At 35.9% G+C, this 136,906-nt stretch overlaps 10 protein-coding genes and 1 long non-coding RNA gene across 15 annotated transcripts; 5 read left to right on the plus strand and 6 right to left on the minus strand.

Moving 5' to 3' along the window:
• Positions 1–1,842: 1,842 nt before the first annotated feature.
• On the minus strand, positions 1,843–4,891 carry LOC130710802 (transcription factor GTE7-like). 2 transcript variants are annotated; one of them, XM_057560166.1, is made up of 4 exons: positions 3,312–4,891; positions 2,929–3,199; positions 2,667–2,835; positions 1,843–2,576 (listed from the first exon to the last, which is right to left on the minus strand). In XM_057560166.1, exons 1-3 carry the CDS (start codon positions 4,662–4,664, stop codon positions 2,777–2,779), a joined length of 1,683 nt encoding a protein of 560 aa, XP_057416149.1. In that variant the 5' UTR covers positions 4,665–4,891; the 3' UTR covers positions 1,843–2,576; positions 2,667–2,776. The 2 variants fall into 2 exon arrangements, with proteins under 2 accessions (XP_057416149.1, XP_057416151.1); XM_057560168.1 differs by having other exon boundaries at positions 3,411–4,885.
• A 12,466-nt stretch (positions 4,892–17,357) lies between these two features.
• On the minus strand, positions 17,358–18,843 carry LOC130713580 (uncharacterized). The gene has a single exon (XM_057563353.1). It carries the CDS (start codon positions 18,788–18,790, stop codon positions 17,420–17,422), a length of 1,371 nt encoding a protein of 456 aa, XP_057419336.1. The 5' UTR covers positions 18,791–18,843; the 3' UTR covers positions 17,358–17,419.
• A 3,360-nt stretch (positions 18,844–22,203) lies between these two features.
• Positions 22,204–27,643, minus strand: LOC130715060 (phosphoglycerate mutase-like protein 1). The gene is made up of 9 exons (XM_057565057.1): positions 27,412–27,643; positions 27,123–27,230; positions 26,969–27,048; positions 25,335–25,497; positions 24,206–24,280; positions 23,983–24,071; positions 22,965–23,081; positions 22,502–22,546; positions 22,204–22,417 (listed from the first exon to the last, which is right to left on the minus strand). The coding sequence occupies exons 1-9, from the start codon at positions 27,475–27,477 to the stop codon at positions 22,318–22,320; spliced, it is 843 nt and encodes a 280-aa protein (XP_057421040.1). The 5' UTR covers positions 27,478–27,643; the 3' UTR covers positions 22,204–22,317.
• Positions 27,644–29,858: 2,215 nt separating this feature from the next.
• LOC130714773 (protein trichome birefringence-like 12) lies at positions 29,859–33,854 on the plus strand. Its single transcript, XM_057564719.1, has 4 exons — positions 29,859–30,475; positions 32,224–32,361; positions 32,632–32,881; positions 33,191–33,854. Exons 1-4 carry the CDS (start codon positions 29,874–29,876, stop codon positions 33,482–33,484), a joined length of 1,284 nt encoding a protein of 427 aa, XP_057420702.1. The 5' UTR covers positions 29,859–29,873; the 3' UTR covers positions 33,485–33,854.
• A 2,563-nt stretch (positions 33,855–36,417) lies between these two features.
• LOC130715608 (glutamyl-tRNA reductase 2-like) lies at positions 36,418–38,919 on the minus strand. The gene is made up of 3 exons (XM_057565725.1): positions 38,616–38,919; positions 38,289–38,530; positions 36,418–37,836 (listed from the first exon to the last, which is right to left on the minus strand). The coding sequence occupies exons 1-3, from the start codon at positions 38,851–38,853 to the stop codon at positions 36,709–36,711; spliced, it is 1,608 nt and encodes a 535-aa protein (XP_057421708.1). The 5' UTR covers positions 38,854–38,919; the 3' UTR covers positions 36,418–36,708.
• A 12,707-nt stretch (positions 38,920–51,626) lies between these two features.
• On the plus strand, positions 51,627–54,128 carry LOC130714774 (peptide methionine sulfoxide reductase B5-like). Its single transcript, XM_057564720.1, has 3 exons — positions 51,627–51,971; positions 53,395–53,551; positions 53,674–54,128. Exons 1-3 carry the CDS (start codon positions 51,661–51,663, stop codon positions 53,824–53,826), a joined length of 621 nt encoding a protein of 206 aa, XP_057420703.1. The 5' UTR covers positions 51,627–51,660; the 3' UTR covers positions 53,827–54,128.
• A 2,631-nt stretch (positions 54,129–56,759) lies between these two features.
• LOC130710805 (K(+) efflux antiporter 3, chloroplastic) lies at positions 56,760–81,888 on the plus strand. 3 transcript variants are annotated; one of them, XM_057560172.1, is made up of 20 exons: positions 56,760–56,912; positions 56,994–57,099; positions 57,569–57,937; positions 58,807–58,908; positions 66,451–66,531; positions 66,773–66,874; positions 67,562–67,639; positions 73,750–73,812; positions 74,032–74,088; positions 76,822–76,935; positions 77,039–77,140; positions 77,259–77,393; positions 77,899–78,080; positions 78,523–78,658; positions 79,006–79,083; positions 79,163–79,264; positions 79,736–79,897; positions 80,362–80,451; positions 80,550–80,711; positions 81,379–81,888. In XM_057560172.1, exons 2-20 carry the CDS (start codon positions 57,064–57,066, stop codon positions 81,637–81,639), a joined length of 2,412 nt encoding a protein of 803 aa, XP_057416155.1. In that variant the 5' UTR covers positions 56,760–56,912; positions 56,994–57,063; the 3' UTR covers positions 81,640–81,888. The 3 variants fall into 3 exon arrangements, with proteins under 3 accessions (XP_057416155.1, XP_057416156.1, XP_057416154.1); XM_057560173.1 differs by lacking the exon at positions 66,451–66,531; XM_057560171.1 differs by lacking the exons at positions 56,760–56,912; positions 56,994–57,099; positions 66,451–66,531; ... (13 more) ...; positions 80,550–80,711; positions 81,379–81,888 and adding an exon at positions 59,538–65,872 and having other exon boundaries at positions 57,901–57,937.
• A 4,652-nt stretch (positions 81,889–86,540) lies between these two features.
• Positions 86,541–93,446, plus strand: LOC130714926 (probable sphingolipid transporter spinster homolog 2). Its single transcript, XM_057564907.1, has 16 exons — positions 86,541–87,011; positions 87,334–87,465; positions 88,219–88,320; positions 89,016–89,120; positions 89,241–89,316; positions 89,617–89,691; positions 90,101–90,203; positions 90,281–90,343; positions 90,789–90,870; positions 91,017–91,096; positions 91,259–91,335; positions 91,523–91,636; positions 91,788–91,907; positions 92,492–92,620; positions 92,874–92,952; positions 93,115–93,446. Exons 1-16 carry the CDS (start codon positions 86,887–86,889, stop codon positions 93,243–93,245), a joined length of 1,593 nt encoding a protein of 530 aa, XP_057420890.1. The 5' UTR covers positions 86,541–86,886; the 3' UTR covers positions 93,246–93,446.
• Positions 93,447–98,368: 4,922 nt separating this feature from the next.
• Positions 98,369–107,578, plus strand: LOC130711302 (probable protein S-acyltransferase 23). Of its 2 annotated transcripts, none has more exons than XM_057560857.1 (13): positions 98,369–98,901; positions 99,203–99,385; positions 100,111–100,223; positions 100,611–100,690; positions 101,896–102,059; positions 102,761–102,899; positions 103,017–103,116; positions 104,157–104,214; positions 104,955–105,032; positions 105,164–105,262; positions 105,518–105,596; positions 105,696–105,844; positions 107,184–107,578. In XM_057560857.1, exons 1-13 carry the CDS (start codon positions 98,668–98,670, stop codon positions 107,370–107,372), a joined length of 1,665 nt encoding a protein of 554 aa, XP_057416840.1. In that variant the 5' UTR covers positions 98,369–98,667; the 3' UTR covers positions 107,373–107,578. The 2 variants fall into 2 exon arrangements, with proteins under 2 accessions (XP_057416840.1, XP_057416841.1); XM_057560858.1 differs by having other exon boundaries at positions 98,370–98,901; positions 99,203–99,343.
• Positions 107,579–117,571: 9,993 nt separating this feature from the next.
• Positions 117,572–121,218, minus strand: LOC130714517 (L-galactose dehydrogenase). Its single transcript, XM_057564415.1, has 5 exons — positions 121,003–121,218; positions 120,686–120,914; positions 120,159–120,458; positions 119,698–119,826; positions 117,572–117,884 (listed from the first exon to the last, which is right to left on the minus strand). The coding sequence occupies exons 1-5, from the start codon at positions 121,161–121,163 to the stop codon at positions 117,753–117,755; spliced, it is 951 nt and encodes a 316-aa protein (XP_057420398.1). The 5' UTR covers positions 121,164–121,218; the 3' UTR covers positions 117,572–117,752.
• Positions 121,219–126,520: 5,302 nt separating this feature from the next.
• LOC130714042 (uncharacterized) lies at positions 126,521–128,423 on the minus strand. The gene is made up of 4 exons (XR_009011110.1): positions 127,803–128,423; positions 127,557–127,673; positions 127,262–127,306; positions 126,521–127,177 (listed from the first exon to the last, which is right to left on the minus strand). It is a non-coding gene; the product is annotated as an uncharacterized LOC130714042 (long non-coding RNA).
• Positions 128,424–136,906: the final 8,483 nt, after the last annotated feature.

Genomic DNA, 136,906 nt, shown 5'->3' on the forward strand with positions numbered 1-136,906 from the left:
ATATAAAGGTCATGAAAGGATTAGAAATATAATTTTTTTTAAAGAAGAAATGTGATTAAAAGAGTATTACCGTTAGTGTAAAGTTTGTTTACAAAAACATTCAATCGAATTCCGTAAAATCAGAAAATATATTTTTATTTTAATTAAAATAAAAAATAAATGTAACAGATTCTCCTATATGTCATACTGTGATTGGTTGTGAGTGTAAAACTACTTTATACTCACTATGCATATCCAAGGGGTGTCTTTACCTAAAAATGTTTTTCAATTTAAAATTCATAATAAAGGAATTATAATATAATTTCATTAATTTTTTCAAAAATTTTAAATAATTTTAAGAGTAAATATATATAAATTTAAAATAACTTGATAGTAAATATAAGACGTGGAAGATTCTAAACATTAATGGTATGTCCCCAAATGATAGTTCAAGTGGTAAGAGTTGGGGACATATTGGTTGCGATGGAAGGTCCAGAGATCGATTCCTGAAGGGTGCAATTTATCTTTCCGATGTACAAAATAAACCATTAATGATATAACCATATGTAACTTGACTGATATAGGTTGCTTCCCTGTTGAGTATGTTCCTCACCCCCGTGAGCTACCCAGGAAAGTAAACACCATGGTTGTTGGGGTGTATTTGACTTGCCCTCTGATTCAGTTTCAAGTAAGGGTGTTTTGGGTTCCTCGGATAATCAGTTGGTGTTGTTTGACTCGCAAAGGCCCAAGAGTCCGCCTGGCGTTATGACGAGGGCGAGATCGACTTTGGCCATGGGGAAACGTCTAGGGATGTGTTATGATTGCTCTGATGAAGTTTCTCTTCAAGGCACAACAAATAACATCAAATCTCTCGAGCTTAGATGATGTAGAGTGGCTGGTCTCTCTTGGGTTAATTGTAGGTCTTTTGTTCATAGGGGTTTCTTTGGTTGTTTTGGTGCCTTTGCTGGGATATTTTGGGTTTTCATTCATAGGGATTGCTCTTAGTTTTTTCATGATTAGCTTTTAGCTGTACTAATCATCTTCTCCCCTTTGCTCTTTTATGAGCTTTGTTATCATTCCTTTTAGATATATATAATTATATTGCTTTTACTTTCGAAAAAAAACTTGACTGATATAAAAACATTAAAAAAATACACGATAATTAATATTTGAGATTTGATTATCTTTAGGAAAAATACACTTCGATATATCTTTAGTCATTTTATAATGTTAAAGTGAAAATTTCTTTAAATTAACAATACTTTATATATTTTTGAATTTTTTTATATTAAATTTCAATAATTCCTTAACGTTAATTATGTGATTTTATTTCATAACTAACTTTTAAATTTTTGTGAAAAAATTTCCCGTGCATGGCACGGGTCAGTATACTAGTACAAAATAAAGAGAAAGTGTATGATCGTATCAATTGGAGCTACTTATGGGATACTCTTTTGGATATTGTTTTTCCCCTTCTCCCTATGAAGGGAGGTGGTGGTAAGGGTGTCCGAGAAAGTGAAATGTATGTAAGGATGGAAGATTGGATAAGAATGATAAATTGTCGCGTAAGACGTCATGTGGCTTGTTCAAATTACACTTAACAAGTCAAATCAGCAATTTCTTTAACATTGGGGGAGGTAGAGACTAATTTGATTGACTTTCATTCCTCCATGAACGAACGTGTGAGTGCCTGAACTTTCACGGATTAATTTGTCTATTTACATCAGAATTGCAATTTCACACTTTTCCGAGAATACTTTTCCAATATCCCCTATGATTTTGCCTAGGCGTTAACAAACCCATAAACCAGCAATTTGGTCTATAAATAAATTCAAGTAACAAATGAATATTGAGATAAAAAGGTCACAAAGAGATAGTATAATTTACCAAAAAATCATTTATACAATTCAAATGAAATGAACATCATTTTCTAATTATACTAAGCCAATGGGGACTGGGGAGTGAGGTTATTTAACAGCCCCACTCCCGCAAAGGGCACTCTTCATTGTACTCTCTACCTTGAAGGCTTCAGCTTCATCTCTTCCTATACTGATAAAATTGTTATTCAAAATCATGAGAATTTCCGGGCTCTTAGCTGAATGTGTCTTTTCAAGCACAATTATTACACAAAACACAGTTTGATTTCCAGACGATACTACTCCCTTTTTCCTTTCACTTTACTTGGTTGATGACGGTGAAGTGCCTCCATGATAGATACAAAATGGAAAAAGTAGCCTCCATCTCATAAACAATCCCATCAAGTTTACTTGCTGATCCACAAAATTGCCTTCTCACGAAGGATGATTTATCTACTATGTACAAGTTAGAAACGTAAGAAAGCACTAACTAGTTCTACTGATTCTCTATCCCTCTACCCTCCCTCTCTCTGACGCATCTATCAGACTAGCATGTCACAGCATTCCGACATAGAAATTTTGTCCATTATCTTCCAAACCCTTCTTGCTTACGGAATCACTTTTACAGGCAAGTGACGATTCAAAGTTCAAACCCCTGGGAACAAGTGCTCATAGTAGTGACATCACGCAACTAGCCACTACTTCCACTCAGAAACAACCCACCAACAATGTCCACAACCCCTGTAACACAAAATCAAACACAATCATAAATTTGGCCTAATTACACTGAAAATGCGATAGCAGCAACCAGAATCAATTGAATTGACATACTTAGCTCACGCAGTCAAAGCATAATCACAACGAAGCAAACGTTTCTTCATCCGCTATCCAGCACTGGTCTTCTTGTTGACCACTAGCTCCAAAAGCCCTGCCCTGCACTGCTACAAATTCCCATTCTCCGCTTCAGAATCACTCCCTGATGAGCTACCAGAGTCCGAATCTGTGACAATATACAAAATTAGATTCCTGTAGTGCATAGTTGATAGTTGATAGTTGATAGTTTCAACCACAATGCAGGGCAAAGGTTTCATACCACTTGATGATGAGGAATCACTGCCAGAACTGCCAGAGCTACTAGAACTACTCGCATGGCCTCCGGCGACATCTTTATCTTTCTCAATCTCCACAGGTGGGAAGTTGTTCATTGGCATCTCATCCCCAATGTCAACATCTTCATTGTTCATTGGCATCTCGTCTCCAATGTCAACATCTTCATCCCCAGCTGCTTCTATCTTCTTTTGCTTCTTCCCTTCAATTGGTGGTTCAGCTGCATCATCATCAACATTCTCCCTAGCTGGTGATTCCTGTAAACACAAACAAAAACATTAGCATGTTGCAATGACCTTGTTCTCCATGCTGCGTGGGAAAGCAAACCCATTCAACAGAAGAAAAAGGACAAGCAAGGCTTTATTTTACCCCATTGCCATTGTTTGGTGCCACATTATTATCATTGTCAATGTCATTGTCATTATTATTATTGACCATTAGTAGTTCCTGCCGCTTAATCTTGCTCACCATCTTTCTCCAATTGGTCACAAAACGATCAAGCTCCCAAAGGGTCTCTGTATCAACAGCTTCAATATCAAGCTCGATTTCATCCCCATCCTGCTTCAAATTCCCATTTCTCCTCCTTATGATCTGCACTACCTGCTCCAATTTCTCGGATGGCAAACTCTGCAACATCATTCCCAACCTTTGCTTTTCCTCCATGTTCATTTCCCTCTTGTTAGGGTCCCTCGCCTTCGGTTTCGGATGCTTCGAAGCGGGCCTCATCCTCGTAGGCTGCGGCAAAGGTTGCATTGGCGATGATGAGCGCACAGGCGACTGCAGCAATGGAGGGTTTGAGGTCCTTTCAGGGACAGGTAATGGCTCTGGCGATTTCGCAGACGGAGGAAGAGGGGTTGGGTTTTCCTTCTTCTTGATGACCCTCTCTGGCTCAACATGGTTCCAAGAGCTAGCCTGTAATTCCTCATCGAAAACAGGCTCTTCGAATTTCTCATGCAACGGCCTATACAGCTCCTCAAACCTCACCAGAAGCTGCTCTGCAATGGCGTAAACATCGTGACCCTTAGGGTTGTAGGCCAATGCATTGTTGAAAGTCAACCGCACATCGGACGCAAAATCTGACGGTGTAGCATACACATTCTTGGCCAGATTCGATTTCACAGTACCCAGATCCATGGGTTTCTTCACTATATCATAGTAATCATGAAGCCCCAAACTCACAACATCAACAGGAACGTTGAAGATCCACCCGAATTTATGCTTCATCAGCTTCTGCAGAACCTGGCCACAACCCTTCATCATGTTCCCAACCTCCGACTGCGACCGCTTCAAATCCTTCGCCGGAAACGGCCGCTTGGTGCCGGCAACCTTCTTGCTCACGGGCTTCTTGTGGTTGTGGTTCATCGGCCGGGGCTGAAACTCGACGGCCTCGAATCGGAGCTTGACCTGGCGAACGATTTCGAGCTCCGATTGAAGACGCGCCTTGAGCTCGCTGAGCTCCTTCTTGCTGTACGAGGCGATGTTGAAGGTGGCGTAGTTGGAATAGCCGTTGGAGACGGCATCGTTTGATCGGCGATTGATGGAGGAAGCGTCATCGGAAGGTGATTGAGTCCTCTTGTTGTTGAGAAATTTAGGGTTAGGGTTAGGGTTAGGGTTTGAATTAGGGTAGGGTGTTTTCGCCATGAATCCTGTTGCTGTTGCACCGCCTCTGTGCTGCTGCGGCCAGTTCGGTTCGTTACGGTTGGCTAAGACCGCCGACGCCATGTGAGCGCCAAATCACGGCGGGACTCCGACGAACCTCTGGCGCGAAATCACCAATGCGGGTCGCACAGAACATAAGATGTGAGAACACACAGTTTGACGCGCCGATGGAGATTCTCACGCGCCGCCGGAGGAGGAGCGGCGATTCTGGATCTAGAGAGAGAAACGGCGATTTAGAGAGAGAAAAAGAGCGTGTAGGGTTTGGAGGTTTCGGTTACCCTAATCTGAGCGAGGAACAAGAGAGTGCGTGAGCCTCTTCTTAAAGGCGATGAGATCTGCCCGAGGGTGTTACGGCCAGTTTTGTCTGCCGTTGATTTGTTCTTGGTTGTTCATCTAACGGGCTAAAACGGTTCTTGTGGTTGCCCGAGAAATTGACCGTGTGATCTGGCACGGACGGTTGAGATTGTGAATTTGTTCCACGTGCGTGATTTTCTGCCGTTGATGGAGAGGTGATGACGCTGGAAGGTCAAGCCTTCGTCGTTCATCTATTATAGTAGTGTACTAATAATCCAACGGGTCTGATTCCTCTATTTTAAAATTTGTGATTATTTTCTTCGACTTTTAATTTATACATAAGATTTCATTTATTTACTTAAATGAAGATAGAAAATTATAAATGAATACAAAAACCAGATTTACAAGAATGGGCTATGATTTTGAGCTCGTTGATTTCTGTTTATTTATAAATACAAATACAATAAATGAATATCTCAAAGTAGTAAGAATTAGCGGACATATGGGTTAGGGGGATGGTCCACGAATTCTTTCCTGGATGGTGCAATTTATTTTTCCCATGTACTAAAAAAATAAATGCAATAAATGTTTTGCCAATATGCAGAAGCTAAGAAGAGAACCCTCGACCTTTCCAAATCTTTGAAGTAGAGAGAAGATTTGCTATCTAGTTGCAGCAAGAAATAAAGTCCAAGGAAGTCCACACTTCTCGCTTTGAGATGGAAATCGGAGAGATTCGCTCCCTTTTGTAGACTTAATTGGAAAAATCTAATCATTCAAAAATAAGCTTGGGGTCATGAGCAATCAAGTTCGCACCCTTGACCAGGTTTTAAATTTTGGGTTAATCACAGTTGTCATTGTAAATGCTATGTATAATACTTTGTAATTTGAAATAGGTGTTGGACGTGTAAATTACTGAACACTCTATAACGATCAAGTTTACTGTTACGACAACGATTAACGATCAAGTCTACTGTTACGACAACGACTTCAAGGAGTTGTAATAAACAAATTAGACTCCATCTTTTAATGTCAAATGCAATTTCTATTACATTGTTATTCTTTCTTGCAATTAATCATTTTGTTCTCAATTATTCTTGTTTGAATCAATATTCTACAGAGTATTAAACCTTCAACTTGTCACTAGACAATTTATTTTGTTCTTGGATTTTGCGTTTGATCAATTCTCGACTCATTTTGCATTGCTTAAATTTGATTTGAACGCTAGAAGACAAAATGTCTCGACCAGGCCAATAGAATCTCAGCTAGTCCAAATGTCTCACATTTAAGTGAGCATCGTACACACAAACTAGATAACTTAGTTCAAGAACATCTCGTCCTAGCTAAGGTCGATAAGTCGGACAACAAGCCATATAAGTAATCAAGGCCGCTCAAAGGTAACCTTTGCTATCGGAAGACCTTATACAAGGCTTTCTAGAGACCCGTAGAGACAACAGTGATAGATTTTAAGCCTATAAATACATGTGTACTCATTCATTTACAGAACACTTTGCTCATTGTGCAATACTTTGAGTTCTTCATAGGCTCTGAGATTCTCCTTCTGCACACTCTCTGATTTGAGCGTCAGAGTGTCTTGTATCTGTACACCCTTGTTTTGTCAACACAGTTCCTCGCATTAGCTGAGTAAACACTAATCACACACCACCATTGGATTCAAGGAGAACCGAGTGATCTCATGTTCGGAAGAAGAGAAAACATCCTTAGAATTACTTTGATTTAATTTGAACAACAAAAGACAAAATCGAATGTTTTGAAGTCTTAGAAACACATAATTTTATTACTTATAAACTACTAAGTTTAATTGCCCAAAATGACCTTTATCTAAGTTCCTTTATTGACTTTTTAGATGCATTTGTTTATTTTACACGTAAACACTTTGTTAATCACAAAAATCTTAGTTTTAAATTTGTTATTATCTGTATAACATTACATTTGTTATCCTAAGCAATTACTTATTGGACAATGATGAGAAATGGCATGAATAAGGAGAGCATGGAAAAAAATTTCTATAAATTAAACAGATTGTGAGAACCTTTATCAACTCAGATGTCTCATTCCTCATTGAAATTTTCTTCCCATGTGGTGTTATACATCTAAACCAGAAAACAAAACAAATCCAAAAGAAAAGCTAGCTTTCACTACATCAATCTACAGGCATATATAGTCTTGAAATTGGCACCATTAATTCAATCTTTCTTTCAGCACTATTCTATTGTTTGCAAAATTTGTTCAATACCTTGGAGCTCATCCTTCTACTTCTATGGCTTAGAAATTAGAATACGAAACTATTAAATTTCTGGATAATTCAACATAATGATGTGAGGCTATCCCAAATTTAACTCAAACGTCTTAGGTAAAAGTTTTAAGTTCAACCCATGTTCACAAATTTTCATTTAGCTTAACATAGATAACAAGGATCATGCTAATTATACTAAATTAAATGACAACCCGACCCGAAATACTGTTGGGATTCTTTGAACACCTACGATTTGTGGTGTTATAAAATAAAAAAGGAAAAAACACATTTTTGGTAGTGTAGGAAAATCAACTAAACCACTAAAAATGTTTTTTACATAACTCTATGATTTGTGACACTTCAAAATCACTACAAACTCAAATGTTAATCTCGTCAAAGTCTAAATCACAAAACTTTTTTGACTTACATTATTTTGCAATAGAAGATAGAATAATGCACCATAAATCACTAGCTACAAAGTGTCATCATAGCTACACATATATATTAACAATAATGTTTTTTTAAGCATAAAAAGTCTGAGAACACTATTTTTATTTTAAGAGAAAAGAAAAGGGAGGCAAACCCAATAAAAAAAGAGGGACACAAAATCTTTAAAAAGTAAAAAACACAAAAGCCCACAATAAAAAACCAAGATTCACAAGACGAAACAAAAAGCCCTACAAAAGCAGCATAAAAAGAAGCTTCAAAAAGCTAGATATCAAACACCCATATCAAAACCACTATGACGCCAAGATAAGAACATTTCCTTAAATTATTTCTTCAACCTACGGATTGTTCACACTTATAATACCTTTACCCCATGATAGATATAGAAAAAGAAGAAAGAAATGATAGATGATGTGATAAGAAAAGAAGATAGTGATAACTTAAACGATTTTTCACTGATTCATTTAGAGGGGTAATTTAGGGAGAAAAAATGTCATGTGCAACTAATGTGACAAACTCTATAAAAATTTAATAGAAATCTTAACAGAAGGTTAATTTGACAGATTTAAAAAAGTTTCGGGGTTATAAATACATATTTTAAAATGTAAGGGTTTAAGTCCCACGTAAGCTAAACTTTAGAGTAGTAATTTGTGTTTTCCCTAATCCATTTTATATTTTATTGTATGAGTCACGCATAAAAATATATTTAACCCTCAACTTTTTTAGGTCAACACTCTTTGGTGTTAGGGGGGGGGGCAATTTTGGTCAACCTGTTAATAAACTTTGATTTTTGTCAAGACTTGATAATTTAGGTGTCACCTAATATGCACCACTTTTTAGTGGTGCAACCTTGCACCACTATACCAATTGTCCATTTTACCCCTGTTAAAAAAATTATTTTATAAAAAGAAAAAAATATTGGTATTACCGGGTGAATTTTGATGGGATTAATTTTTTGAACAGGGGTAAAATGGACAATTAACTTAATGGTGCAAAGTTACACCACTAAAAAGTGGTGCATATTAGGTGGAACCATAAATTGGTGTCACTGAACTACGAGAATGAATAAGAAACAAATGTTTCCCAGAGCTAAGCCCAAATTGTTATTGAGCCTCTTTTAATGTCCGGTTTCACCTTTGACCAAAAACACTGTGCTGTTTCGTCTATAATCTGAATTGAGGCCCATCAAAAACTGCTTTAAAACTCTTTTATATTTTTGTTCATTAATTGTGTTGGCCTAGTTTTGTGGCTTTCAATTGCATCTTCTGATATGAAAAGAAAGCTTGACACCGCAAAAAGAATTCTTGAGATCATATCATGTACCACCTCCGTTTCTTATTAACTGTCCACTTTGGAGAAATAAATTTGTTCTTATATATCTATCTACATAGGGTTTCAAGAGAGCAATAATTGATGTTTTTCCAAGAAATGTCCTTACAGAAACAATAAATGAAGAAAGATAAAATACATTCTAAAAGGTGAAATAGTAAAACAAATACTCTAATATTTTTATGAAAATCAACACAATTAATTGCTTTTCTTAATTTGTGTGAACATTCTCTTCCTGGACAGATATATAGGAACGGAGGGAGTAGTTCATCCTGTACTAGGTGAATAATTGACGACCACTGTTGAAGATGGTTTTTGCTTATTTATAAGAGATATTTTCTATTATTTTGGGTAAGTTATATTTTTTTATGGTGGACCATTGCGCAAGTAGCTCTAATAGCACTTGTTGGGTAATTTGATAGTTTTGGGTGCTTTGTTTTCATGGCATTGACACTTTAACAAAACTGCACATGAAGTTAATGGCAATCAAAACGGTTTAAGCTTGCTTTATGAATTAAAGCTAAAGGTCTTTCAACACTTTATGGAGTCCGTGATTTGTTTTATATCTGATAAAGTTATGTGCATTTGCGTTGCATCAGTCATATGTTGTTAATTTTGAATGATGTGGTATGGACCACCTTGATCCGAACATCAAACTATAGATTTCCTGTTACTATGTGTTGTTGCTTTTCTTAGAAGCTAGTCTTGTCTCATTTCATTTGTTTCAATTTTCAAACCATAAAGAACACATGCAGGACAACTAGAATGTAAATATTTTTGTAGAAAGATCAGAAAAATTAACAGGGTTTTACCATCAGTAGGCCACAATGCTCAACCTTTAGGGTCGGTCCCGACATTTTGGAAGCCCTGGGTGAATAATAAAAATGGACCCCTAAATTTTTTTTGGAGAAAGTTTAATGGAACACTACGCCAAAAAAGGCATTTTACAGCGGTTAAATATGACCTTTTACAGCGGTTCGGACCTACTGCAGAGCTCGCCGCTGTAAAAGACTATACAGCGGTCCAAACCGCTGTAAAAGATAGATTATTTACAAAGGTTCTTTAAGGACAACCACTGTAAAACAAATTCGAATTTTTTTTGGACGCCCTGGGCTGTGGGCCAGCTTGCACAGGCCCAAGACCGGCCCTGTCAACCTTTTTCTACCATTTCAAACTTCACTATTTCAGCATTCCTTATATAGTCAGATGACCAACTTTGATCGGTTTAAAGATAAACAATTTTCAAAAATTTAATCATTGATAGTTAGAATTTTCAAAATATGAAGGTAACCATACTGTTGTGTCCTTCGTGCACTGTTTTCATCATCAACAACAAAAAATACCTTACCTCATTAAGTGATGTCGATTGTATTGATCACATTATGTCATTGAGCTCGATCAAAACCTAAATTAGAAGAGTTTTCATGAACTATTTTCATCGTGCCAAATTGCCCAATTACTTGTGTGCTTGCTTATTAATGGGAAAAAATCAGCACTGAATTACACCTCTAGGAGTGTAACACAACCTACTCTTTTTTTTGTTTGAATAAAAAAAGCTAACTACCTACCATTTTTTAACCTCTTCAACCTATATATTATTACTTTTGATCGTCAATGATTAGATTATAGCCCAAAACGGCACCAACTTATTACTTAAGGTTAATTTGTATCACCTTATTGATGATTGGACCGAAAGGGTCTAGGTATCTAAATATCTTCATCTAACTCCATTTAGAGAATTTATATATACTCACGGAGCGTGATGAATAGATTTTGTAATAATACAAATCAAACCAATTATGATTGCACTAGTGTGGGGGTTGCAAAGGTAATAGAAAAATCACACTTGGTGGAGGTGGTGGTTGTGCATGCAACTAGCAATTGAAAAGGGGTTAATTGTTGATAAAGATTCTCTCAGGTGAAAATTGAGTCAGTTAAATGTACACATAAATAAATATATACAATCTTACACAAGCACTTTTTAACCTCCTATAATAGTGAAGGTGAATTTTGATGTCTCCTCTCATACTTCTTAAATTGGTGGGTACGGTTTAGTGTTGGCTTCAGCAACCTACCACCCCGTTGAGGCTCTTTCCCCTATGGTGGCAGAGGTGTTGGCTTCTGGGTGGTCTCTTTCTCTCGCTGGTGACCTTGACTTACATTCTTGCTGTTTTGAAACGGATTGTTTGGCGCTTTTTGAGGCTTGGAAACGACTGTCTAGGGGTCGTTCGTACTTTGACTCTATTATTAGTGATTTTTCGTTTGCTAGCTTTTGGTTTTGATTGTCGTACTTTTGTCAACAACACCTAACCACACTCCTTATTTGTTCCTACAACGGTTAGTTCCTAGGCTACGACTAGTCTATCTCTTCGGCTATCAAAGTAGTCGCTATGATTTTTAGGTACAAATAGAAACTCGAAATGGCTAACCGAAAAGACACCCACTCCCAAATTTGAAAACCACGAAGAAATTAAACCTAGATCAATCCATCTGCGGCCACAAAAATCTCCAACTCTTGCCTCTTCTTCGAGCCCGTCAACCTAGATCAAACCCTCAAAACCCTAACCTTCTTGGATCAAAGAGATCCTTCTCATTCGGAAATCCTAGCACTATGGCAAGGTCACAACCAGATCAATTACGGGACCGGTTACGAGACAAATTTTGCATTGCTTGTTTGTCCTTTGCATTCAAGTCAAAGTTTTCAGTTAGTACTGAAGAAGGGGGGTGGTAGATCGGGCTCAAATTGCAAAGGACCAACACATGCATCAATTTCCCCCTCATCCTTCCTTTCTATCTGCCCGCTCTCCTTTCACTTTCTCTTCTCCACCTCTATATTGTCCCTACAGATCTGGAGGAGCAAGTGGACGGGTGGTGATCGGTGGGGCAAGGAGGAGAAGATTTGGTGGTGGTGGTGGCGGAGGGCATGGAGGTTGAGGGGAAGGATTTGGTGAAGAAGAAGAATGGTTGCAATTGTATAATTATAAAAAAAAGGACCTAAGTGAATAACTAGAAGTATATCTTAGGGTCATTCTCGCACATAACATAATATAGGGCCAAAAGTAAAAAAGAATATTAATCAAGAAATTTAAAAATAAAAGGGAAATCTCCAATAGGGGTCAAAAAGCACTTATGCAAGATTGCACATTTTTGCTTGTGCATAGGAAAATTCGTGAAAATTCTTCCATGTTCTATACGTTTTGAAATTATGTATTTGTTTCTCTCTTCATATATACACATTATGAGTCTAATTCCTCCAAAGTGATGACTGCACTAACCATTGAGCATGAGAGACTACTAAATACATTAATTATTACATGAACAGATGAACTTATATGAATTAGCTAGTGGTCCCTCTGGTACCTTGTATTTATAAAGAGTGGAAATATCGATTAGCCGCGCCGAACTGCTTCCTTCCTTCGTACATGTGGAAGCCATAAAATTCACATATTACCCCTTGGCTCTTGCCTGTAAGAATTAAAAAAATTACTATATCTAAGAAGAAAACATGATACATGTTATTATCAAAAAAAAAAAGCATGATACATGTCACACTATATTAATTTATTAAATTAAAAGTTAACTAACCTTCAAATTAGTATATATATATATATTTAAATAAAAAAATACTTCATCCAAAATGTAAAGATTCCTTCAACCACCAAGAGTAGGTTTGAAGTTCAAATCATGTGAGAATATATAGAGTAAAATAAAAATAGACACTAAGGAAACTTTGTCCTCTCTTTAACGGGTCCCCTTAATTTAATTGATTCTAATGAGTTTGAAGTTAAATGTAATTAATATTAACAGGAGTATGAAGCCAAAATGGAACTTCAAGGAAATTAAGGATGGATGAAATTTTCACTACTACTTACATTGCAATATTGCATACCTCTGTTGTTGTAGCAAAATGAAATCCATGATGATTTTGTACATCTCCACACTCGTCAGAAGAATGGTGGGATCCAAAATTATCTTATTTGGCCCCATAATAACATGCATGCACTCAAGGTTTTGAAGGTGTGATTGCTACGATTTTGTTCTCTTGTGTGCCTTTTTGATGCCCTCACTCATGTGTTCAATAGAAGGATAAGGACGTTGAAATTTACAAAAGTCTTATTCTTATGGATTTACATTTGCAAAAGTTTTTGGTTTATACCCAAAATAGACTTATACCTAAATAGAAATAGAAATAGAAAAGAGAAAATAAAAGAGAAAATAGGCGACGTGATAAAAAATAAGAGAGAAATAGAAAGAAAGAAAAATGAAATAAAAGAGAGTAAAATGTGAATGAATCAAAACTTTGGTGCCGACTATGGTGCATTAGTAAATAGGTGTTGTAAGTGTGCACGAAATTCTTTTAACCGTCAAATTTAATATTATATTATATTGGCCGGTTGAAATTGATTATTGTTATTTGGTAATATGATAATATATATTACAACCTTATTTGTTATCTGATCCCTATTGTATCTCACATATCTCACTGATTGCACCGCTTAGGATGGTTTGTTGTGTCCCACAATGTGTCTGAATATTTAGCACCATCGTGTCCCACCCCTCACACACACTCCCTTGTTGAGCTCCCCATTCTCCGGTACAACCACAAAAACCAATTTAAGTACAAGTGAGTCGACTCTGCGTCGTTGGGCCTGTACAGGGGCTCAATGCTCGTATGACGCCAAAGAGAGGTTTGTAACATTGTTTAGACTTGGTGAGTTGCTCCTCGGAAGCATGGATCTCTGAGAGTCGCACTAAGAGGACTTTTGCGGCAGTGAGATTGCTTCTTTCCCACCGCCGTCCCACTTCTCAGTCTCTTCCCCTCACCTCCTCTATCGACCTCACATTTTCCCCTCAACCCCTCACGCTTTCAATCCCTCACTCCCCATCTCTCTGTTATCGCCCTCACTTCCCTCCCTCAGTACCCCGAAGCGACTCTCGCCACCACCACCATTCACGGTCATCATCATCGCATCAAAGCCGTGGAGGAGTTTGATTAGGTATAATTTTTTTCTATCATTGAGTACCATTAAAGGTTTTGACTTTGATTGTGTAGTTTGACTTTGTGATCACTATTATTTCCATATCCAAGAATCAAGCTGCATGATCGAATTCAAAATCTTCAATAATGATGCATGGTATGATGACACAACTGAAAAGCAAACAAGAGTTGGAAAATCATTTATCTAAATAAATTTGATGTGGCTATAATGAAAAGAAAGAAAATAGATCCCATCTTACTGAATTTAGAGAATACATTGATATGCATGGAATGAATAATACTATGTTCTTGGTGTATCAAGATTTCATATGTGTAATGAATGCCTTCGTGTTCAATTAAAGAGACGAAACTTAATGGTTAGCTCTCAGTATACAAATTAGCATAATTTGTTTAAGATTGATATGATGTTTTATGGCATTTCCTCTAGTACAAGCAAAAAAATTATGGGTCAAATACATGAGTGACATGTACCAATAGGAAAATTACACCTGGATTATTTAATAATAATATGATGGACTTCTTTAAACTCTAAATCAACCCTATAGATTTATTGTAATTATAAACTAACCCCAGAACCTTCTGTTTTTCGAATTCAATCCTTCTGGTAATGTGTCCCCTTCACTTGCACGCCTCTTCCACTCTCTTCTCCTCCCAGCACCTCCCTTCGAACTCCGGCCACCAACCAACCTCCGGACGTTTTCATCTCCGTCCAACCACCGCGGCGGCGGAGGGTTAGAATGTTACAAAAAATTGCAGAAACACCAGATCTAAGAAGCCACTCAGGCCTCAACATCGCCACTGCCACCGCGGCGGTGGAATCCGACCCAGATAAAACGGGTTGTAGGAGAGATTCAGCATTTTCAAGGTGGTTAAGATCCGAGTGAAGGAGGAATGGTACCTTTTGGAAGGTTTGAGAGTAAGGACAGGACCTCGATGCTCTGGAACGTTTGGTTGATGGAGGTGAGGTTAGGGAGGCGGCAGAGGATCGACGCAGTGAATGGGCCAGCGATGTTGGTGTCGGAGAGGTCGAGCGCTGTGACGGAGTCACATTTGACGCCGTACCAGTTGTTGTTGCAAGGGGTGGTGTCTCATTAATTCTTCCATGCCAGAAATTTCAGAAATCTCCTTCAAGGTTGACATGGCAAATCTCCCTCTCTGTGTGAAAAAGGGATTAAAGTATTGTACGGTGATGAAGAGGTGGTTTGGCTGGAATTTGATTCTTAGTATTGGTTATGGGTGGTTTGGGGATTACTGTTGATGATGGATTGGGGGTGGATGGGTCTGGGAATTGGGAATCACTGTGTTTTACATACATAATTATTAAAAAGGGTGAGGACATATTTAGTAAGCTAAAATTTAGGTGGGGTGATAACGTAAATAGTGTAAAAAAATCTAGTCATCACTTGTTATATTACATGCTCATGTATTACTGGTACACCTCACTCTTGTAGCCTACACTCATATGAATTTATGGGTATCCAAGCATGCACCATGTTTTATTATGATGAGCGCATTATGTCTTGATTAGCTTGAGGCTACGTAGATTATCTTTATTTTGTTGGTAGCTAATATAAATTTGTTGATGACTTGCATCATTCGCTAAGAGTTTAGGATCTCTAAAATGGAGGTCTTGTGCGGACCAAACAATACTTCTAATTTGAAGATAATAAGCATAATATCTCCAAGTTGGGGTACTGTTTCAGTTTGACCCGACCTATAGCAACTAATTTAGGAGCCTGAAAACTGTGAGTAAATAGTGTAACTCATCATCAATTTTGCAATGACGACTAATGTTAACGTCGGTTTGGCTGATGCAAAGTTTTCAATTTTCTACATTTGACGCTATTTAGAGTCAACCGAAGTCCCATGTGAGTTGCTCGGTTTAGAGTTAACTATATTGACGTTAGGGGGTCGTCTTCCCCATGTTATTTGTTAGCATCAGACCATTTTACATGAGCTCCAACGCCGACGTTAAATCAACGTTAGTGTGAGCTTTTGCCTTTTTTTTTTTTGAAATGAGCTTTTGCCTACTTAACCAATGCTGATAAACGATTTTCTTTTCTCAGTGTTATTTGATATATTTTCAATTTTTTACTTTGGATTTTGAAGTCACAAGTCATTTAAAATGATGTCATTAAAGTAGTTTTTTCAAAAGGGTTCCTACCAGTGGCGGAGCCACGTTGAGACAGGGGAGGGCTGCAGCCCCCCCCAAAGTCATGTTTTACTTGTTATATATATATATATAGGACGATGCATGTCTTATCAGATGATATTTGTTGTTCCGGTGGTTGGTAACTGTGCTTTGTGACTATCAGGTAGTGTCTTCAAATCCTCCTCATGTCATTTTTTGCTTACTTTCATTTTAACAAATTTATTTTTTCTGCTATTATGTAAATTCACTTATTAATTGTAACAAAAAAAAATTCACTTATTAATACTTAATAAATTTTATACAATTAATTAGTTCAAGATTAAAATATTTCTTGGTGGTTCAAAACTCTCTTATAAGGTTTTTTTTTTAATAATACATCCATTTTGCCAAATTCATATGTTTTTTCAAGAGAAACATTTGTAAAAAATGAACTAGCAAATTTCCAACATCATTAATATAATATATTTATGTTTCATATTTTATTAAATAAACTGTGGTTATTAGGGATGGCAATGGGTCTTGGACCTATTGGGTACCCGCTTAAATTACTCATAATGGGTAAGGTAAAAACCCGCAAGATGGGTATGAGGTTGAGTATGAGTAATTACTCGCAAAACTTAATGGATACGGGTGCGGGTATGGGTACTATAGTACCCAACCCGCCCTATTGCATACAGTTTATTAATTATTTTTATTATATGTATACACACTTGAAAGTATATATATCAACAAACTTAGTTAAAGTTTCAAAATTTCTAACTTACTCTAACAAAAAAAAAATTCTAATTTACTCTTTTAAAAATGAATGATTCTACTTATTAAATACTTGAATAGTCTTTTGTATTTTTAATTTATGCTCTTTATTTTATAATAGTAGTTATATTATTTTATGTTAGAGAATGGAAATGGCATTTTCATTAACTAAATTGCGGGTAATGGGTATGGGTACGGGCATATAGGTACCCAGATGGTACGGAGACGAGTATTCAAATTGCTACTCACGTGGGTATAGGGACGAGTACAGGTATATTTTGAAAACGCGGGTACAGGAACGGGTACTATAGTACCCTACCCAAACCCTACCCATTGCCATTCCTAGTGGTTATTCAAGTTAAAGTATAATAATCAGTTTGAAAAATAACCACAAGAAATTATTCATCAGCATATACAATGAACTAGGAAGTCTAAGCAACAGCTTGATATTTTATTTTATTTTTGACGTTAACAGCATTATATTTATAGCAATAAAATTATTAGCTAATAATATTCGTATTATATATATATTAAAAAAGCAAACCATATTTTATTTCAAAATTAACATATAATAATAATCACAACAATAATCACACAGATCCTTGGGAAACCTTGTTTACCACTTTACCATCCTGCCCCAACGAAACCTGTCTCACGTCAGCATTCACCACTCCTTGATACGGTGGCGCGTGTACAACCCCACCCTGCGCAGTATAGTAAACCTGTCTCCCACTTGCACTATCATACGCCACTTGCGCGTACGCACCACCACCGACATTATCCGACACCCCAGTTGGCCTAACCACGCCATACCCCTCCGCATAGCCCGACGGCTTAACCTGCTGCGCCGGTGCCAAGCTCGCCGGACCCGCAGACGAGAACCCCACATTCTGCGGCGGCATGCCGCCATACACCGGCTGTTCCCGGTAGCCATCAGAAGCCATTCTCTGCACCGCGTAGTACCCTTGCGTCGTCGGAGGACGCATCACCGGCGCGTGATAGAACGTTCCCGGCGCCTGCGTCTGAATCAGGTAAACCGGCTGGTCTCCTCCTCCGGCAGCCGTCTGGAAAGCCTCTCCGGGAAACTGCTTCTCCGGCCAGTAACCACCAGGATTTTGCAAGTTCGCCGGCGGGATTTTCTCCGGCATCTTCTGCGAGTAATACTCCCCTGCGCCTCCGCCGCCGGAGGAAGCCACGGCCGCGGCAGCATAACCTCCGGCGTACCCATCTTCACTTCTCCTCCGATAATCACTCTCCCCAACCTGCAACCGCTGAAACTGCCTCTGAATCTCGATGGGGTTGACATTATCCGACCCGATAACCCGATCAGAAACGGGTACACGGGGCTGGTACTCTGGATTCAGCGCGACGGGGTCCGGCACGGGATCGTGGAACTTGACGGCGGCGAAGGAGGGAGGCTGAGGCGGAGGAACGACGCCCTTCTCGAGGCCAAAGAGGAAGTCAACGTTGGGTTGTGGCTTAAGCGGGTCGGGTTGTTGAGATAGAGGACCCGGATTCGGTGCAGAGAAGAGGAAGAGCCTCATCCTGACGGGTTTCGAAGCAGGCCGATAGAGGCGATCGTACTCATGCATCAAGTGCTCGAGGTCGTCGTCGTTGGTGACGGAGATGAGGGCGTCGAGATCCTCGCCGGGGAGCTGGTACTTGAAGGTGAGCTCTTGCGGTGCAGCGTCGCAGAGGGCGGCGAGCTTGGAGAGGAACGTTGGGAACTTGGTGTTCCGGTCGACGGCGAGGATCTTGGTGTCGCCGCCGACGTAGGAGAGCTGGTTGTCGTGGGTGCGTGGCTGGATCTTCCCGCCGTAGCTGCAGAGGAACTTGGCTTTGTAGTTGTGTGGACTCTGCTGGTCCTCCCATGGCGTCGGATTCTCGAAGTCGATCTCCCTCGACCGCGGCGACGAGTCGCCGGAATCTGGGTACGATGCTGGGTATTGATAGTTCTCCATTTAAGACAGTATGTCCCTCTTTCAACGCAAAGAGAGAGTGAAAGAGAGGAATAATGGAGGGAGGAGTGAGTGTTTTATAGTCTTTTTTTTCTGAAATTTTTCCTAAGATTAAGACTTAATATTATATAATTTTGAACTAAGTGGGGGTGACGAACTTGTTTGCACTTTGTTTCTTAAGATTGGTTGAAGGTTCGAGTTACAACTCTTGTCAATGAAAAAAATTTGTTGGTCAGCTCATATCGTCTACTGTGCTTATCAAGTTGGGGTGACAAGCTAGTTCACACTTTGTTCCTTAAGGTTGGTTGACGGTTCGAGTTACAACTCTTATCAATGAAAAAAACTTGTTGGTCAGCGCATATCGTCTACCGTGTTGACTATGGGACTAGAAATGAGTCTCTGAGCTACCAACAGGAAGATATATACCTTTAATTAATAAATATAAAATTTTGGATATTTAGTTGGGAGTTGAGGTTTGGTGGGTAGCCATGGTAGGGGTTGAGTGATGAGGGTGTGTGGAGTTTTGGATGCTACTTTGTGGTTGTTTTGGACACGTTGGTGGGAATAGTAATGGAAGGCGGTGGTGAGAATAGCATTGTCTCCGGGAATAGCTGGACTTTTTGTTGATAGGAGGGACCCTCATGGCATTGATTATTGAGAGTGAGAGTTTGTGAGAGAAGAGATAAGAGAGTGATCGATTGTGTTTGTTGACCCTCATCAACTCTGCAATTGTTAACTGTAGGGCACCCTCTTTTTTTTTTCTCTCTCTCTCTCTTTCAGGCTTGCAAGCAAGAGGTTAGCAACTTGCATGGATAGAGATCACATGAAATATGAGTTCATTAAGTGGAAAGCAATATCATGTTCAATGTATTGCCTTATTTTTAGAAAGGGAACTACTATCAAAGCTATTATTGATGCAATTATGCAGAAACCTCTGAACAAAACATAATTTTCATGTTAATATATTTCATTGCACTACGTTTATAAATGTTATTCATACTCTATTTCTATCTCTAGCCAATGTGAGACTTCTAACACACTCACCCACATCCAGAATTGAATAAGCTGGAATGTTGAATCAACAACAACCGGTGATCCAAATATGAGAGGTATCCACAACAAACAATAAATGGATAAGATAGACTCTGATATCATATTAGAATGAAAAATGTCTAACTTAACCTAAAAGTTAGCTCAAGAGTTAAGGTTTGCACTACCCTTATAAAAGTTATACTCTATTTCTCTCCAATATGAGACTTCTAACAAGAATTAGGGAAAAAAATTCATATAGAGATTTGATGCTAGATAAGTAATAAAATTGAGATGTATAAAACGGGATGTGATTCAAAATGATGAATGAGATAAAAAAAATAGTGAAAATTAGATGAAAGATAGAGTAAAGTGTAGGGATGGCAATGGGTAGGATCGGGCACGGGTTTTACAATTACCAAACTCAAATCCAAATCTCAGAACCCAAACTCAAACCCAAACGCAAGCTCTTATGGGCGATAAAATGAAATCCATGTCCAAATCCATTGGATTTCGGATTTACCCGAAACCCAAACTCAAACTCATTCCTTACGTGAAATAGCAACCCGATCCAGAACCTACTTTCATCCTCATCCATCACCAAAGTGAGACAACAATAATTTAGAGTTTACTTTCTCAAACATACAAAAGTACAATTAATCATCAAACACTAAGAACAAAGTTTATAAATACATACATGTATGAGAATTTTTTTGTAATTTTATGTTTCGGGTATCTTTGGGTTCGGGTTTGGGCGGGTATGAACATGGATTTAACTAATACCAAACCCAAACTCATAAACTGCTATAGGAACGGGCAAAACCCAAACTCAAACTCAAATCCAGTCAACTCGGTTTTTGTCCGTCAAATCGGATCGGGTTCGGGCGGGTACCCATGGGTTTGGGCAAAATTGCCATCCCTAGTAAAGTGTGAGTTGCTGAAAAGATCACTTCTCCCTCCCCTCCTTAAGTGATAGCTCAAGTGGTAATGGTAAGAGCTGTGAGACATTAAGTTGGGGTGAGAAGGTCTAGGGATCCATCCCTAACGAATGCAATTTATCATGTAAAAAAGAATGTCACCCTTCTATATTTATATTTTGTGATAAAATTGCAATAGGATAAGGAAAGTGCTCGTCAGAGTCGAAGTCGTTAGAGGTTCTCAAAATGCAATTGAGTTACATGTGAACTAATACTGACATGACTTGCTTGCATACATAGGACGCGAATAATTAATTTTGGGAAATAATTATCCAAAATTCTTAATACAAAATTTATTTAAAATTTGATACAAGTGGATGAAGTAAAGTAGAAAACTGATTGAAATTAATATTTATAAATTTTAATATATTAATAAATAAAATAACTACAAAACAATAGGTAAATTTGAATGATATCCAAACTGTGTCCCCGCATTCAAACTCCACGCGTAACATGCATATCTGCCGAAATTGACATGCTACCAGTACCACCAATACTAATTTCTTAAATCGATTACACATCAACAATTGACCATATATTCAGCTAAAGCCAGTGTCCTTGTGCAAATGAAAGCGAAAATACGAATTTTAGCATGTGTTATTACTCCTATTAGCTGAAATCATCAATAAGCATTGGCCATTTTAGTATTTTACCGATGTACCAATACTCCATTGAGTTTAATAGATGTTAGTCTAATAGTAAGCAAACTAAATTCTCCTGCTAAGAATGATAGAGCACAAGTTTAAATCCTGGAAAACACACTTGTTAGGACTTGAGAGGCATATGCAATTATTTCCAGAGCAGGTGGTGACATCCGTCAAACACAAAAAAAGAAAAACAACTCTTTTGAAATTTGTGAGAAGATTATGACCAAGGATGACACGCACAAAAAAGTTTTTTTTTTCAATTTAAACAAAAAAGTGACTATATTTATGACCAAGAAAAAATATAAGTGGCAGCGACGTGCCAAAAAAAAACTTGGTTAAACAATGTGTTTGTGACACGAGCGAAGCAACGGATCTGAATTCCCTATAGTCAGATGTCCTTGCATTCGCTGCAGTCAGGGCAACGGATCTGAATTCCCTATAGTCAGATGTCCTTGCATTCGCTGCAGTCAGGGGTTCTCTGTTAATTCGATCAAATTCAATGGCTCATATTTAAAGGTAGAGCATTAGTTTAAAAAGTGATTTGTTCGGTTAAGATCGGACTGTCTGCATTTGTGATTGTAGTGCAGTCAATAGTAGGGAATCCAAATCCGTGAAGCAACATATATCCTTAACGAACTTTTCCATAACCAAAGAAAGTTGTGTGGCTTTATTACCACACTAGGAGCACCTAAACAAAAAAAATTCTGCAGACCAATTGTTAGGTTTTAACTTTCAAGATAGAATCAGCAGAATTTGTAAAATCTGAAACAATCATGTGAAGATTTTATACGAGTCAGATATTGGAATAGCAATGATATGTCCAGTAATTCAATGTTTGAATGGTACTAAACACATACAAGTAGAAAAACCAAACCCCCTATTTCTCAGCGTTCTCATCCGCAACTTCGCTAGGGAGGTCCGGTCCTGAAGGTATCTTGCCTGGATAGTTAGTGGTTGATGTTTCCGACCCGATCATACTGGAGAAGGAACAAGAGTTAAACAAATCCCTGTAAAAACTAAACAAAGAAGTTCATATGTATAGGTTGTATTTGCAAACTCACCCCCTATCCACAATGACCATGGAGCGAAGCTCACAATTGGCGAAGCTGCAAGGAGAAGTGAAAATGTGAAATGAGCCAATCATTTGCTTCAATATTAAAGAAAAAAATTGGCGAATAGCTTCCTCATAGTATCAGCTAGATTTGTCATGATGTTTAAGAGTTGCAGGAACTTGATCCCAAGTTACAGAATCTAAAGCATCACATGAAACCTGGTACTGCTACATAAGAGCAATACATGCTTCACATAACAAGTGCAAAATATGGCACTCGCCTTCGACATATCTAAGACTAATAACAAAGCTAGTAACATCTTTTTTCATAAATGCAGACATCAGGAATAAATTGTAAAATGCATTTCAAGAAAGAAACAGCAAGACATTTACCCAAAAAAATTGTGTATATTCAACTAAACTCAAAGCAAATCATAAATAACTAGGTCAGGCATGGGGTATTGTGCACTTACTGCTTGGATATTTCTTTCTTCATCAAGGGGCAATCATTTGTAATAGCATTTAGAGTATGAGACAAGAATCCACTGTGTGTCACAATAGCTATCTCCTTCTCTTTTCGTGTCCATAACCTGTGATGAAGTTAACAGTAAAAAGGGGGCATCAGATTGGAATTATATAACATTTAGCAGAAAATGAAAGTGGATACTTATTTTCTCTGTAACGAGGATTATACAAATCTTCAACCACAGATAATAACTGGATATCTGGACTAATACCAATGTATCAGTTCTAATAATTGTAATAGAGCCATAAAACAAGTAGATTAGGGTTAGGGGTGAGAATTTACCTACCCTTTGCAAGCTCTTCTTTATCCGTATCTATGCTCAATGCAGGAAGTTAGCTACTCTATCTAGTCCTAAGTCATTTAGAAGTTTTTCTTGTCCCTTTATATAAGTCACTTTAGAAAATTGTGAAACATTAAATAACTTTTTCTATATTTACCCATTAATAAATTGTGTTTAATTAATCAACACTTTCCAAAAAATATCCACTTTTTAATTAGTGTCGGCTATACCAATATTTACTGTAGTATGTTACTATGTTGAAGTCATTCTTGTTCAAAATAAATCAATGGGAATTGAAAGAAATAATTAAGGTGGAGTTTGAAGCTGATGAGATATAGAAAAAGATGACTAAGGTAGACATGGAAATTAACAAATTGAATAAATTTTACATAAGGGTAATTATTGAAAGTTTAGATAACTTTCTTATAATATTGAGACATTAACTATAACCAAATTTCTGAATTTGTGTGAATTAGTCAAAAGTCACTTATAAATACCACAAGAGAAGCAGTAAAGAATCAAAACATAAGTTCATATTGCAAAGAGCCGCATATAGCAAACCTATTGCCTCAAACTTACATAATACATTGAAGTTCCACTTTAATGTGTTTCCCACAGATAGTATTACCGAGGTAACAATTCATAAAAGAACACCATTAGAGGCTTCTGATGGTAACAAACATACCAGTTCATGAACTTCTGTCCCCTAGCTGCAAGTTCTTCCTTTGTCTCTCTAACATCAGCCTCCCACCAAACATCTTCATCACTCTCTATCTGAAATGAAAACTTGAAGAAACTAATACAAACCCAAAGAAAACCAATTAAATTTTGGCTAACCTTTGTCCAGCTTAAGAAAAGAATCAGCTATCTTCTATAAAAGCATAAAGCAAAAGCATTAAGGCACTTGCCAGTGAAAAATCAACAGCAGGAAAAAGAAACTGGTACTCGCTAACGCTTCTTCTTCTGTCACAGGGATGAACTCCCTACATGAGGAAAAAGATGGGGAAATTTTTAAGGTCCATATTCCATATGTCTGTTAATATCAAGCTTAAGAAATAAAAAAATGTGCAAATAAAACTGCCTTTGCTCATAAAAGATAAACTTCTGATTTGTAAATGACTAAGCAGCAAATGCATGAATTGACAGCAATTTTTTTTTTGTTGCTTTTATTACTAACTTTTACCCATCCAAAATTTAAATTTAGTTTGTGATTTTCTTAATCAGCGTTTTTAGGCCGCAAGCATTCAGTCAGCTGTAAAGATTGTAAGATGTTGCTCAATAACTGCTATTCACACCATCATACAGTTCCTTATGATTTAATTACTTAATTATTTATGTTTACATATTCCTTTGAAATATACTCTCCCATATCCATAGGTTTAGCAATGATGCCATTAATTTCAAGGTTTCCATGAAAAATGCATCTAAACTATTACATTGTTTATTTAACATCAAACAATAAGATGAACATCACATACAGTTTCTTGTTTAATTATAAGATGCATTGCCATATAATATACCTTGAAGGTATATCCTACACACACTCAGTCACACACCCAAAACACCCTTGAGGTTCTTGTCTGTATTTGTTCGTTGTCTCTGAAGTCCAACCTACTATGGCAACAGCTGGGCCATTTTACACAGTAACTAATATCATAACCTAATTAACTTTGCAAACCCAAGTGTAAGTCAAATTTAAGTGAGAATACAAAAAATAAAGAAAGGGAGAATTGGGAAGGAATGTAACTAGTCATCCTGACAAGTAGATCTACATTTATACAAACTGTTCTTGCTCCCTCCTGTATTCCCAACAAAAAAAACTCGTTATCTATTAATTTTTAAATAAAAACTCTGACCCCCCCCCCCAAATTAATGATGCGTTTGCAGCCATTATTTTGATGGTTGAAAAAATTGTATGACTGCAAACAACTGATATGCTGCGATAGTGATTGAACTCAGAACATATAGGCATAGCAGCATGATGTACACTATCTCTTGGAACCAGTGAAAAGATGTTCAGAATGTAAAGCTGCGTACCAAATGTTCACGACAAAGTTCAACAGCAACAATTGGTGGGCAATTTAGACTTGAAATTGCACCGCGACTGCTATTTCCTGCATTTGCCACCATAAGAGGGAGTACATCCATCTTGCCGGTATAGCCCTCACCACCAAATACCCCAACAGCTGTTTGTAGCGTCCTACAGAAGTTGTACCATATAAATTAAAGGCTGCTGTCTATTGCCTCAAAACAGTTAAAAAAAATTAATTTTCCCAAGTATCTTAAGTACCTCTAGGATCCCATATTAATTCATGAGTGAAAAAAAAAACAAAAGAGTTAGTATACAAATTGGTCCCTGTAAGTGGCAGTCTATGTTGGTTTGATCTCTAAATGTGCATATCTTCACAAATTAATCTCCAAAAGTGACAACTCAACAACAAGAGAATTACTTTGTCAACTGGTGTTAGTGAGAGACAAAATGAAAAAGCTAGGATAAGAGAAATTAAGTATACACATAACACATCTAACATTATTTCCCAACTTAGTTTCTAACATGAAATACTCAAACACAATCGTCACTTTGGATAAAGAGACTTGAGAAATTACACAAATCAGAGATGTTCATTGGGACAGAACGGGTGGGAACGCTTCAGTCTTTCCCATTGTACAAGTAATGATACTTAAAGATTCCAAGTAAGCAATCTAGTTGTGATGTAATATTACACGTGTGTTTCCAGTTTCCACATCAGTGTTTCCATTATGTCTCACTACCACTAAATGACTTGTTATAAAGTTGTCACTTTCAGGAACCAATTTGTATAAACATGCACTTTAATGGACCAAAATAACACAAGTTTCCATTTTTTGGGACCAAATTGTATATTAACTAAACACTATATGATAATACACTGGAAATACATTCATACCAAATCTAGCTTAGGTAAAGTCACAAGCTTATTTACTAAGCTCCATTATGTTTCTATGATCTTTTAATCTGTCCCAAAAGATATATTGCATTATTAAATATGTCAAGATCTGTGGATGCATCCACCAAGCCGGTTGATCATCCATTTCAATTCCCAGCTAACTTTCACAGTACATACAAAAAAATCAACTTTCCAGAACAATTGGGTTTTCCAACCAATGCAGCCTTGTAAGGCCAGAAATACACTGCGGGAATATAATCATCAGAGCAAGCAGACTTTTATTAATTAAGCAACATGTGAAGATAAGTGATTGAGTTAGTATAAATGTTTCTGCTGCTGCTAGTGTGTTTCTCATACTGTTATTGTAATTAGCCTAGTTAATTGACAACTCAAGAGTTTATTATAGTTAGATTGTTAGAATATAATAGCTGAATGATAACTGCTATCTAACTATCATAAACTTAATTAAGATTAACTTACTAGAGTTCTAACTATCTAACTATGGTAACAGACAAGCTGTCAATTAACTAGGATAATTGCAACAGCAATAGCAGAAACACATTAAGCAAAAACACTTATGCTAACTCAATCACTTAATTACTTCACACAAAACTAATCCAAGTAACATTAATATACAACCAAAGTAAAAGAAAAACTAAACACATGTACTACTTTTCATGGGTTATATTAATCCAAAAACAAAAGGGCATTTGAGAGATTAAAGGCAGTGTTGTTGATAGATACCTCAATAAAGGAGATGCAATAACAAGATCAATCTTGTTTATAAGGCCAGAAGCACGAACATGGTCTCGCAAATTGTCAACCTGATAGTAAGAGACCAATGAAACAATCAACGATGTATTTGATTGAAGGTTGTGTGAAGAGTGAAAGTGTTTACCTGTTGCCATCCCAATGGAGTGAGATGAGCATCGAAGTATTGAGGATTCAAGTAGGCTTTGTAGTTCTTATCTCCCTCCACATTGTGGATCCCCTGCGCGTGCCTCACCTGAACCGAATATTAGAATTAGGGAGACCTAACTCAACTCGAAAGCTAGCCTAAGAGTTACCATTTATAAGCACTTGATTGGTCAAGTCTCTAGCCAATGTGGGACTCTAACACGCAACACACGGAGTGAAATGAAACTGAAATGTTTGATGAAATGATGAATGTGTTGAGTATTACCAACCAGGTGAATGGTTTTGCAGCGATGCAACGGGAACAAACAGGGAACTGCAGCAGCGCCGGAATCCATAGTCAGTCAACACAACACAGATCGAGAGAGAGAGAGGAAGAAGGAACAGGAGTGGTTGTGGTGAAGGCGCTGTATTGTAGTATAATCTTGTTCGTTCGCTCCTTCCTTCCTTTTAACTAGGAGCAGCGATTGGGAATCAGCGAGAACCAGTACCGTCTTGTCAACTTGTTGCTTGGATTTATTGATATTTTGCATCAACTTCACTTTACATAATTATAATTATAATTATTAATTACATTATCTATCTATATCTATGCATTTGCATTTCCTACCCGACAATATTATTTGGGATTCCAGATATTTTTATTTAAAAAAATATAATGCCCTTTCAAAAAAAGATTATTATCTATAGATAATATTAATATTACAGTTAAATATGTTTTTATCTCTGAATGAAAATGAAAGATAGGGGTTGAAGAGGATTTAGATCCTCCAAAAAAACTTGACAGCTTTTAGCTCATATCATTAATGAAATATGTGAAGTTAGTCTCTCATATTCATTATGTGACAGTTTATATGCGTTGTGTCATTAAAAACCGTAAAAAAATGAGTTAATGATGGTTTAAAGTTTAAACTATCATAAAATATACCACAGGTACTAACTTCACATATTTTATTAGTATTGGGACTTAAAACTATAAGAAATTTTTTGGAGAATGAAATCTAATTCACCCGTATTTTAGATGAATAAAACTATTTAACCCTTAATATTAATACATAGCTTCAATTTACTAACTTGCTGCAAACCCAAGGGTAAAATGGTCATGAATGGTCAGTAGACCTAATGGATAATTTTATAATTTAAACATTATTGTAAATTGTCATCCTAATGTTCTTGTTGAGGAACTTTTGCACTCTAACGTAGGTGATGTGCAAGAAATTCGCTCGTATCCATTTAGTGAAGTAATTGACTTCTACAATGATGAAGCACATTCGATTTGACCGAGTAATGATTCATTCACATTTCTCTTTCTCTTCTTTCTCATTTTCACTTCTTCCTATCTATATTTGCAATGAGAGCATTTCCTAGATGACCTTCGATTATTTCCTAACATTTCTTTTACTCGCCAATAAAGAAAGCAAGTCAGCTCGGCGTTTTGTTTCAAATGTATGAATTCATCTTAAGCAAAGCAAACTAATCGACTAAAGCTCAAACTAGTTCCAAGTTTTGTAAAAGTTGAGGCTCTTTAGTTTGGTAAGACCATCTCCAATGGTTTCAACATTCAACACCCTCAACACTCCACTTTTTTCTCTTCCCAACACTCCACATCACCTTCTCTTTCCAGTTCAACACTTCATTCAACTTTTACCCACTCCAATGGTTTTTCATTCAACACCCTACCCCCTACCCCACCACTTTTTTTATTTCATATTTTGATTTAATTTTATATTTTTCTTTTTATGATTTCATAAAATTAAAATTTTTGATAAAAATTAAATTAAATAAACTATTATCGATTTAATTTAATTTAATGTTTTTTTTTGTTTTTTTAAATTAAATTAAATTAACGTAATATTTTTTTAACGTAAATTAAATTAAAACACTTAACAATTTAATATTTTTTTAAAAAAATATACACAATAATTTATTTTATTTTATTAACTTCAAATGGAAGAAAAGAAACTAAGCACACAATAATATATTTTATTTCAAAGCAAAGGGGATAATAGAAAGATAATAAGATGAATAAGATGATGGAAAACTTGGTTTTTTTCTTTCGGTGTCCAATTCAAACGAACAAAGTCTCTATTTATAGAGAAAAAAAATCATGAATTTTGGTAAAAAAGTATATTTTTAAAATTTTTTTAAATGAAATAATTGAGTTGGAAAGATTAGGATAAACGAAAATCGCCCGGACCAATCAAACGGAGCCATGTGTTGATCTGCAACCCCTCTCTCTTCACTGGGTCCCACACGCAGGTTTTAACTATGTTTAATTTTTTCAACTCATCTCTCCCCCTTTCAACTTTCTAACACTTCATTTAAACACCATTACACACCCCTTTCAACATTAAACACCCTCAATTCAACACCATTACAGATGGTCTAACCACTATTGTTACTTCCATAAGTAATACTTCCATAAGTAACAGACGTCTTCACTAGTTTAATGACCGGTCCGGTTTTTAAAATATTGAAATGATTACATTTGTCAAGGAGAGCTGGATTTGCCATCCCTACCATTAGATTTCACACCCCCCATTTTCGGATTTTTAAGTTCCGAATTATTTCAGAATTATAAATTCCGAAATTAATTCGTGATTTGTAGTGCAAAATACATGTAACACCCAACTTTTGAGTGAAAAAATGCTTCGGAAACCTTATTTCTGAAATATTTCGGAAACTAAGTTTCCGTAAGTGGGGTGACATTTTTAATGAGTAAGTGCTAAATCTAATGATCTTTGTCAAGCCTTCTCAATGTGGAGGTTTTGGCTCAGGCAATGAACTCAATTCCAGCATTAGAATGTCGCCAAAGCTACCCTCACATCTCATCCCTTCCCTCATCTTCCTAACACTCGTATCCCTCTACTTCCTCTCTTCACTCCTCTCTCTTCACACACCTTCATCTTCATATTCATCTTCTTCATCTTCAACCTCAATCTCCAAATGCAACCTCTACAGAGGCAACTGGGTCTTCGATCCCGATCGCACCCCACTCTACGACGACACCTGCCCCTTCCATCGAAACGCATGGAACTGCATCAGAAACCAGCGTCAAAATCTGAGCTTCATCAACTCCTGGAAATGGGTACCTCGGGGCTGCGATTTGCCCCGGATCGACCCGTTTCGGTTTCTGGGTTTGATGAGGAATAAGAATGTTGGGTTCGTTGGGGATTCGCTCAATGAGAATTTCTTGGCTTCGTTTCTCTGCATTCTAAGGGTTGCTGATAAGGGTGCACGGAAATGGAAAAAGAAGGGTGCTTGGAGAGGTGCCTATTTTCCCAAGTTCAATGTCACTGTTGGTTATCATCGTGCTGTTTTGCTCTCCAAATACCAGTAAGCATAAGATTCTTATTAAACAAAGTCTATTTGATTCAGAATTCTGCATCTAGTTATGGAACTCATTGCCAAATAGTCTCTAATTGTCTAGTCTAGTGTGTATTTCACATGAAGGCTTAGGTTCCTTGGGATTTGTCTAGGTATTGAACTTATGGTAGAAGATTGATAGTAACCGACCGGTGCCATGACGTGTTGTTGGCACTCATTGTTGAGGGGTTCCACATTGACTAAAGATAAGGCTAATATAATCCTTATAAAGGGTAGAGCAATCGTCACCCACTTTTGGGTAGAATTAGACCTAGCTCAAATTTTTAAGATCTAATGGTTGAGTTTGATAGGTGGTTGTTTAAGGAGGTTTAAGTTTCGAATTTGTTCATGGACTATGATAGTTGTGTTTTGAACTTTAAATTTGAGGGCTAATGATGCTATCTTAGCAAAGTGAAAATAGAGAGGAGCAATTTGTTCAATATTATTACTCAACTGAATGATACAACTACAGGGTGAGGTAACTTATATATATAAATGAAAGTTGCTCTGCAAACTGCAAAGTACATATGCACAGTTTTGTCAAATAGCGGTTATAGTGGCTCTATAGCGTAGCACTCTGAGGGATCACAGTTATTCCGCTATTGTCCGCTATTTTTTTCTATGAAGACTTGAAATAGCGGATTTTTGGCTTTCCGCTACTTTCGGCGATCCGCTATTTTCCGCGACCCGCTATTAACAACACTGCATACGCATGATCTTATCTAACTAATTGTAAGTTGTAACTAACAGTAGCTAGAGCTAACAGACTGTCACTCAGATCTCTAACAGCCAACTAACTTGTTACCACTAATAATGCTCTAGCTGGCAGAATTTGTTGATTACGATTTGTTCTTGTTGGGTTGCTAATTGCTATAATTTGTCCTGCTGTCAGTTCAGTTGCTAATAGCATAATTCCAATGTATAGTTATCTTCCATATACTGACTGCAGGGTGCAGTCTATTTTATAATTCAGAAACATAATTAGACATGCTTATGAAGATATACAAATACAACATAAAACCAGAAATATAAAGACTGTAACTGCACAGTACATATCAGAAAATCTAAAAAAATACAATTTATTCGCCTGTTTAATTAAGGTGCATAACATGCCTGTTACATCTTCTGCATTGCATTAAGAAATTCACTTTTCCCTGCATCATATTAGTCCCAATTTCCTTATCCACCAAAGAAAGCAATTATACTACAGTAAATACATGCATCTGAAGGAAGATACAGTGCTGCTTGCTCCTCACATTTCCTGTGTAGGATTTTAACAACATATTATATTGTTATATTATATAGTTCGCTTTGGTAAATATGTTTATGGATTTTGGATGGCCTCTTTTTCTGGTTTCAATATCACTACTGTGTTCAATTTTAACAGGGTGGGGGAGAGGACTTTTGAATTAACTAGTATCGATTTTATTGGACTCCTCCAGTGAATAATTGTCATAATTTGACTTCATTAATAATGGGATAAAAAAATGGCAATCCAAAAAGTCATGATCTCTATTTTCTTCTGTCATTCGAGCATGCTCTCTAGACTTTCATCTTTCAATTTCCACTTTATTCCTCAAGAGGTTTTAATTTTTATAATTTTCATCTACTGACTCTACGTCAACTCTTGTTAAGTGTCTCCTATTTTCTAAGTGCTTGTTAATTTGATGTAATTCTTGAAATGGCAATCTTATGTGCTCATTACTGATTAAACAAAGGTGGCAGCCAAAAAAATCTGAAGCTGGGGTGGAAGATCCATCAGAAGGTATTTATCGAGTTGATGTTGATGTTCCTGCTGATGACTGGGCTAAAATTGCTGGCTTCTATGATGTCCTGGTGTTTAATACTGGTCACTGGTACTTCTCTCTAACTTTTCTTGAATTTTGAATTATAAAGAGTTTTGGCTGCCTTCATGCTCTATTAAAGAGTTGTTGAATGAATTAAATAGGTAATAATAGGGAAAACTTTAAAAAGAATAGGACATTACTTGTAATGCAATACATGTTTTGATGAAACTGATTACTTTTGGGTTCCCCCTCTTATTTTTATCATCCATTCCAACTCTTGTTTTTATCTTCCTTTCCAATGATTGAATATATAGATTTACTCAACTTTTTCTTTAACAGGTGGAATTATGACAAGTTCCCGAAAGAGAAACCTCTTATCTTCTATAAAGGAGGACAACCAATATTCCCTCGGCTTGGGATGTCGGATGGACTTAAAGTTGTAATTAGTAACACAATCGCATACATACAAAAAGAATTTCCTGGAAACACGCTTAAGTTCTGGCGTTTACAATCCCCAAGGCACTTTTATGGTGGAGACTGGAATCAAAACGGTAGCTGCTTATTCAACAAGCTGCTTGAGGAGAATGAGGTGTGTGTTCTGAAACTTGCCTTGATTTTATTAGGTTTTCCCCCAGCTAATCATTTTCCTGGTTCTCCAGATTCATTATACTGTGAAATTCCAATACTACAAGATATATTTTCTCAAATTTCATTGCCATGTACCAGAAGAATATCTCACATAAACATCCAACTCTAGATCGCATTTGATAAAAGTTTCTTTTTTTGTTTTAAATGACTTGAATGCTGCACGTTTTTGAATGGCTTGTTCACTGTTGTTCTCTGCCCTGTTTGTTTTCAAGCATTGGCATTAAATAATGTGGTTCTAATACCTGGACAGCTTGACTTATGGTTTGAACCTGGGAACAACGGAGTTAACAAGGAAGCAAGGCAGATGAATTTTGTGATTGAAGAGGCATTACGAGGCACCGATATCCAATTGCTCGACGTAACTCATTTAAGTGAATTTCGAGCCGATGCTCATCCGGCGATATGGTTAGGAAGGAAGGATGCAGTTGCGATTTGGGGTCAGGATTGCATGCACTGGTGTTTGCCTGGTGTCCCTGACACATGGGTAGATATATTGTCACAACTGATACATGATCATCGTTTTGGAAGAAATGGTGGGATATAGAAACTGGAGAAGCTAACAAATTCTATCTTACACACCATACACTGAAATTTTCCACTGGAGATGCTGATGGTGCCAAGTTCTGAGGACCAAGATATGAGTTTTTTGTGCATAAAATGTTGAACAAAAGCTTTGGCTCCCATGATCTTTGATGAAAGAAGCGATTAACTTGGTCGAGCATAAGCTGTATTGAAATCAGCTCCTTTATACAGTTTATCATAGGAACCTTGTAAAGAACTAGCATTGAATTCTTTCTGTCAGATTATTAGTCATATTGGGAAATCATTTATTCAAAATGGTGATATATAGGAATTGCATCACATTTGGCTAATAAGCTGATGGGGTGCAATTTAAAACACAGCGAGTGCATCAACCCTTTAATTAGTCAACTGTTAGCATTCTTGGATTAGTTTTTTATTTTCTTATAATCAAATTTGACACACAAAAGTTATTCACAGATGATTCTTTGTAATAAGTCATAGCAAACCATACTTGATTTAGCCAGTGATAGAATGAGAAAATTAAGGACCACTTAAGTGTGTTTTAGAGGATTGCAAGTCATGCATTATAAAATGTTCAAGTCATGCTTTACAAAACTTTTTAATGTAAGAATATATTATAAAGTATTTATATACTAAACATAATTAATTTTACTCTCTCCATTTAAAAATGGTTGTTACTTAAAGTTATTCACGTAGTATAATAACTCATTAATTATTAAAGAAAATGATAGTTATTGGTTAAGTAATTGATGCGAATTGTAATATGAGAAAATAGTGTGTGTGAGAAAATGAGAATAAATCACGATTGTTAGATCTAATCATGAATGATTTGGATTAAATCAAATTAATGGTCATGTGATCATTTAAAAAAGTCATGTGATTTTTTAAAAAAGTCACATGACTTCATGTTTTAATCTAGATCATTCATGATTAGATCTAACGGTCGTGATTTATTTTCATGTTCTCATATAAAAACACATTTCTCATAAGATATATCGAACTCAAAATTATATAAAATCCTATTTAATTCCATAAAGAATCAGAATTTCAAAATTATTTTATTTTCCATCGAACTCAAGATTTTCTTTAAATTGATTTTCCAAATATTTTTAATTTTGAAACGTTAATGTTATGAACACCAAATCTTCTTCAGATTTAAATCAAACCCTATATATTGAGTTTTAGAGAGATTAGAAAGTATAGATTTTATTTTGAGTGAGTTGAGATTGTCTTTGTCAAAATGATCTTAAAATTCATCTAAAATCTTACTCTATTTTGTAGATTTTACTAGTGCATCTGGTTATTATGCGTTACACGTATGGTATTTTTGTTTTTTTTAATATGATTAACATAATTTACGGACATATTTGTTTTTTGAAATTACTTTTATAGTCAAAGTAAAATCTATTTGTTGATCCGGAATATAAGAGTGCTTTTATAAGTTGTTTATTTTATTTTTTGAGTTTTGATTAATTTTTAGGGTATTGGTTTAACTATTTCTTTGGGAAGTGTGGGTGGGTGTATTGGGGTCATGGGTGGTTGAAAGTGAAACCATGTGTTGTAACAATTGTACATATTGTTTATTTTTTAGTTGTCGGTTTTGACAACGGCCATAATTTTTCTTAGGATTAGAAGTTTTTCACGTTATATTCTTCTGTTGTTGATTGCGGTCCTACTTATTTTATTTCTTCAGTTATGTTCATAATATTCCAAGTGGAAAATAAGAAATCATTCATCTCTAGCTATTAATTGAACCATCCAAAAACTTCACCTTACTCTTCAAAATCTTAACCATGAATCGTGAATCGTCAACTACACTCCTATTCAAGCTCATCGTTAGTATGTGTCTATGGGAAATCAATGTCTATTCCCCTTTTTCTGTAATGTTAAAAAAAATGAAAAGAATTAGTCTCCAAAGGGCCTCAATTCAGTATTGTAGTGTACAAGAAGAGGTGAGGGTTGAAGCCGCCATAGGAATCGGATAAAATGAGGACCATTTCAAGGAGTGTTTACTTCTGAACCCGTTCCATCTTGGCCCTGATATTTTCTTCTATCAAGGAAGTTTCTGTCTCAAAATCATACATTCTGTTAAGAGAGCGCATATTCTCGAGTACTTCATTCAAACAACGATTCTCATTCCCATCGCACCTCAAATGCTGCATAGGACCATGAAGAAGCTTATTCACAATGCCCATACTAAGTGAATATATTGCATCTTTGTGCTCCTGGAGCTCTGGTATTGGAACCCCACTCATCTGCCAAGTTAAAACAATACAAGAGTGATCTTCTGTCCTGATTTCTCATAACATACATTTGTTAAACAAAATTAAGGATACAAAAATTCTTGGACCTGTCTGGTTTATAGCATGTTTAGATTAGCTTCTATTTTCTCAGAATCAATTATGAAATCCAGAATCTACTCACATAAGCGAATCGATTCTAACTTCATAATCAATTGTCACAGGATTTCCAAACATGCACTTGAAAATTCTTGTCCTCTTATCACTTATATTTACCAAAAAATTCACTTTGTTTTCATTCCATTTCTTGTTTTCAAAGATTCACAAATTAATAACAAACCAACTTCATTTTTCCAAATCATTTGAAAATAGAACAGAAAACAAACTAAAAAGTAAAAACATGAAACAATTTATGAAACTAAACATGCCCATAAATCTCAATTTTTCTCTTATATACCTTTGACATCCACTCAGTGACTTCCTTAACACCACGGTTCTGGGAGAGAGCGACAACATAAATCCCGAACTCATTCAGTTTTACAACTACTAACTACTTCAATTATTCAGCTCAAATAAAAACTTCTCCCACTTTGTGGGAAGAATAGATTTCTGCCCCATACTTGATTTAGTTAAGATAGAATGAGAAAATTAAGGACAAAAAAAAAGTTATGTTAAATAATACACACTTAAAGCATCCAAACTTCAAAGGTAAATATTACACTATCTAAAACAATGTTATTAAGTATACAAGCAAAGAAGGTTCAAAAAAAAAAAAGTATACAAGCAAAGAATCTCTGTTGTCATGAGAATCATGAATCGTCAACTACACTCCTATATCAATGTTTATTCCCTTTTTAGTTTAGTTAAAAAAAATAAAAGAATTAGTCTCCAAAGGGCCTCAATTCACTATTGTAGTGTACAAGAAGAGGTAAGGGTTGAAGCCGCACTAGGAAACGTATAAAATGACGACAATTTTAAGGAGAGTTTACTTTTGAACCCGTTCCATCTTGGCTTTGATCTTTTCTTCTATCAAGGAAGTTTCTGTCTCAAGATCATACATTCTGTTAAGAGCGCGCATATTCTCGAGTACTTCACTCAAACAACGATTATCATTCCCATCACACCTCAAATGCTGCATAGGACCGTGAAGAAGCTTATTCACAATGCCCATACCAAGTGAATATATTGCATCTTTTTGCTCCTTTGAGATGTCATTACCCATCTTCGACAAACACTTCTCCACCTCAGAGGAACTAATCCTTTCAGCATAAGCTCTAAATTTCTTAATAGTAGGTACAGTTTCCAAGGAGTCTTTCCACGCTTCGAATTTATTCAACTCCTCCTGGATTATTCCTCGCGCTTCCATAGCTTTCTGGAGCCTGTCCTCCTTGTTTGCTGCAACAACTTCCCGAAGATCATCCACATTGTACACAAGTGCGGTCTCCAGATCTGAAACCCCCGGTTCAACATTCCTAGGCATAGATATATCAATGAAAAGTCGTCTCCTTGCACCTTGGCTAACTAGAGGAAGCCTCTCCACATTCTCTTTTGAGAATAGAGGAGATTCAGATGCTGTGCTGGTGAAGATTACATCAGCTTCAGCAGCACAATCAAGCATTTCTGAAAGAGGTCTGAAAACAATGTCAGCATCTTTCATCTCTCGCCTAATGGCATTGACTTTCTCTTCAGTTCTGTTAACAATCACCATCTTTTTGCACCCTTTTGCAGCCAAGTTCTTAATCACAAGTCTACCCATCTTTCCTGACCCAATTACTAACACTCTGGCATCAGCAAAGGAAGACTCTGAAAGCTTCATCTGTGCCAGCTCCACAGCAGCAGAGCTAACAGAAACTGATCCAGAAGCAATGTTAGTCTCGCTCCGAACCCGCTTCCCGGCAGAGATTGCCTGCTTGAACATCCCACTCATCATCTGACCAAAACCAGACACTCCTTGTCCAGTTTTCACAACTTGCTTCACCTGAGCAAGAATCTGACCCTCCCCTAGAACAAGGGAGTCAAGCCCAGCAGCTACTTCAAACAAATGCTGTGTGGCATCCTTGTTATACAGCAACATCTGGTGCTCCTGGAGCTCTGGTATTGGAACCCCACTCATCTGCCAAGATAAAACAATACAAGAGTGATCTTCTGTCCTGAACTCCTGATTTCTCATAACATACGTTTATTAAACAAAATTAAGGATACAAAATTCTTGAACCAGTCTCATTTATAGAATGTTCGGATTAGCTTCTATTTTCTCAGAATCAATTCTGAAATCCAGAATCTACTCACATAAACGAAGCGATTCTAACTTCAGAATCAGTTGTAAGAGGATTTCGAAACATGCATTTTAAAAAACTTTTCCTGTTATCTCACTAATATTTACCAAAAAATTCACTTTGTTTTCATTCTATTTCTTGTTTTCTAAGATTCACTCACTAATAACAAAACAAGTTCACTTTTCCAAATCATTTGAAAATAAAACAGAAAACAAACTAAAAAGTGAAAACATATATGAAGCAATTTATGAAACTAAACATGCCCATAAATCTCAATCTTTTTATATACCTTTGACATCCACTGAGTGACTTCCCTAACACCACGATTCTGGGAGAGAGCCACAACATAAATCTCAATCCGGTTACAAGTGCTAAGAACAGCAGCTTCTTCAATATGATTCAAACCACAAAGCTCTTCAATCACCTGAGGCCATTTCTCTTCAGCGATCGCAAGCTTCTCACGTAGCTCAACCGGAGCAGTATGAACATTCAGTCCAATGGCAATGATGCTACTCTTTTCCTTCGTATATCCTACAAAGAAACAAACAGAGACACAATCAAACACAAAAACCTTAAACTCCACAACACCCCACAACGTGAACAGATCAAAACTCACTGTCGGCGGCGGAAGACTTGAGCAACTCGAGAGGGGAAAGCTTGGAAACGACGGCGTTTTTGGGGACTGGATTTTGCGCGAGGTTGCTGCATCTGGGGTTGAGAGAGAGTCGAAGGGTTGAGGAGGAGGGTTTGGAGAGGATGCGGATTTGATTGGGCGGTTGAGAAGGACAGCGGCGGGAGGAGGGAAGCGCGGCGGTGATAGTGGCGGCGGCGGAGGAAACATCCACGGCCGCCATTGGAGGAGGAGAAGTTGACGAATGAAGAATGAATAATGAAGGAAGGAAGTTAGGAATGTTAATATTAATATGACTATTATTATTATTATTATTATTATTATGTATCTTGTTCTTTATAGATCTCAATTCTCAAACAAACAAACGCGTTTATCTTTTCTTATATATTGATTTTTTGCACATGTCTAAATTATTTTACTAAATTTCAATGTATCTATCATGCAAATCTCCTAAGATTTATCTTACATAAAAATCTCCTAATATATTTTTCATCCTAACTAATATTAGGATAATTTTACTTAATAATTGAGTTAGATGTAATTATTATCCGATAGAGTTTATCTTCTTCATTTTCACATGCTAAAATTAAGGTTTTTTTTTGGTAGATTCATTTTCAATGGATTGAAAACAAAATTAAGTTTATCTTCTTGATTTTCACATGTGTTTACACTAACGAATTGTTAGTTATTCATATTATAAATTAGATCCAAGAGAAAATATGATAATTCCGAAGTATCATAACTGAAGTATTTATCTGTACATTTTGAATTTCTTATCTACATTATTAGTTTTAAAAATGTAAAATATCATAGGAGTAGTTAATGGGTAATGATATATACACACCTCTTTTTTTATACACTTCATTTCCACCTATTTTTATTTCTATTTCTCTCCTCTTATCATCTATCACATCTTATACTTTCTCACTCTTACTTTTTCTTTGAGTAAATAGCCATTTTGGTCCTTGGTTGTGTATAGCGGTAATGAATTGGTCCTCCACTCTAAAAATTGGTCTTTTTCAATCCTTAAATGTGTCGACGTCGGTCAAGTTAATCCTTTTCTTCAATTTCCCGTTAGTCCTTAGACGGAAAAGGCTAAATGTCACATTTTTTTGCACGTTGGCATCCTACGTGGCTCTCCAACGCAGAATGAAAGTATGTAAACACATTCAGGGACCAAAATGAGGTTTTACTTCACCAAAATCACGTGGCTCTCCAACAACTTCTTCTTCTTCTCCTGATGACAGCCACCACCACCGCCTGGTCCCTCTCCTTCACGCACAACACACTCATCACCACCACCACCATGTTCTTTTCCTCTCTCCCTTGCTGCACCAACCCACAACCGTCACCACCATGGGCCAAAACGCCACCACCACGCGTTTTCTCCTCTGCTCCGGCGAAGCCCAGACGCGAGCACCACCATCCCTCACACCCAGCACCATGAACGACCCACCACGGATGCAAAAACCAGAGAGAAAATGAAACCCTAAAACCGCCACCTTCAAAGCCCAATCTCCGGCGAACCACTGAGCTTTTGGAGAAACCAACATCACCACTGTACTCCCCTCACCGTTCGCAACAAAACCTCTAAAGAAATCATCCGCTTATCAGGTCAAACTCATCCCTCATGTACCAAAATCATCCGCTTATCACAAAAAAAAAAAAACCAAAATCATCCCTCACGCTTCCACACACACTCTCCTCCTCCTCCTCCTCCTCCTTCATCATTAAACCCATCTTCATCTCTCATCCTCTCTCCATCCGCTGATAGAATTCTGAAAAATCAGTGTCAAAGATCGGTTTTTTTGTGCCTCTGCTATGTTTTCGAGTGAAATTTTCCAATTTCTTCATCTGGGTCGTTCTGTTTTTGTTCTGGGCATGGCTAATTTCAGATTACAAGGTCAGAGCTTTTTTTTTTGGGATTGTTGCTCTGTGAAACTGTTGCTCTGTGATAGTGGTGCGAATGGAGGAGCGATTTGGGTGATGGTGGTGCAAATGGAGGAGGGGAAGTGGTGGCAGTGGTGTTTGGGGTTTGGGTTTCGAAGGTCAATGGTGATTTGGGGGTTTGAAGGTCAGTGAAAAGGATTGGAGGAGAGGACGGCAGGCCTAAGGTGTATGGATGGTGGTGGTGTGACGGATCCGCAGAAGAGAATGGGAGGTGGGATTGAATATCTGGGTTCTGGTGGAGATGAAGATTAAGAAATCTGGGTTAGATGAAGAAATCTGAGTTACTAGGAATCTGGTTTTCTGTAAAAGGGATTTTGACATCTATGGCAGATTTAAATAGAGTTTTTGGGTGCGGCTTTTCTGGATTAGTTGCAGGTCTTTTGCTTAGAATGTGAAAATTGGATCTTGTGGTGTTGTGTTTTTTAGTGCTGCAGTGTTTTGTGGTGATTTTGCAATGTGTCTTTTGTTTTCTCTTGGTGATTTGTAGTGTGGGAGATGTGGTGCGTTTGCAGGTGTGGTTTTACTGATAAGGTTGATGGGGGTTTGTCTCTGTTGTGTTAAAGAGCAGGAAATCAGATCCATTAGTATTGTTTTATCGTCACATATGTCAAAGTAATGTTGCTGTCTGTTAAAGCCATTAGAGGTACTGTGGAAAAAGATGATGTTTCTGGGATGGGATGATGGACAAGAAGGAGGCGGAGGAGGGAGAGAGAGAGTGGAAGTGTGAGGGATGAATTTGACCAGTTTTTTTTGAAGGGGAAAAGAAAACTTGCCACGTAGGATGCCTACTTGGAAAAAAAAAGTCATTTGGCCTTTTCCGTCTCAGGGACTAACGGAAAATTGAACCAAGGACTAACTTGACTGACGGCAACACATTCAAGGATGAAAAACGACCATTTTCAAAGTATAAGGACCAATCTGTCACCGGTATACACAATCAGGGACCAAAATGGTTGTTTACTCCTTTTTCTTTTCTTCCTATCTCTCTCTTCCTTCACCTCATTTCACCTCATTTTGAGGTGTGAATAAATAATTATTGGTAGTTAATAATTAGAGTATTGGAAATTGGAATGCGTTGAATGGGAATGGGTCCTTGGTCCACCACCCATGTGTTTTATAGTTTTCTGGTCAATCATTTACTGCACCAAATCAACCAACCCATCTGACCAACGAAAAAAGTGAAGTTGGTTCGCGTTTTGTCCACACGCCGGCACGCACCGACCCATTCTTCAACTACTTCCTTTGGACCAAGCTCCAATTCTCACTCCCTACGTACAAAATCAACTTACACAAATTGGCTTATAATAAGAAATTGAAAGAATATATTTTCACAAATAAACCCAACTATATAACTACAATATGTGACGCGGTAGTTGATCATTTTATCCTTTAATTAATTACGAGTCAGTAGTTGAATTAATGTTTTCGAACGATAGTTGAAGCGGTAAAAGTTAAGGGATATATGTGTTGGATGAGAAGGTTCAAAGATTAATTCTTAGTGAGTGCAATTTATCTTTCTAATGTATCAAAAAATTAAAAACTCATTCTAATGAAACACATTTTATAATCAGTTATTTATCTCTATTTATGAGCACGACGATAAATGAATTAGATATATAGAATATCTCGATCTAAAAAAACTATAATTTTTTTTTATTTTGTTTATTTTTTTATAAAAATCCGGTACTCGGTCACCGTTTAGATATCGCAAGATTCAGGATTTAATCACAGTTAAGGCTCATCATCTCTCGGATTGAACCGAGAGTTTTTTCCACACACTCAGTCTGTGTTGCCAACTGAGCTACTCCTCTTGGACAGGGCGTCAGTGACATGAAGACCAACAAAGGTTCACTCCTAGGTATGAGCGCTAAGGGATATCTCTAAGGAGGGTTGTCACCTAACTGAAATTTCATTGGATATTAAGGGTTCGAAACCTTGACTTATGAGAATGTGTGAGTTAAACCTGAAACCTGTGACCAACTATGCCAACTTAAGTTGGCTCAAAATAATTTATTATGATGCAATTGTCAGAAGTAAGTTTTAATATCTAAAATATTATTCAGCTAATTTCTTCTTTATTTATTCCGGTTAAGTATTTTTGATATATACATGTACAAGTTAAGCTATGGTAGCTATCTGTGGGGCAATACTTTAGGCGTAAATTGAGTATTATGTGTCATGCGTCAAAGCTAATAAGATGTGGTAGCTATGGATGGGTAAGAGCATATGACTTAGGTCCATTATGCATTTTGTACTCTCTAGGGTTTGGTTCCCAATTACATGTGTACAGTGTACTGCTCTTAAGATAGTTTCTAATTGGAGCTGTAATTGAGAAACATACTAAGTTTGATGTTGTGGTTAATAAAGAAAAAGCTTCAATTTCTAGTCAAGTAGTGCATTGTTAGGCCTTAACCTGCATCACAAGTATGGATGTGGTAGGAAATCTCTTCCCCACCAAGGAACCCTAGCAGAGCTACTCTAAAACAAAAGAGAAAATTAACGTGAAAGATAAATTGTTGGCTGAAGCCGTTTTCTTTGATAAATTGTAAAAGAGACAATAGCACAGTACTTATACTTGTAAAATAAAACCCTACAGGAGATGCCCATATATTGGGCTTAATCTCATGTTATTTCTTAATATATGCTCTTAATAGATAAAGGCCCAAATGACTATTTCTTTAAAATAAAGTCTTTCAAATAATCAGGTTTCTTCCCCTTTCTTTTAGACTTGCGTTTCAGCTTTTGTTTGTGCAATTGGGCCGGCCCACCACTTCTACCAATACTTTCCCCTTGAGAAAAAGCCTTGTCCTCAAGGCTAGCGGGTTGAACAAGCTGGGCGGGTCGGTTTGAGGCAGCCGTTGGGGATGGGATACAGCTGGTATCCACTGGAGACTTTGTTGAGCTGCTCGTGGGCCCCGCGTGAGAAAGGAGTGGAGGAGAGCCAGCGTTGGATGTTGAACCAGCGTGGGATGGCAGGTTTGAAAGAGAGAAGTCAGGGTCAATGGTACTTTGTTTCACGTGATTTACAGAGTGTAGCTCCAAAGTGTCATTTTCTAAGTTTGTAGATTCATTCAAACCTGCCAAAGCACCATGTTCCAAAGCCTTCCCCTTCTCGCTCTGGCTGTTCTTACCCACGGCCAAATTCGCCGGCGCCAGGTTCAAAGCTTCACCGGCGCCAAATTCGTCGGCGCTAGCCTTCCCCGTCGTGCTCGGGTCGTCCCCTCCCATGTCCAGGTTCGTGGTTTCGCCGTGCAAGGAGGCTCCACCAACGTGGGTGGAGTTGGCGTCCTCGGTTCCTGGATCGGAACTTGCAGAGGACAGCTCCGGCGGTGACTTGAGCTTGTTGGAGCGTGACAAAGCACGCCGGACCTCCTCTTCCTGATGGAGTGTTGATGTGGCTTCCTGAGAGAGCACCGCCGCTGGGTTGAGAGGGTCACCGTCGTCGTGGAGCGCCGGTACAGTGGAGGTGTTCGCTGGCGGCGCACCGTGGTAGCGGCGAAGGAGGGAGACGTGAAAAACCGGGTGTAGGCGACTTGTTGGCGGAAGCTCCAGTTCATATGCCACCTCTCCGACGCGCTGCCGGACTTGAAAAGGTCCAAAGTATCGCTTAGCCAGTTTCTGAGAGGAACGACATTGAAGAGTCTGTTGGCGATAAGGTTGTAGGCGGAGGAGGACCCAATCACCCACGGAGAAGGTAACATCCTGTCTATGTTTGTCCTTCTCATGTTTCATCAGGTCTTGTGCTCTCTGCAAGTTGGCTCTAATTGTTAACAATATTATGTCCCTCTCTTGCAACATGTCTTCCAAAGTCTGAACCGCAGTGCTTCCAGGCACATAGTCACGAATGGATGGTGGTGCCGGCCATAGAGGCCCTGGAAGGGAGTCATGCGAATGGCGGAGTGCCAACTTGTGTTGTACCAATATTCTGCTAAGTGAAGAAACTTGTACCAAGTTTTGGGATGTTCACCTGCAAAACAGCGGAGGTAGGTTTCCAAACAACGATTTACAACCTCTGTTTGCCCATTTGTTTCTGGGTGATAAGCTGTGCTAAATTTCAGTGTTGTTCCTTGGACTCTAAACAGATCACGCCAAAAGTGGCTGAGGAAGATGCTATCGCGGTCTGAGACAATTGATTTGGGCAATCCATGAAGCCTACAAATCTCAGTTGAGAATCGCAGAGCCAATGATGCAGATGTAAAGTGGGTTGGCAGCGCAATAAAATGGCCAGACTTTGTGAAGCGGTCCACTACAACCCAGATGATTGTGTGACCATGAGAGGAAGAAAGATTGGTGATGAAATCCATCGAAATTTCTTCCCACACCTGAGCTGGACTGGGTAAGGGTTTGAGTAACCCTTGTTTCTTCTAGGTTTGGTATTTGTTTTGTTGACAAACTAAACATTCTCTAATGTAAGTTTGTACATCTTTGCAGATTCCTGGCCAATTGAAGGAGGCCATGATTCTAGCCAGTGTTGGCTTCTGTCCAGAGTGACCAGAAATTGGCGTGGCATGGAACTCTGCCAAAATAACTTGGCGCCAAGAGTTGCTGTCTGGTACAAACAATTGCCCCTTATAATGCAAAAGATTGTCTCTAAGCTGGTAATCTGAAAGAGAACAAGTGTCATTGATGAGCTGCTGTCCTTGGGGTGTGTTGTAGAACTTGCGAAAATCAGCTAACAGTGCGGGCATGGGTGATGACAACGACATCAGAAGCTGTGGGGTGTCTGAGTTGACACGGGATAATGCATCGGCAACACGATTAGTCTTCCCAGGTCTGTAATGTATCTCAAATTGAAAGCCTAATAATTTTGTTGCCCATCTTTGTTGCTCAGGTGTCTGGTATTGTTGTGTCATTAGATGTTTTAAACTTTGTTGATCTGTGTAAATATGGAAAGGGCTTCCAATTAAATATTGACGCCATTTTTTTACTGCTTCAATGACAGCGTGCATTTCACGGACATAGGCAGATTGAACTTGCCAGCGAAGAGACATTTTCTTGCTGAAAAATGCGATTGGATGCCCCAACTGAGAAAGAACTGCACCTACAGCAATACCAGATGCGTCGGTTTCAACATCAAAAGGCTTAGAGAAATCTGGCAAGGCAAGAATGGGTGCTGAAGTCAGATGCCCCTTTAGAGCTTTAAAAGCAGCCGAAGCCGCATCGGTCCATTGATATTTCCCCTGTTTCAGCAAATCCGTGAGTGGAGCTGCCAGAGTTGCATAATGACGCACAAAGCGTCTGTAGAATCCGGTAAGTCCCAAAAACCCACGTAATTCTGTTATGTTCTGAGGTATGGGCCACTCCTCTATGGCTTGTATCTTGGAGCGATCAGGCTGAACCCCTTTTGCTGATAATATGTGCCCGAGATAATCCACTTGAGAGACCCCAAAAGCACATTTGGAGAGCTTAGCATAGAACTGGTTCTCTTGTAAAACAGATAGGATAGTTTGTAGGTGCTGAACATGGGTGGGTAAGTCCGGGCTATAGATTAAAATGTCATAAAAAAAACCAACACAAACTTCCATAAATAGGGTCTCAAGAGGTCGTTCATTGCAGCCTGAAAAGTAGAAGGGGCGTTAGTTAACTCGAAAGGCATCACTAGGAACTCGTAGTGGCCATCCACAGTACGAAACGCTCTCTTGTGTGTGTCCTTAGGCGAGACCCTAATCTGATGAAATCCCGACCTTAAATCAATCTTAGAGAATATAGTTGAACCTCCTAGTTCATCAAGTAACTCATCTATTGTCGGAATGGGAAAACAGTCCTTAATAGTAATTGTGTTAAGAGCCCTATAGTCCACGCAAAAACGCCAAGACCCATCCTTTTTGCGTATTAGGAGAACCGGAGATGAATATGGACTAGTGCTAGGAACCACAATTCCTTCCTCTAGCATATCCGACAAAATAGTAGCCATTGCCTCTTTTTGGGAATGAGGGTAGCGATAGGGCTTAACCGAAACGGGGTGGGAATCCGGTAGGAGATTAATGTGGTGGTCATGAGGGGGGTAACCCATGGGGTGTGGCGAAGACCTCTTTGAACTGCTGTAAAAGAGCCCAAAGTGCTGAATCAATGTTGGGTGGGGGTTCCTCTAGAGAAGACATCTGAAAAAATCCAGCAACTTCTTGTACAGCAGGGAAACATGTAATGGCATGAAATTCTGCAATAGAATCTGTGTGAATAAGTCTGTTAACAAGAGAATAGGTAGCACAGGTTGGTGGTTCTAGAGGAATTCCTGTGAGTGTGCATGTTGAATTGTTGATGGTAAATGTCATAGATGGAATGGCAAAATCTGTTAATGTAGGGCCCAAAGTTCGCAGCCATTCCATTCCTAACACAACATCAGCACCATGAACATCAAATATGTATAGAGGAACCTGGAAAAAATGTCCTTCCAACAAAATAGGAGTGTTAGGACAAAGACCAGCACATAGAAGATTGGCACCATTACCCACTTGAACCGGAAAAGCTGTTGTAGGCTGAATAGGGAGCTGTAAAAACTGGGCCATCCGGGGGGGAATGACATTGTGGGTGTTGCCACAGTCAAGCAAAACAGTAAGTTCATGTCCCAAAAATAGAGCCCTTAATTTTGAAGGCCTTGGGATGAGGCTGTCCATTAAGAGCATGATCCGATAGCTGAAAATGAATAGGAACATCAACTTCACTAGAATCGTCCTCTAGGGTCACAGAATCAGGCACAAGGTCCGTAGTAATAGCCCCAGAAGTAGGATATTCATCCACTAGCATTAGCAAGAATTGTTTGGTTTGACACTTGTGGTTTTGGTGATACTTCTCATCACAATTATAGCAAAGCCCTTGAGCACGGCGTGCATGCATTTCAGTAGGGGTTAATTTTTTTATGGGAATAGAGGAGGGTTTGGCCTTGGTAACCAGGGGGGTTGGGGTATTGAGAGGGGGGTTGTGGGGCTAGGCTGGGTTTGTGTGGTGGAAGTGAAAGAGTGTGTAGGTTTAGTGAAGGGCTTGAAGGGTTTGGGGCGGACATCATTCAGTTTACTCTCAATTAATTTTGCTTGTCCAATAGCTTGAGAAATTGTTACAGGTTTCAAAAGTGCTAGTTCTTTCTTAATATCACCATGTAACCCAGAAATAAAACAATTCATCATTATTTCAGGTGAAACCCCAACTACCTGATTGGAGATCCGTTCAAACCGAGTCTGAAATTCTGCAACAGTGGAAGTTTGTCTGAGTTTGAAAAGCTCTTGCTGATGGTTCTCATAAGCAGAGGGCCCAAAGAGGATCTGAAGAGCCCTGGTAAAAGCATCCCAAGTTGTCAACTGGAAGTTATTGTGCATCCATTTGAACCAGCTCAACGCCTCACCCTTCATGTAAAAAGAGACCATATCCAGCTTCTGCTCATATGGTGTTTGATAAAATTGAAAGAACTGATCTGCTTGAAACAACCAGTCCAAGGGTCCAGTACCATCAAAGGGGGTCAGTTGCAGGTTTGGGGGTATGATGGGTATGGTGGTAAGAGGGGTGTTGATGTGAGATTTGGGGGTTATGAAACCCAGGTGGGGGGCGTAAGGGGGTGGAGCTTGAGGGTGTGAATGGAGGTGGGTGAGGGGGTATGGGCTGAGGAGAAGATGACATGAGGTTTACCTTGTCAAGGAGACCTGCAAGCACAGAGGAAAGAGCTTCCTGATTGTTGTTGAGTCTCTCAATAGACTCCAACAAATCAGCAGAAGCAAAAGGACCCGTAGGAGGCATGGTAACAGTGATGAAAGCACCAAATTTGGTAAGAAATCTCTTCCCCACCAAGGAACCCTAGCAGAGCTACTCTAGAACAGAAGAGAAAATTAACGTGAAAGATAAATTGTTGGCTGAAGCCGTTTTCTTTGATAAATTGTAAAAGAGACAATAGTACAGTACTTATACTTGTAAAATAAAACCCTACAGGAGATGCCCATATATTGGGCTTAATCTCATGTTATTTCTTAATATATGCTCTTAATAGATAAAGGCCCAAATGACTATTTCTTTAAAATAAAGTCTTTCAAATAATCAGGTTTCTTCCCCTTTCTTTTAGACTTGCGTTTCAGCTTTTGTTTGTGCAATTGGGCCGGCCCACCACTTCTACCAGGATGTCACACTAAGTTTATATTGCCATATTTATATGGGAAGAAATACATTATTCACCAGAAAAACTGTTAGCTGTGTTGGCACACCTCAGCAAAATGCAAGGGTGGAGACAAAACATGGAACAATTTTGAATGTGGAAAGGAATTTGCTTATGCAGACCTATCAACCTCATACTTTCTGGTGTTATTAAATTTTACATTCTTTTTTCTTGATTAACAGGGTCTCTAGCCATGTTCTTCAAGATAAGTCACCCTATCATGTGTTTCATGGGAACCTACCGGATTTTAGAACTATAAATTTTTTGCATGCCTATGTTACATGTCTTGTTCAGATGTTGATAGATCCAAGTTTTCAGCCAGAGTAAGAAAATGTGTTTTCCTTGGATATAAACCAGAAGTTAAGGGATTTGTGGGGGTATGATTTAAACACCAAGGAAATAATTGTTTCTAGATATGTTGAATTTCAGGAAATTCTTTTTTCCCTCTCATTTTCATCACAATGTTACACAGCAACTACTCTGGAACTATGTGGATCACCAGCAGCTAATTACTAGTTCAGTTGGTACTTTTCTGCAAACACAAGATGCTGCCACACAGTATCCTCAATGTGCAACCTGTTACATAGACTGACACCACTTCTCACTAGGATAATTTTGATGCAAGTAAGGATTCCACTTTGGAAAACACTACACAGAATGTTTCAGTAGCTCATTATGAACCATCATCTCACATTGATAATCCCCCACATAAAAGAACATCATATAGGCCTACACACCACCAGTATAACTCTTTATCCTATCTGCTCATATGTTTCCTATGATTCTTTGTCACCAGACCACATAGCTTTTGCATTGACATCTACTACTGAACCAACCTCTTATGATGAAGCCTGCAAACACTCTTGTTGGAGGAAGGCAATGAAAGCATAACTCTTGAAATTAACAAGACCTTGCAGGTAGTGGGTTTACCAAGAGGGGTGGTTCCTATTGGAAGTAAGTGGGTTTATAATGTCAAAAGAAAGACAGATGGAAATATTGAGAGGTACAAAGAAAGGTTAGTAGCAAAGGGTTATAATCAGACTGAAGGCATAGATTCTTTTGATAGATTTTTACCAGTTACTAAGCTAATATCAATCAGTTGTTCTTGCTTTGGCCACCATTAAGCATTGGCATATCCATCAAGTGGATGTCAATAATTCTTTTCTCCATGGAGATCTTCATGTAGATGTCTATATGCAAATTCCTCAAGGCTAGGGGTAGCAGGAAACTTAAGAACACAGGCTTGCAAGCTTACAAAGTCACTTTATGGCTTAAAGCAAACAAGTAGAAAATGGTATGAAAAATTATCCTCGCTACTGCTCTCTCTTTCTTATGTCCAAACTACTGCAAATCATTCAATTTTTGTAAAGAAGATTGATTCATCAATTAATATTCTACTAGTTTATGTTGATGTCACATAGTATTAGTAGGGAATGATATGCATGAAATTTCAGCAGTCAAAGGGACACTACACAACGAGTTTGACATCAAAGATCTTGGAATTCTGAAGTTTTTCTTGGGATTAGAAGCAACACATTATGTTACATGAACTGCATTGTGTCAAAGAAAATATTGCTTGGACTTACTAAGTGAAATTGGAGTTTTGGGCTTTAAACCAATCTTTGCACCTCTTGATCCTAGTGTTAAGCTCTATCAAGATGAAAGGTCACTCTATCCAAATGTTTCCCAACACATCAGGCTTATAGGACAACTGCTTTATATCACAACCACAAGGGCCTGATATAGCATTTGCAACACAAAGGTTAAGCCAATTTCTTGCAAGACCAACAAAAATTCATTACCAAGGAACTCACATAATTCTCAGATACTTGAAGAAGGGTAGTCCAAGCAAGAGTATTTTCTTTCCTCGTGCCTCTACTTTGCAAACAATGAGATTCTCTGATGCTTATTGGGGGTGTGTGTGTAAGGATACAATGAAATCAATCAGTGGTTATTGCTACTTTAAGGGATCTTCCTCTTATATATTGTAGAGCCAAGAAGCAGCAAATCATAACCACATCTTTTGCAGAAGCAGAATGCAAGGCTTTAGGGAGTGCAACTTGTGAATTACAATGGTTGCATTTCCTTCTACATGATCTAGGAATTACTGATTTGAAGCAAGTTGTATTATCTTGTGATCACAAAAGTGCTTTACATATAGCAGCTAACCCTGTTTTCCATGAAAGGACAAAGCACCTAGAGATTGCTTGTCACATAGTTAGGCAGAAAGTTGAAGAAGGTTTGATGAGACTCTTTGGCCATAACATCACAACATCAAACGACAAGCATCTTTACCAAGGCCTTACTACCGAACGGATTCCAAAGTTTATTTTCCAAATTGAACTTGGTTGATACATTTCACCCATCTTCAACTTGAGGGAGGATGTGAAGACTTATTAGAAAGAATGAAGCTAGTGTGTAGTAGTTGTTAGTCGAATGCTTCCTTAGTTCACCACATGATGTTCATTGCACTTAATATTGATTTATTAGTTAATCTTAGTCAGTAAGAAGTTAATTAGCTCAAGTTTACTACTTTCAGCTGCTACTGCAGAGATATATATTATATAACTGCATTGTAAGAGACCCACAATTAATTCAATGAATTCAATTTGTTCATTCATCTATATCTTCTTCTACCCTTGATTTAGCAATAACATTCATAGATTCCTAAATCGAATGGTTCTTAATCATTGCTCAGGGTGAACCAAAATATAGTGTCACCAAACAACTAAACCCTATACAGCGCGTTGATTCACAACATTTTCGTTTGTTAGAGGTTTTTACCGCTACAAAGATTTTTTTTTTTTAAATGCGACGCAAGCAATATTGTAGCGTGGTTCGTGAAACATTAAAATCAATTAATTCCATATTATTATTTTCTCACAAAACAATAGAATAAATAGCACCGCCCATAAAAAAATAAGATAAAAAGCTAACATGATGTAAATGTCCGATTTGGATTGTGCGCATAACAAGATGATGACGAGCCTGAATATTGTAAGAACCACACCTCTTTGTGTTTCTACCAAATCCATTTTCTCGAACCTTCTTCTTTCTCATTCCACATCTCACTTCACCGTTTTCCCTTCAAACCCTATCATCACTCCCTCCTCCATTTCCATTCGTCATCAGCAGCGGAAGCGTGGTTTCCGTGGTGGTGTTGTTGTAGCCATGGCTGCACCTCAGAAATCGGAAGATGAGTGGCGTGCTGTTCTCTCCCCTGAGCAGTTTCGGATTCTCAGGCAGAAGGGCACTGAGTATGATTCCTTGTTACTCTGTGATTTTAATTAGCTCAATTTTCAATCATGAATCAGAGTATGTTGATTCTAGAACAGACATGGATAGGATAACACTGACATGTGAATATGGTGAATTTATTATATGAATCTACATGGCTGTTAATACATGTAAATTAGTACAAAATTATTGCAAAAACATTAATCTTTAGCTTATAGATAATTCATATATTAAGAAGAATTAGTCGGGTTCGATCACCGCACAATACACCCGGGAGAAGGATGAAGAGCCCTAACTTTCACTAAATCCCAAATCCAGAATAGTCGGCATCTGAAGGGTGACCGGATACCGGGTTGTTTACACGCACACAAAAATCACATATTAAGAAGAATTAGTATAATTATGAGGTTAATAACTATGCATGCTGTTTAAATAAATTTCACATAAACATTTCATCAATTGTCTCATTACAATTAAATTAAAATTTCAAAAAGGTAAAAAAGGCAAAAGTCTGACGTGATACTACTACAATTGTCTTGAGGTGTTAGTGCTTTCTTGATGAATATCTAAGGGTTACCAATGGATATTCAACAGTGGTAAGGTACTATGTTTCAATGAACTGTTTTGGTATATGTGCGTGGTATCTCCCTGGAAGAGTGTCATTGTATTGTGAGCTTCAAGGTTCTTGGCTTCAATCAAATTGAGCCCATGAAATTTGGAATCATCTTCACAACTTGTTGTCCAATTTGTGTTATGTAGAGGATATCTAGATATTTAACTCCCTGAACCTTGTTGGGCTTCATGATGGGGTGACTTTCCTTTCATCGTTCAAATGAAAGTTAGACTAGCAAAGGAGAGTTTCAGTGTCTTCTATTATTAGTCATGTACTCTACTAGGTGGGTACTATTATGGCTTAATGGCATATAAAGCCAGGATCATTGTTTACGATATCTTTTTAGAAACTTTGGCTTAATTTCCTTGAGGGGAAATTAATGAAGAAAAATGGTGTCACTTGGAGGATTACTCCCAGATTAAAGGCTACAAGCCTACAACATGAACTACTCATTAATTTGCTCAATCTCATAAATTGTGTGATCACAGCAGAGAGAAGTTGCGTATGACTGTATTCTCTTGTAACTCCCATTATATTGTTTGGCTGATTTCCCCACATATGTGCATCTTTACTTGGCTCTTCAAACTCCAAAAAATTTATGGAGATAAACAGAAGAGTAGAGAATGATGCTGAGTGGAACACTCCAAGTAACTTTGTATCAGGCTGAAGTTTTGGGTGATGTGATGATTCTAGAATTTTCTAGTGATTAATGAACAGATCTATAGTTACATATTTCCCAGCTTGAATGAATAATCAATGATGATATCTAAGTATACTCTAAATTGGGATTTGCTTCTTTGTTAACAAGAAAATATTTTGGTACTATCCAGGTACCCTGGAACAGGAGAATATGACAAGTTCTTTGCTGAAGGAGTCTACAGATGTGCAGGTTGCGAGACTCCTCTCTACCGGTCGACAACAAAATTCAATTCTGGTTGTGGGTGGCCGGCCTTCTATGAGGGTCTTCCTGGAGCCATATACCGCAATGTGAGTTTACTTGTTTTTGTGCTACTCCTAGCTTTTTCTTAACTATTTTGCACAGTACTAAAATTTTCATTAGCAATTTAAGTTTATATGAAGTTGATAAATTTGACGTGTTTCACTGCCAGCCGGACCCTGATGGAAGGAGGATAGAAATAACATGTGCTGCTTGTGGGGGACATCTAGGTCACGTATTTAAGGGTGAAGGATTTCCAACTCCCACAGATGAACGGCATTGCGTCAATAGTATTTCACTGAAATTTGTACCGGCGAATACTTAGTTTTTTCCAATGAAATCTGCTGTATGAATTTGGTAGTCAAGAATCAAGATCCTTAAATAATCAAACACTGTACTGAAATTGGGACCAAGTTTTAAAGATTGATGGCTGACTGATTATGATACTGAAATGATGACTGATCTTAAATGAGCAATTGTTCATTTATTCATTTACTTCCTTCCTCTCTTGAGGCTGGATCTTAGTATGAGTTCTATATGGTTTCTTTAGTGTGTAATTTATGTTTGAACCTATTGAGGGTTTGTAATTGTTATCTATGGATGGCACACACCATCTTTTGTTTATAATTATGATAGTCTCTAAACTATTTCCCTCATACTGAACTGAAGAAAAATAACAGTGTATTAGCATATTTGAAATGAGGGATGCTGCATTTCATCTGGACTATTATTGTTTTCATACACAGCATCTCCGGGGTTGTAACTTCTAGGTAGAGTTTTAGACCTGCAATGCTGGAGCCTACCATCAGATGTTTCTTTATTAGTTGTAAAATATGACAAGTACAATATATGTTACAAAAATAAGACTCAGACAGTATGCCTTAAGAAGGAAGTTGAGTTTATTTGGGTTGCTTAGCAATATATATATATATTTTTTTACCTAAAATCTCATGATTTCAGACTCATAAGCAACTCTTCTAGATTCTACTCCTATTGTAGTGTTTTTTTTGTTGGATTTCTCAATGGATTATAATTCAATTTGCGTGGTATGCTCAACGACTATATTGTGGATTGGATTAAGAGAGAAAGATGTTATTTTAATCGTAAAATTGGATACTCTGGTTGCTTGTAGAAGTTCCAAATCTTATTTTTAAGCTCTTTGGAGTGTCCATACTTGCTAGTGATTACATCTACTATTCTATTTCCTTCTGATTGTGAGACTCTTACTCATCCAACATTAACTCTCCGTAAGTTACTTCCTGAACTAACGAACTATCGAGCTATAAAATAAGGAAGTTATAGAGAGGTGCTGAGAGCATTCTTCTAATCCTCAAATACGCTTACAAGCACGTATCTTCGACATGAAAAGACAATGTCCTAACTATTGGACGAAAGGGACCAAAAAGACATTCTGCATCTACCTCCGCTCCGAACATCTAAGTTACTAACGTTAAAAATGTTCATCTCCAATAGAGGTTATTTAATCCAGTTGGAACACTTAAGATCATCTTCAATCATAAGTTGCTAGTTGAGTTGTTTAGACACAATTTTGGTGGCCCAAGCTGCCACATAAAATTTAAGCAACTTATGTAGATTTACCTCCAATCATAGTTTCTTATTTTACTTTTTGACGTTGAGTCCTACTATATCTCTCAAATTAGGGATGGCAAAACGGGCTAGCCCGCCCCGCCAATAACCCGCCACAAACGGGACGGGTTGGGCTAGCCCGTCAAAAAAAGTGGGCTCAAAATCCTAGCCCACCCCGCCAAAGGGCGGGCTAGCGGGCCAGCCCATGGGCCAATATATCAAGGAAACAAAAAACAATCATTTTAGTAGAAAAACTTAAAATAATTCTTGTATTATATTTTTTTCTAAATAATAAGAGATAATGCAAATAATAAAAGTGTAACAAAGAATAAAAACAATATTTTTGACAATTGACATAGATACATCTATAAATATATAACAAAGAATGCAAATAATAAAAAATTAAGAATTATGAAGCTGCATATCTTATTTTATGGACACAATCAATATATGAGTGTACTATACAACACATAGTTACATACCAAAAAGAAAAAAAACGTGAAGTAGGAAGAGAGAATAAAGTTTTGAATTTGAGAGTGAAAGAAACAACTCATATCAAATTGATAAATTATTAAACTCAAGAAATAGAAATTTAAAGTTTTTTTTTAGAATCAAACCATATATATATAAGAAAAGTAGCAGGTTGAAAAACTCATACAATAGAAATATTATATAAAAAAAAAAGAAATAATGAAAGAAGAAAGAAACGGGGGAAGCAAACAGTACAGGGACATAAAAGAAGGAAGAAAAGAAAATGCAAAACAGTACAAGAGCCAAGAACACTTAGCAAGAGACACGCTGCACTGCAGCATATGAATTATTGCAGATAAAAGGAAAATACAACTGAAAAGATGAAACAAAGTGCAAATAAAACTTTGTTGTGGGCTATGGGCATAGAAGAATTTTTATAAGAAAGAAGAAAAAAAAATTCAGTCCAACAACGACAGCCATACCCCTCACCACACCAGCAAAAAAAAAAAAAAAACGAAGTCAGCAGGCCAGCCCGCCTTCAACCCGTTAAATTACGGGCCAAAACGGGACGGGCTAACATTTTTTTTGGGCTACATTTTTCAGCCCAACCCGCCCCATAACAGTAGCGGGGCGGGCTGGCCCAACAGGCTGAGCCCATATTGCCATCCCTATCTCAAATAGGTTACGAGTTACAAAAGTAAAATACAAACTTGTATTCATATTTAAGTGATCATTAGATTTGGCACCTCATTCATTAGAAATGTCACCCCACTTACGAAAACTTAGTTTCCGAAATATTTCGGAAATAAGGTTTCCGAAGTATTTTTTCACTCAAAAGTGGGGTGTTACATGTATTTTGCACTACAAATCACCAATTAATTTCGGAATTTAAGCTTCCGAAATAATTCGGAACTTGAAAATCCGAAAATAGGGGGTGTGAAATCTAATGGTTGAAGTGGCAAATCCAGCTCTCTATTTAAGTGTATCATGTGATTTGTTTTTCTCAGATAGGTTACAAGTTGTTACAGCTTTCATTTTTGGATATTTTTGGATATGATGGAACTGAGAATAAAAGCAGGCACGCAATGGCCACGTGGATATTACGTCCCTCTCCGAATCTCTGCATTGTTTCTGATCCACGAGTACCACATCGGTGATGACTGATGACTTGTGGTGTGGCCAAGCATTCATTCACAGACACATTATATTAATATTATTATTATGCTTCGTTTAATATTCCAACTCCAACCTTATATTATCCATTCAAAATCAAAATCCATTCATTTTTCAACTTAGCTTTCGTTTCGTTTACTGCACAGGTTTTTCCAATGTTTCACACCTCATTTCCTACGTGTACGTGTTCATTTATCCTCCTCTATTTTCATATTGTTTTTATCTCTTAATTTCAATTCTAAATTGGGTGTCTATTGCCAGAAACAACAAATGAACTTCCCCAAATTGGGTTTTCTTGTTTCATGACCAATTGAGGAGCACTACTACCACTATGTTGGAATCCTTAGCTTCTTGTCAAAGCTTTAAGGTAACAACCTCTCGTTTCTACTATCGTTTGTTGAGTTGGTTTGTGGTTTTTTTATGCTGAAATGGGATTTGATAGATTACATCATTTGACTTAATCTTTGAAGTTGTTGTTCAATGTACTGCAATTTATAATTATATTGAGTGAAACAAACATTATAATGATTGTCCCTTACCAACAAGTCAGAGCACAACTGGTAGATAGTTGGACTCCTTAAACATTTAGGGTGAGGGTTCGATCCTGGGTAGTGTCTAGTGTGTATGAAGAATGATTTTTCGGGAGAGGCCTACCACTTAATATGACCTCAGGGACTTGAGAAGATTAGTCTCATGGTTCATGGTTGTCGGCTGTGGGGATAGCTTGGTGCATACCAAAAAAATAATGATTGTCCCTTAACCCCTTCCTTTAGCTTGTTGCATAATCTGATTCATATTCAAATAGTTGTGGCTTGTTCTGAACTATTTCCTTGCAGGGATATGACTTAACCAAACAAAAGAGTCCGGGTTATTCTCGTGCTAGAAGTTCTATGTTCATGCTTTATTCAGTTGACAAGCAATTGTCACTACTATCACACGGTGCTCGTCATGGGGTGTTTCATAGGCCTACTGTGTCAGGAAGTTTCATTGAAAGGAAGCCTCTCAGTCTTCCTCCATTTTCTGGTTGGAAAGGATTCCATTTCCCTAAGTATAGGCCGGTACGATGGGAGCGACTAAAGGCGAATGTAGCATATGATGTTGCTGATGCTGTTGAAGTCATCAATGATTTGGGATTGGACACTCTCACTTTCTTGGCTGTGACTGTCGTAATTGTGCCCACATTCAAGTCAATTAAAGCAAGTCCTGTAAGAAGATTTTGGTGTTTAACTTTTTTGATTTATTTTTTATAATTATGCTGTTACATTTATGATAATCTTATATCTCAAAAGTTGTAGTCGTAATCACATAATGCTGTGTTAACTTGGGGTAAATTCCTGTGTTAGTTTGAATTGTTCAAATGGAATAAAAGATTGTTGGGAAAACAGGTTGGACTGACGCAAGTGTAAGTTCATAAATTTCAATGCATAAAACTGAGAGGGAAATATATCGCTCGTCTGGAAAAACTTAAGCTTACTTCAGGAAACCTGTTACGCACACATGCACTAAGGAATTGTTCAAGTAAATGATATTTGATACAGACATAGGCATCAAGAGATGGGAAAGATTCTCAACTGAAGTTTATAATTTGAATAGCTACAGATTGGAGATACTTCAATTTACAGCAAACCCCATACCTATTACCGAATGTCATTTAGATGTACTTATACTCCAAAATAACTAATTAGAAGTTTTAATCTTCATGTTATATTTACAAACTCTGCTCCGGAGTTTTTTTTTGTTTTAATGAACTAATTCCCATCAGATTAAATGAATACTCATTGTCATCATTGTCTTTAATAAACAAATTATGAAGTGAATTTTACTATTCTTTGAAGTTGACATTACAGTTCTGTGAATTGAAGATGTCTAAATCTGTAGTTAATTGAAATTTCAAATTTGTGGTTTCCATGCAGAAATTAGTTTAGATTTATTTTGAGCTGTGAAAGATTATTTCCAATTTCATAGTATAGACATGCATGTTGGATCTCATTCACATAATGGTAGAATTTGATTCAGTTTTATCCATTCATTTTTGTATCTGTAATTGAAATAAATTTGATGGCTGTATTTTCAGATACTTGGTTTCTTCTGTGCTGGGGTGGTACTCAATCAGTTTGGTTTAATTAGAAACATCACAGATGTTAAAGCTTTGTCTGAATGGGGGATCCTTTTCTTGGTAAGATAAATCTCAGTGAAGACGCCTGCTACTCTTTATTTATTAATTTATATTTTGAATTTGGTTGTCACCGTCAAATGTATGTATCATTGGAATTTGGAACTATGAAACATATACCTCACATATTTTACCATGTTATTCTCTACTTCATAAGAACTAGTAGTCCAGACTGAAATCAATATCTAGTTCTTATCATTTACTATTCTGTGTTTTCATCTGTTTATAAAGAGATATTAGAAGCAGGGACGGACCCAGGTTACAAGAGAAAGGGGCATTCGCCTCCCAAAAGAATAAAATCTGTTTAATATATCTACTGTAATGGAGGTAGTTTCCCCCCAAACAAGAAAGAAAAAGGTTACACTCTTACAAAAGAAAGTCACTCAACCAATTTATACATTTTTATTTTTTATATGTCAGTAAAGAAGTTGCGTAAAGGAAAATGTTGTTATCCAATTATTAATTATAAAAATGAGTCATTATTGGTTTTACTGAACATGTATTAAATATTCGCCCCCGCTAGTTATTTTTTCTGGTTCCTCCCTTTAGAAGGATACTATACTGATATACTCTATAGTTAGAATTTGTTAGAGAGGCAATTCAAAATGGGATTTTAACACATGATGACGCAGGGCCAAGAATATGGAAGGTGTACTCTAGAAGGGGGCAGAAGGAATCTATTACTAACTAACAGAATGCACACCTGGCAGAGAGAGAAAGAGAGCAGAGGATTGTATTTAGATTTGTTATAAGAAGGTAGTTAGGGAGGGGTAGAGAGGTATCTCATTGGATAGCTTTTAAGTGTAATGGATAGGAAGCACTGAGCTTCCTATAAGGAGCTACGCTCTGGTCAGTAAAGGGATCCATTCCCCTTCTCTGTAATTCTCCAAATCTATCAATAAACAATCATCTTTCTCTTACTTTTAAATTCCCAGTTTGCTGTTTTCATTGTTGGGCAAATTGTTTCCTAACAATTTTGGTCCGACCTGCCGGATACTTCTGCACCGGAACCAGTGGATGCCACCCAGGAAGACCAGGGTTGCAGTCACGCAGATGGAGGCCAAGATTGATGCGTTGGAGAGTGAGCTCGCCGCGATGCGCACCGCTTTGACGGCGGTGACGTCGGCGATGAAGGATCTACCCACGACGCTTGTGACGATGGTCGAAAGAGCGGTGGGGAAATCAGTCGCCATTGATGGGGATGACAGCGACAACAGACCAGATCGTGAAGTTGGGGGAAAAACCCCGGAATCAATAGGAGGAAAAGAGATGGAATCGGTCCGACCAACACTGAACGGTGAGGCTCTGAATGAGTTCCGTCAATCAGTCAAGAAGGTGGAGCTTCCAATGTTCGACGGAAAAGATCCAGCGGGATGGATCTCACGCGCAGAGATCTATTTCAAGGTACAGGACACTTCCCCTGAGGTCAAGGTGAGCCTGGCTCAGTTGAGTATGGAGGGAGGAACCATACACTTCTACAATTCCTTGCTGGAAGCTGAGGAGGAGCTGACATGGGATCGACTCCGAGATGCGCTATTGGAGCGATATGGGGGCAACGGCGACGGCGATGTCTATGAGCAACTTTCGGAGCTCCGGCAACGTGGCACCGTGGAGGAGTGCAGCACGGATTTTGAGTATCTTACTGCCCAAATTCCCAAACTCCCGGAGAAACAATATCAGGGTTATTTTCTGCACGGGTTGAAGGAAGAAATAAGGGGGAAGGTACGGAGCTTGGTAGCTATGGGAGGAATCAATCGGGCGAAGCTGTTGGTAGTGACGAGGGCGGTGGAGAAGGAAGTGAGGGGAGAAGGAGGAATGGGCCAAGTGAGAGCAACCCGGTTTGGGGGAATTGGGCCCAGACCCGGGTATAGTGGAGCATCTAAGGGTAATGGGGCTGATTGGGTCTGGGTTAGAGGAAACAAAGATGTGGGCCAAAACACGGGCAAACCCAATCCAAATTCCCGTGGAGAGCAGACAAAAACAGGAGGAGAGGCTCGTCGGGTTGGATCTAGGGACCGTGGGTTCAATCACTTGTCTTATCCCCAACTGATGGAGCGGAGGCAAAAAGGGCTGTGCTTCAAATGTGGAGGGCCATATCACCCAAATCACGTTTGCCCCGACAAACACTTGAGGCTGCTAATTCTGGAGGATGAAGAGGATGAGATTGATGAGAGTAAAATCTTGGCAATGGAACTTCAGGAAGAAGAAGAAATCCAGGAGGGTGAGCTTAGCTTAATGAGTTTGTGTGAATTTGGCATGAAAAATGGAGGGATTCCGCGAACTCTGAAGCTTAGTGGTACAATTAATGGTGTCCCCGTGGTGGTGCTTGTGGATAGCGGAGCAACCCACAATTTTGTGGATTGCTATTTGGTACAGAGGCTTGGTTGGGAGGTAGTTGACACGCCGAGAATGACCGTGAAGCTAGGAGATGGGTTCAAATCTCAAGCTCGAGGGCGCTGTGCTGGTTTGGAAATTGATTTTGGGGGCTATCAACTTCAATGTGCTCCGCAATTGTTCGATTTGGGAGGGCCAGATATTGTGCTGGGAATTGAATGGCTCAAGACCTTGGGAGACACGATAGTGAATTGGGAAACACAAGTTCTGAGTTTTTGGAGCAATAAGAAGTGGGTCACATTACAGGGGATGAGTAATGGGAAAGAGCAGATTGAGGCGTTGCAAAGCATTTTTTCCAAGGGTGAAAGGGCACCTGGGTTGCTGGGAACCAGGTACTCGGAGAAGCTTGGCAACCCGCTGTCCGGAGACACTACCTCGTCGCAGAAAAAGGAATTGAATGATCTTTTGGACAGTTTTGAGGAAGTGTTTCAAGAGAAGCAAGGTCTACCTCCAGGAAGAGGCAGGGAACATGGGATCACGATCATGGAAGGGAAAGGTCCTGTGAACGTTAGGCCGTACCGTTATCCTCATCACCAGAAGAACGAGATAGAGAAGCAAGTTAGAGAGATGCTCGCAGCAGGGATTATAAGACAGAGCACAAGCGCCTATTCCAGTCCTGTAATTTTGGTCAAAAAGAAGGACCAAACATGGCGAATGTGTGTCGATTACAGGGCTCTTAATCGTGTAACCGTGCCCGACAAGTTCCCCATACCCGTGATTGAAGAATTACTCGATGAGCTCCATGGGTCAGTATTTTTCTCTAAGCTCGATTTAAAATCAGGGTATCACCAAGTTTTGCTCAAACCTGAGGACATTCACAAGACAGCTTTCCGGACCCATGAAGGACATTACGAGTACATGGTCATGCCATTCGGGTTGATGAATGCCCCTTCTACATTCCAAAGCCTCATGAATGAGGTATTCCGTCCTCTCTTAAGGCGCGGGGTGCTGGTGTTCTTCGACGACATTTTGGTCTATAGTAAGACTTGGGAAGAGCACATGAGGCAGCTGAAAACAGTTCTGGGAATTTTGCAGCACCACCAATTGACAGCAAACAAGAAGAAGTGTCAGTTTGCGACCAAATCGGTGGAATATTTGGGCCATTTGATTTCAGAGGAAGGAGTTGCGGTGGATCCTGGCAAGATTGACAGTGTGAAATCGTGGCCAATCCCTAAGAATGTAAAAGGAGTGCGTGGCTTCTTGGGACTCACAGGATATTATCGCAAATTTATCCAGAATTACGGCAAGATAGCAAGGCCATTAACGGAGCTCACCAAGAAGGATGCATTCAAGTGGGGAGAACAGGCGCAATAAGCCTTCGAGGAACTCAAGGTAAGACTCACCACTGCTCCTGTATTAGCGCTGCCAGACTTTACTCAAGAATTCCGTCTTGAGTGTGATGCGTCTGGGGTTGGAATTGGAGCAATTTTATTACAGGGGCAGCATCCAATTGCTTATTTCAGTAAAGCTTTAGGGCCCAGGAATCTTGCTAAGTCCGCATATGAGAAAGAGCTAATGGCAGTAGCTCTAGCAATTCAGCATTGGAGGCCTTACTTGTTGGGTCGCAAATTTGTGGTTTCGACGGATCAAAAGAGCCTTAAGGAATTCTTACATCAGAAAATCGCTACTGGGGACCAACAGAATTGGGCTGCGAAGTTGCTGGGCTATAATTTTGACATTGTTTATAAACCAGGGAAGACGAATCGCGGCGCAGATGCTCTGTCGCGAGTAGAAGAAACAGGGGAGTTGTGCCCATTGTTGTCTTATCCACTGTGGGAGGAACAGAAGGTAGTTCAAGACGAGGTACTAAGTGATCCCAAATTGAGCCAAATTATGCGTGAAGTGGCTCAAGATCCTCTTTCTCATCCTGGGTATCGTGCGAATCAGGGTACACTTTTGTATCAGGGGCGTGTGGTCATTTCCAATACCTCTTCTTTGATTCCGAAGTTGCTTGAGGAGTTCCACACTTCTCCACAGGGAGGGCATTCGGGATTTCTGCGCACTTATCGTCGAATTGCTGCAAATCTGTATTGGAGGGGGATGACGAAGACAATCCAAGACTTTGTCAAAGCATGTGATGTGTGCCAGCGCCATAAATATTTAGCTTCTTCTCCAGCAGGGCTTCTTCAGCCATTACCAATTCCTGAGCGTGTTTGGGAAGATGTATCCCTTGATTTCATTACTGGTTTACCTAGATCCAGGGGGTTCGAGGCAATCTTTGTAGTCGTCGATCGCCTCACAAAGTATGCACACTTCATCGCATTGAAACATCCTTATACTGCTTGAAGTGTGGCTGAGATCTTTGCAAAGGAAGTAATCCGTTTACACGGGATTCCTTCGTCAATCATAAGTGATCGTGACCCTTTATTCGTGAGCCATTTCTGGAAGGAATTGTTCCGATTGCAGGGGACTCAGCTGAAAATGAGTTCAGCATATCATCCGGAGACAGATGGTCAGACGGAGATTGTTAACCGTTGCTTGGAAACATACCTGCGTTGTTTTGCGGCGGATCAACCGAAGACTTGGGCTTCGTGGCTTCATTGGGCGGAGTATTGGTTTAATACTTCATACCACTCTGCCACACAGCAAACTCCGTTTGAGGCAGTTTATGGTCGGAAGCCTCCGGGAATCAAGCGTTGGGTGCTGGGAGAAACTCGTGTGGGGGCTGTTGAAAGGGATTTGCAAGATAGAGATGAGGCGCTGCGTCAATTAAAACAACATTTGTTGGTGGCTCAGGAGCGGATGCGCGCGCAGGCGAATGCAAAACGCAAGCATCAAGAATTTGAAGTTGGAGAGTGGGTTTTCGTCAAACTCCGAGCTCACCGTCAATTGTCTATGGCGAATCGTGTTCATGCCAAGCTGGCTGCGCGATACTTTGGTCCTTATCCTATTGTGGCTCGTGTGGGGGCGGTGGCTTACCGGTTGAAATTACCTGAGGGAGCACGTATTCATCCTGTTTTCCACATATCCTTGCTTAAGAGAGCTGTTGGTAGTTATGCGGAGGAGTCTGAATTGCCTGAGCAATTGGACGGAGAAGAGTTGCCTTCAATCCAACCAGCGTCAATTTTGGCTCATCGTGACATTCTGCGTCAGGAAGAGAGTGTTCCACAGGTTCTAGTACAGTGGCAGGGCAAAACACCAGAAGAAGCTACATGGGAAGATGTTACAACAATTCGAAGTGAGTTCCCAAGGTTCACCCTTGAGGACAAGGTTGAATCTTCAGGAGGTGGCATTGTTAGAGAGGCAATTCAAAATGGGATTTTAACACATGATGACGCAGGGCCAAGAATATGGAAGGTGTACTCTAGAAGGGGGCAGAAGGAATCTATTACTAACTAACAGAATGCACACCTGGCAGAGAGAGAAAGAGAGCAGAGGATTGTATTTAGATTTGTTATAAGAAGGTAGTTAGGGAGGGGTAGAGAGGTATCTCATTGGATAGCTTTTAAGTGTAATGGATAGGAAGCACTGAGCTTCCTATAAGGAGCTACGCTCTGGTCAGTAAAGGGATCCATTCCCCTTCTCTGTAATTCTCCAAATCTATCAATAAACAATCATCTTTCTCTTACTTTTAAATTCCCAGTTTGCTGTTTTCATTGTTGGGCAAATTGTTTCCTAACAATTTTTTCATAGACATCGCCGTCGTCGTTGCCCCCATATCGCTCCAATAGCGCATCTCGGAGTCGATCCCATGTCAGCTCCTCCTCAGCTTCCAGCAAGGAATTGTAGAAGTGTATGGTTCCTCCCTCCATACTCAACTGAGCCAGGCTCACCTTGACCTCAGGGGAAGTGTCCTGTACCTTGAAATAGATCTCTGCGCGTGAGATCCATCCCGCTGGATCTTTTCCGTCGAACATTGGAAGCTCCACCTTCTTGACTGATTGACGGAACTCACTCAGAGCCTCACCGTTCAGTGTTGGTCGGACCGATTCCATCTCTTTTCCTCCTATTGATTCCGGGGTTTTTCCCCCAACTTCACGATCTGGTCTGTTGTCGCTGTCATCCCCATCAATGGCGACTGATTTCCCCACCGCTCTTTCGACCATCGTCACAAGCGTCGTGGGTAGATCCTTCATCGCCGACGTCACCGCCGTCAAAGCGGTGCGCATCGCGGCGAGCTCACTCTCCAACGCATCAATCTTGGCCTCCATCTGCGTGACTGCAACCCTGGTCTTCCTGGGTGGCATCCACTGGTTCCGGTGCAGAAGTATCCGGTAGGTCGGACCAAAATTGTTAGGAAACAATTTGCCCAACAATGAAAACAGCAAACTGGGAATTTAAAAGTAAGAGAAAGATGATTGTTTATTGATAGATTTAGAGAATTACAGAGAAGGGGAATGGATCCCTTTACTGACCAGAGCGTAGCTCCTTATAGGAAGCTCAGTGCTTCCTATCCATTACACTTAAAAGCTATCCAATGAGATACCTCTCTACCCCTCCCTAACTACCTTCTTATAACAAATCTAAATACAATCCTCTGCTCTCTTTCTCTCTCTGCCAGGTGTGCATTCTGTTAGTTAGTAATAGATTCCTTCTGCCCCCTTCTAGAGTACACCTTCCATATTCTTGGCCCTGCGTCATCATGTGTTAAAATCCCATTTTGAATTGCCTCTCTAACAGAATTTTATTTATTTCCTTTCACCAGGTGCCTGATGGATGGAGTACATGAAGAATGTCTTAGAGTTTTGTTTAATATGGTTTTATATCCCTTGACCAGAGAAGGCATCTCCCCTGAATTTTTCTTTCTGGGACTCTGGTGTTGCAAATTCTGAAATTTTCAAATAGAATTGTTTCAAACCAATGTTGAATTTGTCTTTGTTCTTGTAATCTTAATTTCCATCTGTATTGGTTGCTTTTAATTTCTATGTAGCTCCCAAAATTCAGTCATTAACCTAATTTATTTTACTATTGAAGGTTCCAACAGTAAATTGCATGAAATCAACCGTAGCAATAGCACTTCTGCTGTCATATTTATATATGTTGTAAGGCAAAACATGCACATTAAACTATGATTGGAGGTTTTGGATGAACCTTTTAAAACTCGGAAGTATACGTATGAATAACCTATATGCTTGTCATGGGAACAACCCTCAGCAAAATTTCTGATAAACATGGTGTATAAATGCTAAGGTAATGCTTCTTTCTTTTCAGCTGTTTGAGATGGGCTTAGAACTTTCACTGGCACGTCTGAAAGCTCTTGCAAAATATGCCTTTGGAATGGGATTGGCTCAGGTATTATGCTTTGGGAGTGATAATGAGAATGCAGAGAGAATTTCTTAAGCTGTTTCATTCAATTTACTCATTCTGTAACCTCTTCTATGTTGAAAGATCATAACTTCAATGATTGCCTTTTTTCATTGATATATTATCTAAGTTATTCATTCTATATAAAATTTCTACAGCTTGTAAGGAAAGTACTAATTCTAACATTTTTCTTGTCCTGACTTTAATTTCATTTAAACACTTTTTGAAGGTTGTACTATCTACCTTAGCGTTTACTGCTTTTGAGCTTCCAACAAATGGGGCTATTGGAACAAAAATTTTGCAATTCCTTTTCCACTCGAGGCCTGATCTGGTGAGGTCTCTATATTAACATTTTTATCTTTGTTTCATGTTTGTAGTTTTTCATTATTATAAATTTCAATCATTCTGGTGAGAGACAGAGGCCCAAATTGCAAACACTTTCAAATGAGAAATTTTATGGGTATCATTTGGGGGTAAACAGGTATAGGGGAATTGGAGGTCATGGATTAATGTTAAGCTTTTAGCTTTTGTGAGATGTAACCCACTTAATGGGATAAGATTTTTTTTGTTGTTTTTCTTGTCTGCTTGTGATATAGCCGGTTTACAAACTTGCATCCAGCTATCAGTCACCCTGACCATTAGCCACTTTACTTCATTAATCTACTTCAGCGCTCTCACAAGATATGAAGTGTCTTTAAATGGCTCATGTCTCATGACATGCATTCATGAGTTTATATACTATGGAAGTAAGATGATAATGCTACTTGATACTTCATTCCTTTATAGATTAAGTATGACAACCATATATTCATAAAATGAAAAGTTAAGACTTTTGTCGCTCAATTACTGTTCCTTATAATGCTAGTAATTTAATGTAGGCCACTGGTTTGCTATGATCAATAAATAGGATTATTTACTTTAAGGTGCTTCACTTTCGAGGTTACCTTTTAAGTTCTGGTGTGTATTTGAAGAACTTCATTATTTTAGTCTTTTATTTATTTTGAAATCATATTCATAGGTGAACATCAGAAGTATCGACGAAGCTGTAGTGATTGGTGCTGCTCTCTCTCTGTCATCTTCTGCATTTGTTCTACAGGTATTTGTGATTTTGAATGCCCATTTGAAATTTGAAAATAAGCAAGGCTAATCCCAGCACCTTGTTTGTACAAAAAACATGATGTATCTATAATAATTTTACTTATATTTCTCTTTTTATTTTTGCATACCAATAAAAAGAAATTATATTACTTTTTTTTCTTCCAAATTTCCAATAACTAGGAAACTTCTTATTCGTTAAAAATACATCAAAAGAAAGAATGCACGTGACTAATAAAAATTAATTATTTACATGACATGATAGATATCTTTATCTCAGCAGAAGATTCTGGTCATTGTTTTAATATACTAACAAATATAACTAGTTTGGTAGCTAGAATTCTTTGCATCCTTCTTCTCTCCTTTACAATATGTTCGTTGTTCATTTGTGATTGTCATTTTCCACATCATGTATCCATTTGCTTCTTGTTATTAAAAGTCTAGGTCAGAGAGACTTTACAGAGAGAAATGTGAAGCTGAAAAACTGTGTTATTCATTCTGATTGTGCTTATAGCACGGGCTTGACTTCTTACAAAAGCCACAAGCAGTTGTTATTTGCTAAACAGATCCTAACTAACTTGCAGCTCTACAAACAGCTCTGCCTATAACTGACTTTAGTAATAGGGAATGGTGAACGAAGAATTCACAGAAGAAGGCAACAAGCCAAGCATCAGTGAACCAAAGCCTCACATACATGTCTAACATTTCCCTACGAGGGTGGTTGAGGGAAGAACCACCTCCTGAGACCTTCTCGTGCAAACTGTTAGACACACTAAATTAGTGAGAGTTGGTTAATTAGTGGGGGGTTAGAGAGTGAGGCATGTTGCCTACAAATAGAAAGTTTAGGGTAAGTATTGTTATCTTTTGGATCATTTGGGGTTTGGTAATGTCAACAGACTGTGAAATAGAGCATTTAATGCTCTTAATTAGCAGTTATATTTTTGTTTGTATATAATTATGTTGTTTCCTGTTTGTACTTAGTTTATTTTAGGTAGTTTCTTATTTTCATTCATTCTCCCTAATTCTCTCTTTAGTCAAGGATTTCCTTCTTTGACTTTGATCAATCACATTATGTAATTCCCTCTATAAGAAGAGGAATCCCTGTACAGTTTTTCATATCAATAATATTACCAAATATTTCAACTTGGCATCAGAGCAAAGATCTCTGCGCATCTGATTTGCATCCATGGCTGACAGTTCCTCAGCCAGCGATGATCAGAATACGGAGGAGATTGTGGTTCCCAAAGTCTCGCAGCCTCCAAGGCAGGAGCAGCGAGTCCTGTTCGGCGAATCTCATTCTGTGCCTCCAAGGCAGGAGCAGCGAGTCCTGTTCGGTGAATCTCATTCTGTCCAAATCACCACTTTTCGACTCAATGGGTCGAACTATTTCCGGTGGTCCCAATCTGTCCAGTTGTATATTCGTGGCAGAGGAAAACTTGGGTATCTCACTGGTGAGAAACCCATGCCAGATATTGCTGATCCACAATATGCTGTTTGGGACGCTGAAAACTCCATGGTGATGACATGGCTGGTAAACTCCATGGAGGAGGACATTAGCAGCAATTACATGTGTTATTCCACAGCCAAAGAGCTATGGGATAGTGTCACGGAAATGTATTCAGATCTTGAGAACAAATCTCAGATCTATGAACTCACCTTGAAAGTCAGAGAAATTCGGCAGGGAGGTAATAACGTGACAAAATACTTCCACTCTTTGAAGCGAGTTTGGCATGATCTAGATCTCTTCAACACTTACAAGTGGAACTCTGCAGAGGATGCCAAACACCATCGACAAACCGTGGAAGAAGGTAGAATATTTCAGTTTCTTGCTGGTCTGAATGAAGAGCTAGATGAAGTTCGTGGCAGAATCATTGGGAGAGCAACCTTACCTTCATTGGGTGAGGTCTTTGCTGAAGTTAGAAGAGAGGAAACTCGCAGAAGTGTGATGATGGGAAAGACCAAAACGGATGCACCTCCTTCTGAGACCAATGCTCTTGCTGTAGAAACTGTTGCCCTTAAGACTTCTACTAACCAGAAGAACTTCTCAAACCGCTGGTGTGATCACTGCAACAGACCCGGTCATACTCGGGAAAGTTGCTGGAAAATTATTGGGAGGCCAGCACATCTAAAGGGTGGCAAGTCAGGTCCTAAAAATCAAAAATCTTTCCCTACAGCTCATGAGGCAGAAAAGACTTCCTTGAAAAAGGAACAAGTTGAGGAACTCATAAGGTTGTTAAATTCTAATTTTTTATCTGGTACTCCTAGTGGTTCTGTGGCACAAACAGGTAATTTTTCTACCCCTAGCTCCCTTAATTGCACCTCAAATATTCATGCACCATGGATCATTGATTCAGGTGCTTCAGATCATATGACTAGCCTTTCTCCTTTATTTAAAACCTATTCTCCTTGTTCTGGAAATGGAAAAATTAGAATTGCAGATGGTTCTTTTTCCGCAATTGCAGGGAAGGGGAAGATTACCTTATCCAATAACATTGACTTAGGAAAAGTTTTACATGTGCCCAAACTATCTTGCAACCTTCTTTCTATTAGCAAAATCTGCAAAGATTCCAATTGCAGTGTGACATTCTTTGACACTCATTGTGTTTTTCAGGACCGGATTTCGGGGAAGATGATTGGCAGTGCTAAGATGAAGGATGGACTTTACTACTTTGAGGATACTTTCAGAAATAAAGCAGCTCAGGGTCTTTGTGGTATGAGTTGCACCTCTGTTAGGGACCAAATAATGCTCTGGCATAACAGACTAGGGCACCCGAATTTTCAATATCTTAGGCATTTGTTTCCAGATTTATTCAAAAATGTTAATTGTTCTTCTCTTGAATGTGAAAGTTGTGTTCTTGCAAAAAATCAAAGAGCTCCTTATTATTCTCAACCTTATCATGCATCTAGACCTTTTTACTTAATCCATAGTGATGTTTGGGGGCCTTCAAAAATTACAACTCAATTTGGAAAAAGGTGGTTTGTAACCTTCATAGATGATCACACCCGGTTGTGTTGGGTCTACCTTATGCATGAAAAATCTGAAGTTCCTAATATATTTAAAAGTTTTTCACAAATGGTAGAAACTCAATTTGATACAAAGATCTCCATTTTGAGGAGTGATAATGGAACTGAGTACTTCAATCAAAATCTCAATGAGTTTCTGAAAAATAAAGGCATTCAGCATCAATCGACATGTCCAAATACTCCTCAACAAAATGGCACCGCTGAAAGAAAAAATAAACATCTCCTTGAAGTAGCTCGTGCCATTATGTTTGAGAGTAATGTTCCAAAGTATTTGTGGGGAGATGCTGTCCTAACAGCAGCCTATCTTATAAATAGAATGCCCACTCGTGTGTTGAATTATCGCACACCTTTGGAAAATTTCAAAACCATTTTTCCAGCATGTCGATTACATACTGATATGCCTTTAAAGGTGTTTGGTTGTACAGTTTTTATGCATAAACCTTCCACATCTCGGTCCAAACTAGACCCAAGGGCAGAAAAATGCATTTTTGTTGGTTATTCTCCAAACCAAAAAGGATATAGAGTCTTTAATCCTATCACAAAGAAGCTTTGTGTTAGCATGGATGTTACCTTTCTTGAACATCAACCTTTTTTTCAAAAAAAATCCCTTCAGGGGGAGAATAATAATGTGAGTGAAGACAATTTTTTGCATGAACCGCTGCCCATTCCTATTGTAGACACAGGGAATACAAATTTTATTGATGAATGCAACAAGGAAGAACATGTGGAAACAAGTTCTGAAATTTCTAAAGAAAATCTTATGCCAGACTTAGGTGGAGCCCAAACAGAGAAAGAAATACCACAGTCAAAAAAGGAGTTCCATGTTTATACTCGGAAGTATCCTAAAAGGACCAAAGACCAATCCATCATCTCTGCACCAAGCCAACCAGAAATCCCGGAAGAAGGCCAAGTAAGAATACCACAAGAAATTCGAGGTAACACTGACATTTTCACTTCTACTATTGAATTACCCATAGCTATTAGAAAAGGAACCAGAACCTGCACCCAAAAATCAGAAAAATCTAGCACAAACCATCCCATTTCCCAATATGTTTCCTACCAAAATCTTTCACCGAATCACAAAGCTTTTACCTCTAAAATAACAGATCTGTTTGTGCCTAGAAACATTGAGGAAGCACTAGATGATCCCAATTGGAATTTAGCAGTCTTAGAAGAGTTGAGTGCACTGAAAAAGAATGAAACTTGGGAAATAACAGACCTACCACGTGACAAAAAACAGGTGGGTTGTAAGTGGGTATTTACCATTAAGTGCAAGGCCGATGGAAGTGTAGAGAGGTACAAGGCGAGATTGGTGGCAAAAGGGTTCACTCAAACTTATGGAGTAGACTATCAAGAGACGTTTGCTCCAGTTGCTAAACTTAACTCTGTTCGGATTCTTATATCCCTTGCTGCAAGTTACAACTGGCCTTTACATCAATTGGATGTAAAGAATGCTTTCCTGAATGGGGAGTTAGAGGAAGAAGTGTTTATGAGTCTTCCCCCCGGATTTGAAGAAGAACTTGGAAGAAATAAGGTGTGTAGACTAAAGAAGTCATTATATGGGCTGAAGCAATCTCCAAGAGCATGGTTTGAGAGGTTTGGAACAGTGGTAAAAGGGCTTGGATATATCCAAAGCCAAGCTGATCACACATTGTTCTATAAACATTCAGCAGATAATAAGGTTGCTATCTTGATTGTATATGTTGATGATATTATTCTGACAGGTGATGATAGCTTGGAACTCAAAAATCTGAGGGAGAAACTTGCTAAAGTTTTTGAAATCAAGGAACTTGGCCCATTGAAATACTTCCTTGGAATTGAGTTTGCAAGATCAAAGGAAGGTATCTTTATGAACCAGCGAAAGTATATTCTGGATCTTTTAAAAGAAACAGGATTACTTGGATGCAAAGCTGTAGAAACACCCATGGAGCCCAACTTAAAGCTGCAACCAGCTGAAACAGAAAATATGGTGGACAAAGGAAGGTATCAGCGACTAGTGGGAAGGCTAATATACTTATCTCACACCCGTCCAGACATTGCCTTTGCTGTAAGCATGGTAAGCCAGTTTATGCATGCACCAGGTCATGAACACTTGGAGGCAGTTTTTAGAATCTTAAGATACTTGAAGGGATCACCTGGGAAGGGGCTTCTTTATAAAAACCGTGGGCACCTTCAGGTAGAAGCCTACACTGATGCAGACTGGGCAGGGAGTGTGACAGACCGAAGATCAACATCAGGCTATTGCACCTTTGTTGGAGGAAACTTGGTTAGTTGGAGAAGTAAAAAACAAACCGTTGTAGCAAGGAGTAGTGCAGAAGCTGAATTTAGAGCAGTTGCTCATGGAATTTGTGAGGCATTATGGGTGGAAAAGCTTCTACAGGAATTAAAGGTTTTCAATTCTCCTCCAATAAAGCTTTATTGTGACAACAAGTCTGCAATATCTATTGCACACAACCCGGTCCTACATGATAGGACCAAGCATGTCGAAGTTGATAAACACTTCATCAGAGAGAAGATAGAAAGTGGGCAGATTTGTATTACATATGTTCCCACTGCAGAGCAATCGGCAGACATCCTAACCAAAGGATTACCCAAGAAATCCTTTGACAACATAACTAGCAAGCTGTCTATGGAGGATATCTTTAGGCCAGCTTGAGGGGGAGTGTCAACAGACTGTGAAATAGAGCATTTAATGCTCTTAATTAGCAGTTATATTTTTGTTTGTATATAATTATGTTGTTTCCTGTTTGTACTTAGTTTATTTTAGGTAGTTTCTTATTTTCATTCATTCTCCCTAATTCTCTCTTTAGTCAAGGATTTCCTTCTTTGACTTTGATCAATCACATTATGTAATTCCCTCTATAAGAAGAGGAATCCCTGTACAGTTTTTCATATCAATAATATTACCAAATATTTCAACTGGTAACTAGGGAGAGTGGCTGAGTCTCTCCAATTACTCAGCCACCTTGTGCTTTACATTGAATATATCCAGTTCCTAACACAAACAATCTTGTGCATGAAATCATTGTGATATGTGACGGTCAATGCGGAATATGTAACTTATCCAGCATATGTATATATTTGTAGCTTCTTGCAGAGAAAGGTGAGCTTCCTACAAGATTTGGTTCAGCAACTCTTGGAATACTTCTTCTCCAGGTTTTTGCCTTACACTCTTGCTTGTTTACACTGTCTTCAGTCTTCAAGTATGTAGTTATTCACTTATTTGTATGAAAAATGTACTTTCTAGAAGCTATTTATATTTTAGTTTACCTGTTGATATCTTCTGATATACCCTAGTAGATCAATGAGTATGATGTCTGTAAAGAAAAACTTAGATGCAATTAACATTGTTCCTTTTCTGCTTGCTACCTCCAGGACTTGGCTGTTATCCCTCTTTTGGTCATACTTCCAATTCTAGAGAGCCAGGTGAGATGTAAGCTATATATAATACTAACATGTATCTCATGCTTTCTTTTCTTAATTTAACACTGCCTTTCTGATTGCTTCTTTATGAACTGATGGGTAACAGTTTTTAGGTTTAGAAGTCTAAATCATGCTTTGAATTATGGCTAATATTGTCTAGTTATCAACTATTGTATGGCCCACCTACAACTTGGAGATACATGCAAAAAGCACTTTTTGTTTGATGGTGATAGTTAAACTGTTTGAAGTCGGACAAAGAATATATATTAATATCTGGGTCTATGAATTTGGGCTTAGTAAATGTGCTGATCTTGTGTGTAAAACACATCTAATGACTACCATTTGTCACTCTGTACGTGAAAAGTTGTAGCATGGACTAATTACTGTCAGTTTTGTGGAGACTGAGTCACTCACTCATAAACTTCTATCATGTAGCTTAAAGAGTAGTGACAGAATATGTATCACAGTATTAGTATATGAACGTATCTATTCAAGATATGATTAGATTCTTTTAGGCTTATATGTACAAGACTTGTACTATACTTATACTCATCCCAATATGAATATAATACAAAAGTTGGAAGGCCAATAAAGTCCACACATCTTATTTCTTCTAGTTCTCTCTCTCTCTCTCTCTCTCTCTCTCCCTGTCTCTCTCTCTCTCTCTCTCTCTCTCTCTCTCTCTCTCTATATATATATATATATATATACATAATGGTTATGGTAACTCTTTCAATTTCGATTGAGCCTAACTCGATCCATACGGTGATGATTGCCTTTTTACTTTGGCTATATATTTAGTCAATGTGGGAGTTTATTATACCCCTGTCACACCTGCGGTTTGACATCTATGGAGGTTGTAGACTTGATATTCCTGGGAGCACCCTCACAGTCTCGCTCCCAGAATGGGCATCTAGAATGTAGGACATTTTTCTCAGAATGTCGTGGGGCCAAATTGGCTTTATTAATTTTTTTTGGAATAGTCTCAGTCCAGGTTGATTCTTGAACTGAACTTTTGCAATTGTCCCATCACGGGTACCCTAATAAAGGATCGATTGTAGCCTCTAATATCATCTTAGAATTTGGTTGGACCTTATTCAACCACAAAAGCGATCTCATATGGTGAGGATCGCTCATCCTTTATTAGTGCTACTTTCGCCATATTTCTAGTCAATTTAGGACCTTAACTATAGCAATGTACAATCCTTGACACGGTAATGATTGGTCCATTGTTCGATATAAAACCAATCATAAGCTTCTAACAGCTGAGCTGAGTTGAGCCTCTTACATGGTATCTGAGCCTCTGCAATGAGGTGATCTTAGGGTAGACGGTCCTCGACATTGATGCGGACCAAGTATTATTAGGTCTAGAATTACCCAAGTCTATGTAAGGAGGGTTAGAAAGGGGAATAACCAAAGTCCCCCACTCAGGATAACTGCCTGGCTGAGCTGGCAGTATCTTCAGCAAGGGAAAAGGAAAAAAAAATATGAATAATGCAAAAAAAAATAAAAATTACTAAAAAGGGGTAAAAAAAATGGTATTTACAGGAATGGTGTGTTTTTGGCCAGCTGGGAGCTTGTGTGGCAAGAGGGTGAGATTCGCTCCACCCAACGCGAATCCAAAGCATTGAATTCGCCCCACATAAAACGCATGCAAGGCATCATCAATCCGTCAGAGAAAATTCGCCTCAAAGAAAACGAATGATGTTTGTAAAGGATTCGCCTCATACCAAGCGCATCCCTGTCATGTACTGCAAAGCCAAGGAATCAGATCCCACCTTGGGAAACGAAGGAATCTCACTGAATCTAGCACATGGAATTCGTTTCATATAGGGCGAATCCATATGCATGCGTTTTATGTGGGGCGAATTCAGTGCTTTGGATTCGTGTTGGGTGGAGCGAATCCCACCCCCTTGCCACACAAGCTCCCAGCTGGCAAAAAACACACCATTCCTGTAAATTCGATTTTTTTACCCCTTTTTGGTAATTAATTTTTTTTTCCGCATTATTCATATTTTTTTTTCAGGGAAAAGCGTGTGAATGAGTAAGGGAGTGAGGATATAAGCGTAGAGTAAGAGAGAGAAAGGGTAGGCAGAAACATTTTTAGGAACTGGGGTGGTAGAGGCAACCTCTGAATTGCCTGAGAGTATTCTACATTTAGTTGTATTTCCTTCAAGCTAAACTGAGAATTCATCTCAGTTCTATCAGTATAATTCACAAAATAGTAATACAATTCTACTTTTCTTCTATATTATGTCTGTTACCTATCAGACATGCATAGGGGATGAGAAACTTCCACGCCAAATCCTGGAAAGTCATATTGTTGAAGATGTAGAACCCTTCAGTTGCCCTGAAAAATTCTATATTTAAGAAAAAGCTTCTTTGTATGTATACCTACATGTATGTGGGTGTGTGCGCACAGCCGCGCACATCATATTACAACAATGTGCTAGTTGTTCTTTTTTGCTTTCTACATTTAAATGGTAAGATTTCTTACTTCTAATATCATAAGGTATTATTTGCGGCTATCTGACTTCAGCAACTACTATTGAAAATTTCCCTTCTCACATTCTTTTGCAGCTACTGTAATTTTAAGGATAACAATTATGTCATTTTGCTTGACTACTATATTTCCTATAATTAATTGAATTAGTTGTTTTAATAATCAGATCTATCACATCAAGCTATTAGCTATGTATTGATTGTTCACCCTGTCCTTTCTTATTTTCATTCTAGAATATGTCTGCGGAAAGTGTTTGGCCTATGCTTGTTCAAGAAAGTTTGAAGGCATTAGGTGGATTGGGTCTTCTTTCTCTTGGGGCAAAATTTATTCTCAGTAGAGTTTTTCAGGTCTGTATGGAATATATTTAACAAAAGGTATTTTGTTCGGAAAAAAAGTGCCCGAACTCTTTTTTGATATGACTCTAGTCAGTAAACTGTTGGTGAAATTCAGATTGTTGCAGATACAAGGAGCTCAGAGGCTTTTGTTGCTCTTTGCTTGTTGACTATTGCTGGGACTTCACTTGTCACACAGCATTTGGGCTTTAGTGATACGGTTGACTATTTTCCAATGCATTGAGTTTTAATTTTTGGTTGGTTATGGGATTGTGGTCCTGTGGAGAATCCTTAAATTGAATATCTGCATGACACTTGTATGTAATGTCATGATGCAGCTTGGAGCATTTTTAGCTGGGGCAATCTTAGCAGAAACAAATTTCAGGACCCAGATTGAAGCTGACATAAGACCATTTAGAGGCTTGCTGCTTGGATTATTTTTTGTAAGTACGGGGACTTCAGTTGACATGCAGGTAAATAAGTATGATTGTCATTTGTGATAGACGTCATTTTGTCTTTCTAACCACCATTATTTGTTAATGGGACTGTTCTGTGTGACCTACAAAGTTTAATTATCAGATTCACCAAACTAGATATTGTAGTGGCCCAAGATATTGATCACTTCTTGTAAAATACAACATACTGAAAGTGTACTTCGGGTAAAGTCAAATTGAATTTATAATTCCAAAGTAATTTGACTAGTGTTTTCACGTTATTCAATTTTAAGAAAAAAATTCCCTGCGGGAATGATGCCCAACCCAAATGATTTACTAGTTTCGTGCAACTGGAACCCATCAACCATGAATTTATGTATTATGTATTACGATTTTGTTTGATACATGCATTGACGAACATATATCTTAACCAGATTGCATTTTGCATCAAATTGGGAAATGTACCCACCCTGGGTCCCCGTGTGAAACTACAGATAGAAGTCTTTTTACACCTATATATTTATTATTACATTTTGTGTTGCAGCTCCTATTGCGAGAGTGGCCAAATGTACTTGCACTCTTGGGAGGTTTAATTGCTATCAAGACATTGATCATAACTGCAATTGGTCCTCGTGTTGGGCTTACTTTACAAGAAAGTGTAAGAATAGGATTTCTTCTATCCCAAGGAGGCGAGTTTGGATTTGTAGTATTCTCTTTAGCAAATAGGTAAGTAAGCATTGACCCTAATGCATTGATACTCTTTGGGTGAGAATATTACTGTTAGAAGTCCCACATTGGCTAGAGATAGAGCCAAGATAAGCTTTATAAGGGTAGTGCAAACCTCAACTCTTGAGCTAGCTTTTGTGGTTGAGTATAGGCCCCCTAATTTCTAATATGGTATCAGAGCCTATCCTAGATCCATTTGTTGTGGAGACCTCCCATTATTGGGCCACCCGTTGTTAATTCCACGTTCCAGTCTGTTCAATCCTGGACGTGAGGGGGTGTGTTAGAAGTCCCACATTGGCTAGAGATAGAGCCAAGATAAGCTTTATAAGGGTAGTGCAAACCTCAACTCTTGAGCTAGCTTTTGTGGTTGAGTATAGGCCCCCTAATTTCTAATAATTACAATAGATTTTAATAATAAAAAAATGTGGCTTCTTGTAAGCAGGCTCGGGGTACTTCCACTTGAGCTCAACAAGCTGCTCATAATCGTTGTTGTATTGTCAATGGCATTAACCCCAGTTCTGAATGAAGCTGGAAGGAGAGCTGCTAAATTTATTGACGAGAAATCAGAAATTGAGAATGTATGACTTTTTCTGATATTTATAATTTTGGAAGTTTTATGCGTACAATGATTGTGTGATGGTGAGTACTCATGGCCATGGCGGATTACTGGTGTATTTGAAATAAAATGTCTTGCCTAAGAAATGTAACTAAAAACCCAAAATTAAAAAAAGAAAATTGCTGTATTATTTGTAGGTCACTTAGGCTCAAATTCATGCTCTGAATTTTATATATCAATTTCTTTTCACTTATTTTTTTATTAGCTTAAAAAAGAATGTTACTTGAAAATATACTTGTGGCAGTCTTTTCTATGTGATTTTTATTTTTACTGCAAGTTTATGTTAGCTGAGTATTGAGTTTTTTACAGAAACAAAAAGCTTCTGAGGTGGTTAACTTCAATGTTAGTGAACCTGTTGTTATCCTTGGATTTGGACAAATGGGTCAGGTAGATCAATCAATACATAGTAAAACCTGTCATTTATGGTTCGATTTCTGAATTTTTACCTTTTGTTCTTTGTATACAGGTCCTTGCCAATTTCCTGTCCAACCCATTGGCTTCAGGTGGAGATAGTGATGTAACAGGATGGCCTTATGTGGCATTTGATCTTGACCCCACAGTAGTAGAGGTCAGTGTACTTGAGCATTTTCATGGCTATTGTCTGCTATAGTATGTGCATAGGACATTTTTGTTTTCCTTTTCCGATGAGTTATTTAAAATTCTCAAGTAGAACTCTGCTGTTTAGATTAGAATATCTCCATTTTGGTTGAGATCTCTCTGATGCCTTTCATGACGCTTGAAATATTAAGACACTTCTTTGTATGGACAAATTCTCGATTTATATTTTCATCCATTATCCAGTTTTTTATTTTTTAAAAGATAAATAAAACTACACAGATTTGTGTATAGTTTGAGATGTTAAGTCAAAGTTCCAATTGATAGTTGGCTCACCAACCCATCTTTGTGTTCTTAGCTTTTCCTTTTCTTTGTTTAATTAAGACAATGAAAGCACTTTCATGCCATTTCTTACCCTTCATATTGAAATTTCTTTTATCCACCATTCATTTAACTGAATCTCCCATAATTAACTGATGGGCAGGGAGCTAGAAAACTTGGTTTTCCTATTCTCTATGGGGATGGATCACGTCTAACCGTTCTTCAATCTGCTGGTATCTATTCTCCAAAAGCTATTATGGTTATGTACACTGGGAAGAAGAAGACAATTGAAGCTATTCAGAGGCTACGAGTGACATTTCCTGCAGTAATGATCTTTTGCCCTTCCTTACCCTCACTTTCAGCTCTCCCTTCTTATCTCAACTTGTTATGCATGAGAGCATGTATACGCATAAGAGGGAGAGATAAATGGGTTTTTTCTGATGAATATAAACTATGATAGTATGATGTGACCAGCTCTATTTCAATTTGTTTCATAAAATGAATGGTAATTCACCCCAATAGCTCTATCTCATGAAGCTTACAAGATTATTTTATGTCTATTTGGAAATTTCTTGTAAACAGCATACCGTCACTTTTGCTCACACACAGTTATAAAGAGAAGAAAATGGTTTATGGGGCATTGTAATTTGTAATTGTACTCGTTGGGTATTAGGGGGAAGTTGTCTTATAAACTTTTACCTATTTGTTTATTTTATTTTATTTTTTCCTTCCTTTATTTCTGTCCTCGTGTCTTGGTTTCGTTGTTAACTTTATGATGAAATTCCTCAGATCCCAATCTATGCTAGAGCTAGAGATCTCAAAAATCTTTTAGAGTTGAAGAAAGCAGGTGCAACGGATGCCATTTTGGAAAATGCAGAGGTCATCAATAATTTCTTTCTTGGTTGTTTGAGGTTACAACAACCATTGCTCAGTATTTCATTGGAAACTATAATTAAATAGTAAGTTTCTTCTTGCAGACTAGCTTGCATCTGGGTTCTAAGCTGCTGAAAGGCCTTGGAGTAATGTCTGATGACGTAGCATTTTTGAGCCAGCTTATAAGAGATTCCATGGAGATACAAGCTGAAGAAGCAATCAACCAATCAGAAAATCGTGAATTAGATAAAATGAAACCGATGCAGGTACTTCGAAACAATGATTTGGCTTTGGATAAGTGTTTATGGTTGGTTTTGTGTGAGAGAGCTGAAATGTAGATTTATCCGAATTTAATTGAATATTGGGAAATAGGAGAGAAGTTGTTCTAATTGCAGCAGTGCATAAAAAGTAATATCTTCAACACCTAGGATTTATTTGCATTGTATGGTGTATGTTGATAAGTCTTTATAAAAGGTAGAGCAATTCTTACCTCTGAACTAGCTTTTGGGTAGAGTTAGTCCTAACCCAAATTTTGAGAGTGGCATATGGTATCCCTCCTCATGTCTAATTGGAATATAGCACATAGTCTTTGCATTTTTCACTTCGAATGTTGTTACTTTTCTCCCTATGTTTCTCAGTTGCATTCTGAAAATCTTTGGGCAAAGAAAGTAGTTGGAAGATCTTTGCTATTGTTTGTCTTTCATTAGGTAACCCTTGACATGATAAATTCCAAATCTCAGGGCGGGGGGGGGGGGGGGGGGAGTCCATAAATGTCATTTACCTCCAATATTTTCGTCATGGAACAAGATTTCAAGATAACTTTCTCATATCATGCACTTTTTCTCCAATTTGAATTTTTTTCTTCATAATCTTTGTGACTGGCATGGCTGTAATAACCTGTATAAGAAGAAACTGATGTGTTTATATTGTAAGGTGAGAGTTTCTGACTTCAAGGAGACACGTGAAACAACTTCAACAGAATATGAATTATCAGTGCTGAACCGGAAAGATCAAGCTTCTTTGGATATAATTCAGAAGGAAGTAGATCCTGATAAACAAGATTATGCATTAAATCAAGCTGTTAAATTAGAAGGAAATGGTGTATTACGTAGCAAACAAGGTGCTGAAGAAAGCTCAATGGTTGGATCTCAAGATGCTCTAGGACAGAAGAATCTGGTAGACGAGGAACCCTGAGAATGTAGATAGGGCTTCTCCCCACTAATTTTGCTCCTCTAACCCCAAAACTTCTGAAAGATTTTCAAGAAGTTGTCATTTTTATTGCAGAGCTAACATATATGTATAGGAAACATCTCAATTCAAGAGTTTGTAAAACAGCATCATTCCAATGCTTCACTTATATTCTTTGAAAACCACAAAATGTATAGTAACTTAACATGATGAAAATAGTTTGTTTCTTGCAAGATAAACAGTCCAATTTATCAACCTATGGAGTCTACTCCTTTTTTTGGGAAAATAAATAGTCATCTCAACGACACGTAGAAATAAACGAACCTAGAACCACATGTCTAAGAGACTCGAACCTTTTACACTCACCAACGCTTTGTTGGACGTTGGTGTCACTCTTCCGGTCTTCCCTTTTATTTGCACTTTGAGTGACTTTCTCTCTGTCATGGAGAGGATTTTTTGTGAGCACATGATCAAGTTGTGCCTCACATGTCAAGCTTTGATTAAGTTAATGTAGCGCTTTTAGCCTTTTAGTGGCAATTTATGGACAACAAACAAGTTGAGGCGCAAGCTGCTGCTCCTCCTTTGCTTTTTTTTTCCTGACTCCCTTCCCTCCTATTTAACAATTGAGTAAAATACACTTACCCCCCTCAAGGTTTGCTAGAAAAACACTCCACTCCATTCTTGTTCAAAATATACACTCCACCCCATTCATTTTATCATGTTAACTTCATCCAAAAGATGCTAACGGAATATTCCATTCAAATCAAAATTATTTAATGTAAACTTATTTTTTCATTTCTTTTTTTTTCTGGTTATTTTTTATTTTATTTTTTTTCAAAAAAAAACCTCACTTTCAAATAAAAATCGTTAAACGTCAGTTCCATTAAAAAAAAAACATTAGCTTTAACAAAAAAGAATATAACATCACAATTACTAGTAATACCCAGTTTATAAAGGATTTTTATAAATAGTGAATTATATAAAAATATTTCGAAATTAATTTCATACTAATTAAAATTTCACCAAATAAATACTAATTAAATTTCTTTTTCCTATATTTATAAAAAAATGTTGCTTATGAATTCATTGAGTAATGTATGGATATTATTTAATAAAATTCTCTTATCATATATCAATAACATCCTTCATTTTCAATTACTAAAAGTAATATATACTTTAACATTTAACATATTATAACCAACGCGATCATATTATCCAAATTAATTAATTAATTACAATAATAGTATAACTTTATATTCTTTTATGGAGTGGAAGTTTAACGTACTTTTACCATAAGTTTTAATTTAAAACTATTTCATACATATTTATTCTTGAATTATTTTATAAAATGGTTACTTTATATACTAGCTCCAACAGTATGTAAGCATTGAGAATATTTGTTTGGTCAAATATTAGAAAGTGACGTTTTTTTCTGAAAAAAAAAAATAACCAGAAAAAAAAAGGAAAAATAAGTTTACATTAAATAATTTTGATTTGAATGGAATATTTCGTTAGCATCTTTTTAAATGAGGTTAACTTGATAAAATGAGTGGGGTGGAGTGTATATTTTGAATAAGAATGGGGTGGAGTGTTTTTCTAGCAAACCTTAAGGGGGTAAGTGTATTTTACTCTTAACAATTTAATACTCATGTCTTTTTAAATACTCCCTCCGTTCCTATTTAACTGTCCAGGAAGAGAAGAAACACATATTAAGGAGTGTAATTAATTTCGTTGGTTTTCATAAAAGTAGTATTTGTTTTTCATTTTTACCCTTTAGATTGCATTTTATCTTTCTTCATTTATTGTTCTGATAAGGGTATTAGTTGTAAAAACATCATTTAGTGCTCTCTTGAAATGCTAAATGAACAGTTAAATAAGAATAAATTATTTTTCTCAACGTGGACAGATAAATAGGAACGGAGGGAGTATGAATTAAAACTGCATGTTAAATAGTCACTTTTTAATGGGTGCCATAAGTGGCAAACAATCCAATTACAAACCCACCAACTTCAAGATGCTGATTTCGTCTCTCCCGTAGTACTCATCACTCAATACATCTCCTTCATAAATATTCAGTTTTATTCCGTCGGTTCCAAAATGATTGTTTTCATATATTTTTTAAAATGGTTGTTCTTTTAGAAGTTCAAGAATATTTGTCACATTTTTTTTCTTCATATATACCCACATTTAATATTTTGTTTCCCAATTATTACCTCTAATTTTCACCTATTACAATTCTCACCAATCACTTAACCAATAATTATAAAAAAAATTACAAAAAGTGAAAGCTAATCATTCGTGAAATATGTGTCAATGAATGGAAAGAGTCCATACTGTAATTAAACTGTACACTTTTCCTTTGAGATGAGGGATTTGTCCTATAATTCAATATGAAATAAATTGTTGAAATTTAAAGAAAATTATGAGTTTTTATATGCAAATATATAATCATAATTATTAATATCTCAAGTAATAGTTGTGATTTTTTTTTGGTAAGCCAAGTAATAGTTGTGATAACTCACTTTATTTTCTAAAGTAACTTTTTCACTTTAAAGGAGTCAAATCATAAGATGAAGATGATGAAGATGGTTAGGAATTGAATGTCTACCGGTGTGAGTAATGGTCAAACCTAAACCATCACCAACCATCAATTGATCTGAGCCATAATGTGGTGCATGAACTGAAAGATTTTGCAATTCATTAGTCACATGATGAATGACCCCATAGTTTGAGACCCAAGTATTGGCTAGGGAAGGTTGTGCATTTTTGGCAATCATGGCAGTAGGAGTTTGACCTCGGGGAGGGTAACCGTGGAATTTGTAGCAAACTTTTGTTGTGTGTCCTGGATTCTTAGAGTATTGACAAATAACTTTGCGACTAGAGGGTGGGGGACCAAATATTGATTTGTTTTCAGAGTATCCATGATGCATATTTAGTTTTGTGACATGATGGTTGAAACGCTAAGCACTAAGTACCATGGGAACAAAGGGTTGTTGGAAGGGCTTATGACGATTTAGGTAGACTTCAGAGTCTGCCAATTTTTCATGCACTCCTCAAACTATATTGGTGAGTCACGAGCGCGTATGACTACTGCAACCTCACGAAACTCAGTCCCGAGTCAATTTAGGGTATATAGGATTAAATAGTGTTGTCAAGAGGTTCGTGGATGATGACCGGTTCATTAGAGAGCCTTAATTTGATTCATGTATCTTGAAACAAAGAGATCACATTTGAAAAGATGAGACAAATTTTCCTTGAGTGAGAGAATGCGACTATGAGAGCGATTTGCAGAAATTTGATGGGGGTAAGGAAGGCTACCGTCAATGTAGCCCATAAGGTCATAGCCAACAAGGAGATCATTAATTGAAAGCGTTATTGAATTTTAAGGAATGAGATTAGAGATTAAATGGGAGAAATTGAGAATGTTTTATATTTTGGATGAAATCAAATGTCTTGATTTGTAAATTTTGATGGGAAGAATTTTACTAGGGGTGTAAGCGGGTATGGTCCGATCCGCGAATCCGATTAAACCGATCCGAACCGAACACATTATGGTGGGTTGGATTTGATCATTGGTTCGGTTCAGATTTTTTTTACTGAATCCGATCACCATCGGTTCGGGTATCGGATTTAGGTATTGAAAACCCGATCAATCCGAACCAACCCAATGAGAGAATTTTTTTTACATCAAACTCAAACAACTCATTACATTACATATTTATATATGTATTAGAGATGTTAGTTTTATTTAGATTATATGAATTATGTCATTATCGAATGTTTCATTCTTTAAAAATGTTGAATTTTTCTATATTATTTATAATTTTTCACGTTTTTAGAATACTTTTTGTGCATATTTTCAAATAATATTTTTTTATTTCAAATCCGACCATCCGAACCGAACCAATCCGATTGAGATCGGGTTGGTTTGGTTCGGATTTAGAAGTAAAAATCATGAAATCCGAACCAACCCAAACCGAACATGTTTAATTGGTTCGGATATTTTATCTCCTTAAATCCCAACCAATCCGGTCCGATTACACCCTCTAAATTTTACAATGAGTAAATTGATTTTTTTTTAAAGAAGTAAATTGATTTTAATGTGATGAGTTTTCTTATAAGAATGTTTAAGAGTTTAAAATAGAATAGTAATTATGGGTGACTTAATTTTGTCATGAACAAGTTATCCTTAGTTTCTTACAATTAGTAGTTGTGAGGTTAATCTCTTATCCACCGTTAGTCCATTAATGGACTTATTTTTTGGTGTTAATCAATGTACCTCCACAGTCGTTAGTAATGAGATTAATCATTCACTCCATCGTCAGCGTACTAAGCGGTATAAAGCTTACTTAATAAATTTTTCTCATTCACAAGAGTCGATATCAGACTTTCATTCACTTGTTTCAAGAATAAAGTGTGGAACCATTACATTAACTCAGTTAGTTAGAGCCTTAGAGGGGACGTGATCGTAACAGTTAAAAAATGAGGACTATTTAAATTTAATTTTAAAAACAATATATAAAAATAGTATAGTTTACCCATTAATCAATTTATTCCAAAAATCATGTAAAATTATTTTTATTTATTCTATCATCCTAGTTGCATCCTTATGAAATTTAAAAATACATATAATCCTAAAATTTAAAAAGATGTTATTTTCATTATGTTTATAATAACTGAATATCACCTTTACTCTCAATTCTCAAATTTCTCGGATCCATCACCATCATTGACACATCCTTATCTATTTATTTGGAAATACACCAAATATTAAATTAATAAACTTCAAAATCACGAGCTTTGATATAATAAATAATAAATATAAAGAAATTGAAAGATATATTTATTTCACCTTCAAATATAGAAATTGAAAGAAGAAAAAGATAAACCAAAATAACAGAGTGAGAATGTTAATGTTAAAGGAATCAAACATAGATACTTTTCGTTGTTACAGCAAACACAACCTGGATTTTCCATCAAAATCTCACCTATAAATTGCAAAATTACAATTTCACACCAATTCAATTTTCTTCCAGAGAAGAAGAATCAAAGAGAAGAAGAAGAAGAAACAGAGCTTAAGCTTTTGTCTCTGTGGAGGAACAAGAGCTTAATGCTTATTGTTGTTCTTCTTAATCTTCGAGTCTTGCTTTGATTTGATTCTTCCAACTGCCATTCAACTTCAATTTTCAATTTTCAATAAAAGGGTCATTGTCAAATTTAAAAAAGATTATTTTTTTATTATAATATATTGAGATGGCACAACATGAAGCAAAACCTGAGACTTTGTCTTCTTCCCCTAAACCTGAGCCTTCTGCGGAGCCAGACATGGCTACCAAGTCCACTATGATTCCGGCAACTTCATGGTTTACACCCAAGAGGTAATTGTGTTTTTTTCGCCTTTCTTTTGTTGCTGGATCTGTGATGGAAAAACTAGAAATGTTTGAATTTTTGTGATTTAGGTTTGTGTTTTGGAGGGAGAGTAATTTTGGGTATTTTTTTGTTTCCCCCAATTTTGTGTGGGGAACAATTTTTTTCAATGAACAGTTCTGGGTTTTTTCTTTCAATGTTGGAATTGAATTTGTGTTGTTGGGTGTTATATTGTTTTGAATTTCATTAATGTAGGTCAAGAAATTTAAGAATTCAATGTGTTTTGTGGTTGGAAGATTCTTAATCTGTTTTTTTTTTTATGTTGTTTTGTAGGTTACTGGCTATATTTTGTGTGATTAACATGTTAAACTATTTGGACCGAGGAGCGATAGCGAGCAATGGGGTTAATGGAAGTCGTGGAACTTGCACAAAAGGTGGTACCTGCACGTCTGGAACCGGAATACAGTATGTCTAAGATACACTAGGATCTTGTACTTAAGTTGTGAAAATGATTCTGGTTGTTTTCGCATTTAATTTTGATCGGACCGAGCTTGAAGATTTAAGTGGTTGGGTTTCAGCTTTCAAAATGTCTTGACTTTTGATGACATGGTTGGGTTTCAAAATGTTTCTGTTACACACAGTGACATGTATTACATGGTTCTCAAACTATAAGAACATTTAATGCATCACTAACAAAAACCAATTTATCAAAGTAATACCTTTGATATTTTATTGCCTTTCCTCTTTACAGAACAAGAATAGAGGATGCTGAGGCAGCTTATATTAATTAGAGAGATATGACCATTTTCTGAATTGAAAAAGCACTCTTAGAATCTGTTTGGTTTACAGTTAGAAAGTTTGAAAACTGTAAAATAACACATCCCGGGACACTTTTTATTGAATTAGCTCAGGATGTGTTATTTTCATATTTTCTAATGGTAAACGAATCGGGCTCTAAGTTACTATGATAAAGAGAGAAAAAAATTGAGACCTTGGTGATAAACATATTTTTCTGTTACCTAATTTTATCAGTGCTTCTCAATAGAAGTGTACCACCTAGATGGAGAAGTCTATTTATACTCTGCAAGATAACGATTACTCTTGCCTGTATGAGCTTTTCCTTGTGTTTGATGCCAAGACCTATTGTGCTGTATGGAGTGCTAAATTTTCAAAACTCATTAGTAGTTTTTGACAATAAAGTTTTCTACTTCCGTGTAGGGGTGATTTCAACTTGAACAATTTTGAGGATGGAGTTCTATCATCTGCATTTATGGTTGGACTTCTTATTGCTTCTCCAATATTCGCATCTCTAGCAAAGAGGTAATGATTAATGACACTTTTTGGAACGAGTTATTTTATGGCAGCTTTCATGCTTTGTACTCTGTTTGGCCATGATGTATCATGTATGTGAATGTCCTTTGGGCATTATGGCAATCAAAATAAATCATCTACTTGGGACATGGAGTTTTCTCCTATCCAGCCAACTTTTTGCTCATTCTGCTTTAGGTGCAGTTATGCTGGCAATCGCTGGTTTTCGTATTCTCCATTTGAGTACATGCTTTCATGGTTAAATGATTAACTTAGTGATACATATGGCATGCACATAAAGTTTCAGCATGAATGCCTCTAAGATTTTTAGTTCAGTGACTACTCTTTTGCTCATGGGGTTCTTTGTGCTCTATTTAGTTTAACTATCGAACCTCTCAATGCTTCAGAATTATATAAACTTTTAAACAATCACTGATCTATTATATTTGTCAGAATACAACACATTCTTCACATGTGCATTGTATCTATATTTCACATGGGCATCAGTATAGGAACTTGTCCGCAGGAACTAGAAAATTGTGTATGTAATTAGTATGCTCATGTACCTCTTACGTACCTATTAATAATCCATTAATTAGAATTTTCAACCACCTCTGTCATGTACATCCACATACAGTTTACATGATCTATAATTGCTATCATTAACTTATAAATATTGATTGTTACGTAATTCCTATATTCTGCAGTGTAAACCCTTTTAGACTTATTGGAGTTGGATTGTCAGTTTGGACTGGTGCAACCTTTTGTTGTGGTTTTTCTTTCAATTTCTGGACCATTGCACTCTGTCGAATGTAAGTGTTTTCTTCTGTTATTCTTCAAGCTCTATGGTTTTTGTATTGATTACTTAAATATCAGCACAAAATGTAAGAATAACCATATTTGCTTCTTTTTGCTTTCATTATTCTCTGTAGGCTTGTTGGTGTTGGTGAGGCTTCATTTATAAGTCTTGCTGCTCCTTTCATTGATGACAATGCCCCGGTTTCACAGGTACCAGTATTGAGAAAATGAAAGCTACCATTGTATAGTAACAAACTTACTCAAACTCTTTTAGTGTTATTGAATGCTATTAAGCATTAATGCAAAATTTTAGCTCTAATCAGTGAGGTGACTTAGCCTACATGAGTTGAGATAGTTGCTTCTTTTCAACATTTTAATGGTTTAAAGATATAATTTGAAACTTACTGATGTACTTGTACCTTTCTTGGTAGTTGGAATGTTATATGTCATTGTGATTGCTGTCTGTTTTCTTTATGGTGCAAACCTTTCTTATAATGGCTTATGTATCAGAAAACGGCGTGGCTTGCTATATTTTACATGTGCATACCTGCTGGATATGCAGTGGGCTATATCTATGGTGGTTTGGTAAGTTTTCCTTTGGTTTTAATACAAGTTTAAATTACAGTAGTAATATATGCAATGTAGGTGTGAAAGAAAGATATATTTTTTGAAATTTAATGATAAGTAAAATTTGTTTTAGATAAAGAAAATCTTAAACAGGGACGTAATAAGAGTAGAAATTGGTTAAATTGTAAGTTTATTATAAATTTGGAATGATAGTTTTCTCCTCCGTTCTGCTATCAATCACAATGAATGAATAAAAACCTAATGTTGTCTTGTAGGTAGAGAAAAACTTGGATGACAATTCAGGAAATTCCTTTTTTTTTTTTTAAATTATCAGTACTTTAGAAATAATCAATATGTCTATATTGCTTTATTTTCTTGTTTTTAAAATTGCCCTCTCTAATTTGATCTTTTTATTTTTTAAAAATAGGTAGGAAGTCATTTTGGTTGGCGTTGGGCATTTTTTACGGAGGCTGTATTGATGCTTCCATTTGCTATTTTGGGATTTGTTATGAAGCCTTTGCAGTTGAAAGGTGCACATTTTTGTCATGCATTAATTGTTGCAGTTCCCAAATATTGTTTTCCATCTCTAAACTACCTGTGGATCCAGGTTTTGTCCCTGCTGATTCTAAGAAGGCGCTGACATCTGAGACAGTAGGGTCTGAAGTTCAAGGTACCATTATGTTTTACAGTAGTGCTACATAGCCAAAGAAATTTCCCATAATTTGGCCAGGATTTTAGTGTAGTTGTTGGATAAAAGAAAGTAGTAATGATGCTTTACTCATTCTGACAAATCAATTCTGTCTAGATAGCATTTTCCTTTGCTTTTTTTTTATAGGCAAAAGAATTATGCACTATTTAAACAAAATATCTCACTGTTTCTTAAAGATCCACTGCTTTGCAATAAAAACTAGAATGTCAACAAGAAAGCAAGCTCAAAGTTGTAGAGATAAATATGTTATGATGGATGAATGGATATATACACAAGACAAGATGGATTAAGAATGAAAGTATTGGAGAGAAAGTTAGACTACTATTTGATTATCTATTGTTGGTTTGCTTCTGATTTACAATGTCTCTTTGTTGTGCTTATTGGAATTCACTTATTTGATGGATAGATGTCGATGCTTCAAATGGAAAAGATGAATCATTGTCCATGAAGGCAGAGTTCGGAGCTAAAAGCTCACATGAACCTTCCGAGTGAGAACAACACACTTATCTTTGTTTTTTGGAGTGGTTTCTTTACATTGAGTATATGATCAATTGGCCTTTATAGTGCCTTCTGCCTACTCAGGCATTACTGATGCATATAAAATTATATTTTGTTGATTCTCATCTTATTTTAGGTCAATATCTGCAATCTCAAGATTTCTGAAAGACATGAAAGAACTTTTGCTTAATAAGGTTTTTGTCGTCACTGTTCTAGGTACTTCTTCCTCCTACTGATTCTGCATCAACTACTTTCTTTCTTTGTATTTAAGTTTTTTTGTTGTTATATTCATCTCTGAAGCTACTACATATTCTTACAAACGATATTGTTTTACCGTGACTCTTAATATAATTCTATCATGTGAATGTCTAAATGCAGGTTACATAGCATACAACTTTGTCATAGGTGCTTACTCGTATTGGGGTCCCAAAGCTGGTTATAGCATATATAACATGGTAAGAATTGGTTTCATCTAATGGTGACATGTATGCATAAGATTTTATTAAGATTGTTGTTTATTCTTTCTTTTGTATCTTATTACTTGCTTAAATTAAGTATATGCCTGGAAATTTAAGACAATTTCCCGGTGAAACACTTTCTTTGGTGCAATATTATTGTATTGAGAACTGTTTACCTTGGCAGACTAATGCAGATATGATATTCGGAGGAATTACAGTTGTATGTGGAATTTTGGGCACTTTAGCAGGAGGCTTTGTTCTTGATTTCATGGATAACACCCTTTCAAATGCATTTAAGGTTGGTATTTGCATGTGGATTCTAGCATCTTTTTTCTTCATGTTTATCCATCGCCAATGCAGTTTTTATTTTATTTTCTTATTTGTTGAGCACATTGAAGATCAATATGTTAGGTGCCTGGATTTACACCTTTAAAACTGTTAATTTGCAGGTTCTCTCATTGTCAACATTAATTGGCGGTGCATTTTGCTTTGGTGCCTTCTTATTTAAAAGCATGTATGGCTTCTTAGCCTTTTTTGCCATTGGTGAACTACTTGTTTTTGCCACTCAGGTATAGTACTTCCCTTCCCAGCGTGAGGAAATTTCTTCAGTGTTTGCTAAACTTGATGCATTAAAAGATCAATTTTTAATGGAATTGAGTTTGTGTATTATGTCTAGCCTAGATAATTTTCTGTTACTGCATTTTTATATATATGCTGAAATAGCTTGTAAGCATTGGAATATATGGTCTAAATTAATACTCGTTAGAAACAGTTATAAATATAATATAAAATCATTCTTGTGTCTTCACCTAATAGTTTAAGCTTTTAAGATAGTTGATTCATGACTTGGTATCAGAGTTTCTGACCAAGTGGTCTAGAATTCAAACACTGTCACCCCCCATTGATTCAATTGAAAGTTGAATTTCAATACATGATAGGTGGTTATGCATTGTTCATCCTTCAAGCACAAATTTAAAGGGTTCTTGTGTGTGGGATAGTAGTAGAAATATAATATAAACTATTTGTGTTTTCGCCTAATAGCTTAAGCTTTTGGATTGTGCTTGCTTCATTACAAAAAGTCAAAAACCACTTTGTGCATCTGGTTAAAACTCAAAATCAAATCTTACTCCATATTTTATCATTTTTCTTTCAGGGTCCGGTGAATTATGTATGTCTTCATAGTGTTAAACCAAGTTTGCGGCCGCTATCAATGGCAGTGTCTACTGTTGCTATTCATATCTTTGGAGATGTACCTTCCTCGCCTCTTGTTGGTGTTGTACAGGTTAGCATTACCAAACAAGAGAGATAGAAGCAGATTATGATCCTCTCATTGAAATTTTGTATCTATCCATATCTTTATACTTATGGAATAAGTAAGACCGTATGAATATTTGCAAAAAGAGGTAGACACAAATGTTAACATGACAAGATGATGTAATATGAGAGCATCCTAATCTAAATAGAAGCAGAGAAAATAACAAAATGTATTATGCCATATGCATTTTTCTGACTGTATGCACATGCTGGTAATGCAGGATAATATTAACAACTGGAGAACTACTGCGCTGATCCTAACAACTATATTTTTTCCAGCAGCTATAATATGGTTTATAGGTGAGTTATCATGGAACCTCTGTTGATTTTGTACAAAAAAATCACATTACTACTAATTTCTTTTAGAATCATTATACAAGAGCAAGGATGTTTTTAGGGAAAAAATGAGGGGGAATAACATTATTTGATAAATCAACTCATATATATTGTATGTTACTACAGGAATATTTATGCATAGTGTGGATAGATTTAATGAAGACAGTGAGGATCAAGTATCAAGTGTTGAAAGGACAACCACAGCACCATTGCTTCAAGAGAAGACAGGACAAACATCAGCATTACAAGAATGCTGACGTTTTCTTTTTATTTATAGATTTTTATGCCTGTCCTAGCACAATTTATCCCACAATGCAGTGTAAATAGCTTTCTTTCTTTTTTTGTTTTTGGTAATTGGAATTTTATTTTCATTTTGGTGTAAGTATCTTTTTACTTTTGCTTCATGGAAATTAATCAAAATATATATAAGAAGCATGCACCCATGTATATTAGCTCTCCGATAAGGGTGTTTATAACCGATTTAATCCAATACAAACCAAAAAACCAATAAAAAAACTGAAATTCAATTAAATTGAAAACCGAACGGATCCAAAATAGCCCACTATGCAATATGCATGTTCTTTCAGCATTAAGTTTTAAACTAATGTGTATTGTTCAATATTATACAAAATATTCTTTTTAATAAAGTAATACAGATTTATTTAGAATGTTATTTTTTTATTTTATTTTAAGAGGTATATTAACAAGACAACAACACGTGGAGCAAGGCTTGATGCACGTGTCAACTATTAGTGGCGACGCCAGGGGACTAGAATCTAACACTGCAGACTTATGAAGGAAATCAACGGCATTCAAGCTCACGGTTTCATGCGCCGTTCATAGGTTATTTTGGCACAGTAAGTGCAAAATATATTTGATGATTGTTGTGGTACTCTAAGTTAGATTAGCGTGTGCGATCAAATTATTTCATATGACCAGATAAGACTTTTAGCTTCTTTAAAGTAAGTGATTCATAATCATATCATTCAATGATTATCTAATTTGAAAAATTAATAAAAACAACTTATCAATAATGTAATAATGCCATGACTTACTTAATTTTCTAATGTAGTAAAAATAGTGTGATGACTTACTTTACACCATAAAGTAAATAACTCATTTTAGAGGGTAAGGTGAGTTCTCAAACCCTACATTGACTAACTTGAACGATATTTTACACAATCATGAACTGTAAATATATTTTCTTTTTCTATGAACACCTTGTTAACACCCAAAACTTTTAAGGAGAATTTGTCACTTCAGTCTGTTAAAATTTGACTATGCAGTTTGATACGTTTTATTAGGCCTGTTTTTGTATAAATTTATACAATACATTATGAGTCTATTGATTATGTGATGCTAACATTATATACACTAAAATGATGAATTATTTAATACAGCATATCAATGTGTGATACAATCATATAAGATTATGACGAATATAAACTACTAGACTATATTTAATCCACAACAACAACCATCACCACCCTCCACCAATATCAATATCACCACCATTGCTGACGCCATGCTACAACCACTACCACCACCACCACCTTCACCACCATCGATGTCGCCATTGCAGCAACCACGGTTGCCACACCACCGCTACCCTACAACACGACCACCACCATCGCCCTGCAACATACCACCAGCTTCCACTGCCGTTATAGCTGCCACCATCATCACTACTACCCTCAACCAAATATATGATAGTATTTATTTAAACAATATGATAAGTTCATACATTATCTTATCAATTTTAATACAATTGAACTTAGTACTATCAAGGCTTTATAGTATATAACATATCAAACGAGCCTTATGTTAATCATGTTAAGCTCATTTAGACGAAACAAGAACTTTAATATACTTACACCTCTCTTTCTCTTACCTACAATTTTAACTCTTTTATGATTTATCTTCCTATTTTTCTCATATATATTTTTATCGCATCACTCAATTTTTTCGCTTCTATCCCTATCTCTTATTAGAGGTAGATGGAAGATGGAAAAAGTTTTGCTGAAAACAAAGGCAGTCAACCGTTTCAATTTTCCATGGTTTTAAACCCTCGGATTTCCACCCTTTGAGAAACAATCAATCATTCTTCTGGTATAACAGCGCCCACAGACTGTTTTTATATATTTTTCCCCAGAAAAATGCCCACTCTCTTGTGCTCTTTTCTTATTTTTTATTAATACATATAGGAAGTAACATGATCCTCAATGTTGCTTTATCTCAATCTCACAATACTTTAACTTCTCAATGTCACCTACAGCAGCAATGCTCATGCTCTCCCATTATCACAAAACAACACATGACCAACCTTCATCCCCATCTGCAACAACTTCTTTTTGGTTGAAAGGCTCTGCAGTACTCAAATGGGTTGCCAAATACAATCCTGTTCTGAAAACAGGATCAGAGAACAATCAGATTCAGACTCAAACTCGCTGCACCGTTGATAAGAAGAGGTTTGAAGAAGCCCTTCAACTTTGCAGCTGCTAATGTTCATTCATTGGTCCTGAGTTTTTCTTTCAATACTTGTACGTCTTTGCTGTTAAAGTTAACTATGTATGTTATTCACAGACCACAGTGTGTAATGTGTAAATATAATGTCAGTTAATCAATTAACAAGGTTTTTGTACAGCACTAGTAGCTGGGCTTCACTCTGTTAACGGATGTGGGACTTACCTTGCAGCTAGTTTGGCTTATTGAGAACAATCATGTAGTTTTATATGCATAACATTGATACTGAAGAACATTACATTGTGCAAATGAAACTTATTTTTCTTTTATAAGATGTTTTTGTTGGAGTAAGCCAGCAACTTGTATCTAAGGTAGCCTTTGCGTTTCCCTAAGGCTATTCAATATTTTGCCAATTGGGAAGCAAACCTTAGTCAATTTTTAATTAGTTTGTAGAAGGACTTGTTTTTTAGTTTGACGTATCTCAAGGTATCAACAAAGAAGCAAGCTAGAATTTGCACATTGAGTTCAATATGGATTGGAAAAGCAAGATTTTGTTAGGTTGAGTTCAACATAAATCTAAAAACACTCAATGTTTTGTTGACAATTTCGAAGTTTTTATGAAAAAAAGACAATAGTTGAGTTGTAAACTTGAGTACCTGACTTTATATATTGTTTACAGGGTAAAGAGAATAGCATTGTAGAATTAGCCAGCAAGTTCTGCACCCTTTGTCCTTGTTTTTAATTCAGCTGACTGGTATGCTGACCTTATTAGATTATTGCAGCACTGCACAAATTATAATGATATTTATATAGTCTTTTCTATTGAATTAATTAACGCCTGGCCAAAACAGCACAGGATTCAAATTCAAGCAAATGTAATCAGGGTGAGCTCAACAAATAGAACTGTATAAAATGCAAGTTGTAGCACAGCTCTTCTGCGGGAATTGATCAATTACTAAGTTTTTTCGATGATTCTGTGATGACCTTTAAATGTACAATTCTGTTCACCAATACAACAAAATCAGACAAATGACAAAGGGACCATCCAATTTTAGTCCCTAATAAATGTATGATCAGGCAACCCATCTAGCTGGCAGGTTTTAAATTGCAGTACACAACTATTAAGGTTTTTGAGTTCCTTGCACAGTTGCACCGTATCGCGACCACAATTGTTGCTGCATCAATCCACTTTAGTTAATCAAATTGTGGAAGCTCCAATTGCCATTGGCCTGAGCATTGCTAACTTGGGTTTCTTGGTCATGTATGCTAACGTAATTAACATGGTTGCAACTTGCAAAGTTGTTCCCCATTCAGCCAGCGCCCATACAAAAAGATGTGGCACCATCTCCTAATTTGACCAAATAAATCTCCATATAATGGATCCAATTATTTTGGCTGCACTGATTTATGAACCCCATTTTTCACTTGTGAAAGTGAAGGTCAAGCTAAAAATGGTCACTAATGAAGATCTCAAACTAGCAAAAAATAAGGGAGATGAATGTCATTCCAAAGGAGAGAGAATAATGAGGAAGACTAGCAAATGTTAATCGGTTATACTGGAAAGTTATGGTTTAACTATTGTCCTATTAATCAATTAAATCACCGACTATGTATATGTTTGATTACCCATTCATGTCAACAACAATTGAAAAAACACACATTCTATCATGGTCCATAGCTTATTTGGCAATTTCCTCTCTTCACTACCATGGTCCCACCAATGGTCCATTTTTCACTTATTCTTCTTACTCATGTACTCCACCACCAGAGGGTTGAGACCATCACCACCACTATGAAAACACTAAAAAACTTCCATCTTTACCTTCCTCAGCATCTCAAAAGCATTTCTCTCTTCCCTCTCTTCACTTTCACTTCTTCCTCATGAACATTATCACTAAGGCTGTAACTATCACCACCACCATAGATCTCCACTTTCCTCCGTGAAAACTTCAAAAAATGTCCACCTTTACCTTCTTCAACACCTTAGAAGCATCTCTCTCTTTCTTTTCCTCTCTTTCATTTTCACTTCTTCTTCTTTCTCATGTACATCGCTTCCTTCTCTCATCAGATTACGGTGGTTCATAGAGGAGATGTCGCGGCTTTGTCGTCGAAGTAGAAACTAAGTAGCAGATCCTCTTCCTCTCGTAACCAGGAGCGCAATGGAAGTATCTGTTTCTCCTAAAATTCAACGAGCTGACTAAAAATTCCATTTACAAGTCAGAGTTGCTCATTGTAAAATTTTCATATCTAAATGAAATTGTGTTTTTGGTGGTATATGAATCGTCCTCCTCGTTCTAGAACACAAATATCGTCATCCTCGAGCTATTTTTAGATAAGATCACGTAGAGCTGAGGTGGTGGCTTCATAAGAAGCTCCACCGAAAAAATGGAAGGAAATGGTGGAACACGCGACGTCCTCTTTCCTTCCATGGTGGTGTCCTTCAACCTTGCTCCTTGGTGGTTGTGGTTCGTCCAATAATAAGGGAAATGAGATGAATTTTGAGGAGCTTACAAAGCCAACCTCATGAAGCTGAGAAAGAGAATGAGAGCATTGTGAGAGGATTCAAAAGAGAAAAGTGATAAAAGAACTTAAAAGAGAGGATATTACATTTTTTACATTTTTATCTCTAATTCAATCTTAACCACTCATTTAAAAATATTTATAAATTAAAAGATCTAATGGTGTCTAATGGTGGATCAGTGATAGTCTAGTCTTTAGTTTCTTTTTTTGGTACATCAGAAAGATAAATTGCACCCGCCAGAAATCGATCCCTCAACCTCCTCCTACCCAATTCATATGTCCAAATCTCCTACCACTTTAGTTATCCTACGAGGATTAGTTTCTTTTAATATCATATTAATTTTTTTAAAAAATACTATGCATTGGTCGTGCATAGTAAGTTTGTAACTAACTCTTGTCTATGTCTCATACTCATTCTTTCACAACAGGCAAGTTCTGAAGAAATTGAAAGAGAAAGCCAGCACTGAGAAGAGGTAAAAGAGTGAGAGGGTTCATAACAGGGGAAGGGAAGTTGCATCATCAACAACACAAGTGAAGAAGACAATAAAGCTTCTGAAACAAACAAGTGAAACAACCCAATCCATAAACACCAATTTCCAATTAGGGTTCAATCTTGACCCTTTCAAACCCTAGCAAAAACTCCAATTTTCCCCAATTTCATCGAATTGAATGTCGTAGCAGCTTCATCATCGCCCAATGGCTTCATCGGAGATCGAGGTGGTGGTGTCATCGGATTCCAATCCCAACAACAACGACCAGCTTCCCACATTCGACGTCCTCACTGCCTCTGCTCATGGTGACCTTCACAAATTGAAGACCTTTGTGGAGCAAGATGGCGCTTCTGTCTCTGTTCCCGATGCTAATGGCTACTATGCTCTTCAATTGGCTTCCCTTAACAACTTCCATGAAATTGTCCATTATCTCATTCAGGTAAAATTTCATTTTTCTTGCTGTTTGTTTATGTTCTTTAGCTCAGAATTTATGAAAGGAAAAATGGATTTTTTTTGAACAATTTGAGTTGATTTTGCCTTTTTAGGCAGCAAATTTGGATTTTTTACTATTGGGTGATTATGGGTAGTTCTGGAAATTGATAGTAGTTTTTGTAACTTTCTATGGGGCTTTTGTGTGCTGTAGTTGATTTATGTGGAAGGTGTTTGTGGGGTGTATTTATGACTTGGATTTGGGTTGGATGTGCTTTAATTTAACTGTAATTGGGTGGCTTGTGTTGAAGCATGGGGCTGATGTCAATGCTAAAGATAAAATGCAACAAACGGCATTGCATTGGGCGGCAGTTCATGGTTCAATTGCAGCTGCTGATGTGCTATTGGAGAATGGTGCTCGGGTCGAAGCTGCAGATATAAATGGATACAGGGTATTGTTCTCCCTTTGTCATATATTCTTAAATGGATACAGGGTAATAGTTAACTAAAAGAGTATTTTCATTAAAGTGTGCGACTTGTAAATGCTTCAGTATCTTGTCAATAATAATTAGATCTATGATTGAAAGTTATAATGATTATAAAAAGCTATCTTAAAAGCTTAAATATTGCCCATTTACTGCTTTTTACCTTTTGAGTGACTAAACTGTGTTTCAAAGTGTTATAAATTTCGAGTATTTGGGTACAAATAATTGGTAAGAAAGTGGGTTCCTGTGTAAACCCTGGACACATCCCCTAACCACCTGTTTAAGGTCTGTCACTTGGGTACCCGAACCTGAGATGCTTTGCTATATATACTAAGTAATTCTAGTTATTTTTGGTTTTCATTTGGCATAGTTGTCGAATGAAACAACACAGATAGATAGGGAGGGAGAGAAATTTATTCTTTCAAACAGAGTTTGTTTGGTTTGAGAAAATGATATCTGTTTTTACTTTTAATTATAAAAATGCCAGATTTTCAATATTTCATTTACAAATATTTTAAAACAGAAAATAAATAGAAAACGAAGTGTCATTTTTGTAACTAAAAGTATCATAGAAATTGGAAACACGAAATGTTTTCTCTAACTAAACAGACCTAAGACCTTTAGATGTTCTATTTGAATGTGCAGTCAAATACATTGCAAATTTTTCACAGTCAATGTAATTGAATTTATTTCCCTGATATTTTGATATTTTCATAGTTAAATGGTTTGTGCAGGCAGTTCATGTTGCTGCACAATATGGACAGACAGCTTTCTTAAATCACATTGTTGTTAAGTACCATGCTGATTTTGATGTGCCTGATAATGACGGGAGGAGTCCTCTTCACTGGTATGCCATTAAGTTCTTGATTGTTGTGCATGGGTGAAGAAACCTTATTTTGATTGTCTTTTCTTCTTCTTTTTGCTTCTAAATGCACTCATAAAATTACTTAGAATATCTCAAGCGGATATGGTTATTTAATGCAGATTATGCTTTGGGTAAACTTCAATTCTTTTTTTTAGCCTGGAACTAAATAATTTAATGGAGTATTAACCAGTTTAATGGGGTCTCCCTATGCTTCAAAAAGTGTTTAAGTACTTAAGGTTGGTAAATGTATTGTATCAGCTTGTTTAAGCCCACTCTAAATGTTTTTTCTTCTTCTTAGTATTATGATTGCATTGAAAAAATGTTTTCTTTTTTTAATTAATTTCTTGGGTTCTTAATTCTTACAACCAGGGCTGCATATAAAGGATTTCCTGATACAATAAGATTGCTTCTATTTAGAGATGCAAGTCAAGGAAGACAAGATAAAGATGGTATGCTGAACTGCCATTTATTTTCCCTTTACTTGTTGTTTAAGTTCTCAGTTATGTGTTCTTATATCATAACAGTCTCTCCCTCTCCTTCTCTTTCTCTCTCTCTCTCTCTCTCTCTCTCTCTCGCTTGTTTTTACTTTTTAGTATGGCTTAGACCAGCCTAGCTGATGGGTGTAAATGTGATAAAGTTGTTTGTTTTGTTACTGCTCTAATAAGCTTAACCCACTAGTCTTATCATAGCATAGCAGTAACGAGTGTTGTATCCACAGAGTTGTGAAACTACGCCGTTCAATAGCTCAAATACTCTAGTAATTAGGTTCAAGGATTGCTGGTTTTATAGATAAAAATATAAAATTGAAACAGAAAATTAAAATAATAACAATCAACAAGGATTAGAACTTGTTGGGATTAGATTTCATTGTTAACCTTTGTGCATTCTAGTGATTCAAATACAAACCATGCCTAAGCATATGATTCATTCTTGCTTAGCATCAAACAGCTTGCTAAACCAGAACCGTCTTTCTATGAATCCTCCCTTTTAAGACTGGGATCACCTTTGCTCCTCTCCTACATCCACAAACTTCAAATTAAACACATATTCTAACTATAATTCAACATACTACAACTAAAACAACATATTTCCAAATTCTACTCAAAGGAGAGTCAATTTGATTGAAAATTTACATGATTAACACTGATAAGTGCCTAAATTGATATGTAAAACTAGGTAAATTTGGCACTTATCACTAGCATAAAGTATGTTTGAAGTCATTCTATCATATGCTGAGACAAGAATCTCAGGGTTTGTCATCCTCCATCTCTTTGCACTGTTTCCTCTTTTTAATACTAACAATCTTCTTTTACCAATAAACGGAAAAACTATTGAATATGAAAATCTTTTATCATTTTCTTAAGAGCACCTATCTAATGCTGATTTCATGATCTTTGTACTGCTGGCTCCAGAGCCTTGTGTGCTGGGCTAATTTTATTTGAAATTTAGGATGCTTCTGACCCACTTACTGTTTCAAGAGTTTGTTTGGGGCTCAGATTTGAGATTTTAAAGATAGTAATTGAAAAAAGTTTTGAATTATTACATCACATTGAAATATTTTAATTTATAGAAATGCGCTGTTTGCACTATTGGCTTATAGTTCTGTTGGTCATTTAGTTTTTTGATGAGATTATACTTGATAAAACTGATTTAGGTAGTACACCAGTGCACTGGGCTGCTTTAGGAGGACATGCAGAGACATGTGCTGTTCTTGTGCATGCAGGCACAAAGAAAGAATTAATGGTGAAGGACAATGCAGGATTCACTCCTGTACAGCTTGCATATGATAAAGGTCATCGGCTTGTCGCCCACTTCCTTGTACGTAACATTGTATTGATGAGGCCATTGGTTGTGTAATTTTGCCAGAGAATTCTTGATGAAACTTATAGCAGTCAATAAAAATTGTCGAATTTAGTTTTTCTGAGTGCTGTAGATCATAGGCACACCACACATACATCTCATATGCCAACTTTCCCAAAAGATTAAGTTAGATGAACGCTCGTGTATGGTTTTAATATCTGAGATGTCCCTTATATTTAATGATGAAGCCTGATGTTCTGTACTAATTATGGTGCTAGAATGTAAAAAGATGTATTTCTTAGTGTTCATCTGTCCATGAAGTGGAAAAAAGTATGTTTGTTAAATGATTTAAATGTATCCTTTGCAAGCAACATAGTTTTGCAGTATCTGGTAGTGTTTGTTTATCTGTGGCAGGCTGATATTACAGTACTGATTAACTGATCTGTTTTTGTGTACTTTGCATCCTACTGTTGTGTTTATCCTGGACTGTTGCCTTGCATAGTAATTTGCTAGTGTTACTTTGCAGTATATTTACTCTTCTGAAGTTGGTCCGAGTGAAAATGGGGATCTTATATTTGGAAGAATTGCTAAATTAATTTGAGAATGATGAGTGTTAGCTTGAACTATCATATTCTTCTTCTGGAAAGTGCATGGAATTGTGCCTTGTTGCATTTGGTGTTGGCTCTAACTGATTATAGTGTTCATTCATATTTTTACAGTCTAATCAACAAAGGGCTGATAGAAACAACTGGAGAGGTAAACTTTGTAGTGGGATGATGGTTGATAGTGGTTATGCTCCCATTTTATTGTGTACTATAGTCTTTGTCACGATCCTCTTCTTCAACTCAGTCGTTGCAGGTAATTTAAAGTATAAAAATTGCATGCCAGTTTGCAATATCACACAAACATACACTCATTACTTGAGTTTTCTATGAAGATGACTAACCATCCATAACTGAATTCCACTGATGCCAGCTCCCAACCTTAAAAAGATTACTGCTGTTGTTGGACTTTGGGCGTGGACAGCTCTTTCGCTAGCAACTGGTTCCTTGTATATGTTTTATAGGTGTAGCTGGTAATTTTCTGTGTTACGTGTTCTTTCTGCTTTTGTGTGTGAGATATCTACTTCCTTCATATTTGTGTGACATTATATGCTCTGAATGTATACCTTCTACTGATGCATGCCTGTTGTCATTGTGTACATGCTCTAACAAAGTTTTTTAGTAGCTCAGAAGTTGGATCTCAGAGTGAGGACTGAAACTTGACTAGCGTTCTTTTGCATGTTGGAGTGATATTTGAATTTGAAACCCTTTCTCTTACGAATTAGGGAATAATAACCATTTCTGTTTCCATCAGTCTATTTTTCATAAAAAAATACACATGGGCGACTTTCATTTTATTTTACTTGATGTCTTGATTTAGTTTTCTATTTAGTTATTTTTGGCATCCATCATTTAATGGTTGTAAGGATTACCATTGACAACAAAACAACTGGGTAGGCTTATGAAGTGCAGCCCTATCAATTAGCCGGGAATTGTTTGCAGTAACTTATGAGGTCTTGCAAACACCATTAATTTTTTTTTTTTATCATTTCAATACTGAAAATCTGAACTAGGAATCTTCATAACTTGCAGTTCCCCTCAAATCAATATGAGATTTAGAATATAAGATGAAGAAAAGGAGGAAATAGTATAGAATGAAAGTAATCACGAGAAGAATTTTTTTATTGAATGCAAGATTGCTGAATGTTCATTGATATAATACAATTATTTCATGGCTGAACTTGGGAAGTGCTTTTTCCTTGTGCATTGAATTCTTTGAATAGGAAGCAAATTGTTATTTTACTTGCATGGTTTCTAATCATGTGGCTCTTTCATGGCAATTTGGCAACCATATGTTTGTAATCTTTATTATAATATTTCATTAATTGCTCTAGTACTAATAATATCGTTTGCTGTCCATACTCATGCTGTATATACTTGTTTTACAATTTGGTATTAGTTATTACCAAGCATGATGTTATTTCCTGATAAATCAGAAAAATAATGTGAAGTTTATTTCTAAACTTTCCATCATGAACACTCATTTATTGATGTTATTTTAAATTGTATGCAGTAAAGATCCAGGTTATATAAAACGCCCGGGAGACTTGGGTGCTCCGAGTGACACAGAGGTATGTTGTCCATTCATGGATTTTGTATAAAAGGTGTTGCTTGTAAGTGATGGTTGTTTTCAAGAAAAGACTGGTAAAGCCAGATTTTATCAGGCGAAAACTTTCATATTACATGGGTCCTGTCCTCTTCTCTGAGTAATGAATTTGTGATTGTAAGTTGGGCCATGAACATGTGAACTGTGGTTGTAAGTTGGGCCATAAACATGTGAACTAATGAATTTGTGGTTGTAAGTTGGGCCATAATCATGTGAACATTACAATTGTTAGATGTCTTGTAAATAAATATGATATCTTTTATTTATGGTTATTTGGTAACATAATCACATAACTAGGGAAGTAAACATAGGAAAATAGAATATTCCTATGATATTTTGTATTTATGGCACCTATTATAAATAATGACCCCCGTTGTGTAGTTTAGACACACGGATTAAACCTAATATTTTCTCTCAGTTTCTCCTAATTTTACAACAATTATGCTGCATTTTTGTAACTTAGACATCATCTAGTTACAAAATCACTTGAATTTATTTCAGCAGGCATTGGGTATTTGTGGCACAAAATTTCTGTTGCATGTCAGTGACTGCAATACTTGATGCAACTTCTACTATTTCACCATAGCATTGACAACAACATATCATTTATATCTTCATGTAAAAATCACCATTTTGTTTTAAGGACATATCTACCTATATACATAATTACATAGATTGTGAATGTTATTTTATTTTATTCTGCAGGATCCTTTATTGAATATTGATCTGAATAGTTCTTCGGTTTGGATGGGAAATTGGTCTCAGCTTTGCCCTACCTGCAAGGTTTACTTGATGTGCATTCATTTGAGTATTTGAAAACTTTAATTTTGATGCTCTATTTTCCTTTACGTTTTACTTTATTAAATTCTCAAAATAAGTTATCACTTATCAGGTTTTCTCAAATTTATCATCAGATAATAAGACCTGTACGATCTAAACATTGCCCTACTTGTAAACGTTGTGTGGAACAGTTTGACCACCATTGTCCATGGATATCTAACTGTGTTGGGAAGGTACGGAGTGTTGTACTATTTTAATCTATAGCCACTTGAACAAAAGTGCATTTTTATAATGGTTTTTCCCTACTGGTTCTACTGAAGCGGATATGTGATGAATCAATTGAGGATTTTTTTCTTCCTCAGTGGTATATTTGATTTGGAAACAAGATGCTCTCTTCAGCTTCTCTAGTAAAACCAAGAGTGGCTTTTCTTCTTTTCCTCCTTCCATATGATCCTTAATATCATAATATATGCATCTTGATCTTGCAGAGGAACAAAAGGGATTTCTTTATTTTTATCTGCATGGAATTTTTGGCATCTTTCCTTGCTGGTGCTATTGCAATTCAAAGTATGTCTCCAAGAGCTCATTTTGCACTATTCTACGTATTGAATTTGTATAATTTATTATGTCAATTGAACTAGACAACGGTCTTGTTTTCCATGACAGGAATTTGGACATCAATACCAGGATTTCCAGAAGGAGAAACATGGATCCATCATGTGGTAGTAAGACATCCAGGTCTTGTTACATTTTTGGTGATGGACACAGTTATCTTCATTGCAGCTACGACTTTAACGATAACACAGGCTTCCACGGTGATTGCTTAAACCATACCAAACTTTTATCAGTAACCATTGAGGTTCTTATATCAGTAATAATTAATAAGTAGTTACCAAGATGAAAAAATAGACTTCTTTTGTTTGAATGACCAGATTTGGGACCCAGTAGGATAAAAGTAGAATACCAATACATAGTAGGGCGTGGTGTTGACCACTTGGGTATTATCCATGCTTCAAGCTCAAAGGGCTTTTGTCTGAACGTATGCGTTAAATATTCAACCATTCCCGAGCCTTCTCCTTCATAGCTTAAATGTTGGTTTTGACAAATCCAATGGTAAAACCATGTTCAATCTTTCATATGATGTGAGGAACTCTTCTGTGCCTTGTAACCCTGTCCTTCTGTACTGTTTCTCAGCATGCCATAGTTGGATCTTTATTGGATGCTTTCAAAATCTTCTCACATTGCACTGCAGGTTGGCATCCCTGTTATGTAAACTCATACTTTAGTTGACAATTGCATCTTATCTGCTACTATTGTCACTTTATAAAGCTCATCTGGTATCTTCATTCAATGTTCTTTTGGTCCTACTTCCACATCCATCTTAGATTTCACTTGTTTTCCAATTCACTCTTTCACTGTTTAATTTGCGTGCTCACTTTTTCCCCTGGTTGGCTTACCTTCTAGGTTCTTCCCACTGATGCTTCTTGTTCTCCCCTCCAGTCAATATCAAATATTTGTGTATAATCTGCCCAATATGATAAATACCCAATCGATTGTCAATGGTGTATTTGGATCCTCCCATTTTGTTTAGGAAATGAAGTCATTTTTGGAGAAAGGAAGAGACAAGGTACCCTTCGCTGGTACCAACCATTTCTTGTACTGAGTTCACAGATTCTGTTTAAGAATTTGGGTTACCTTCCTCTCTCCAAAAATGAAATGAACCTACTCATGCTTATTGTCATAAAGCAACTATCCCAAAAGCTTCAGCGGTTGGGTTTGGGAGGATAAATACATGAATGATTTTTATATTATATTTCTATCACACCTTATGCCAAGAGCCCGTCAAGCTTGAAGTGTGAACAAACCTAATTCTTTTTTTTCAAATAATGGGGGCAATAAGGACCCAACTCCTGACGACTTAGTTATAGAGGCTCTGAGACCATGAACTAACTATCTCCAAAACTTAAGCTATTGGGTGAAGACACATGAATTATTTTTATGTTATATTTTTAACATTTATCAACTGCAAAGGCTTTGAAACATACATAGTAGCATACAAAAATGGTTGTTGTAGGAATTATTCAATTTCTAACCTTTATGTTAATCAAACTTATCAGTTGTAGGATTTTTTCATTTGTGTAAATTGTAATGCAGATTGCTCGTAATTTGACGACAAATGAAGTAGCAAATTCAACCCGTTATCAGTATCTTCGTGGTCCCGATGGCCGGCTCAGAAACCCTTACAATCATGGTTGTTGGAAGAATTGTGCTGATTTCCTATTTCTGGGCTATACAAATGATGATGACATTGCTTGGACTCCATTACAACAGGTTGCAACTTAAAATAATCACCCTTGGTGTGTCAATGCATCCTTTGTTATATGATTTGGTAGTTTTAATTCGTAGATATACAGATGTTAGTCATTTGCAGCCTCGGACACATCATATACAGATGATAGTCATTCGCAGCTTGGCTGTTCATTACCTGATACTTGTACATTGGACCACACAACGGAGAAATGAAACCTTTACTTTTGGGCCTTCAGAAAGTACCAATTATTTGATACACTGCATTCATTCATGGTGCACAATTGTGCAATTATTCCGTGGACATTCATCATTTAGTAGTGCATTCAAGTAAATGCAACAAAATGAAAATGTCTTTAGACTTGGCGGATTAGTTTTCAGGTGACCCCTAATGTGGACAACTTTTAAAGTGGTCTAATTTTAGACCATTTTTTTTAACCTACTATAACAGGTCAACACATCTTTTTTTAAAGATATTTAATATATGACAAATTTTTAATGATGTTTTTTCTTAAAAAAATATAATGTGTTGACCTGCTATACCCAGTCAAAGTAGGTGGTGTAATTTTACACCACCTAAAATTGGTGCATATTAGGTTCTCCCTAGTTTTCACACATGGGTGTTTTCGGGAATTAAATCCGGAACTACTAATGCCTCATCGGTTCCAAAAATTAATTTCTGATAGAAGTAAATTTGGTGGTGTGGGTAGAAAACCAGTTCCGCCCAGTGTATTTTAGGGTCTAAAGTGAGTTTTAACAAAGGTAAATGAAAATGATTTTTTTATGTTTTAAGCTAATAATTAATACTTTTGAGATGCAAAATTACTTAATAAATTAAAATAAATTGGTTTAACATTTTTGTACGAATCAAACAGCAAAGTCAATTTGATAAAAATAATAACTCAATTTTTATCATAGTGGTTTTTGAAGGGTGGGATTAGAATATTTAAAATGACATTATTGATATTTGATAGTACAAATATTACTTAAATACTTATTTAGTTTTACTTGTACCAGGTGCAACTATTAAATTATATCTTGATGGAGAAGAATGTAGTTGATAGAAAAGAATGTGGTTGGTTAATATGAAAGGTTACAAGTAGACAATTTATTAAATGATGATATAGATGGAAAAATTAATAAAATAACAATCTTTTTAGAAACAAGGAAAAGAAAATAAAACAATAATTTTTGTGAAACCGTGTGGACTAGGCGAGTCCCCTAGTAGACAGGTTTCTCATATTGAAACTGAAAATAACAGCATAGTGAGAAAAAATTCTATCAAGTAATATTTACTTGAAGTGAATGTATATTTTCTTTCAAGGTTTTTGTGCGATTTAGGAAAATTGTGCAATATCTCTGTTGTTAATCTTATTGGAGTTGTTATTATATTTGGAACAAATGCATTGATATTACGCATATTATATTTTCATTCATTAGTTTATGAGAATTCGAATTATGTAATTTTAGTATTTATAATTAAAAATTGTTTCTATCTTATATGTAAACAAATTTATTATAAATTTAGAATAATGACAAATAGAATGTAGTAGAAATATGAACGTGTATTTTTTTACGTAAGTGTGATACTACTATACATCTATATGTATACATAAAAAATAATTAACTTACATAATGTTTTTTGTTATGAATATTTGGATGTCCATCAAAGTTAAGAGTTCATGGGCCAGACCCACATGTATACTTGTTCAACACGCTAAACCTAATAATATAAATACAAGGGAGTCTGCACCTAGCAGAGTATCTCCATCACACTATTTCTCTATCTCTCATTGTTCTCTTCTCCTTTCTCTCTTACTTGCTTACACTTTATTCATAACACGTTATCAGCACGATAGTCTCTCCATAATTCCTAAGTGAAATAGTAAGTACCACTTCCAGAGTAAGTGCCACATCCATGTGGAAGGTGATAATTTTTCTTTTCTCTCTTCTTTCTTCTTCTTCGAATCATTTATTTTTCTTTTATATTGATTCATAACTATGAGTCCAAAAGTACCAATTTTTGCATGAATCCTGAAGATTCATAGCATTAAGCACTGTAATTGAATTATTTTTGCATGAATCAGAAAGATTCATAGCATTACAGTCCAGAAGCACTGTAATTGAATTATTTTTGCATGAATCAGAAAGATTCATAGCATTACAGTCCAATAATTGAATTATTTTTGCATGAATCCTGAAGATTTATAGCCTTACAGTCCAGAAGCACTGTAATTGAATTATTTTGAGAAAAATATATGAATCCTGAAGATTCATCACCTACGAGTCCAAAAGCACCGTAGATGATTTTTTTTTTAATATGAGTCATGAAGATTCATATTCTACGAGTTTATAAGAATTGTATTGAGATATATTCAGTTTGAGCTATGAACTATGAGTCCAGAAGTACCATAGCATGAATACACAAAGAACAGTTCATGAAGAACTAGAAATTTATAAGAATATCAAATTCAGATACTTGAATGTATGAGAGAAATTACTTATAAAAGAATAGTAATTTATGATATGGTTAGATATATAATGTAAACACTTCTCTGTAAACTCTGCTTCTGTTTCCATACCCAGAAGTTTCATTTTACCTTATTTTATTACTTCTTTTCATTCTTATTTACTCCTGACTTTGATGAATTTTCTTTGTTTCTATTTAACTGTCCACTTGTAATTTTAAGATAACATTAAACAAATTTTTTCAATAACCCTTTTGCAATAAACTGTGATATTCCTACTTCACTAAAAATTAATTACTAGAGAGAGAATACAAGCTTTCCTCCTGTAAAAAAAAAAAGAGAATACATTTTTTAACATTCAATACAAATTATTCTCCTTTAACTAAATAAATAAATATTAAAGTAAGATGGATGGATACACATGTAATGTTAATGTGAAATTTAGATATTTTCTATGGGCTATGCAATAGAGCAAGGCTAATAATTAAACACCTTGGTGACAATATTATTGGTGCAATTGTTTTGACTAGAACCCACGCAAGAAAAAAAGTGTTGATAATGAATTTATTGTTGCCAGATGAATCTTTTCCTAGAAGTTCAATAGAATAAAAATCTCACTTTGTGTTTCATTTGCAGTGACTATTAAAAAATTTCAGGGACAAACTTTGTATGTTGGCGTATATCTTCCCAAACTAGTTTTCTCCATGGTTGGCTAGCTATATGTTGCTATTTTTCGAGTTAATAAAAGGAGTGACCTTAAAATTTTAATATGTAGTGAAGATATCATTGAATGAAATGTTACTAAGAATATAGTCTTGAAGGAGGTTTTCCAACGAATATACAGTTTTTAGCTGATGCATTCTATCATTTAATGTTTACCTGAAATCTATATATACTTTGTTTCCAAGGTTTTTGTGGGATCTAGAAAAATTGTGCAATATCTGTTGTTAATCTTTTTTTTTTAGAACACTGGTGACAAATACAATATTTCACAGAAGTTTTAAGCCAAGAAAGACCAGCGAAACTCATAGGCAGTAATCCTCCGTACTGTCTAAATTTGCAAAGCAAGGATAGACGTGAATGACTACCACCTACTCATCTGCCGCCCAAAATATTTTTGTTCTACCATTTTGTCTTCTAAACCACATAGTCAAAATGGCATATCCGATTACATTTACATCCACATCACAAAGCAAAACTACAAATCGCCCACTCCTTGAAGATCCAAGGTGTGTAAATGTTAAAGTTTATGAGACAATTCATAGCTCTGAAGATGAAATGAGCCCATGGTTTCACACAAGCCGGGCGTGACCACACTTTTTAGCATCTCCATGCCTCCGTTTATCTATGTACACAAAGGACCATCACGCAACCATCATTTTCACCAGCTCCTCACCGTTCAGATTTAGCTTCATTCCTACACCCATAGGATCTTAGCACATCAACAGCCCCCAACATAGCAAAAGATAGTAGTAGTGTGCGCAACAACAACTTCCGAGATTCACCTCCCATTTTCACGTACCACTCCAAACTCATCCTAGCCCCATCTTCAATTTATACAACAATTGTTGTTATATTTGGAACACATGCATTGGTTTTACACATTTTATATTCTCATTCATTAGTTTATGAGAATCCGAATTTTGTCGTTTTAGTATTTATAATTACAAATAGTTTCTATCTAATATGTTCAGAAATTTGTTATAAATTAAGAATAATGACAAATAGAATGTAGTAGAAATATCAACGTATATTTTTTTACGTAAGTGTTATACTACTATACATCTATATGTGTACATCAAAAAATATTTACATATATAAGAATAGTAGTCTATGATGTGGTTAAAAATATAAAGTGAATTTTTGACAGATATTTTTCAATAAAAAAAGGAAGTTAGTTTATAAGCTCCCTTGCATCGTAATAACAATTTGCACACATATTTATTCATAATTGTGTGCAACATATAACAATGTCATCAACTTTACCTAAAAATGACCGAAAATGAGGACCCTTCCAACGGGAGTAGACGCTAGGTGTTTGGTTGGGGCTTAAGCACGTTTTCGTGCTCATGTGATTTTCTTGATGAGGTATTTGCTATAGTGGCAGAGTATTCGTCAGCTTATTGCTGCTAGGTTACTTTACCCATATTGAGAGAGGTTGTTTCTCAAAACTTTCTATCTATATATATTATATGCTTTTTCTTTCTAAGAAAAAAATGATCGAAAACTTACTTGATATGAAATATATCATAAAGTAATTAAATTCAACTTATTACACAATCTATGTGTTTGTCGCATAATTAGTACGAACAAATTGTTGTGCATACTCAACTTACAATGCACGGGATGAGCTGAATGCTAATGAGAGTTATTCAAGGAAATGAAAAAGCACTATCAATAAAGTGTTTGACAAAAAAAATCCAATCGCAAACTAAAGAACTCAAAACAAAACCAATAGAGCCACTTTCACTATAATATTTTTTCCTTAAAATAATCTTTAATACTTAATGTATATGTTACTTATGAAAAATAGTAATTAGTTTCATTTTTTTTAAAACGTCCTAAACTTGTGATTAATAATTCAATTAAAATAATCTTGAACTTAATTTACAATACGAAAAGTTTTAAATTATTTTTAAATATTAAATATTATTATTAAATAATTCATATAATTATTAATGTAAAAGTCATGTCAATTTTACTTGTTATTATTATTATTTATTTATTTATTACCTTAATTTTTAATTAAAAAATTAAATAAAATTAATGTTAAAATTTAAATATGAGAATGTGAGTTTTTTTAGTAGTAATTAATATAATAAAAATATACAATAATAATATTTTAAGATGAGAAACTGAGAATGTTTACAATGAGTAATTAATATAATAAAAAATATACAATGTTAGTAATATGTAATTACAATTGTTATTAATGTATATGTCAACTAATTTTACTGTTATATATATATATTTGTAATTAATAATAAAAATAATATTAATGTTAAAATTTAAATATGAGAAATGGAAATTTTTTGTTATTAGTAATTAATAAAATGTAATTAATAACTAATTAATATTATAATTAATGTGGAGGTCAAGTCAATTTTACTTTTACTTATTATTTTTGTGATCATTATTATTAATAAAAAGTTATCAAGTTGTGATATTAATTAAAATTTAAATAATAATGATATTTAAGGAACTGTGTATTTTAATAATTAGTAATTAATATAATGAAAATTACGCAATGCTATCAATTAGAAACTACAATTGTTATTAATGTATAGGTCAAGTCAATTTTTCTTTTATATATATATATATATATATATATTGATATTTTATTTTTCCAAAAATCAACAAAATTAATTGTATTTCTTAATTTGTGTGTTTCTTTTCTTCCCGAACAATTATATAAGAACTAATGAGTGTGAATGTTGATTGCAGACACAACTTTGCAAAAGCAATAAGGCATCACCATCCTTCTTGTTTTCTCAATCTTCCATTGTCAGACACATTTGTTCAAATATGTATTTCTTTTCACCCGGAAGTGTCATTGGCAAATATCTTATCATATTATATGTCTGACTCATCTCTCAAATCTCATTACTTTCACTAAAAATTTCATCGTTCTCAGCATTTGGTGATGGGTGATGTTTCATTCCATTCACAGTCACATTGGAGGTCAACTTTGCTTTCCCCATATACTAATGGTAAAGACTTTTACAGCTTACTTGAAGGGTAAATTGCTTGTTATGTTATCTTGTGAATCTGACAATGAATTAATTTGTTGAATTCAACACATGTTGTTAGTGTTAACCTAGTTGGATAATCAATAATGTATGTAATCGTAGTTTTTTACAACAGATTTTGTGTTTTTTCATATGGCTTTTTTCATTATTGGAGGGTCCATTTAGTGCATCTAAGATTTTGAGTTCTATGCATGATGAAAATGGACTATATTTTCATAGACAAAGTTTTACAAATCCTGTTCAATTTTTTTCTGTGTCAGGTCAGAGTTTACGTAAAATGCCTTTGATCCTCATCTTCTTGGTGGAGCTTTGGTGTCTAAGTTGCTGTTGGAGGTAGAATACATGAAGTACAAGGACCCTAAACTATCAATTGACACTTGAGTTGAGGATCTTATTACCATGATGGCTTTTTGAGGAGAAATGCCACTTGCATTTCGTGTTGGTGCCGTATAGATCGAGGTGGTAGATAACCATGAAGATCATCTAAGGAAAAAATGGGTCACGACATGCATCATCTAGACTTGGTAGTACAGTTTGTCAATGAATATGAGCAATTGTAGTAGAGTAAAGATAAAAAATACCTGAACAACCATTATAAACATGGAATGATAACTGCGTTTGATTTTACGGATTAAAATCAATGGTGTGAATATCAAACTCACGGTAACCTGCTCTCTCATTCAAATTTTGAGCCTCCAACAAAGTTGTTAATTGTCATTGTTCTATAAGATTAGCAGTGCCCGAACGAAGATCCCACACACACATGTAGCTAGTTGACCCACCAGCCACAAGATTCTGACCATCGCTACCATAATCGCTGTCATCTAAATATTGGATGTTGTGGCCGTGGGTCAACTAGCTACATGTGTGTGAGATCTTCGTTTGGGTGCTGCTAATCCTATACAACAATGACAATTAACAACTTTGTTGGAGGCTCAAAATTTGAATGAGAGAGCCGATCACCGTGAGTTTGATATTCACACCATTGGTTTTAATCCATAAAATCAGACGCAGTTATCATTCCATGTTTATAATGGTTGTTCAGGTAATTTCGATCTTTACTCTACTACAATTGCTCATAATCATTGACGAACTGAACTACCAAGTTTAGATGATGCATGCCATGGCCCACTTTTCCTTAGAAGATCGTCATGGTTTCTACGACATCGATCTATATGGCACCAACACAAAATGCAAGTGGCATTTCACCTCAAAATTCCATCTCGTTAATAAGATCCTCAACTCGAGTGTCAATTGATTGTTTAGGGTCCTTGTACTTAATGTATTCTACCTCCAAAAGCTACCTAGCAACCAAACCCCACCAGGAATATGAGGATCAAATGCATTTTACGCAAACGCTAACCTGACATGGAAAAAAATTCTACAGGATTTATAAAACTTTATGTCTATGCAAACACAGTCCATTTTTATCATACAAAAAATGACGTAGGTTTCATTCACAATCGACCAAATCACAGATTTATCGGAGCATAAATTACATATATAAATTAAACATGGTAATGCAGGTGGCTGGTGGATCAAGTGACTACATGTGTGTGTGGGATCTTCGTTCGGGAACTGCTAATCCTATACATCAATGGAAATTGACAACTTCGTTGGAGTCTCTAAATTTAAATAAGGGAGCAGGTCACCATGAGTTTGATATTCACACCACTGGTTTTAATCCATCTCATCACTCCCTCAGAACATACACGACACACATCACTCTCTTTACATATGGTAGCATAATGAATGAAAATATGTCATTTTCAATCATTGCTTCAATTCATTTTTTGTTTTTATGACCCACAATGGTTTATTTTTCTTTAGTTCTCTTGCACACAATGGAGAGGCTGAAGATGGTGCACGCGGTGGTGGAGAAGGTGAGGATTGCCATTGAGACAGGGTTCGTGACGAGGAGGGCATTGTTGATGAGGAGGTGGAAGACGATGGGTACTTGGTGAGTTACGTGCATGATGATGGGAAGGGGTAGTCGAGATTTTTCATGATGGATGCGCTGTCGCCGGAGCTAGATGTTCTGGTGATGGTGAAGCTTCTGAGGCTTGTGTTGTATGGGTTTCATCTAGACAACTGGGTCATGCTGCAACCTTTGATGATGCACAAGTTTTATGATTTTTCATCATCTGCGCTCCGAATTTCCTTTCATTAGGAATGAGTTTCTAATTTTGAACCAATTTTAATGAATTATATCAAATAAATGTTCAAGAAATAAGTTTCTAATTTTGAACCATCAACCTGATTTATCTTGTATTTTTATTTTTAAACAATTTTAATGTATTATATCAAATAAATGTTCAGGAAACAAGTTTCTAATTTTGATACATCAACTTGATTTTTCTTGGATTTTTCTTTTTAAAGAATTACCTCAAATGAGTTCATTTTATCCTTCACATTTTGCAATCGCAGATATTCGAAAAATTTGTTTGGCCTACGTCCCGAAGGATACTACTCAAAGTTGCATTAAGTAGGGTTTGGTGTTGTTATTGTTCAGTCGTCGCCCTTGGCACGCTACTGGTGGTTGGGTCACTTGAGCTGACCTATTCCAGTCCGACCATGTGGTACTTGTTGTTGGTAAGGTCCCACCCTAGACTGGCGCAACAACTGAATTCATCTCGTGTCCGTAGGCGGTCTCGCTTGTGTGTTGGAAACTTGACGGCCACTTCTTGCCTCCACACCTCACGCTCCTTCTTTTGGGTATCATATTCCTCCACAATAATAAATTATTGGACTCTCGCCCTGAGCTCCGACATGTCTTGTGCAGGTCACCTTGTTAAATTACCATTTAAGGAACTAGCCCTCACACACCATGTTTGAAGGCCGCCACACAAACTAAGGGATTGGCGTCTGACATCTGAACATATACTTACTAAATTGTGCCATGTACGTCTGTATCATCTCGCCCTCCTACTGGCGAGCAGTAAAGAGGTTTGCGGTAGTAGCCTTTTGCACAATTTATTAAATCAAAGTATAGATGATAAAAATTAGAAGAAAATGTCTTAGTTTAATAAAACAACAAACATTTTAGAAACAATGAAAAGAGACTAAAACAATAGTTTTTGTGAAACCATGTGGACTGGGTGAGTCCCCTTGTCTCATTAGGGGCCTACCCATGGCTTCAGCTTGACGAGTTGACCCACTGGGATATCTCATATGTTCTAGCTCACTCCCATTTTTGGGGAAATTTTAGTCTTAGGCATGTATATTGATCCCAATTGCCTTCACGATTCATGTTAGATTTTGGGAACCCCAGCTATTGGGACGTGGACCCAAGCCACGGGACTATTTACATGCATAAGGGCGGTATAGACCTCGCAAAGAGATGCTCCTGTAGTGGTTGACCCCCTTCCCTAAGATTTACTTTTAATGTTCTAGCGCGCAAGAGATACACCTCAGGTACCTCATTTTCTAGATGATGATGATGATGATGAACAAGAGGCACCTCCTTTTCTAGATGACAATGATGATGATGATGATGAACAAGAGGAGAATGTGCCTGAGGGGGATGAGGATGAAGACCGAACAGCATATGGTCTCTTCTAGGTTTCTGTTATGTGTGACTCACCTGACTTTTAGTTCCTTCTTTTGTAAAGACATATTTTAAATCCTTGCAAATTAATTTAGCCTCTCATCAAGTTTATTACAGTTGTTGCAATATGCAAAAAATGATGTTTAGTCCCAAAAGTACTACGCTAAAGAGCTAAAATACTTTTTTTTTCTAAATCGGAAAGATAAATTGCACCCTCCAGGAATTGATCCCTAGACCTCCCCCTCCCAACCCATATGTCGCCTAACTCTTACTATTTGAGCTATTAAAGAGGAACTAATTCCTAAATAATGTGATATTTCAAGGAATTTATAAACAGATATAAAACCTAAATTATACCTCGATGGATGGATTCAATCAATGACTCCAGTTTTATTCATATAAACATCAGAACTTTGAGAAAGTTAAATATTAGTGAGCCCTTAGTCTCTCACGTAGCTGGAGATTATCACATTGAAACTTCACTGAGTAAGAAATTTATTGAATGCACCCTACAAGATAAGCAAAATAAAATTGGATAGTAGATCTTAATAGCTTCGAGAGTAACTTCTCTTATTGAGTAAAGAACATTCTTAACAGAAATGGGCACACTGCATTCCTTCATAAGGAATACAAAGCAGTAGAATTAAAAAAGTCAGCTCTGCTGGATTCCACTAGGCCATGACTGATTTTTAACAGGCTTTAGAATGTTTTCAACTTCTGATAGAGTCTCTTCATCTATTCCAGAAGCTGCAAGTTCCCTTGCGGCAGCAACATTTTCCTCCACCTAATTTGTAACAACAACTCAATTTAGAACTGATAATCCTTATTCAGTGATTGATCCATGCCACAAATTTGAGATATGAGAAATTCTTGCATAAGCCTAGCGCACCCAGTATGGGTACACTAAGCCAATAATGTATTAACACACTAGTTAGAGCAGTTAATTATTAATTAACTGTGATAGTCAATCATTGATTAATAATGTGCCAATAATACTGGGGTGCAATAGCTTTATGGAAGGAAGTTTCCACTTTTTAAAGTTCTGTTGGAAAGAGTGAGTGAGATAAAAGTGTACAACTGTTATAATACTGGGGTGCACTAGGTCTATGGAAGGAAGGTTCCATGTTTCAAACTTCTGTTGGACTGAGTGAGCAAGATAAAAGTGTACAACCATGTTTACTCGGAAGGCGTTACATTTGTTTTTGCGCATTGATGATAAAGCATGAATAGCAGAACTAATGCAAATCATTTGAGTGTAACAAACTTCTGCTGCTTATGAAATGTTAAAAAAATGTTCTGATGACTATATAACACAAATTTTGAAAGCCAATGCATACAAATGTCAAGAAGGTGTTCATATTTTCTATCTCAAGCAAAAGCAAAAGAGTTTACTCATAACTTGGATAGCTCAAAAAGATGAAAAACCATTTATTTAGCGGCAGTGAATTTCATAACTATGTGAGAGGTCCTTGCTATAAATATCTTTTACATGCTAACCGTATACTTTCAGTTCTAACTGCTACAAAACTTTTTGTTCTAGATTTTCTTTGGACACTTCACTTTATCCACCCACCAGGCAGGCACCAAAAATAGTTTATAGAAAATTTGCTGATGTTGCGAGAAAAATCCAAAAGAGTTCATCTAACTTTACTGGATATTAATATGTGCTACATCATGTCCATGCCATACAAACAATATAAAGGGACAAAAAAGGAAAGTGGGGGGGTGGGGGGGGAGTATCTTTAGCCATCTATTATCACCCTAACCCATGTTTATAAACATAAGAATTCTAAATACCCTTCGTCCCAACCTAAATTAATAGAGAAGAAACAGAAGACATCTATATCTGACTGGCCATCAACAAATAACTTACTTTCTCTTGAAACTTAAACTATGAAAGAAAAAGCTGGAACACAGTATAGGTTCATAGTCAACATGGTTGCATGTTAACACCCCGGATCTTTTGGTGTAGGAATAGCTACGTACAGGATATTAATAAAACTTCAGTTTACATAGCTTAGAAAAATCAAGTCTTTAAAGTTTAAAGGCCTTCTATGAAGTACATCAATACACAAAGATAGACAATGTGGTCTTACATGATAATACAGACATATAATCACATTAACAAGAGTGCTGCAAGCAACAGTAAAAAAACATACAGAAAAACTTCAGAGTACTACCATCAATTAGAGCCTAGAAATCTTCTTTGTAGTTTGTAATTAATTTAATGACAGTGTGCTGTGCACTAACTTATGGCCTCAGATCAACAAACATTGCATTAGCATATACCACATACCTTTTTTTATGCTTGTTACTGCTCCTTTGTTAAATTAATATGCATGAAAAAACAGAAGGAGCAACATACACATATTTAACCAAGGAAAATGCTCATACATGCTTCAATGAAAACAATAAAGGAAAGAGGTAACTATTTGATTGATCAAGTGACACAATGAAGCTTTCCAAAAAAAAAGTGACACAATGAAAACAATAAAGGACAGAGGTTCATGCATTATCGACCAGATAATAGATTTATCAGAGCATATATTAGACATATAAATCAAATATGCCAATTCAGGAAGATTATGAAACAGAACCTGTTCAACAGATCTCATGCCAACAAGCACCGATGTGATATCCTTATTTACCAAGCTGTACTGCAGTGCTAACTTTGAAATGTTCTTTCCCTTCTCTTTACAATGGGTTGCAGCAGCTTGACACGCAGACTGCAAATTTCCAAAACATCTTAAAATTCAGATTAGGCTTAAAACTCTCTACCCTATCTATAAACCTATTCAGCAATATCTCTAATCAATGTCAAAACTCTCAACACAAAACACATAAAAGCAAAAGCAATTTAGATTTGATGAAATATGAACTACCACTCCATAAGTAAACAAACAGAAATCATAACTTCTAAACTAAGGTTATTGATTCATGTTTGCTACCTAATACGAAATCAAACTACATCTAAAATAATTGCAGGCACATAATAACAGAATCAGTTCTTATTTAATTGACTTTTACGCGAAAAATATTGACTAGACAGGTAAACCACCTTGAGTTCTGCCGAAGCCGGATGCCACTCGGGAGGCCCAGCCTCAGTTAGCAGGCCCATTGCCAGAGGAGAAGCATTGATAACACCAACACCTTTGGACTTCAGATACGGCACTAAATCCTCCAACGTCGTGTCGTTTATACAATGATGACAATACGACAACACCACATCCAGGGTTCCCGGCGGAACCCTATCCAGCACATAACTGTAAATCTCCAAAGGAAGCCCAGTAATGCCAATGAACCTAGTCTTCCCAGCTTCCTTCAATTTCTGCAGCGCCGGAATCGTCTCCTCAACAATCTAAACAACAATGAGTTACCGTCATTTAGGGTTTCGCAAATTCAACAATAACTATTAGAATTAGGGAAACCTAACTCAAGCCAAAAGCTAGCTCCAGAGTTGAGGGTTGTTCTACCCTTTATAAGCACTTGATTGACCATATCTCTAGCCAATGTGGGACTCTAACAATAACAATGAAATAGAGAAAAATGCATAACATTTCTGATTTCAAACTTCAAAGTTCAAACCTGGTTCAACGATCCGAATTCAATGTCATGGCATTGAAGAATGTCAACATAATCAAGCTGCAACCTCTCCAAGCTTTCTTCGACACTTTTGGTGACCCTTTCTGCGCTGAAATCGAACCCCTCTTTGTACCTTCCGCATTTCGTTGCTACAATGTAATCGCTTCGCGGAACATTCAACGCTTTCAGTGCTTTTCCCAGCACTGTTTCTGATAGTGTTCCACCGTAGAATCTTCAAATGGAAAAACGAATGAATCAAAATTTGTATCAGAAAATTGAAAACGAGAGAAATGAGGAAGTGATGATGAAGTTTGAGTTACGGTGAAGTGTCGAAGAAGTTGATGCCGGATTGGAAGGCGAAGCGAACGGAGGCGATGGCTTGTTCTTCGGGGACGGTGCCGAAGACGTTGCCGAGAGGGGAGGCTCCGAACCCGACTGTGCTGAGCTTCAGTCCGGTTCTTCCGAGTTCACGAAGCTCCATTTTTCTGGTTTGTTTGTTTGTTGGGTTTTGTTTTCTTACATCTTCTTTGGATATATGATGATGATGATGATTATGGTCCTTTGGTGATTTTAGTAAAGTGTGTTGTGGGTCCATGCATGTTTTCTCCAAAATTAAATGAAAAACAAACATAGTTCCGAATGATAGTTTAAGTGATAGGAGTTGATTTTTATTCATTCTTAGGTTCGAACCCCGACTCTTACTTGTAATTACTGACCCAAATGATAAGGGTTGATGGACACATAGGATGAGAACGAGGAGGTCCAATGATCAACTTTATAGAATTGTAGTTTATCTTCATGATGTACCAAAAAAATAGCTACACAAGAGCGTCTAAACACAATGACGCAATAATATTGGACGGCGGACTCCTCCAAATGCGCTGTGGAGTACCCTCCATCTCAGCAATATCACAATTTCTTATGTTTTGTATCGTAACAGCTATCGTTTCTCGCTAAGAAATGAGCCGCATTATTCATCTCTGTAGGAATCTGATAAATCTCAACTTGCTTGTGGAAAATTCGTGAAGAATTGGGGCCAAAATAGAGCAATTCCGGTGGATATCCTCTTTGCAAGTTGGAAATTTCCATTCCTACCTAATACACATATTTGCCAAACTTTATTTTTGTACTTTCAATTAATAATTTTGGTTATTCTTTCTCCATCTATTTCTAAAAACATATTTGCATAAAATTGTATAGTCATTGTATTTTTGTTCTTTTATTATTAATATCTTAAAAATAAAATAATTACATATATTAAGATCAAAGTGTTGATCAATAATCCGCTTCTGCACTCACTACGTTCTGATGAACGATAGATTATTGCTTCAGAGGTTCTGAAGATAAAAGCTCTGATGATGGGTTCTGAAGAATCAAGTGCTGAAGACTCTGAAGACCAGAAGTTCTGAGTGAACGGTCAAAGACTCTGAAGACTTGAAGATTCTGAAGATCCAAAGAAAGCTGGCTCTGAAGACCAAGTGCTTCTACTCTGAAGACCAGAAGTTCTGAAGTGAACGGTCCAGATGCTGAAGACTTGAAGTTCTAAAGATCCAAGCAACCTCGTGACTCTGATTAGAAGTTTCACAAGTTCCAATATGAAGCGCCTCTAATGATCAGAAGTCGAATGCAAAGGGCAAATGTCATTATCAAATAGTACGAGCGCAATGTACTATCCCGACCGCCTACCTAACGAGGATCAGCCAATCTACGATCTGGAAATTTCAGAAGTACCCTCCAACATATAGAATTTCACAACGGAAAAATCACTCAAGAATATGCTATAATGTGAATGTTTGACATATATTTTTCATTCAAAAAAGGAAGTTAGTTTACAAGCTCCCTTGCATCGTAATAACAATTTGCACACATATAAGAATGTCATCTATATTACCTAAAAATGACCGAAAGTTTACTTGATATGGAATATATCATAAAGTAAATTCACCTTATTACACAATCTATGTGTTTATCGCATAATTAGTACGAACAAATTTTTGGGCATACTCAATGTGCATTGCACGGGACGAGCTGAATCCTAATGAGATTTGTTCATGGAAATGAAAAAGCACTACCAATAAAGAGTTTGATAAGAAAAATCCAAACGCAGACTAAAGAACCCAAAACAAAACCAATAGAGCCACCTTCACTATAATACTTTTCCCTTAAAATAATCTTTAATACTTAATTTATATGTTACTTATGAAAAATAATAGTAATTAGTTTCAATTTTTTATTATTTTTAAAAACTTCCTAAACTTGTGATTTCTAATTCAATTAAAATAATCTTTAACTTAATTTACTATATGAAGAGTTTTAAATTATTTTTAAATATTAAATATTATTAATAAATAATTCATATTATTATTAATGAAAAAGTCATGTCAATTTTACTTCTTATTTTTTACCTTAATTTGTAGTTAAAAATTAAAATAATATTAATGTTAAGCCAAAAATATGAGAACCTGAAAAGTTTTGTTATTAGTAATTACTATAATAAATAATATAAAAGGGTATTAAGAAATATAAATTTTAATATTATTATCAATGTAGAGGTCAAGTCAATTTTACTTTTATTTATTATTATTGTGATAAATATTATAAATAAAAAATCTTCAATTTGTGATATTAATTATAATTTTAATAATAATATTTTAAGATGAGAAACTGAGAATGTAAACAATGAGTAATTAATATAGTTAAATAGAATGTTTACAATGTTATCTATATATACTAGAGCTTTTACCCGTGCGCTGCACGGCGAAAAAGATTATGAACTTTGTACAAGAACAAATTAAAAAGACAACAATCCATTGAAATCCAAATATGAATACGAATTTCATTAAACTTACGAATAATTTGAACTCAAATTGAATATCTTTTGAATAGAATCTCTTCTAAATTCAATAAAGGCACAAAAAATACATAGATATCACTATTAGTTAATTCATCTTGGACTGCCATCTCTTCCTTTCTATAATTGAACTTGAAGGGACCTGCAAAAGAAGGAGAATGAGTTATTAATGATTTTCTATTTTTCTTATTCAACGTCTTTTAAAGACTTTATTTATAACCTTCAAGCATAATGAAAACATTTGAAAATAATTCATAATGTTCAAGGGTAAATAGTTTATAACTAACCAATCATATGTTTTGGAATACTTCTTCATAGCTAGACCACATTTCGAGTGCTATTTGAAACTACTCCTTTGTCATCAACAATGAGAATCTTCAACCCTTTTCTGGATTTAACTCTTGATACTGCTACATATAATTGACCATGCGTGAACACCGGCCGTGGAAGATATAATCCAACATGCGACAAAGATTGTCCTTGACTCTTATTGATAGTCATGGCAAAACAAACAGTTATTGGGAATTGCCGTCGTTGGAATTTAAAAGGGAGGCCAGTGTCGGAAGGAGTCAAGCTCATTCTAGGAATATAAACAGGTTTTCCTGATTTTAGTCCTGATAGTGCGGTAGCTACAATAATATAAGGTGTCAAATATGTAACCATCAATAAATTTTTTATTTTGATTATAAACAATTTAAGATATAAAAAATGAAAGAACAATCATAATAAAGATGTAAATATTCAAAAAACATAAATTCGGACACATATAATATTTATACTCATACACCGATTTAAATAATATAAAAATTTTGGAAAAAAAAAGAAATTAGTCAAAATCACCAATTCTGCACATGTGACATATAATTTGCCTTGAAGATTAAAATACATATATTTCAATTTATTAGATTATGGACTTACAAAGTGAATCCAAAATACATAGATATATATAATTGCTCCTAAATTTCTCTTAGAATTATTAACAGTGCACTTAAATTATTTAAAAATAAATTTTCCATGCAGCAAAAAAATTATTCGAAAATGAACCTTTAACATGAAAGTGATTTCAAGTAGAATGCTCTTACCCGTGCACGATAGATTTTACTCTTATTATTAGGCATGTATCAATACAACGATTCAAAACAAAATTGATATACTAAAATCAATATTTACAAATGTTTTAGCTGCTATAATAAGAGACTAAAAAAATGAGCATTCAACAAACCAAAACCACAACGAATATCATACAACCCGCAAAATTTCACACAACTTTTATATATATTTACTCCTAAAATTATTTAAAAAGTTATGAAAATTATATATATTAATTTTTATGTCAAAGTATTTTCTTTCAAAATGTGTGACATAATTTTACATTCACATTAGTTAAAATTGTATATACTTATTCATAAAATTATTTAATTTATTTTTATATTTTATTTAACATTAGTTATAATCTTATATTTTTATTAATGTCAGTTTACCAATTTTAAACAATCAATAAAAAAAAATATTATTACTGAAATTTATTAGAAAATTAGTTCTAATTTTAGGAAATTTGCTATTATTAAAAAATAATAGCTTTGAAGTGTGAATTTATTCTAAGAATAAAATATTTAATGTAGTTGATTGTAAAATGTTCATTCCCGTGCTTTTTCTCGTGCGCTGCACGACGAAGTTTGATATTGTATTAGACACATTAACTAACAGAGTCCTTATAAAGGGAAAAATGAATTTGATAGAAAGTCATGAGATTGAGATAAATTATAAAGCGACATAATGAAGCTCAAAGGATAATTTACATATATTCGTTTAACGTAGTCATTGTACAATGGATTTAGCTCTTATTATTTAGGCATGTATCAATACAATGATCCATCAACAAAATTGATATACTAAAACCAATATTTGTTAATTTTTTAACTGATAAAATAAAAATACTAAATAAAGATGAGCATTCAACAAAATAAAACCAAAATGAATTTCATATAACCTGCAAAGTTTCGCACAACTTCTATAGAAAATCATTTAAAAATTATGAAAAATATACTTAAATCAAGTGAAAATTTATTCTTTTATATGATTTAAAATATTTTATTTTTGTCAACAAAAAATTAATTTCTTCTTAAAAAGTTTTCATTATCTGCTAAAACCAAATATTTTCAAGTTTGCATTATCTGCTCAAACTATAGGCAGAGGAAACGATAGACAGGTTTAGTTATTTTAAAACATTAAATTAAATTAAATTTTTTAATCAACTCATTTTATAAAATAATTTTCAGGAACAATAAAAATAAGTCTTTTTTTTTCAAAATAAATCTAACTCCAATATAAAATTTAAATAACGAATCAACCTTTAATTGGGAACTACTTAAGCTAAATCAATTAAATTAAACCATGTGGGAATTCCAAACGTATACTAATGGATAACCACCCCCATTGAAATGCATTTATGTAGTCAAAGATTAAAGGGTAGTGAAAAATTCAATAGAGAAGTTATTGGAAACCCAAAAGATATGAGTAAAGATTCAATGGAAAAATTAAATTGTTTGTAAAGAAAGATACATAGTGGGACAATTCGAAATTTTATAATAGCAACAGAATCATATTGTTATGATTTGCTTCTATTTTTGGAAAAAAAAAACACAATGTCATATCAAATAGATATGATAAGCTTTGGAAAGAACTTATATATATATTTTTTTGAAAGTGAAAGTTATAAATTGAAAATAAAGAAACATAAATATTTTAATTAACGTATAAATAGAAGCAGGAAAAAAAAGAACAATACTACTCATTTATTAAAAAAAAACAATAACTAATCAAATAACAAAAAACTTAAATTTCATAAAAAAAACTTCTTTAGAAACAACAAATTGTTATGATTTTCTCCAATTATTGGGGAACTTAAAAAAACATGTCATTGCAAATTATATAATAAATAATGATTTTGTTTTATAAAACATTGCAAAGAGAAATTGAAAATACATAGAAAGAACTTTTTGTTTATTAATTTCAAAAAAAAAGATAACCTGCATTTTACCGTAAAAATAGGAAAAAGTTGAAAGATAGAACGTAGGAAAAATATCAAATAAACAACTTTTTGTAAAAAGTTTATTCAAGAACAGATTTGGAAATATAACTCTACAACCTATCTAATGAATTAAAAAAAAACATATCTAATGAATTAAAAAAAAAACATATCTAATGAATTAAAAAAAAACATATCTAATGAAAATAATACTGATTGACAACTGTAACCATTGCATCAAACAAATGGATGAACATAATATCAGTTGAAACATTCATTACATCCAGGTACACAGCTCCTAGAGCAACTTGAAATAGAAAACAAAGAAAAGAAGAAAAACTAAATCAAGGATCTTAAAAGGGTAACCACGGCTCAAAGAACCAACAAAATACATCAAAAAATAAAAGCAAGATCAATAACAATACATTTTCTCCTTGACAATCTTCAATGGCTTCTTGCTTGCTAAATCAGTTGCAATGGCTTCAGCGTCAATAGGGATGGGACATTTATAAGGAGGAGAATCATGATCCTCGGCTTGAAGGGAGTCCTGAGAGTTGCCATTGACTGGGACAACAACTTTCATATTTCCATCAACTTCAACTTCCTTTTCCTGAGTCTGAAAACATTAGGGAAAAAATTTAATAAGTATATAATGTCTAGCAAAAATTAAGTAATTTGAAAACATAAGTAATCATAGGACCTGCTCATTTTCGGATTTTGAGATGAACATCCCTGCTATTTTAATCTGATTAAAAGCAAGAGGGAAAAACACAAAATCTAATTAGTAAAAATAGAACACACAGGAACAACACTTTCAAAAAAAACTCATCTTTTGTGACATTGTTTCCCAACAAAACAAATATGAAACTATTATACATCAATCCTTATAGGTAGAAACCTATAAGAGATGGAATGAAGGAACTTCTGCGGTAAAAAAAAAATACACTACAGTAAAGAAATGAGAATGGAAAATAAGAAACATCAAAATTGAATACCTATAAGAAATCACTTCTGCATATAATTCCACCGCGACGGTTCCGTTGGAAGGGTAGGATGTGCCAATTGTTGAACTTCATGATTAGCTAAATCAACACTAATAGCTGCAGAGCCACCTAATCACAAAAAATCACTTTTACATCAGCAAGAGACACAGTGTCCAGGTTAATCATAGCATTAAAAGAAAGCCAATTAGAAAATTTTAGAGAACCATTTACAAACATAAGAGATCATAACCAAAATACCTCTAAGAAGTTGTCCCTCCAAGTGAATGAAATCATTCCTGCAAGTAAAGGAGAACGGCAGTAAGCAAAAGAAGCAGGGTAAGTAACAATGTTGTTGTCGGCGACGGTGGATGAACTCTTTGTGGCAGAGAAGAACTCTTCTGCGTGAAGATGATGAGGAGAGTTTCAGGGGTTAGGCGACGGAAGGAGGGGGAGAGGATGATGACTGTGGAGAGGGGAGAGAACAGGATTTCAAATTGCACCGGAAAGAAGAAAACATTGAGAGAAAAAGGAAGGTATGGAGGCAAGGGAGTAGTGGGGAAGAAAATTGATTTGGCTGTTGGGTTGGCCGTCCTTGGAATGAGATTCATGGGATCACAATTGAGGACCTTATATATAAGGGTTTCAGGGAGGGAAAGGCTATGGATTTTCATAGGGTTTATGAAATTAGAATTAGGACAGACGATAACAGATAATTGGGTAGTAGGGAAAGATGGTGGGAATGAACAATGGTAATTGGGCACATATGGAGGAAGATTAAAAGCAAAAATTTAAATTCAAATGAAGGGGGTTGAGAAACCAAAAAAAATGGCGGCCTGGGGAAGAGCAAGAGAGAAGATAGAGGGGTTGATGCATTAATCAGTTAGGGTTTCAAAAATTGACCAAAAAAATGTAGAGATTTAAAACGTTTAATAAATTTTTATTTTCACCATTGAATTTGATTTATGCATTAGAAGATAAAAGGATACCTAGAAAAAGAAGCAGTGAAGTTATTGGAAACCCAAAAGATATGATTAAAGATTGAATGAAAAAATTAAATAGTTAATAAAAATATATATATAGTGGGAGAATTCAAATTTTTATTAACGTATAAATACATAAATAGTAACAGGAAAAAAAACAATGGGTATATAGAAAAGAATAATTACTGCTAAAAAAGAATAATTACTACTCAAAAAACAAAATATGTTTTTTTTTTAACTTAAAAACAAAATATGTTGATTAGGAACCAAATATTGTTATGATTTGCTCCTATTATTTGGGGAACTTTAAAAAAACATGTCATTTATCGGAATCATATAATATTAATAATGATTTTGTTTTTTATTGTTTTTTTTTGGAAGGTTGATGGGAGAGAGAAAATATAGGAGGAGAAATTTCTGGAGTGCGATAAGGAAGTGTTACGAATTAAATAGGAAGGAGAGAGAATTCATAGTGGAGGAGTTAGGGGGAGAGAGAAGATGGGTTCAGAAGGATTAAAATAATGGAAAGGGAGTTAGTGGGAGAGAGAAGATGGGTTGAGAAGGAATAAAATATTCAAAAATATTGGGGTTGGGAGGGGGAAAAAGAGAAACGCATTGATGGCATAGAAGGTGAGAGAAGGTGTTTGGAATAAACTGTATTAAAATAATGGGTGAGTGAATAAAATATTGCAGTTTATTCAGGTGGGGGAATAAAATATTGCCAAAAATTTGTGGAGCTGACACATCAGCTAACAACTTCTTAGAATGATTCTGTTTTAATATATGTATTGATATGTAAAGCACACTTGTGCTTTTTGCATGCAATAAATGCATTAAATCATAAAAGCTCACATACTTTTATATTAAATACATTAAAAAATATATAATTTAATAAATTAAAAACTGAAAAAATTTGTGTTATAAAAAACTATTCAACTACTTATATTAAATAACAACATTCATAGACTTAAAATTAACTTGAGTTTTGCATTTAACAAATTTTAAAAATCAAAATTAAAAACAAAATAATATTTATTAATAATTAATTTAGATAAAATACTTTTAAAATAAAAAAGTTATATATATATATATATACATATGTAAAGCAGACTTGAAAAAATAACATTAAACACATAAAAAATAGTAAATTTATTTTGAATTAAAAACATTAAGTAAAAAAATTGAAAACTAAAATAAAAACTATATCAAATTTATTATTCATTATATTAATTATTAATTGTTAAACTTTTCAATTTCTCATATTTAAAAGTAAATATTAAAATTTAAAAATTTTCAATTTATTTCTCTTATTTAAAATGACATATTTAAATTATTTAAATTTTAATTATTCCTTACAACTTGAGGTGAATTTTAAAAAAATAATAATTGAAATTGACTACCTTACATTAATGACAATAATAGATTGTTAATAATAATTTGTTTATATTCTTTACATTATTGTTAATAATAATTATAAATCTTATTAGTTATTAATCATAAGTTGAGAAATTTTAAAAAAATAAAAAATAAAACTTATTACTATTTATTACTTATAAAAAAATATTTATGAATAATTAATATCGAAAAAATAGTTGATAATTAAAAAAAATGTCTCTATAAGATATTATTGTTACTATATCGAATGTGTATATTATTTGAAAAAAAAATTAATATGATTTTTGATATATTATATAGAAGTAAAAATAACTTGAGGAAGCATAACATAGAAAAATAATTATAACAAAAGTTGAATAAATTTAAATTTACTAAATAATATTTTACGATACTAAAATTATAACTTATTATAATTTTTAAGTTAAAATTATTTCAAGTTCAAAAAAAAGTTAAAATTATTTTACTGTTGATAAAAAGTATTAAAAAAATGTTATTATAACTTATATTAAAACCTTATTACTTGAAAAATAGAATAACATATGAGGACAATAATTGAGTATCAATGTTTACAACCGGATATATGATAAATCAGCACCTCTGCAGTTGAAACCACAATAATAAACCTAAAAACAGAGAACCCAAATCAATAAAATATATTACAACCAAAGTTTTTAAAATTAATTTAATACTAATACAAAAGAAATTTAATTACACTGTAATAATTTTTATACTATATTAAAAAAAATAGTGTAAATAAACCCGTGCAACGCACGGGTATTATTTCTAGTTAATAAGTAATTACAACTGTTATTAATGTATAGGTAAGCTAAATTTTACTGTTATATATATATATATATGTAATTAATAATTAAAATAATATTAATGTTAAAATTTAAATATGAAAAATTGAAAGGTTTTGTTATTAGTAGTTAAAATAATGAATAATATAAAATGTTATTAATAACTAATTAATATTATTATTAATGTGTACGTCAAGTAAATTTTACTTTTACTTATTATTATTGTGATAATTATTATTAATATAAAATTATCAAGTTTTGATATTATTTTTAATTTAATAAGAGAAACTGTGTATTTTTATAATTAGTAATTAATATAATGAAAATTATACAATGCTATCAATTAGAAACTATAATTTTTATTAATGTATTGGTCAAGTCAATTTTGCTTATATATATTTATATTTTATTTTTCCAAAAATCAACAAAATTAATTGCATTTCTTAATTTGTGTGTTTCTTCTCTTCCCGAACAATTATATAAGAACTGATGAGTGTTACTATTGATCGCAGACACAACCTTGGAAAAGCAATAAGGCAATACCGTCCTTCTTGTTTTTTCGATCATCCAAATATGTATTACTTTTCACCCGGAAGTGTCATTGGCAAATATCATATCATATTATATGTTTGACTCATCTCTAAAATCTCATTGGTTCACTAAAAAATTCATCGTTTTAAGCATTTGGTGATGGGTCATGCTTCATTCCATTCACAGTCATATTGAAGGTCAGCTTTTCTTTAGGTAAAAACTTTTTAAGCTTACTTGAAGGGTGAATTGCTTGTTCAGTTATCCTGTGAATCTAACAATGATTTAATTTCAAGAATTCAACACATGGTGTTAGTGTTAACCTAGTTGGATAGTCAATAATGTTTGTAGTCATAGATTTTTACAACAGATTTTGTGTTTTTTCATATGGCTTTTTCATTATTGGAGGGTCCATTTGTTGCATCCAAGATTCCGAGTCCTATGCATAATGAAAATGGACTATATTTACATAGACACAAAGTTCTACAAATTTTTTCCGTGTCAGGTCATAGTTAACGTAAAATGTCTTTGATCCTCATCTTCTTGGTGGGGCTTTGGTTGACAGTTAGTTGTTGAAGGTAGAATACATGGAGTACAAGGACCCTAAACAATCAATTGACACTTGAGTTGAGGATCTCATTACCAGGATGACTTAATGAGGGGAAATGCAACTTGCATTTCGTGCTGGTGCCAAATGGATTGAGATGCTAGATAACCATGAGGATCTTCTAAGGAAAAAATGGGTCACGACATGCATCATCTAAATTTGGTAGTACAATTTGTCAATGGATATGAGCAATTGTAGTAGAGTAAAGATCGAAAATACCCGAACAACCATTATAACCATGGAATGATAACTGCGTCTGATTTTATGGATTAAAACCATTAGTGTGAATATCAAACTCACGGTGACCTGCTCTCTCATTCAAATTTTGAGCCTCCAACAAAGTTGGTAATTGCCATTGTTGTATAGGATTAGCAGCGCCTGAACGAAGATCCCACACACACATGTAGCTAGTTAACCCGCCAGCCACAAGATTCTGATCATCGCTGCCATAATCGTTGCCATCAAAATATTGAATGTTGTGGCTGGTGGGTCAACTAGCTACATGTGTGTTTGGGATCTTCGTTCGGGCGCTTCTAATCCTATACAACAATGACAATTAACAACTTTGTTGGAGGCTCAAAATTTGAATGATATAGCCGGTCACCATGAGTTTGGTATTCACATTATTGGTTTTAATCCATAAAATCAGACTGAGTTATCATTCCATATTTATAATGGTTGTTCGAGTATTTTCGATCTTTACTCTACTACAATTGCTCATAATCATTGACAAACTGTACTACCAAGTTTAGATTATGCATGTCGTGGCCCATTTTTCCTTAGAAGATCTTCATGGTTTCTACGACCTCGATCTATATGGCACTAGGACAAAATGCAAGTGACATTTCTCCTGAAAAGCCATCCTGGTAATAACATCCTCAACTCGAGTGTTAATTGATTGTTCAGGGTCCTTGCACTTTATGTATTCTACCTCCAAGAGCTGCCAAGAAACCTAAGCCCCGCCAAGAAGATGAGGATCAAAGGAATTTTACGTAAACTCTAACCTGACACGAAAAAAAAATTCAACAGGATTTGTAAAATTTTCTGTCTATGCAAACACAATCCATTTTCATCATGCAAAGAAGGACGTAGGTGTCATTTGTAATCAACAAAATCACAGATTTATCAGAGCATATATTACATACATAAATTAAACATGGTATTACAAACTTTGTGTGTGCGGGATTTTCATTCGGGCACTGCTAATCCTATACAACAATGGAAATTGACAACCTTGTTGAAGTGTCTAAATTTGAGTCAGGGAGCCGATCACTGTGAGTTTGATATTCACAGCATTGGTTTTAATCCATCAAATCACTACCTCAGGACATACACGACACACATCACTCTCTCTATTGTTTGAGTTTCCAACAACTTTGGCTTGTGGACATCGTTTTATTATTGGGTGTAGCACCCCTTGTGCTTCTGTTTAATGTGAATTCACTTGGCTTTTCAAAAAACAACTCTCTCTACATATGGGTTCAGAATGAATAAAAATACGTCATTTTCAATCATTCCTTCGATCCAGTGTCGTGGAGGTGGAAAATGTGAGGATTGCCGTTGAGACAGGGTTTGTGACGAGGAGGCCATTGTCGAGGAGTAGGAGGAAGACGATGGGTACTTAGTGAGTGACGTGTATGAAGAGGGAAAGGGGAGTCAAGGTTTTTCGTGATGGATGCGCCGTCGCCGGAGCTAGATGTTCTGGCGACGGTGAAGCTTCCGAGGCTAGTGTCGTATGGGTTTCATCAAGACAACTTGGTCATGCTGAAACCTCTGATGATGCACAAGTTATATTGTATTTCATCATCTTCGCTCCGAATTTCCTTTCTTTAGGAATGAGTATAACATATGGAATTTTAACGAGTTATATTAAACAAATGCAAATTATGCTTTAATTTTAACGAGTTTAATGTATTATGTCTTTAGGAAAAAAGTTTCTAATTTTAAACATCAACATGATTTATCTTGGATTTTTATCTTTAACCAATTTTAATGTATTATATTAAATAAATGTTGAAGAAACAAGTTTCTAATTTTGAAACATCAACTTGATTCTTCTTGGATTTGTTTTAAGAAATTACGTCAAAGGAATGCATTTTATCTTCACATTTTGCAATTGAGGATATTCGAAAAATTTGTTTGGCCTACATCCCGAAGGATACTACTCAAAGTTGCATTAACTGGGGGTTGGTTGTTGTTGTTGTTCAGTCGTCGCCCTTGGCCCTTGGCGTCGCTACTGGTTGTAGGATCACGCGCTTACCACTACGCCAAAACCAATTGGTGTTAGTGAGGGCGCAACGTTATTTCTTATAGCGTAGCAGACAGCGCCCCGTTTCGAATGCTACCTGCAGGCAGGATCTGGACCCAACAATCCCCCCCCCCAACACCTGCCAGCCAAACTAGCTGCACAGCATGCCTTCCGTGGGATTCGAACACGGGACCTGGCTCTGATACCACTTGTAGGATCACGCGCTTACCACTACGCCAAAACCAATTGGTGTTAGTGAGGGCGCAACGTTATTTCTTATAGCGTAGCAGACAGCGCCCCGTTTCGAATGCTACCTGCAGGCAGGATGCTGGCCCACCTGGACCCAACACTGGTGGTTGGGTCACTTGAGCTGACCTATTCCATTTTCGACCATGTGATCCCTGCCTAGGCTGGCACAACGCCTGAATTTGTCTCACGTCCATCGGCGGTCTCGATTGTGTGTTGGGAACTTGGTGACTGCTTCTTGCGTCCACACCCTACGCTCCTTTTTTGGGGTTGGGTATCATCTTCCTCCACAATAATAAATTCTTGGACTCTCGCCTTCAGCTCCGACATGTCTTGTGCAGGTCGCCTTGTTAAATCACTTTTTAAGGAACTAGCACTCACACGATGTTTGAAAGCCGCCACACAAACTAAGGGACTGGCGTCTTCCATCTGAACATATTCTTTCGAAATTGCGTCATGTACGTCTGTATCATCCTCTTTATACTTTTTAGGATTTATTTGGTAGAGAAGAGTGAGATAGTGAAGAGAGAGTAGAGAAGAGAGAATATGGTTAGAGAGATATATGTGAGAAATAGAGTTGATTGTGAAGTTGTTTTGTATAAGAGAGATAAGAGAGAAAGTGGGAAGATAAAGTATTAACTTTTGTGTAAAATGGCAATTTTATCCTAAATTTAAATGTATTCAAAATTAATTCTAATTATATTTTTATAAATATAATAATATATTTTTTAAAATATATTTTATATGAAATTTTTTATAAATATGTATTATATTAATATGTATAATTAATATATATTTATATATACATATAATTATATTGGTATATAATTAGGTTATTATATATGATTATTTTGTATATAATAATTTTAATTGGTTCATAGGCATTCACGGAAGTTAAGCCCCCCAGACCATTTCTTCCTTGTTTGGCAAGACTTGAAAAAGTGCACTGGACAACATGTTTGTTCCCTCTCTCTATCTTCCCAATGTCTAAACCAAACGCGGGTGCAAAGTGTTTCTCTGCTCTAACTCTCTCTGCCTTCTCTCTTTATTCAATCTCTGCACAAACAAACAGAGCGTTAATGTCTGTTACGTACGAAAAATAGTAGTTAGTTTCAATTTATTATTATTTTTAAAAACTTCCGAAACATGTGATTATTAATTCAATTAAAACAATCTTGAACTTAAATTACTATATGAAGTTTTTTTAATTTTGTTTAAATATTATTAATAAATAATTCATATTGTTATTAATGTAAAATTCATGTCAATTTTACTTGTTATGATTATTATTTATTTTTTACCTAAATTTGTAATTAAAAATTAAAATAATATTAATGTTAAAATATAAATATGAGAACATGAAAAGTTTTTATTATTTGTAATTAATATAATAAATAATATAAAGAGTTATTAAAAAATATTAATTAATATTATTATCAATGTGGAGGTCAAGTCAATTTTACTTTTACTTAATATTATTGTAATTATTATTATAAATAAAAAATCTTCAAATGTGATATTAGTTATAATTTTAATAATAATATTTTAAGATGAGGAACTGAGAATGTTTACAATGAGTAATTAATATAATTAAAAATATACAATGTTATTAATAAGCAATTACAACTGTTATTAATATATAGGTCAACTCAATTTTATTGTTATATATATACACACACATGTAATTAATAATTGAAATAATATTAATGAATAATATAAAATGTTATTAATAACTAATTAGTATTATTATTATTGTGTAGGTCAAGTCAATTTTACTTTTACTTATTATTATTATTGTGATAAATATTATTAATATAAAATTATCAAGTTGTGATATTAATTATAATTTAATAAGAGATAATGTGTATTTTTATTATTAGTAATTAATATAATGAAAATTATACAATGCTATCAATTAGAAACTACAATTGTTATTAATGTATAGGTCAAGTCAATTTTGCTTATATATATTGATATTTTATTTTTCCAAAAATCAACAAAATTAACTACATTTCTTAATTTGTGTGTTTCTTCTCATCCCGAACTGTTATATAAGAACAACTGAGTGTTAATGTTAATTGCAGACACAACCTTGCAAAAGGAATAAGGAATCACCATCCTTCTTGTTTTTTCGATCTTCCCTTGTGCGACACATTTGTTCAAATATGTATTCCTTTTCACCCGGAAGTGTCATTGGCAAATATCTTATCATATTATATGTCTAACTTATCTCTCAAATCTAATTGCTTTCACTAAACATTTCATCGTTTTCAATATTTGGTAATGAGTGATGCTTCATTCCATTCACAGTCACATTAGAGGCCAGCTTAGCTTTCCCCATAAACTAAAGGTAAAAGCTTTTTAAGATTACTTGAAGAGTGAATTTCTTCTTCTGTTATTCTGTGAGTCTGACAATGAATTAATTTCTTAAATTCAACTTATATTGTCAATGTTAACCTAGTGGGATAATCAATAATGTATGTAATCGTAGTTTTTTACAACAGATTTTGTGTTTTTTCATATGGCTTTTTCATTACTGGAGGGTCCACTTGTAGCAT

The sequence above is a fragment of the Lotus japonicus genome, chromosome 4, assembly GCF_012489685.1.
Source record: "Lotus japonicus ecotype B-129 chromosome 4, LjGifu_v1.2".
Classification (NCBI taxonomy): domain Eukaryota; kingdom Viridiplantae; phylum Streptophyta; class Magnoliopsida; order Fabales; family Fabaceae; genus Lotus; species Lotus japonicus.

Bases quoted from the DNA above. Each gene is read 5' to 3' on its own strand.
- LOC130714773 (XM_057564719.1), top strand. From the start codon at position 29,874: ATGATCTTTGTCAAGCCTTCTCAATGTGGAGGTTTTGGCTCAGGCAAT. The intron at 30,476-32,223 runs GTAAGCATAAGA...GATTAAACAAAG, and splicing joins GTTTTGCTCTCCAAATACCA to GTGGCAGCCAAAAAAATCTG. The intron at 32,362-32,631 runs GTACTTCTCTCT...TTTCTTTAACAG, and splicing joins GTGTTTAATACTGGTCACTG to GTGGAATTATGACAAGTTCC.
- LOC130714774 (XM_057564720.1), top strand. From the start codon at position 51,661: ATGTCCGATTTGGATTGTGCGCATAACAAGATGATGACGAGCCTGAAT. The intron at 51,972-53,394 runs GTATGATTCCTT...GGTACTATCCAG, and splicing joins CTCAGGCAGAAGGGCACTGA to GTACCCTGGAACAGGAGAAT. The intron at 53,552-53,673 runs GTGAGTTTACTT...TTTCACTGCCAG, and splicing joins CTGGAGCCATATACCGCAAT to CCGGACCCTGATGGAAGGAG.
- LOC130715608 (XM_057565725.1), bottom strand. From the start codon at position 38,853: ATGGCGGCCGTGGATGTTTCCTCCGCCGCCGCCACTATCACCGCCGCG. The intron at 38,531-38,615 runs GTGAGTTTTGAT...GTTTCTTTGTAG, and splicing joins CAAGTCTTCCGCCGCCGACA to GATATACGAAGGAAAAGAGT. The intron at 37,837-38,288 runs GTATATAAAAAG...TTATCTTGGCAG, and splicing joins TCACTCAGTGGATGTCAAAG to ATGAGTGGGGTTCCAATACC.
- LOC130713580 (XM_057563353.1), bottom strand. From the start codon at position 18,790: ATGGAGAACTATCAATACCCAGCATCGTACCCAGATTCCGGCGACTCG.
- LOC130710802 (XM_057560166.1), bottom strand. From the start codon at position 4,664: ATGGCGTCGGCGGTCTTAGCCAACCGTAACGAACCGAACTGGCCGCAG. The intron at 3,200-3,311 runs GTAAAATAAAGC...TTGTGTTTACAG, and splicing joins CACCAAACAATGGCAATGGG to GAATCACCAGCTAGGGAGAA. The intron at 2,836-2,928 runs GTATGAAACCTT...ATATTGTCACAG, and splicing joins TGATTCCTCATCATCAAGTG to ATTCGGACTCTGGTAGCTCA.
- LOC130714517 (XM_057564415.1), bottom strand. From the start codon at position 121,163: ATGGAGCTTCGTGAACTCGGAAGAACCGGACTGAAGCTCAGCACAGTC. The intron at 120,915-121,002 runs GTAACTCAAACT...TTCCATTTGAAG, and splicing joins AACTTCTTCGACACTTCACC to ATTCTACGGTGGAACACTAT. The intron at 120,459-120,685 runs GTTTGAACTTTG...ATTGTTGTTTAG, and splicing joins AATTCGGATCGTTGAACCAG to ATTGTTGAGGAGACGATTCC.
- LOC130715060 (XM_057565057.1), bottom strand. From the start codon at position 27,477: ATGGATTCCGGCGCTGCTGCAGTTCCCTGTTTGTTCCCGTTGCATCGC. The intron at 25,498-26,968 runs GTATCTATCAAC...CAACTTCTGTAG, and splicing joins ATTGCATCTCCTTTATTGAG to GACGCTACAAACAGCTGTTG. The intron at 24,281-25,334 runs GTACGCAGCTTT...TTCCTCATGTAG, and splicing joins AACTTTGTCGTGAACATTTG to GGAGTTCATCCCTGTGACAG.
- LOC130714926 (XM_057564907.1), top strand. From the start codon at position 86,887: ATGGCACAACATGAAGCAAAACCTGAGACTTTGTCTTCTTCCCCTAAA. The intron at 90,344-90,788 runs GTACCATTATGT...TTTGATGGATAG, and splicing joins AGTAGGGTCTGAAGTTCAAG to ATGTCGATGCTTCAAATGGA. The intron at 92,621-92,873 runs GTTAGCATTACC...CTGGTAATGCAG, and splicing joins CTCTTGTTGGTGTTGTACAG to GATAATATTAACAACTGGAG.
- LOC130710805 (XM_057560171.1), top strand. From the start codon at position 59,923: ATGCCACCCAGGAAGACCAGGGTTGCAGTCACGCAGATGGAGGCCAAG.
- LOC130711302 (XM_057560857.1), top strand. From the start codon at position 98,668: ATGGCTTCATCGGAGATCGAGGTGGTGGTGTCATCGGATTCCAATCCC. The intron at 103,117-104,156 runs GTAATTTTCTGT...AATTGTATGCAG, and splicing joins ATGTTTTATAGGTGTAGCTG to TAAAGATCCAGGTTATATAA. The intron at 105,033-105,163 runs GTTTACTTGATG...ATTTATCATCAG, and splicing joins AGCTTTGCCCTACCTGCAAG to ATAATAAGACCTGTACGATC.